This window comes from Hippichthys cyanospilos, chromosome 1, assembly GCF_059441005.1.
Source record: "Hippichthys cyanospilos isolate Australia breed blue-spotted pipefish chromosome 1, RoL_Hcya_1.0, whole genome shotgun sequence".
Taxonomy (NCBI): Eukaryota; Metazoa; Chordata; class Actinopteri; order Syngnathiformes; family Syngnathidae; genus Hippichthys; species Hippichthys cyanospilos.
The window spans coordinates 29,192,023-29,336,201 of record NC_142369.1 but is presented as its reverse complement, the minus strand read 5'-3'; the positions used below and the strand labels follow the sequence as shown (position 1 = coordinate 29,336,201).

Genomic DNA, 144,179 nt, shown 5'->3' with positions numbered 1-144,179 from the left:
ATATTTATTAATAATTCAATTATTTCTTTTTGAAGACAGGTTTCTTCTATGATCCGCAAGGTTGAGTTTTTTATTTTTTTTGTGGACCAATAAAACTGAGGTTGGAAAGGGTCTGAAGTTTAATAAATCAGACATAGATGTCATGTTTTAAGTCTTTTCTTTTTTTCTTTTTTTTTTTTTTTTAATCCAAAATGCTTTGCACTGGTTCAGGGGTATTTGGTGAAAACATATTTCACAGGGAGTATATCACTGAAAAAAGGTTTGAGAACCACTGGTACGGACAGCAAGTATGACAGCAAATGTCAAATAAGTAGGTGTTGAAACTGTGACCTCAACTCTGGACCAAACTGTTTTTAATGTCATTCCTTCTGATGGATTGAAGGTAACAAGCATTCAAAGTGTTCCTTTTCAGCCTTGTTGCTTAAATGCAAATATTTCTCCAGATTCTCTGTTGACGATGTTATGGACCATTGGTGATGAAAGCCCTCAATTCCTTGATAATGCTGTCAAACATTCTTAAACCGTTGGATCGTGTGCTCAATTCATATACTTGAGATGCTTTTGTGGTAGGCAAACTTCTTCTTACAAAGAATACCCATTATCAAAGGTACTGTCGAGCGTTTTATCAAAGTTAAATTTACAAACAACTCTCACGTGCTCTTTAATTTTCATGTCTACCTTCCACTTAATTTTCCCTCTCACCTACAACAAGGGCTTTTCCCTTGCATAAAAGAGATGTAATCAGCATACTGAACGCATTAAGTTAGAGATTAAAAATGAGACCAGCACAATAATAAAAAAACCCAAAACACTTTAACTGTGACTGTAATGAATTGATCACAATAAATCAGTTAATCTGACACATTGTTTTTACATATTTTTTACATAGGTTCAATTGGAATTGGAACTTGTGTACGATACAACATGAAATGAATGAATTATTATGATGATTATTATGCAAATCATATAACAGCTCATCCTTCCACTCACTGAATTGAAGTTACACAAAGTAAATACTGTATAATGCAATAAATGTGACGACACGTATCTCCAGCTTTGTTTCTTTCTTTATGGAACTTGGTCTACGAGTTACAGTGCCACAGCTCCAAAATCACTGTATCCCGATAGACTAAATAAAAGCTGTAGTATTTGGCCGAAGCAGGTCCCCGAACTTTAAGTACCGACTGGGCAGCAAATGTGATTTGTGCTGCCAGAGGTGGGACTGGGCTTCACATAGAGGAATACTTTTGGCCTCAACTGTGGAACTATTAGAGAGCACAAACGCCACTGTCATTCTTGCTTTCTGGATGGAGGCCAAGCACTTTGGATGTGTGCCTGTTTTCATTATACTGAAAAGCAATAGTCTGGCAAAGTGGCATGCCAACATACCCAAAAACAAGTGGCAGTTGGCCCTGGAAAAGCGTTTGGCAGGACGTGAGCTTTCAAGCTTGCTCCCTTTTCTACATCAAACTGCAGGCGGATGGGAACACAGACCCCAGTGTGGGGTGGAGTAAAAATATGACTGTGGTGAGTGCATATCGAATTTAGTCGCAAAAATCTAAATGCATAACCCGATTATAAATAAAGACTACCGTTACATCTGTCTCTTTGAAAGTTTAAAGTATAAATGTGTCAAAAATGAGGATCTCCTGTGTGTATCTCCTTTAATAGCGTCGAGAGATAAGAATCAGAGGTGGCCATTTTACATTCCTTTGCCGGTCTGTCAGTAATCAGTGCCGTTGCTAAACCATATACCGGAAATGTATAATTGCCTCATTATATGATTATGTATATGATACACAACAAATGGATAATCAGTTGTTAGTGAACGTTATTTTTTTTTCATCGATTTATTTATTTTACAATTGTGTAGATAATTCTTGTAAAAGTTGTTGTTGGCAAGTGCAGATCTTTTGCATCTTGGTCAACATTTGAGCAAGAAACATGAAGCAGACACATGCCAGATCTGTTCCCCAGGCCTTGGTTTTGTTACCTGTGCTGTAGGTCGTTCATGGAGCGGTGCCGAAATTGCTCCTTCCTGTCTCTTTCCGGTTGTGGGCCATCCTGTCTGGCCGCTGCGTAGTAAGACCGCTAGCTTCAAAGGCAGGAAAATTGTGTGGGAAGTGAAGAATTAGGCAGGACATGGGCTGGAGGCATGCAAGGCCCGAAAATCAGCATTTTTGCATTTACCTCAAGCAAAATAATTAGTAGTTCAGACATTACTCTCAGTGCTCAAACAGTTCTGACTTTTTTATTTTTTTTTATCTTTGGCACCTAACAAACAAGGGTGACTGATCGGCCTTTGCAGATCTTGACTTTGAAAATATGTGCAGTTGGCAAAAGCAGACGCACCCTGCTCCAGCGGCATCTCAGTCATGTTCCAGCCAGTGCTCAGTGCGGCAAGAACGAGTGGGTTGCACACATAACAACATAAAGCAACGTGTCAATAACTAGTGTGGGTTCAATGGAGAAAGGCACAATTGGCTTAATCTTTGAGATAATACAAACATATGCTCGCTGCTTTGAAAGTGCTCCAACATTTTACACTTGTCTTGCAGCCTGACTCATATGTAAGGCACATGTTGTGAGAAGCTGAGCAGGATTCAAATAATTATCACTTAAAAGACAAACCGTCTCCACTGTAAAGCACTCCGTGCATATGTTTAGCATTAGCAGTCTTGTGCCCCGCATTAGAATACACATCCTATGATCATTAGAAGAAGCTGAAAGGGAACCCCAGGCATAAGAGAGTCTATTTATGAAAGAAAAAAAAAAGACCACAACAAGATAATTGGTACATTGCTTGTATGAGCAGGCGATGTAGTCAAAGCAGTCAGCTAAATTCAAGAAAAATATTTTCATTCTGATTCTCACGTTTGTATGCATGCCTAACACGTTACTTTACAACCAGTATACTGTACTTTTTTTTTTGTCACCGGTCAAATTCAAACAACATCAATTAAGAATGAGGCTTTATAGTTCATACATAAATGAGAAATAGCAGGAATGCTGCAAGTATAAACCCTGGTAATGATGGTGCGGTGTGGAGTGACATACTGACTTGAATAGAGCTTTTATAGTTAAACATTTGGGTAATCACGTACGTGGTGTCTGTAGGCAGGTTGATGTTCCTTATCTACACGCTCCTTCTGACAAATCCGGCTAATCTACATGAATAAATTTAACCCCAAAAAGCGATACGTAAACAATCAATTTGATCATGTATAATTTTTCGATTGATAACCTCAAAATGCGATAACAGCTCATCTGATCGTGTGTAACTGATGAACTTAGACGTTTTTTGTTGTCGGATAGCTTTGAGAAAACTTTAAGCGCAGGCTGAGTCTCATGGTCTGAAGAGGTATTTATGACTAAATATGAAAGGAAATCTCTGATCTCTGATACAGGCCGATAATCGCCAATGTTGCATGTGGTAGCACAGAACTCTTTCTGAGTCAGATTTTTCATTTGCTCAGAGGCTGTGAGCTGCGGGAGTAAGTATTTGTTGGAATAACAAAATGCTCCCCATGCCAGAACGTCCTCATAGATCCTGCCTGTCGGGGTGTCAACATGCCCCGCAGGAATGTGCTGAGCTGCACCCTGGCCAAGGGTTGGTGCGTGCATCACTTGTGTGTATGTTTATTTGTGTGAGTGTGTAGATGTGTGTGAGGGGATCTTAGCGTGAGTCAGCTGGAACGGCATGTTTATGTGCAAGAAGTACGCGATGTGAGACCAAGCTCTCAAGTTGCGGACGCCGTTTGCTGCTGACGGCAGTCAGCCGCTAATTAACTGCAGAGCATTTACACTTACTAAAGGACTACCTGTAGTTGGACACAACACTTTCTTTTCTGTCACAACACTACACTTTGAGTCCTTGTTGCCATGGCAGCAGGTGTCTTTTGGGCAGGCCCGAAACACGATAAATCACCCCAAATTGGATAAAGACGTGCTTTTCTGATCCTTTCATTATGACAGTAGTTCATTCCGTGAGGACTCTGATCACTCGTTTTGGAGGAAAAAGCAAAAAGACTCTGCTGGAGAAATGCTAGTTTGCTCTTAGTAAGACACCGACACCACTTTATCTGCCTCGGGCAAGATTGTTTACAGTGCTCGTAACTCTAACATCTCTTCATTACTGTGTGAATGTTGCATATGTGTGCAGACTTTGGCGGCAGAGCTTGACATTAACACCCACCAACCCATTACAGTTGACTTTGAGCTGTGGCAGAAGATACCACAACTTTATCCGATTTAATCCAACTATTAAACTGCTGGCAGCGACGTGTTCTCACAAAACAAGGCTCATGTCGTTGAAAATGAAAATTGAGATATTGATGTATTCTAATCTTACGCAAAATTCCCTTTAAAACGATCAGTAATACACCGCAATAACTCAAACTTTGAAGTTACAGCCGGAGTGTCACATCATGGTGTTTTCTTGTTTTTTTTGGTCACTTTGTGCATGTAAAACTTGTTGGTGAAAAGATGTTCAAGATAATAAACTCCGGTTGATTCAAGGCCGCTTCAGAGAGGCGCACTACTCTAGCTAGCTAATGTCACTTGCACTGTTTTTCAGAAGTTGTAATGGAATTCCTCAGCTCCAAATTTTCCGGGCAGCTGTTGCAGAGCAGCAGTGCTTCATGTCTGCTGGGGAAGCCTCAGCAGGCCGAATGGGCCCACACACAGAGGGAATGAGACGTGTCATGGCCAGCTTACAATACAAGCCCCCAACGGCCCGTGAGGCTCAGTCTATGTCCAAGTTGGTGGGGGATCAGTGCTGATATGTGTGTGTGTGTGTGTGTGTGTGCGGTTACGTACATATGCGTGCGAGGAGTCCCTACTTGTTTCCTTGTTCAAAGTTTGTTAGCGTACATACGGACCCATAAAGGGCTCAAAATGCTTTCATTCAGGCAGGTTTGTAATAAGAGGAAATACACTAACTGCTGTAAAGGATGCAGCGCTACACAAAGACTGATTCACAGGCCTGGAAACATGTGTGCAACACATGCTGAAGCTCAAACACAGCAAGCCTGCACAGACCAGGTTGCAAACACCTGCCCCCCCCACCCACAAACACACACACACACACACACACACACACACACACACACGTGTGCAAAAAACGGCTTGTTCTTCCAAATTTTCGGCAAGCAAAGAAGTTGATCAAATTTGTCGTGTGCGTGTGTGTGTCTTGAGCGATAACCTGCAGAGTGCCAGTGTGTGGAAGTGTCCTGGAACACCCAAAGCGCTATGAGAGCTGATTAGAGCTAATAGCCTATGACGTGCGCAACAGCTGGAACTGCCTCGCTGCCATTCAAACACATACACACGCAGGGACCCACATGAGAAGACACGCACCGTGGTTTCAACGATATGAAGTGAACTCTCCGCACCAAGCCTGTCATTCTTCTGGACCTCATCTCTTGGCAGGAACTGAAGGGATGATATGAGCTGGTCTGACCTCGGACTGCTGACCGCTTTATTTCAGTGCCGGGGTTTCCCTGCTTTGCTGGCCTAGAGATGGAATTTTAAAGACGCGCACAGCCAAATCTCTGAGACGAAAGGGAGGCAGCGTACAGCCCCGCATGGGCTCCTCGCCGTAAATCCTAAAAAGCATGCGCCGTGATCATCAGTGATCCTTATCCGGCTAAAAATAAACATGTCATAAAAAAGAATTCAGAGATGTCAGGCTGGCAAATTGTGAGGACATCTTCAGCATTTGTCATGCTTGGATGACAGAAAACAGTATTTAAGTTTTTAAAGTAACACCCACTGTCAACTTTTGACACTTCTCCATTGTTAAATAAGTGAGGCCTCTTATATGTTTTAACAACAGGGAAGCAGGGATGGGCAACTAACCCGTGGGCTGCACTTTGAGCGGCCCTTTGAGTAACTTGCACACACAAAAAATACATCACAAAAAAATCATAAATCTGTCTAAATAATAAATTTATTCTAAGTTCTTCCCGGAACATGGGTGGAAAAGTTGAAAGAAAATTACTGAAAAGTCAAGCTGCTCACCTCAGGTGGTTGTACAAACCTAAAGGTCTTTGAATTGCATCACATTAAGTCTATGACCAGACTTTAAAGTATAAAGTGAGGCAAATTGCATTGAATCTTAAAGGGAGTATCAGTAATTTTTTGCATGTACCTATAACAGACATGGCGAACTCCGGAGGAGTGCCACCCCCCATGTAATATCATTTAACATTAACCAAGACCTACGATTATATTTAAAACAGACTGTCGGATATTCATTTGCAAGTGGTTGACGTTTATAATCATTAAATTTTTTCACTTTTAATGAAAAACGGTCTAAAACTTACATATTGTCACTTTAAATGAAGTGAATACCGTGTTGTTGAAAGTGTATAGAAATACACAGAGTATCCAGTTGGCCTCAGTGATGCTGTTGCACATCTCTTCAGCAGAGTGTAAACTCAAGATGACCAACACAGCACATATCACACATGATGATGTCTCCGTCGACGATCACGGATATGCTATGACGGAAATCTCATACCAAAACTGAGAAGTTGCATGGTGCCACGGGGTTTCTATTATTATAAAGAGGAACATTAGCTAAAATGAATTTATTCAAGTATACTACGAGTTAACCCTTTTCTGAACAAAGTTCAGAGCATACTTTTTATACTGAACTTATACTCAAGTATATTTTATAAATTATACTTTAGTTGGACTACTTCTTACTCAGGGTAGTAGTAGAGGAAGGAGACATAGAAGAAGCTAGACTCGCGGTTAGTTGATCTGCCTTCCTTTAAACTATATTTTGGTTGAAAAGCCTTTAACTTGGGACATATGATGTATATTGTGAGCCCAAGCTTTTTTTGTTTGATTGTTTTTAAGTAATTACTCTCAATTCACCCAAAGCTATAGGATATAATCAGATCATCATTTCTGTCTTATCTACTTTTGTTTACAGTCACCTTTCCTGCCTTTTTTTTTTTTTTTTTTTTGCAAAAGCTCATGCTGACAGGAAGGGCAATGTCCTCAATGTTTGGAAGGTGTTTATTATGCTAGCTACAGAGTTTAAGGACCAAAGACGTTGAGTGCAATGTCAAGGATATCAAAGTCATTGAAGGTTCACAGGGGAGGGATAGGAAACAAAGCAAGAGCAGACTTGGCTTGTATATTTGTTCAGTATGAGGCTGCCAAAATTCAATGCGAGGATCTGGGGGGAGGGAGGGTTGGGGGACTGGGCTTTTCTTTGACTTGTTCCTCTAATTGTGATCTGCGCAGCCTTTTATCCCCTAATCGCAAGTGATTTGATTCCTGTTAGCATTCCACCAGCTAAAAAAACCAACAAAAAAGCAAAAACATTTTCTCAGCAGCAATTCTTCGTCATACGACCGTATCTGCTTGAAAATACTTGACCATAAGTGTGAATTGCGCATTGTGAACATACATGCACATGGCACCTTTGCCTCCTGGCCACCTAAAGGCAATAAAAGATGAAGTAAACCACTCAAAGTGCGCGTGTTTTTTTTTTTATTTCTCATTTGAAAAGCAGCACTAAAAATGTTTCTTTATTTACAACAATGTTAAACAGGATTTGGCTGGAAAGCGCTGTGTTCTCAAGTGGGAATCATAAAGAAACATGTTTCTAGTGGTATAGAATTTGCTAAGGAGCTGCCATGTGCCATCCGTACAGCACATACTTCAATTTTACATGCCATTATATGTCTGCAACATGCACTTCTCAGAGTGTTACATAGATGTCAAATCTGTTTGGGTCACAATTGGTTTAAATGTTAAATCTTTTGGAAACTTTGGAAACTTTTTACCATTTGTTTATAGACACTTGGGTCTGAGGAGTGGCTGCCCACCCATCAAGTGTTAATTTAAACAACCAAATGAATCTTTTCTTACCTGCCTATTCATGAAAATGTAGCTGAAAGTGAGCTGTCCGTCCACTCTGACCCACAGTTATAAAATAGTGGGTTTAGTTAATATAAGCCCACTGTTAGTTAAAATAACTGCACCCCCCTACTCACACACCGATTTTTTGAGCCAATGACACAACCAGTTTGGCTGGCTGAAATAAAAAAAAAAAAAGGACCACTTTGAAGAGGTGGATCTGTTCTACATTAATTATACATTACATTACATTATACATTAATGCTACCATTATTATCTTCTGATAATAATGTTAAATTATTAGGCTAAGTTATTGGCATGGACAACTTTTGCACAAAGTGCAGTTTAACTGTGTGCATGGGTGGAGTTTTCTCTCTTTTGGTCATTTCCTAGAACTTGCTCAATGTAAAAATGGGTGTAATGGGTCATTTGTGCACTTGTGCGCTTCAGTGGGGCAGAATGAGCCAACTAACGATCAAGATCCCTCATTTGCATTAAAAATCGGGGCATGTGAGGTGCGAGATGAGTTTGAAGACTGGAAGTAAATAGATTTGCTGGTCCTTGCAGGACATTGGCAAAATACAAATATAAAATATCAATAAAGTTAAAAAAAAACTTCCTTTTTTTGTCCCCTACATGTCTCAATGCATTTTTCATTAAATTGACTAAAATTAATGGACATTTTCTGCTGTTGTTGTTGTTGTTTTTTTTTTTAATATTTGCTTATGAAATACATTTAAAAATAAAATACACAAGGAGTACAGTGAAGTGCTAAGAAAATTAATCAGAATAAAATTGTTCTGTAATGTTCATTTTGGACCCTGAGCGGCATCCAATTGAAAAATAAGGACAATTCCCACCTATCAAAAGATGGCTTACGAGTGCTCACTTACCTTCCCTTATCTTAACCATAGCACAAAACAAGACCGCATTAAAGGATAAGTCTCATTTCTTCACAAGCACACTTTTAGTGACTTGAATTACAATACTTTGAGACTTTGCCTTATTATTGATTGGTCCTCATCACCTCAATTCCAAAATTCCATAAGTTGCCATCACAACAAAATAATTTAGTAAAAAAAGACATCCAGAAACCTATTTTGAATTCAAATGGCCGTGGAGAAAAGTGACACCCTCCTCTTGAGCGGGGATGGAGCCACAAGCAGGAGGAATTGGAGAGGGAATTTGCAATTTGTGGTATCCAGGCTGGTAGTAATGGAATTGAGCCAAGTAATTATAACTCAAGGTAAGTTTCAACCATGCCAGTTAGTAACTGATGCAGACGGAAGGCTTTCAAGTTTTTAAATAACGGTGCAAGGGGACTGATGCACGACCTGAAGTGTGTCTCTTGGCGCACTGCTTGGGCATACTCTCAAAAAAGTCAGGAAAACCTAAACAGTGACAATGAGTGAAACATTCTATCTTCAGATTTAAGAATACATACAGTTCTTTGTCTTTGTACACGTTTTCAGGTCTTAGCTTCAGTGACAGTATGTACTGTCAGTGGAACATTCTGAATTTGCTTCAAAGGTTCTTAAAGCATGGTTGCGGTGTAGGAAAGTTACTTCGGCAACATTTAGGGCCCTGGCAGCTCAGCCACCCTCATTTCAATGTGCCAGTGGGCAATAGTTATAGGTTTACAGAATGAATGAAGTAGTTATGAGACTAATGACCACCAACAAAAACACTGTATAAAGAGGTGAGAGAGGTAATATTATTCTCATTTTAGTGTTAAATACACAATTTGAACTTCAATTAGCTTCATGAAGAACATCTGGCAGAGTCATAAACACAGTAGCAGTTGATTCACACTGCACCGAGAAGTAGAAAAAGAAGAGAACCTTCTCTAATAGTTTGTAAAGCTAACCAAATGACAATGGCTCAAACATTTGAAGGTAATTCCCTTGCTTTGTGGTATTTTCAAGTGCCCAAAGGTGGCCTATATAAAGTAGAACCACATTCAGCCCATGCTAATAAATGATGTGTCGCATGAGGACAAGAAAAGAGCTTTCGCTAATGGCTGTAGGTGACCAATTGCAGTCAAGACTGGAGCACACGGATTGCCACCAAATTTGGACTGGCAAACAAAAGCACCGGACCTTTCAACAGGTTTTTTTTTTCTGTTTGCCATTAAAAATAAACAGGAAGTCAACCCAAATGTGTTGTTTGACATTAATATATTCTATGTGCCTTGATTATTCTAAACTTAACAAATCAGATTGGGTGATGATGAATCAAACAGCGAAATGCACCCCTTTTCATCCATGTCTGGTAGCAGCCATTTTGCCACACTTGAAAATGACATCACTGTTTCGCTGGGTTCGGATAAGCGCCAATCACAGCGCAACTATTTTCCGAGTTTGGTCATTTGACCTTTACATGAATGATTGGTTGTTACGAGACGAGCATTTGAGAGCGCAAATACAAAGAAGATAATTAACAGGGAGAGTGGCTAGCAAGCTTTCAAGAATGGTGACGAAAAACAGAGAAAATGTAGGAAAACCGACAAACAACACTAAAGGAATGTTTCATATAGCAAATGTCCAAGAAGGGATCAGCAGTTTAGTACGACAAGATAAAAGCATAAAATACATTTACAACAGTAAGCTTTTGGTTACATGGTTAAGCTAGCACTAATACGCTTCATTTGTGCCTTTGCTAGCTTTGTTTGCAGAAAGTATTGGGAGTAGCACACACATTAAGACAAGTTGTCACAGCTTCAGTACACAGGAGTCCATAATCAGCTCTTCTTGCTACAGCTAATCAATCAGCAGTATTTTGCTTATCTCGACTGTAAACAGAGACAAAAAACGCGTGAGAAAAAAAAAACGTAAATGACATGAAATTGTTGCTTTTGATCAGCATAAACATCATTTTTTTCAAATAGTTATCCAGCGTAATCAGCTGGCTGCCTCTTTGTTTATGGAGCGTTGCATAACTTGATACATGTTAAAAATAATCAACTGTTTCATTTGCATCGTGATGATGGAGACTAACAAACCAAACAACCAAGAATCAACCTAAACAGTACTACGTGACGTGCTTGACAGAGATGATACTGCATTGGGCAAAACCTGAGTGCAACTACAGTAGCAGAATGAAAGGCGGGGGGGTTGTTTACGAGTCGAGTCGTGGACATAACATCGCAAGTCTTTGAGGAGGATTAAAGTTGCATTTGTATAGCTCCTTGCCGGGGCCAAAATAGGTCAAGCCATGCGTGACTAATCCGGCGTATGTACAGTATATGATGGAAAACCACAAGGGTTGCGCTGCACGGCGGCTAAAGGGGAGGAAAATGTGAAGCATGTCATCCACTGGGCTCTGTGACACTAATCAGGCAAAGCCACTTGAAGTGCAGAACTTGAGATGAAACCACAGAACGTTCGGAAGGAGTTGACTGCAGGGGGACAAGTAAGGTGAAGGTACACGATCACGTCTGAAAATGTTAGGAGAAATTACTTCAGATAAAGGGCTGCTCATTGTCAAAAAAGTTCTGTACGTAGAAGCGGGGGGGGGGGTGGACAGCCATGTTTGAGAACATGTCCACAGCTGTCCTGCCACTCTACAACTTCTGTGAATTTTGGCCCATGGGCAGAGGAATGCTTTGTTGTTTCTGCTTGGGAACCACAATGGAGGCACTGAAGCAATTTAAAGCATGCCTCTAATATATTAAGTCATCTGTTTCCTATAAGTAAGTGCTAATTAATGGGTACGGTGAAATGAGAGGCTGCTCAGATCAACAGTTTAAAAAGAAAAAGCGAGGAGACGGAATTGGAAGACACGATAACCTTCTAACTATTATTTTGGGAGTAATAAAAGCAAAAACTGTTAGTTCAGAAATCATTCGCACTTTCACAAAGACTTCATTTGGGACAATTTGCCACCAATGTTTCCTCACTGGAAAAGCAAAGGAGGGTGAGTTTCCCCTGTGTTTACTTTAACATGGGGACAGAATATTTCTGTATACCACTTATGACAGTAATTTTCTCAATCCCAGGAACATGCACGGGAATGATTAAAGGAAACTTGTGCACCGTGATGGCCTCGGTTAATCTGGCAATCAGCAAGAGGAAAATGCCGAGGTTTTTTTCTATTGCATGGCTATTTGATTGCACCTGGGCTCATCCAATTCACTTTGGAAATATGTCGCAGGATGTAACCATTTTCATAAACGCGCAAATAGGTTGAACACATTTCTTTCGGAATCAAAACCCACTAAAAGGAATATTATGATATTTTCAGTGTCATGCAGCCATCAGCCAGTGCTGTGAAATTGTATTTTGCCATACTTTGACGAAATCCGCGTTTGCAGTCTGGGAGAACATTTAATCAGGACGCTAAGCGTCAGGTAGCAGAGATAAAGTCTCCTTCTGTGGCTCACATCTCCCATAAACAATCAAACCTTCAACATCTGTTCCAAATCTGTTGGAATCAATGTTTGCACAGCTGCCTGCTTTCTCAATCTTTCTCCAGTTCTCAGACACCCACTACAGGAAAATAACAGAAGCTTCCAGGTAACCACGCTTCTTCTCCGTAGTGCAAGTCAAGTAGGTGAGCTCCATGACCACCGGCTGAGTCGCACAGCGGACGACACTAGACCAACCTTTTAGACAGAAGAAGCAGAAGTTGTTTGCATCAGGTGAACACTGGTGTTAATACTAAAATATGGAGAAAGTCCTGCATAATGTAACAAGGTCTCAAATAAGAGCTGGATCAAAATGTCTGCCTCTCCCAAAATAAAATTCTATGACACTGCCAAAAAAGTAATAATTTAACAGTATTGTTTAAAATGTTCTCTTCAATATTGAGGTTGTATCATATTGGGAGCCACATTAATACCCTTTTAAGACACAGCCTATGCATTTGTGTCCGCTTTAGTGGACATTTGTTTTTGCTCTATACCTTAAGACTCATTTGAGCTACCCTACTAAGTCCTAGCGAGCTCAGTAGTGGACACTGGCCTTTCCAATAATGTCACCTGCAGTTGGGTGGGATGCAATTTACTTAGCTACTATATCTTGCTGAGTCAAAATGGACACAGCAGTGACTATTAGTTACATTAAAATATCAAACACATGTCACTTTAAGTCAATTCATCATATAGTGTCACTAATTTCACCAATGAAATATGACTACAGTATATACCAGTGGAGGTCCGTGCGTTTCACACTCACGCCTTCAATGATGTCCGAACAAATGCTCCTCATGATACCGTCATTTATGACACCACTGCTAGAGAAATCATATACAGAAGCACAGGTATGCATTACTAGGCATTGCATCAACTGAATCGTGTACAACACGGGCTATTTTCTGGAGCATCTAAACTTTAATTAACCCGCATCAGAAATTAAAACATTACTATACATGATACTGTAAAAAATTTAAAATAATTGTATTATTTGTCCACAAAGTATATACTGCTATATACATGTTTTAGAAGCCGTATTAAATAAGCAAATCACTTGTCTCATTAATGCCACGCTTGTATTGAGTCTCACGGATTGTGCAAAAGTTCTGTTGTACTTGGTAAATGGATAGTACTGCACTTCATTGGATGGATGGCCTTTTTTACATCACACAATCTTTGGTCTTATCTTACTCTCCTCAAGTTATTGAAACCATACAATTTTATGTAACTCAATAATAATATTTGTTATCTTCTTCCACCAAAACTTTCCAATCTATTGCTCAATTTCAGTGTGGGCTTGCAGCGCTCCCCTCAATGTTTTCCATTGTGAAAGAAAGACCTACTAGTAACTAAAGACCTAAAGTGGTCTCCACCAGTTTTACACCTGTTGTTGTTGCCATCTGCAAGGAGGAGTGAAGACACTATTTAGTGCCAGATGTTTGGGATCTTCGTAAATCAGGTACTCTGCCTGTTAATATTTATCCTTAGGGTATTTTCACAAATGAGTGCCACAGACATATTAAGACACCTGGCAATCCTTTCAAATTTTGGAGAACAGAAATTCATGATGCCCCCTGCCTCAAATCAACATCATCTTTCAGCCTACTGATGCAGTTCAGTGGACATCGCATGTTAAGTGTCACAGACCAAGTAATATTGTCCAATGCTGTTGTGGCATTTGTGCAACTCCAGGAAAGATTTACTGCAGCGCTTCTGCAGCCAGTAAAGACACATTACATACCAAAGTCTTCATTGAAATGTCACACATTTCACAGCAGGAGGACATACAGATGGCGCGCATGTGTGCAGTGTTTCTTTACAACTGCAGTGCAGTTGTACACATGCTCAAGTGTTTTGGGTCATCTTTGCAGGTCAATGTGAAAGATGAAGGCTGGCCAGCTACGTGTTGAACATTTTCCAGTGTTTACGGGTACAGGAAAAGTTAAGTATGAAGAGTACATACACAGTATGTCTGAAGCTAGCACTGCGGTGAAAAGCTAGAAATGATATAATCGAGTAATGAGTGAATGATTCAGGATTGAAAATGCAAATTAAGATGGGGCATTTAAAAACTATAGATAGGAGAAGATAGGAAACAATTTGGGGAACAAATTGTGTTTTGAAAAGTCATTCTTCGGCTGCTGAACGGTGGAATATTAATGTTGGATTAAGTTATACTGATAATTTGGAAGATTTTCTCTTAATCTCTTGATACCAACTCTGAGATATACTGTAAATCACTCACTCAGCCAAACTAAGAAAGTTGCTGTCCCCATCAATAACAATACAGTATATTTCTGGATGGTGCCATTGGTCTCCTAGTTAATGCTGCTTCAGCGTATTTATAGACAGACTCGATTTAGAATTCAGTTTTACATTTGACGTAACATGTTCTTCTCGTCGGTTCTGTACGTGCGAAGACTCACCATTCGCCAGCAGCGGGAGTTGGCAGCTGCTTCTTTGCTTTGGCTGCGAGCACAGAAACACATGTGTTTGGGAAGAAGGCGGCGGCACTGACAAGGAAGGGTGTGGTAATGAGTGCCCAAATTCAAGCTGGGCTTGAAGTTAACTTTAGCCTTGTTGAGCCGGCAACTCCTAGGGAGTCGGAGGCCAGGCATCAGAGGTGGCAGAGAGTTGTCATCAAATCTGTCACCAGCGCTGATATATCACACCGCCGTATCCCTGTCTCTTTCTCTTTTGCTGTTTATAAATGGACAATGTGACAAATATGCACCCCACCAGACTGTCTAGACACACCGAAGAAGCGTGAACTTTGCTGTGTGAAAACAGATGCCCAAGAGCAACCGATATTTCAAAAGAGAAGTTATGTCTTGGTGTAGGCATATACTCGACAGTAATGTCAAATTTGCCGCCCAGCTGTAAACATTTAAAAAAAAAAAAACATGAATTAAAAAAAGAAGAAAAAAAGGTGTCACAATGACTTAAGACAGGCGGGAGACAGAAGACCAACCATCGGCGTGATTACCACAGAACACTGTCTGATCCGTCAGGCGTCGTAGGCTAGGGGAGGTGATAAAATCTGGGATTACGTTACTTACCGAGTTTATACGTTTTACCTGGTTGTAGCGGATAAATTCTTCTGATACTGTACAACCTTCAAATCTTCAAATGAACATAAGCAACAAGACATTTAATGTCAAATATTTACACACCAAACATGACTTCTGCAAATTTGGAAACAGGCTTGGTCATAACATCAGCAGCCATGTCATGTGTAGGACAGTCAACTAGTGTCATCCTATCATCTTTTATGGTGGATCTAAAGAAATGGTATTTGATGTCCACATGTTTACAACTCTGCCTGCACACTGGGTTTCTCACAAGTGCAATAGCACCTTGATTATCCTCATATATGACAGTTTTCATGTACACACAGTCATCTATACCCTTCAGTAGTTGCTCCCAAAAAAATACACTTCTTCCTGTATTGTTAGAGCCAGAGCCATGTACTCGGCCTCGCATGTGGATAGTGCCACTGTCGGTTGTTTCTCGGTCTTCCAAGAGACCAGTGCACTGCCTTTAGCCATACTAACGCAATATCCTGTGGTACTGTGTCTATCAGCGGCATCTGATGCCCAGTCTGTATCACTACAGGCCAGAAGTCCTAGACCCGCACTGATCTTTCTAAAACAGGGCAGTTTGTCTGCAGTACCTCTGAGATAGTGCCAAACATGTTTTACTGTGACCCAGTGCTCCTCCGTGGGTCCAGCAAAATGTTGCTATAATCGGCTAACCACAAATCATTGGTCTGGGCGTGTACAGGTGGCCAAGTATATGAGGCTGCCGACAGCTTCCCTTTGACATGAACTATTTTAGCCGCATCTTCAGTGTGATCTAACTATTGTTCACATGGTGTTTTCCTTGTCCTGCCTGTTTGCAAAACGTTCTAGGATCTTTTCTACATACACTCAACAAAAATATAAACGCAACACTTTTGTTTTCGCTCCGATTTAACATGAGATGGGCTTAAAGATCTAAATATCATTCCAGATACACAATATTACCATTTCTCTCAAACTTTGTTCACAAATCTGTCTAAATGTGTGATAGTGAGCACTTCTGAGATAATCCATCCGACCTCACAAGTGTGCCACATCAAGATGCTCATCAGACACCATTCGACCACCTTAGACTGTCCACAATAGAAAGGCCACCCCAAATCTATTTATTTTCTTTTTCTCTATTGGAGGACTCAGAATCAGTCAGTTTCCAGTGTGACCACCATTAGCCTCATGCAGTGAAACACATCTTCTTCGCATAGAGTTAATCAGCCTGTCAATTGTGGCCTGTGGAATGTTGGTCCACTGCTCTTCAATGGCTGTGCGAAGTTACTGGATATTAGTGGGAACTGGTACCAATTGAGGCATGCGGTTGCCATATAAATAGTGTCTAGTCTGATGTAGCATAATAGTGCTGAGTCTATCAAACACTGGGTAAAATAAGAAAAAAAAAAAATTAACACACATTGTATCACAAAGATCATGCGCCTTATAACCTAGAGTGGCTTATGTTTGAAATCATTTTAAAATGGACCTGTTCATTGGTATTGCTCCTAATAATGTGGTGCTGAAAAACCACATCTTTTGGTTTCTATGGATTTACTTAATTTAGACAGTTACATCATTTGCATAAATAAGTTTCACTACACACGTTAACATTTGAATATTTTTGGGAAAAAAAATGGAAGTGGATGAAAGTGTCGAATATTGTCATTTGACACATTTCAATCCACTGCAAATGAAAGTTGTCCTTTTTTGTGGCCGTGATAATAAAAATTGCCAATTTGACCAATTATAATGACCTTGTGTCTTGTGTAACAAATTACAACCCGCGAGAAGAAAAGTGGGGAATGCTTCATTTTTTATGGGCTGGTACAGGTGACGACGACTGGGTTCTCAGATGAAAGACATTAGTTTTCAGCAAGAATAGCAACAGCAGGGGGGTTTAGAAAGTGTGAGCTTCTCTTTCTTTCTCCGTTTTCTTTTGAAGCCCTTTCCATCATCCTCTCAGTACTCCTGTCTCTCCCTCACTGCCCTGCCAGCCCCAGTGCGCGGCTTCTCTTTTCGTAGCTGGAGTTTGAAACCCAACACTGGCACCAGGAGTCACCTTCCAAGCGTGGCTCAAATGCCCACCGCCATCCTAATGTCCTGCCATCACGAGATTGAGGTGGGAGAGTAGGTCACACCTGCGGGCAGAACCGCCGCACTGTGCCGGCCCCTACGTGCGGTCCTTACATAATGTTAAACGTTCTTGGAGGCCGCCGGCTTGAGCCGCAGTGGCGGCACATGATCAAAACATAAGCGCCCGTTTGATATGTGCTGGAGCCAGACTCTTAAAGGTGGCCCACCACGACCTAGCAGGATTCTGTTTCAGTAAAGTCATGCTACGGATTCCCATAATACACACAGTGGCACATGAGAAGAGCGTGATGAAGAGAGGAGGCATGATTGCAATGAGCGATTCTGGAAAAGGAGATGTAAAACGACGCAAATAGAGAGGCGAGGTGGTTGTGAAGACAGCACTCAAGTGGTTTGCTCATTCGCGGTTGTTGTTGTTGTCAGGGAGGTGATGGATGGTCAGCGGCGGGGCCCGTTTCTGGAGCAATGTTAGCTTGCGAGTCGAGAGGGGCTGCTGACTTGGCGGGTCAACATGAATGATGCAGAACCTGAGTCCTGCTCAGACCACCAACAGTGGTCTGTCAAAATGGGGAACCAGAATGGATTTTTCCATGCCAGTAATACAGCTACCTTATCTTAACTCACAAGACCTTGCATACTCCACACGGCCGGGCGCGTTATTTATTCTGATGTCCGCTGCATAATTAAAACAACGACAATGAGGAGGAAGGCTGAATAAAGGTCTTTTGGACATCTCACAGGCGGTAATTTGGTATAGACATTCAAGAAGTAGGTTGTCTTGGATCATACCTACCCATCCTTATACTGTTCCTTCTATCCGCAGTGATACGTGACTGTGGTCTGGTTTTAGAATGGGCATTCATGGACATGCTATTTTTCAAGTTAATTTTTAGTCATTTGAGAGCACTGAACACCGTGACAGCATACATCACCCCTTGGCCTCTGAATGACTCGACATGCTTATTTTAAACTAAAACCATCATCACTTTAAAGAAAATGCCACTTGATTACAGCTGAGCCTTTCAGTCATAAATTCTATTGCGTGTTATTGTACAGAGCGGAATAACGGCTCAGGTGGGAACTTGCCTCGCTACAGGGCAACGAGAATAACTTGGCAAGCAGGACAGAAGGCAATAAATACAGCAGTTTGTCATGTAACTTTCTAGACATTTTCAACTGTGTACATATAAGAGTGTGTCATTGGTGCATGTTTTGGGAAACCCAGAGAAAATCCACATGGGCAGAGGGAGAACATGTAAACTCCACACAGGAAGGCCGGGGCGGGCGTAGATTGCAACTCCTGCCCTCATTGGTCGATAGTCGCACTGTGAGCCATTCATGTGTAGCAGTTGTAGCAGTTCCAGCTTCCATTTTGAAACTCACACAATCCTGTAAGGTAGACCAAGAGAGGAGTGCCCGTCTCCCTCATGAAACTCACACACGCTGCTAGGAGCGAAGGGAGAGAAAAGAACGGCACTGCAGCAGAGTGTTGTAAATCTCTTACCAAGATTTCTATTGTAATAAATTGGAATTTCAAATGTAAACTCTGATTGTTATCATGTTTGGGGTCAAGGGATGGCACACACATGTGGTAAGTGGTCAATCTATGATGAAATTTGACATGTTTTCACCATCTGGGTCAAATTTCAGCTACATTTTGTCTTCTTTCATTGCTTTCCTCGATGTGAAATATGTTTGAGGTAAAGATCAAAGGATTGTACAAGTGATCAAGTGTTGAAGATACCCTTTATACTCATCACAGGTGTAATGAAAAACAGAATGCTGCCAATGGGTGATAAGCAATTTTAACTGAGAAAATCAATTAGAGCATTTCACAGATCTAGCCCATACTACCAATGAAAGGTCCTGAAGAATTATTGGTATGTTAAGTAAAAGATGTCAAAATGGTAGTCCGCATGAAAAAACTATGAACGATGGAAAAAGGTTGATAGCTGTAAAGAAATACCCTAATACAACTGTTGAAATCATGAAAAACCTTCAAAAGGCAAGTGTGAAGGTCATGAACCCTACAAAATCACCACTTGAGTTAGCAAGAATAATGAGAGTCAGTCTGGCATTTGAAAATATACTATTTTTAAATATTTTGGGGCATGGTTTTGTAACTCAGAGGGGTTTCAAGTTTATGTTTTTTATTATAGTATGTTGTACAGTATGTGGCCTCACTAGTCTAAAATATGTTGTTTTTTTTCCCCATTACATCTGTGGACCTAGTAGGGAGAAGAAAGAATGAAAGAAGCCTTGCAGATTCATCTACTGACTTAAGGGTGACTTGGCACAACGGGAGCAGAGAAAAAACGACGACAGTTTTGCAGCACTGTTGTGTAAAGAAAATCCTTCTTTTAATCGTATGAAATTTTACAGTATTCTAAAGTACTGTACCGGTATTTTTAGAACATACCTGCTAATTAAATATTGAATTTACATACATATATAATGATGTGCAGGATCATCCCTGTCACGTTTGTCAACAAATGGGCCAGTATTATGGTTGTGCATAATTTAATAATAATAAAAATCTTCTTTTATGTCATCATTTTTGAAGATTTTGAAGATCTTTGCTTGGCTTCTTTTTGGATGTAAATTTTTACTTGAGATGCCCAAACTTTTGATTACGACTGCAAGCCACCTAGAATCAAGAGAATTACATTTCCAGAAGTTATGAAGCAGCAACTGTAGAAAAAGGGCTGCACTCGCTCGCTCACTCACTTACAATACTCACAGCCTGATGTAAACCCACACACAATACATTCTTCTTAGAAACAGAACGCTAAGTAGGACCAGCTTCCTTGAACCCACATGGAGTTATAAAAAGAGCAGAGCACATGCAAAAGGGCACTTTTGTGTCTGTGCCCGTGCTGGCCCGCATCAGCGCTGACTTATATTCACACTTTCCTTATAGCGCTATCTCGTTAGCCACTTACTGTATGCGCTAATATTGTCATTTTATGGGCCATTGCTAAAAAAAAATGGTTTGATTTAATCTGGTCAAAGACTGCAATTAACAGCAAGAAGAAGACACAAAGAAGTTCGCCAACTAAGCTTCAGTCATCATCGCTGTTTCTTGTGTTAAACCTCTGCTCTCCAAATCTCATGCACATCATACACATCACAAGCATGTTTGAAAAAAAAAGTCTAAATCGGTCAAAGAACATACCGGTTTTACAAAAGCCAAGATGAAGTGACCAGAGGTTCATATCAAAACTATTCACTAAATGCATGTGTAAATGAAAGCCTGCCCTGGCTCCTCCCTTCAACCTTCCAAATTCATATGGGGTACAGGTGCAGCACAAGCACAGAAGCAGGGATGGGATTGGGACAGAATGGCTTTTTGTCAAATTCAAAATGGTTTTAAACATGATTAAATTATTAGATGAAGTTTAAAAAGGATATATTTGTAAAAACATAACATTAACACTTGTAGAAAGAGAAAGGAAGTTCATACAAGTAATGAAGTCATCGCATTTCCTCTTCAGCACCCTGTTCACCATTTTGAGACCAAAAAAATCCATTTCCATTGTAAAGCAGTGAAAGGAAGCCGTTTCTCTGAAATGCCACATCTTTAAAAAAAAAAAAAAAAAACACGGAAAGCCCTCACAAGGCCATCATTGTTCCTTCAGCCTGTTAAAATGCACATGGTGATGTTGGAGGAAAGAAAAAAATACTGTAGCTCTGTGGGTGAGACCAAGCTCCTGCCAGATAACAACTTAAGAAAACGGCATCACCTTTTCCTGTATAAACAATCATTTAAATCAGTATTTTAGAAAGTCCAGCAGCTATCTTTAAAGTCCTCTTTATTAGTTAGTGAAAAATATTATTATATTTTTCTAAAACAAACAGGGAGCGATAAAACAAACTTGAGGCTATTTAGCTTCTTCACTCCAAGGGAGAAGTGCAGGCATGTTCAGAAATGGTCATCGAGGACCGCTATCCCGCATGTTTTTGAGGTGTCTGTACTCCCTCCCGAAGCGTCCCTCGAGGACCGGGTTTGGACATGCCTGGAGTTGTGCTAAACATGGAAGTGAGCAGTTTCCATGCTTGTGTCAAACATCTTGCTGATCGCTTCAGTGTCAGAAAGTGGAGTATTCACTTTAGCATTAGCATAGCTAATTCATGCTACTGCTCCGCACAGTTATCGCCCCGAAGAGATTCACAATGGGTGAGGGTCGCCATTTTATTGTATTATATTTAGTTCTCCACACTCCTTGCAAATAAGTTGTGCAATCAAAGGTTGGAGCATTGGAGCATTTTCTGTCTTTTGGATATTGGTGTTTTAACGCTATGTATTTATTTATTTATTTTTAGTTCAAAGAAAATTCATAGAAAATTTCCATTTATTTCATACAGCTTAAGGAAAATTGCTATATTGTGATAAATAGGGTACCAAAAAGGATGTATTTATTTTATTTTATTTTATTTTAAATGAACTTTTTAACAACATATTTACAGCTGACCCCCGTTATTTGGGAATTGGGACCTGGCCGACACGCATTGCAAAAATGGACATATAATTGACTAAATGTTTTTAAGATATTTCAAATGATTTGAACTGTCCGGGCCACTTGAGGATCGAGTGTCCTCCATGCAGCCCCTGGGCTAAAATGAGTTTGAAACCTCTGTTCTAAGGCATTGACATAACACTCAATATTAAGGCAGTGGAAAGAATGCAGGAGGCACGGTTGGTTTATCATTAACTCCACAAGAATTTGTCACACATTTGTGCCACTGTGCGCTGTCAAGTTAAGGCACATGCGGTAACGTCGCACTGATTTTAACTTACCTCCGATAACGACATATCACATAGGATCCCCAACAAAATCAATTGAGTTCTTGATTCGACTGAACAAACGTACGTAACAAATGTATGTTGCATGTCGCGGTGAGCAATCGAGAGCTCGTAGAGGTGTCTGCAATGCACTGCAGCATTTCAGGCCATCTTGTGGAAAGCTGCACCACAGGGCTAATGAGCAGAGAGCCAGCACTACATTTTCTCCAGTCCGCTGGTGATGGAGCGCCCACAAAAATCCAACAAATTAAAAGCCACCACTAAGAGTCGAAATAGCCTCCAGCTCTCTGCTTGATGGAGTCTTTTGGAGTTTGTAGTCTTTAATCTGACAGTTGCAGTAAAAGCAGAACCCACCGGATAATGTGGCATGGGAGCATTGATGTAAATTCTGCAGGTACAAAGTGATTATTTTGCAGATATAGCCCATGTGCTGTATGATTTTGCAAATGTTTACATGACATGTATCTGTATTGCACCTATTGTCTAATGATCGCAAATGTGAACACAAATGTGATATACAATAGACTGTCTTGGGCTGCAGCTCGGTTCAAAATAGGTCAAGGTGTTATTAGTAGATTGCAAGACATGCAAAAAAAAAAAAAGAAAAAACAAAGATATCTTGTGTGGTTTTTGGCTCATGTTGTAATCATTTGCCGAGGTTTTAGAGCCGCCGTCCATCGTAAGACTAAACTGATATTATTGGAAGAGCATACGAGCATGCATTCGACCTACTTGTAGTGCTCTGCGCTGCAATGGCGGCCTATAATTTTAGGATATACAGTATTATTTTCACCAGTAGTGCTTTGCGCTCCCAACCCAACAATTGAGACACGGTCGCGGGATTTAGTCGAGAGGTTGTGTAAAAACAAACTAAAACGGAAAGATGTTCCAGTTTCAACCTATATCCAATTGAATCAATTGAATTGAATATTTTTCAAGCGAACCACGGAATTCACGGCCAATTTGATCTGACCAAATAAAGTAATACAACTACAAAAAAAACAAAAAAAAACGTATGTACTTTATTATTTACCGAGCAACATTTTGAAAATGGTGTCTGCAACACATCGCAAAAAGCTGTGGCAGAGGAATGTGTTGCATAATGTTTGCTTTAATTATCACCCAGTAAGTGCTTGGGGGACACTATTTTTGGAAGCTTTGCAGATACACTTCTTTCAAGTTCTTGCTTGAAGTCAGCCCGGTGTCTGTCAGTTGTTTTATCTTGCACTTTATAACGTGAAAGCCTTTTTCAATGAGACACAGGTCTGGACTGCTGCTTGGTCGGTGGCATAAGTTGCCCCGAACCATGAATGTATTCGTATTGTTGGGCCAATGACTTCAAAACTGTAGTGCATCACTGATTACTCATGACTGTCATTTCAAAGTAATTAGTTACAATACAATATTACTGTATTTGAAATGTAACGCATTACACTACTATTGCATTAGTAGTTATATTGTCACCACCATAACTGGAAAAATGGATTTGGCAATCTAAATGTAGCTCATTACGCTCATTACACATTCAGTGAAAGGTTGGCTTAAGCCTAAAACCAAGTAGAAATATTTTCATTTGTATCATATTGTAAACCATTAAAGACAAGATACAAAATCTTTTGTATTTTATTCCCTTATTACTTAGCTTCACAGCATACTGATGCATCGTTTATGCCTTGGCCAAAAACAGTGCATTTCACAATTTCAATTTCAGGATTCAATTTCAAGACCGGTTGGCTAGGTTAGAGACATATGTTTAAAAAAATAGATGTTTTCGGTAGGGCTAACATTAGCAGCTAGCCTACATCATTGTTATTGTGTTTAATGTACTGTTTAAAAGGAGTTTTTGTATGCTTCATCTTTATACGCAGTGACCATTCGTAAACTATTGTTAATAGCAATTGTACAGTGAAAATTAGCGTTAGCTTACCTTGTCATTATGGCTAGTTGCGGCAGGGATCTTGCTGACAAGGTTTCCTAATTCTAGTGAATTGCTAGCATTGTATTACTCGCATTTGTAACAAGCACAATATTACTGTTTTTTGTGTGCACACTATTGCGTTAAAAACAAAAAGTAATTCATTAGTGACTTTTGTAATGCAAAACTCCCAACACTGGTCCTGCGAGTGACTGGCAATCAGTCCAGGGTGTCCTCTGCCTACTGCCTGTAGATAGCTGGAATAGGCACCAGCAAGACAGCTATTGAGGATAAACAGCTAAAAAAAAAAGGTACTGTAGTACTGTAGTATGCCTCATTGTATTTAACTTTGCAAGAAGGTGCACAGTACGAGCTCTATGCATTTTCTTACATATTTTCCTCAAAAAGAAAAAAAATACTATACATCGGCATGTATTTCTGTCACTGTCCATCCAATGCTCACTTCCATAATTCCTCTACAATGCTATTACTGCTTATTGCGAATTCAGCCACCTAAGGCTGTGTACCTCATACAAAAAAGTAGATCATTACTGCAGTGCTGTAAAAACACATGCCATTAACATTACTTTTTTAAGAAGATTAGTGTATTGTAAGATCACATCCGTAATCTGTTTTTCTCAAAAACACCATCCGGCAGGTCAGATACGAGAAGCGGTAGGCAGCAGGACGCTGGTTGCTGACCTCTGCTTTACACAGTGATGCTGAATTTTAATGTATGCCACCTGAGGAGTCAAATGCTCCCGGCAGCTTGCGTTGACTTTTGGTGTTGCCTCTCATGTGCAGCGATTTCCAGGATGGGAGATCTTTTTGACGATATTTTGGACTTTGTAATTATATGTTGAGATATGCTCTTAAAACATCAAACTATTTGTTCATGCAATTGTTCATAAACTGATGAAATTTGCCCTATCCTCGGTAATGAACAGCTGAGCCTCTCGGGATGCTCCTCTGTAAGCAATTACGACATCTGTTTTCAATTAACCTGTTCACTTGTGGAATGTTCAACATTTTGGAGCATTCTTTAACTTTCCCAGTCATTAGTTACATCTGTACCATTTTTTTGGACCGTTGCTTGAAATGATTCTGTTTACATGTATACTTAACACAAGGTCTGAACTTGGAATTGGAGATGATGCAGTGTAAGATTCTAATAGTCCATAGACATGAATGTGACCGTGAATGATTGTCAATGTGCCCTGTGCGTTTTTCTGTATGGATCTGTCTGTATTTCATATATTTGATGAATTAGATTTTAATCTATCTTAGATTGACATGAATTCCACACAACAGACTGCATTCTAAATTAATTAGCTGGTGAATTATGCCCAACCATCAAAGAAAATGTTGGCACATAATTATCACATTTGCAAACTGTCCATTCTTAAGTCCTGTCAAGTCTCGAACTAGTTCATTGTGCCATTACATATGATGGTTCTTGGGCTTTTTACCCTGAGAACTTGTCAAAATATTTGAACTTTTACCCTTTGAAATCCTTCCTCTTCATATTATCTCTGTGGCATGCGCTGTCTGGCTCAGCAATCCTACTGTCATCAGCTTGGCAGAAGCTCTCTTTGATCAGGCAAGAAACTGCAGGAGTAATTTGAACTACATTCCACAATTACTTTCCGTTTGATGAAAACAACTTGAGACACAGCATGCAACCATCCCAACAAAATGACAGTCGCTGAGTGACTCGCACCCACACTTTGAGCCGTTTGATCTACTGATGTGACTTTATCTGTCATGCTATAGAAAATTGCAACCCTTCATTGGGTTTTTACATCGGTGACCTGGCCATGCCATGCCATGCCGATTCAAATCGCAACAAAACCAGTGGCTGATGGTAAGCCACTTATGAAAACTGCAGTAGTTGTGAAATGCTACACGCTGTGCAAGACTTCAATCGAGTTCGGTCACATTGTTTGGTGTGCGGCGGGCTTAAATGAAGCTAAACTACAGGCAAGAATCCCTGACCCCCGCTTGTTGGTTTTAGATTTGAGGTCTGCAGTTTGTCTGACACCCCCAAAACAATAAACACAAGTCACTGTAACCTGTAAAGACAGTAAACTTTGGTTGCACAATTGTAGTTTTGGTCTGCAATGTTTATCAAATACCCGGTACCATGGAACAAACCTAAATCTATCAACTATTGTCAAAAGGACACACACTTAGGAAACTATCAACAAACAAAGCATGACTGAACTTCAAGTGGATGCCACATGAGTGTCAGAATACAACCAAAGACAGCTTTTCAAGCAAAAAAGGTGTTTGGCAACAGAATCTATCCTGAAGCTAAATGGAGACGATCAGAGACAATGGTTAGTGTACATCACTGAAATACTAGTTGAGTGATTCATAGGGGGACAAAAGTAATTTTCAGAATACATTGTAAATGTTTCAGCTTGTAAAGAAAAATGTGGACCATAATCTGATTTGCAATACTGTGTTGTTTGTGTTCACTTTTGAAACAGTTCTGATTCTGAAGTATGTTACAAATAAGGGTAGCTAACCAAACCCCATAATAAAATGAATAGGTAAATGCCCTGAGCGGGTAGATTAGACTATTACTCGTGAGTGGACCCATGGGGTGAGACATGCCCCCGGGTAGACCAGGTCACTTGAATTCGCCCCCATCCAGAGCATGATGGAGCAAACACAGAAACCACATCAAAGCGACCCAGCCAGGCCGCGGCGTCCCTGTAGTTCCAGTGTGTTATTCTCCTGCAAAGGTTAATTATGGTTTTCCTTCAAAGGACTGGCTAGGCCATCTGCTAGGAGTTTGAGACTCAAACCTTGGAGATTCATGTCAGGCCAAAGTAAAATATAAACAGACCAATCAATCATTGCAGTGCTAAATTACACACCCCCTACTGTGGTTTGTGGAGGGTAATTGCAAGTTAATGTCTCACTATGAAAATGGCACCTGACCGTGAAACTGAGATTTGATACCTCCATAATGGACTCTGCTGCACGATTTATGTGATGAGGTGATGTGGGGGCAAGCCGCCATGCAGTCGCCACTGTCTTCGAACTTACATGCATCAAATCGGAGGGAGCATGCCAAGACAAAGTCAATATGTAGAAGAAGAGGGCAACGACGTAACCACAAAGGCGGAGTTGCATTGAACCGCTGTACGCTTCTCTCCGGTGCCATACACACAAGTAAAAAAAAAAAAAAAATGGCCCCATCCAATGTTCTGTGAAGCTGCAATGAGTTTCATGATGTGTCGCTGTCCCTAGACATTCTGCTTTGTGCTATCAATAGTCAGCTATTTGTGTTTGTGCAACTGAATCCTGAACTCTTTATGACTGTTTACCAATGAGGGAGTCTTGTTCTGCATGCCGCAAATGAGAAATATCCACTGCAATGAGCTGGGTCCAATAGCCGTTTGTTGAAAAGTTCTGAAAGTTTTAACGTTAGGAATTTGGTTTATCAAAGAACGGCGCATGAAGTGAATCAAAAAGAAAAACACACACCTCAGTCCTCGTCTCAATTTTCTCACATTGACTGAAATGCCCCCAATTCAAATCCAGCTCGCTCTAGCCTTCCTGTGTAGAGCTTGAATATTCTTCTCGAGCCCGCGTGGGTTCTCCCCGGGCGCCTTGGCTTCCTCCCACATTCCCAAAACATTCATGGCTGATATATTGGACGCTCTAAACTGTCTTTAGGCGTGATTGGGTCCATGAATGGCTGTTTGTCTCTGTGGGCCTCGTGAATGGCTGGCAAACAGTTCAGGGTGTCCCCCACCTACTGCCAGAGGACTGCTGGGATAGGCACCAGTAAGCCAGCGACCCTAGTGAGGATAATGGATGGATTACTGGACTGCTCTGTTTGATCAAAATGTTATAGTCAACACAAATATAAAACCCACTGAAAAGGTTTGATCATAATTTTCTGTTCCCTGCATAACATCAATTCAACTGAAATACAGGTAACCCTTTGCGGTCATAATCACACCCATGGACGATCACAAGTTTTAAATTTAACAGCAGGGGCAGACAGGGAGGTTATGCAGGCGCCACATGAGAAGGGGATTCGTACCAAGAACCTTCTTCGTCGGGATAGGGATGTGCATCATAAAGACCGGCAAGTTTGCACACTCTGAAACCTCCCGTTGGTAATTGTATGTGTCTCTCGTTAAATTGGAGCCATATGTTCTCACATTTGGAGGAAATATTAAAAAGCCGAGCCCATGCAGCTCAACGCGCAGCTGAGAGTCATCAATACATGAATCGGAGATACCTAATAGTTCATTTGTGCAGGTGTGTAAGATTGTGTGTTCCCCTCAAAACTATTCTTCTGCCCTGCTTATGTCGTGCTTCTGCTGACATGTTTAGTGTACTTATCTTCAAATTGCACTTGAAAGGGTACTGTTCCACCATCCAATAAAATTCAATCCAAAGTGAGCATCAGCATTGCTCATTTTGGGTGTACAGTGTACAACAACTGCATTGTGAGGTGAAACGCTCTAAAAACATCCCTATAATGCGTCAAATTAAAAAAAATAAAATAAAACTGATCCAATATTTGAGTTAATTTGATCCAACTGTCTGAGTGAATCATTTTGTACAGGGCAGCCTTAAAAATTCAGTTGTTTTTTTATAAAGCCCAGAAATTGTCAAATTGACCCAGATCGTGGGTTGGTCCTGTTTTGACCCATCATTTGTGTTATTTTTTTTACCCAAATGTCTTAGAATGTACGCTTCCACTAGGAATACCTACCCAAGTGAGTCTCAGTATGCTCTCCGGTTCTTCCTCGGTCCACGTGCCTTGAAGTGCGGTCACAGTCTTATCGCTAAATACATAATGTGCAAACTTGTGCACTGTCACTGAATGGGACCTGAATCCCATGCAGCCAGCGCGGAAGTCAGGCAAATAACACCAAGCTGTGTGTTGTATCATCAATTTGGATTTAAAGTGATTCCCATCATCAAGGTTTGAAAATGGCCAACACACACGTGTGTCTGCGTGCGTGTGCGTGCGAGCAGAAAAAACGCTGAGCTGTTATCCTGAAGAATGGTAAAGAATGTCAGAGGGAATGCGCCGTTGCCATAAACATCTCATCGCAAACGCCACGCACCAATGCAAACTCTCAATCTGTCACTTAGCTGCCCCGAGCTATCTTCATGTTACAACCTACGCACAACATTTGACAAGCGGAGCGTTGCATCGGACAGATTGCAACCGCGAGGAATACAAATATCAATAGAACACAAAGTGACTCCGAAGCGAAGGAGTCTTCATTCACACCGAAAGCAGTTTCACGTATCACCCAAAAAACAAACATAAAATCTCAAGCGTCTTTGAACTCTGCCCGGATCTTTTTCCTTGTGGTATTTTGGCTTTGTGATGGATAAAGGCAGGCTTTGGAACTGGATGAGGGAAAATGATCCACACAGCACAGCCAACAGAAGCACATCAATCCCCAAATCCCACCTTGCCAAAACACTGAAGGCCCAATAGTCAAACGGTAAAGGTGAGGATCTTTATAAGGATCATATGGCCAAATTTTCTTTTTGCGGCTTGTTCTCAGACTTTTGCAGACCGAACGCAGCAGCTGTCACGGTGCTGCCGTTGGCTGCTTGCTATCACTCGGGGTTGGCGTGGTTGGTCGGGACAGCGGTTAGGACTTGACCTCAGTCCAGTACCACACATCTGAACAGACACGGCTGCCAAAAGCAGATTGAAGCGCCCTTAGTCACTCCGGCCTGTGTAAAAATGGAGCGCAATAGCGTTGACATTTTATTAATACAATACGTAATCACACACTGTCTAGACAGAGTAACAAAGGATGGGGTTTTAACCTAACATTTCCACAATATCAGACTTGTCTGTTTCTTGTGTTTTTTTTAATACTAGGACAGATGTTTTTGTGCTGCACAAGTGATGGCGAGTATTTGAAATAGCATCCATTAAATGAGCGTGCTTGACTCCAAAATGTTTATGCAGTACTCCAAAGTAGCTTAGTCCATCTCTGGCCGATATTAGCAGCAATTCAAAAAGCATGGTGTGAATATGTTGCTTCCACGCTGGCTCTCAGTGGGCAATGTTGTCAGCAGCTGTGAGCCACACTGACTGACCTGCTTTCAGGAAAAACTCTCAAGGGAAAGGCAAACGCTGCGTCCGCTTTCAACTGGTGGGAACCCTCACTGGAATACAAATACCACACTGCTAGTATTTAGCCATCCATTTTTTTTCCTGTTCTTATTACTGTTGTGAGCTGGAATCTAGCCCACATTTTTGGTTCTTTTTGTAGTTTTGACAGACAGCTACATACATACATCAATATCATAAATACATACATCAAGCATTCAAAAAATGTTTGAATGCCTTTTGAGCAAACTTAAGCAGTATACCGTTAGTACAGCACATTGTTAAGATGTGTGAGAGAGAATGGAGCACAATATTAAGATGAACATAAAAGATCAAAATAAAGTTTGCATATATGGAAAAACGTTAAAAAGACAAACTTATGTCCATCAATATTGCATTCTACTGTCATGTTTGGGTTGTGATTTGTTGTTTTTCTTGTCTTGAGAAATTATGTTCTAATTTCTTAGTTATGTTTCTGTTCTCCTCACGTCTGCCAATTTCTTGGCTGTGTACTCGTTAGTATTGTTTCTTCCACCTGTCTGCTAACCTGCCTCCTTGTGTCACCCAATTAGGTTCCCCTGCCTTTCGTGCCTGTCCACCTGTTTCGCGTTCTACTAATTTAGCGTGAGTGTATTTAAGTCCCAGTTTAGTTCTGTTTAGTTGTGGGGTGATTGTCCTTCTGCTCCTAATCGACGGTTTCGTCAAACCGAGTTACCCATCCAAGATTCGCCCGTCTACGGTTGCTGGCCATGAGTTAGTTTCAGTTTCGAGTTGTGTTTATACTTTCTATAGATTTGTTCCGGTTCTTCCTTTTCTCAGTTGGTTATTAAACCTCAATTTGTTTTAACCAGAACCTCCCAGCCTTTTACGCATTTTGGGGGGGGTCAACTACCTTAACCGCCACGCCGTGACATTATGCAGTCCAAACCAAAAGTTTGGACACACTTCATTCAATGCGTGTTCTTTGGTTTTATGACTACATTGTAGATCTTACTGAGGGCATCAATGTGTTTTTTTTTACTCCACACAAATATTTGAAATCAATTCAACATGTTCTACATTCTCATTTGCTCTGATTACTGCTTTGCACACTTGAGCTTCAATAGGTAGTCACCTGAAATGATTTTCACTTCACAGACGTGCCTAATCGAGGTTTCTGCAGAAGTCATCTGGCGACCCCGTTAGAAAACTGTTAATATTCATATGTTGAAGGGGTTTGCTGTGGATCAATTGCACATTGTTCCAACTGGCCTGGAACTGAAGTTAGGAGAGAGGTACAGGATCTAGGTGAAAATGAACACGTACATCTAGTTTTGGGCACATGTGATTGTATGTTTGCTCTGTAGAACACGTCGTAGCAGGAGTGTTTGGTTTGGCACCTTCAGACACACTCCCACCTTCCATGTGTTTGTTACCTTTTGCGTGTCTGTGTTTGCAGGTTGAGACTGGTATTAAACACAGCTTGTTTACATGCAGAAAGTGTTCAGAGGTATTTGTTGGTGTTTGTGCATGTGAAAGTTGGGGAGGCCTGAGGTACCAGGTGCTGGCAAATTGGCTCTTTTACAAATAGATACAAAGCAAAATATCAATGATTTTTTTTTTTCTGATATGGGCAAGGTAGCATGCATTAACACAATTAAGTGATCTCAATTGTCGTAATCTTACATTATCTAGTTGGTTGCAATTTTTGTGCTTGAGCTTAAATGGGAAAGGAAAAAAATGTCAGGAATCTTCTTTTCTTGTTCTCACTTGGCAGGTCAGGCTTTTCCAAACAGTCCAAGATGTAAAGCAGGGCTTCTGTTTGTTGCCAGCTAGTCTGTCCTCTCACCAGGCACAAAAACAGGCCTCCGAACAAGAAGTTTGAGGCTCCACATGTACAAAGAAAAAAAACACACCAAAAAAACGCAGATGGCTGGGCAAGCATAATAAGCATGCCCCCCTTCCTCCTACACACAGGAAAGGAAGAGTGAGTGAGAGGAAGCATCATCCAGTAGAAAAGTTCATCTCTGTGAGGTAAAAGGTTGACTCTTGCTGAAGAGCAAATACTTGAAGATAGAAAATTGTGTGTATGGAGAATGTACATAGTACATAGATAAATTGAAAGGATTTTGCCTCCATTCAACCTCCTGTTATTTAATCATTTTCAGAGGCAGTTCTAGGAGGGGCGGGGGGAACAGCGCCCACTTAACTCTGCAACTGAACCCCGTCTCTTCCACTGTACAGACACTCCACAATGCCCGAGTGAAGTTTGTGTTACATCATTGCCATGAGTGTAACATTGTGTCATAATATCTTGTAATGATGAAGCGCTGCATTAAATTAGACAAATAGGATGAATACCACGAATAAAACATTCAGACAATAATGTATAGTGATAATAATAATGTACTGTATAGACAATAGTGTGTTCGCAACCGCATGGCTGTGCGCGCGCATTTACATTTGTGATTTGTTTTTCAAATTGTTCCTTTCTTAAATTCACCATTGTATGGTATTATAATACTATACTTATGACAATAAAACTCTTGAATAATTTGAAGTGTCCAACCCTTCCAATCACATTGGCATACCCTGTTAATTTGTCATCCTTGTTTAACCAAGAAGTAGCTTGATGACAATTGCTAAACAACTGATGGGCAAAGAAACACAAATACAACTTTCTATGAATTATATTCACTTGCGTCAATTGCTTAGCGTGACTGAGGCGGCTTCCGGACTTGTGCTGCTGTTGCGTGGATGGAGGCCTGGCGCTGACTTGGATGAATTGAAACGTGAGCCAGCCGCTAAGGCGCAGGCTCCAGCACGTCCAGCCGCCAGGGTAGATAGAAGATTAACCAAAGAGGGGACCAGCTTCCAAATCAGGGACGACTGAAAAATCAAGTCAAAAAAGCAGTGTGTAGGTAAAGGGGTATGGGAATGTGACAAGGAAGCAATAGTCAAGAACTCTGGTGATAGAAACAGACAGGAATGGATCAAAGGTCTTGCAGGGTGGAGCAGTGTGGAGCAGCTGTGTCTTGTCCGCCGCAGAGAACCTTCTGCTGGGTCCTGGTCTGGTCTGATCATTCTGTCATGAAGAGGCATGGCGGAAGAGGGTGAGACCCCAAAATGCAAGGAGGCAGATAGGTGGGATGTGCTCAGAGTAATAATTTGATATAAAGATGAGAAAATATATACAAGGTCAAAAGACTGCATACAAAGAAACAAACAAAAAAAGCAAATACTTTTGTACAAAAACACTACAGCCTCGGGAAACACAGGAATGGAATTCACAAGGACAGTGAGGTACTGAGAGCAACAACAACATCATCAGTGACCCGATATGAACTGAAAGGAAACAAACTAAAGAGACGAAACTGACGCGACAGCAAGGAAAGCCCGGGAAAGACACAACTGGAGCAGGTAGCTGATTGGCAAACACATGGGAAGCAGGTTAATGAGGACAGGTGGACGCAATCACACTAATGAGACACTGACACAAGGGACACAGAAACATGAACTTGAACAAAACCCCAAACAACCTGGAATGTGAGAAGACAAATCAAAAACGCCCAGAAGAGTGCAGAAAACCCCATTACCAATCCAAAACACAACAGATACCACCCCAGAACATTACAAATTAAAATGACAAATATGCTTTTTTGTCCTCTTGGGATACATAACAAATAACAGCAACATGACACCAACGGTCACAAGATGGGGTCAGTATAATATTTACCTCATCATTAAAGGCCTTTCCCATAGAAGTTTTAAGTGTGCAACATAATCAAATATGATCACGTTCTTTGCCAACATTTTCAAAATAAGTGATATTTTTTTCTGTTTTACAAAAATAGAGAAGCATGGGGAATTCCTTTAGTAATATGCAGAGAAAATCCAGTATGGGTGGTCCTTGCCTGCCATGAAAAAAATCCCTGCAGGCAAGGAAGCAAACACAAAGCACCATGGGAAACCTTCCGTGATGGCAGAATGCTTTGAGCTTCTGTCAGACTGGCAGCTGTCAAGTCATGAACTAGTGAACTTGCAGTGACTTCCAGTGAAATAGCAAATGCACATTTATGATGCACATCATTTTTATTGTTCTACCTGGTTTAAGTTTAAACTGATGTGCAGCTTGTGCCCACCACACTAAAATGCCGGCAATTTGACATCGTCTTTAAGAAAATGCAATTATCAAGATTCAAGAGTTTTGTGGTCATATGCATGGTAATACTACGCAGTGAAATTCTTATTCTGCTCACTTGCCTGAGCAGATACATTCCACAATCAAGCAAATAATAAAGTAGGCAATAAAACAAAAACAAAATAAATCATACATTTTTTATCATGCGTAAGTACAATAGGTCCACATTAAAAACAGGTCCTTAATTTTATTGAAAATACTTATAAGTAAAGTGTTTTTATTTATATTATTACGTGCCATACAATAATGTTGTCATCTATATTGTCCCTCATTGCTCAAATGTAACTATGCAATGTGATAGTAATATGTTTACATACAGTATGACGCAAATTACCACCACGTTGGGTGACCCCTGATATACTGTTTTTTGTTGTAATAATATGCAAATTTAGCCGTCCGTCAATTTGTTTACAATTTGCCTGCAAATTCAACAAACAAACAATATATAATGCAGGTTCATGTTTGTAGGATAGCATTTTAAATCTCAAGACTGGTTTACTATGTAATGACTATTTTTACCAATAAGGGGTTGAAATGTTACCTAAAAACAACAATTGTATCATGATAACTTTCACTAAAAGTTAAGCTATTTTCTTCCTGTAGAAAATGTCATTTTCAATGTGACATGTAAAATTCTTTGTAGTGTTCATTGGGAAAAAACACAGGTCATTTTTTGGCTCAGAGCACTGGTGTAGCATTTACGCTAAAACGCCAGAGAAGCGCAAGTTCATCCCATTGCAGCGCCATTCAACAAATTCAATAGAGCAGACCAAAACTTATTTTTGCCCTTGAAAGGCATTCACAGAATAATCTTTCATGGCACTCTGAACGAAGAGTTGGTGAGCGCGTAACAGCCTTCGATCCTGGTCCTTGAAGGCCGGCCTCCTGGATGTTTTGTTTTTCTCAGACAATCGGCAAGGTCTGCAGAAGCGAGATAACGATCCTGAGCATTTGAATCAGGTGTCTTGCAGCAGGGGAGACAAGAATTGTAAAACATTCAGGACACCAGCCTTGGAGAACCAGGATTGAAGACCGGTGGTATATAGAGTTCCATATCACCCACTACATGGCATGCATTCATCAGTGTTAATGTTAATTCAGAGAGCCAAGCTGCAGTCGGGTGCTTTACTCTCAAAAGCACCGAGAATAAGACAAAGTGCCCTTTCCTTTCCAAGGAAGGACACGAAGCCGTTTGAAGTGAGATGAATGGGACGAGAAACACAAACAATTCTTTATCTCTCCGTCCAGTAGGCGACCATGACCTCTTCCGCATTCAGCCAATTGCGCTTCCGCTCGCCCCCTGCCCACCTCGTAACCGCTGCGCATATTGTTCACGCTGAGAAGCACCGATAATCGACATTAACACAAGGCACATAATGTACAGTGTACACTATCCCTAACCGTGTTTTTTTTTTTTCCAGAACTGCTGAAACTGGTTGAACATGTTATTCTCATAACCAGAACTCTGCTAGAATTGCATTTTACAAGCACATAGTTCTTACTGGAGCACTGTATCAACATAGTCATCATTAAATCTGTTTTTTTTGTTTTTTTTTAAGGGTAAGGAGTGAAGGAATGCTAGTGCTGATAAGTGCAATTTTGTGATGTTTCATTTAATAGTCATCTTTCTCACGGTGCTCAGGTGTTTTTGCATTTCCTCCTTGGATTTCAATAGCAACGGCCTTAAGTGATCGATTTTTTTTTTTAACATTACATAAAATGACATAACATTTAGGTGCCAAGGTGCAGAGTGTGATTGACCTCAGCTGAATTGATCTGGAAACCGTGACAAAAATGCATTTGGGGTAACACAGTCAGATATATACGAACAAGTTTAGGTTTTTTTCGTATACAGCGAAAACCACAAAATTGCCCAAAAGGCTAACAACGCTTTCTTCATCTTTGCCACTTTCCAGCCATCCGGGCACCTTTCTCAGGTCGGTCTCGGTAGAGCTAGTGCTGTGTGATCACACACTGTGAACAGCAAAAACACAGGTCCTATTTTGGTCACGTGTGGAGTCTTGAACATGTTAAAAATGGGTTGAGGTTAAAAAAAAAAAATCTGTGTGTGTGCATACTGCTCTTATAACAAGTCTCTCAAAAGTAGCATTTAATGGCGAGCTATAGGAGTTTCAGGGCAGCATGCTAGCTATTTGTGGAATGTGTGTGGTCTTTGGGTGTGACAACAGTTAACATAGGCGCTATCATGCTTGCGTTAGTGTCAAATAGTCGATTTTCCTTGTCATGAAGCTCTTGGAATTTCCTTTCGCACTTGTCTTTCCTGCAAATATAACTTATGTGCACACACCTCATAAACACTGGAGGGAAAATTATATATCAAAAAAATATATACATACATAAGTATATGCATACATCCAAACACATGACAGTGCATCCACACACACACACACACACACACACCCACACATTAATCAGTGCAGGCTAGCAGCAAGCATACCAATCAGTAAATGTAGCCCACAATATGAGTGCTGCTTAAACATGAAGCAAAATCAGTTTTCATGTTTAACAATTGACTGTTCTCATGAAGCCATGAGAAAGCGTAAGGTCAGGTGAAGAGTAGTGGAGGTGCCAGTCACAAGCTGGGAGCACACCTCACGTTGTGTGATTTTTACTGCTTTATGTACATTCATTTAGGGAATTATATGCTTTAAATACGACAATAAAGTTGATGTAAGTTGATGCGATGAAGAAAAATGATCTTCCTTTGTCTATCAATACCCATGCCAAGGCCAGACTATTAACAATGGTTAAATAATACATTTACTTTTGCGCGTGCGAGACTCTAGCGATTAACTGGGTTTTATCCCGCATGTGTGAAACGGCGGGGCACTTTCCTGGATCCCTACTTTTATTGCAATCAGCCCCAAGGTGAATAGGTCCTTCCTTGTACCATACTCCAGTGCTCAACAGAGTTTGTGGTTAGTAGATTTTGTGTAATCCTGCTGACACAGTAGCAGTAGAGCCCAAGTGGAAACAATTTATCTATCAATATGACGTACGAGCAGCTTCTGTCTGTGCAACAGCCAGCCACAAAAATATGTCCTCTTGCACAATAAAACATTCGACGTGAGGCCTATATCAAATTTTCTGCCTTTGCAAAGGTAAAGTTGTAACGTTTGTACTCACAGTGAGCTATTAATTCAACAGTACGTGTATTTACAATTGGATCTGTTTTTGGAGGTGGTCTAGAGCTACACTACACTGCCCTAAAGGATGTTCCTAATCTCCGAGCTTTATGTGACACAGCGTTTCTTCCGATCGTCGGATCGCTACATCCGTAAAGACGACATCATCAGTGACCGTTGTTTGTGTGTTTGCTCACAGTTTAGAGAGAGGAAGGTGTCTTTCATCAATTAAAACCAGATGCAGAGAAAAGAGATGCATTATGGATCCGACGCGGAAGTTTGGACACTGACTAAAACTGTCTAAAACATTCTCTTAATCAGCCGGCGAGCGTCCAGCGTTGCCGTATACATTGTGTTCAAAGCAAAGTGGAGAAAGGTCACCTATCTGCGAGATGTTGACAACGATTTCCTGGTAGTCTGAAGAAGAGCCTTGTGTGTGGAAACCACAGTTGACGTCCCTGCCGACTCAAAACAAGCTTTCTGCCTGCCAGTCCCGGCCTCTCTGTGGTTTGTTTACATTAAGAGTCAGTCCAGACAGCACACGAACGCCTCAAGAAAGCACCGCGCTTTGAAAAAAAAACAAAAAATCTTCCCCTCTTACTCATGTTTCTGTTCGCAAATACTCCCCATTTCATAGTCTCGCAGCTTGTAGGAACCATGCATGTTAGGACTATTTGTGTCCGACCTCCTAAGGAGAGCATGATAGTGCTATATCAGGAAGAGCACTGAAAATGAATTGTCAGCAGATGACCTGTCCTGTCCTCTGAGCGCGTGTCTCCCTCAAAGTCTCAAGCTCAAGACCTCAAAGTGCTCAAGAACACAATCCGGATTGCACAGCTCGTCAATCAACTCCTACATAATGGAGGCGGTCGCTTGGGCGAGTGGAAAGTGTTTGTTCCGCCATGTCTCTTAGCCGCAATCCATTATGGAAAAGGTCAAAGGTTTCAGTAACAGTGTATTCACTACAGAAACAAGATGGGTGGAAAAGGGGGCCGTTTGGAAGGAATGATAAGAACCCATAGCGGTTTATCTTAATGAAATAGTGTGCTACCTAAGTCATTGCAGATGAAACTTGATTGGAGTAAAAATCTGCGCATGGGTGTATACAATCTTTCGTAGACATAACACCTACTGCAAAGACATGTATTGGCTTTCGTGCTATTTTTTTATGTATGGAAGGTTGGTTTTTTTTTTTTTTTTCAAGAAACACTCAAGTGTGGAACCGCCTTCAACTTCAAATGGTCTCAAGCAGGCATTCTGAAGCTATCCCAGCTGTCTTTGGGCAGTAGACAGGTCACACCCTGGACTGGTTGCCAGCCAACCGCAGGGCACACAAAGACAAACAACCATTCTCACTCACACACACAATTTTGAATGTCCAATATACCTACCCTGCATGTTTTTGCGAATGTGGGAGGAAACAGGAGTACCCGGAGGAAACACCCCACAGGCACGGGGTGAACATGCAAACTCCACGGAGGAAAAATGTTTTTCTTTAACTATATATATATATATATATATATATATATATATATATATATATATATATATATATATATATATATATACATACATATATATATATATATATATATATATATATATATATATATATATATATATATATATATATATATATATATATTAGAAGAATTTGAAAAGGTTAAAGGGTTGAGAAGCCTATGGAAAGCTATTCAATAGCCGCCCTACAAAAAGTTAATAACACTCAGTGAAGCTGCAGATTTCCACTCAAGTTTTTACGCTCGTTTTCAGTGCTTGTCGTTCGTTCTCATTGAAGCTGCAATTGGGCCACCCCGCAGACACGCCCACTACACCCACAAACACACACCATGTGTATCCCAGTGTCTTGTGGGTAATCTGTATCAGATCTCAGTTTTAATTCTCCGAATGCCTGCCACACACCGCGGCCCCAAGACACATCTGACACTCCCTCGGCCACTTCCTGCTGAGAATGCCAAACAATAACAACGCGAGCGAAGGAAAGCGAGCTCGGTAAAAGCTCCAGTGCCGTTAGGTGTATCTTGCACACATAATGAGAAGTGAACAAACATCACGCTTGATTTCCTGGCAATCTTGTGTTCATCACCATGGAGAGCTGCTGGACCATCACACACACAATCAAACAAAGCGAGCGCACATTCGCCTGGATGCAGCCAGGCTCCTACTGATTTCCTTTTTGGCAGAGCTGCTGTTTGCAAGAGCACTAACAGCGAGGCCAAACACGATGCGGCGGAAAGCGCCAACAGGCATTCAATTCTTTCTCGGTGTGTGCGTGAAACATTTACCCGCTCAGCAAACGGTGGACGAACAGCGTTGCCACCCACCTCCGCCCATTCCTGAAATACGCCAGCAGAACGCTTTGCGTGTGCGTGACACACACATGGACGCACACATATACACACACAGTTTCTTCTTCAATAACATGACCGCCCTGGGCTTAGCAAAGTTCCGAAGACCCTTCCAGCTATGGCAAGACATCACTTTCTATATATCACTCAGACGCACTACTGCGCGGACACACCCATAATCTCCATGGGCGCGGCAGGCACCCCTGCTTGTATCTAGTCAAGGTCAAAAAGTAAGCAGAGCTGCATTGAATTTTTAGGGTTGCATTAGTGTTTGCTAACAGACTCGGCTTTGGATAACTTGGTGAATACTTGATTGCTCTTTGAGGTTGTCAGCAATGGCAGTGAGGCCTAACGTGGTTTCCCAAAGCTGAAGCCAAGGCACACCACCAAACGAAAATGTTAAACAAGTTAAACATAATATGCATAATGTATGCTATTCAAAAGAAAGACCAACAAGTGAAACGGATTTTAATGGTTCTGTCTGTAACGTTATGTTCCTGGCAAATATAAATACATTATTTTTGAACCGGTTAGATATTTTTTTCCCCACAGTACATTGGTTGGAGATGTGCAGCAGCATCCACGAGTAAAAATGCTTAATTACCTTTTCAGGCGTTCCATTATTATGTCACTGTGTGGGATAACCTTTTCTTGCGGCAAGAAAACGGCAGGGTGAAATTTCTTAAAAACAGCGACGTTGCAAATGACGACGTGAGAGAAGGCCACATGCGCTTCTCCTGCTGGTCAAACGGGAAATTGACGCTGATCGCGGCCGCGGATGTGCGAGCGCGTGCACGCGCAGTGACGCGCACTCCTCTTCTCTTCTCTTGCAGAGTGAGCGGTGACGAGCCCCACAGAGGAGCTTTCCTCCAGACCCGCGTCAGACGCTCGTCTACTTTGTATTTTTTTTTTTTTTTTGCGTCGAGCGATACGTGTAGCATTTGCTTCAATATCGATGTGACTTTTGCAAGCTCGCTTCGTGCCTATTAGTGGACCCACTTGGCTATACTTCACGGCGCAGGTAGGGCTTCGTTCATCTTAACTTTAGTCGTGCGAAAAGAAAGTAAACGGCGAAGTCAACTTCACATCATATCTTTTCTCAAAGTCCCTGGAAATAAATTGGCCACGGAATTCGAACTTTTCGACTCTGAGACTCGACGAGAGAAAAGGGGTGGGTGGAGGGGGGACTTTTTCCCCCCCCAAGTGCGACTTTGCGTCCTTTCTCGCCTGCAATCGTCCCCCGAAATGGTGGGGCACCTCCACTTGCAAGCGATGGATGAAAGTCTCAAAGGAAAGAACCGGGAAGGGCTGCTCGACAGCCCGGACTCGGGTCTCCCTCCCAGCCCCAGTCCGCCCTTTTGCTCCCTCTCTCCCGCTCTCCTCGAGCCTCGCTCTGGCAGCTGCGCGACGCCGGTGGAGAGCCAGCAGCAAGCGGCCTGGAAGAAGGACGCCAGTCGAGAGGGCAAACTGGTAAGATGCATTTACAGTATAGGATTTTATCAGTGGCGCAAGCAAGGCTCCCCCCCTTGACCTACATTTACAACTTAACTTCTGATGCGTCCCATGAAATTGTTTTTATTTATTCCCAACTGACTTCTTACATCCCCTAGGCATTTTTTAGTGTGTTTTTAGTCCAGTCAGATTGCTGTGTGCTGCCGTGTTAATGCAATCTACACAGGGCCTTCGCAATCAGCAGTGACAGCTGATTTGGTTGAAGCTAAAGAAAATGGGCGGATGGATTTATATGCAACAGGAGCAATCGGATTTCCAATTCTGTTACATCAGCATTTTCCCATTCCCTGATTGGTCGTCAGAGCAACATTTGTGGGCTATTATTAACTTCTATACGTCTTCTTATTCAGAACAGATCATGCATTGCATAGTGATGTGCCATTCAATTGTGTTTTTGTGCAGTATTAGTCGTTTCTATGTTCGCGTGAATGGGTTTGTGTGCATTGCATTAAATGATTGACTATCTTTGATTGTCCGGCGTGAAACAAATCTTCCATCTGGAAGCCGCCTCCTTCACACCTCCCCCTCCCCTTCTCCGAATGTTGAGGATGCCGTTAGCTGGGGAATCCATAGAAGTTAAATGCCTGCATGACTTACTGCATCTGACTTAACTGGTTTTATGGGGAATCCAAAGTAGGAGCCAGTGAGCCATGTTTCATAATGAGGTATATCAGTTGCAGAAGGCCTTGCCGTCTCTTTTCCTGTCCACCAGCAGGACTTGCTGGTTGGTGATTGGTTGACTTGCAGTGTTATTGTGCATAAGTCACTGATGGTATAACAGTGCATTTGCGTTAGCCTGGGTTCAGTTCCCATTCAGTAACACTGTAAATGTCAATAGTTTAGTTTGCATTGGCAATTGTTTGAGATTGTGCCCTGCAAATAAATGGCGGCCAGTTCAGAGTGTTGTCCACATTTCACATTACGCTCCACAACTGGAATAGAAAATGGATGGAGATTATTGTACATCCAGTCAAATCATAGCTCCCGCGGAGCTCGCTGATATGCTGTTTATGTGAATCAAGATTAAATTAGGATCATTTTCAAGCTCCTGCAAAGTTGCAGATGAGCTGATTATTTGAATCAGGTGTGTGTTGGAGAGAGAAAAACTAAAAGCATGCAGGATACCGGCCCTTGAGGACTGTATGTATGTATTGTGTGTGTGTGTGTGTGTGTGTGTATATGAGAGAGAAAGAGAGAGAGAGATTGATTGATTGATCGATCATATAAAACAGGTTTCCCCAAAAATGTGAGAACAAAAAAACACAAAAAAGAAGCAAATGCAAGAAATTGGCAGTATATATTCAGTTCAATGAAATTTACTATATTCTATTTACTTAGATATTAATATATTGTTTCATGTCACTAAACATCATTATAAATAAGCTAATGTAATTCAGTTGTATATATTTAGAAATCCAACTATAAATATATATATATATATATATATATATATATATATATATATATATATATATATATATATATATATATATATATGTATGTATGTATATACACACAGTATTTATATATCCGCGGTCGGGATTGTAACGCAAATTCACCGTGTGGCATGCAAGCAGGCAATCTAAACTTATGTTAATTATCTAATGTGTGCAAAGTCCCTGGTAAAAGGTAAAAACATCAAAATTGTACGTACATTTTATAAATTGGTATCAAAATCGTATACTAAGTGCTACATATATAATATGCATGTATACAATTAAATAACATCATAAATAAAAACATATATGTAGGATTTATTTACCTTTGAGCGAGCTCACAAGCTTATTATGACTATATTCCCGAGTGAGGGTAGCCTAGGCTAGGCTAGCTTGGTATTTCTTGATTACATGCAGCTTTATTTCCATATAAATCATTTTCTTCTCTTTTTAACATCACTAACAATCTTACGACCCATGGCTAACCAGTTCAAGTTCGAATTAAGCACTAAAATGCACTTTAAATACGTTTTTGTAAGCACTCCGCCATTCTTCGCAATGTCTCCCGGCTACGAGACACCACATTTGAATCAGGTGTCTCGAAGCATGGAGACGTATAAAACATCCAGGACACTGGCCCACAAAGACCAGGGATGAAGACACCAGATATCCAGTTAGCACTCAGTTCTATTTTTGTAGGCATTTCAGCACTTAGTTCATGATTGTATGCGTTATATTTTGCAAACGCAGTGGATATCAGATGTAGATAATGGAGCGCTCTAGCGGGCTGAGACCCTCGTTTGTGTCTAGTACAGGGGTGGCCAAGTCCGCTCCTCGAGCCCGCCTGTTTTCGATGTTTCCCCTCAACCAGCACACCTTATTCACGATCGGCCCATTAGCAAGCTTCGCAGAGGCCTGAGAACGACCTCGCTCATTTGAATCAGGCAGTTTGGTTGAGGGGAGACATCAAAAGCAGGCTGACGACTCGCTTGTCTCCAGGACCAGACTTGGCCATTCCTGGTCTTGCAGGCCACTTTTAAATGGAACGAAAGGAGCGACTTCATTTGACCATGACTGCTCAGATATGCCTGCGCTCATCAGCAAATTTCCCATGATTGAGTCTAATCCTCCACTGCACACATATGCTCCGCGAACCACGCCATATTTATGCCGGTCATGAAAATCGAGCCCGAGATGTTTTGTCTTTGGCAGCGCAGTGTTCTATTTATTGCTTGGCAGCTGAACAGACTGGATTCAATTCTTGCAAGTTTTGGGGTTCTTCCAGGTACTATGGCTTCCTAATTAAAGTCACGGCTGAGCTCAAGCCTATCTCTGCGTGCTTTGATCACCAGTTGAAGTACACATACAAACAACAACATTCAGGCATATGGACATAATGTTCTTAACTTTTGATGCATGTTTTTTGCGGTTATGGAAGGATACCTGGAGAAAAACCCATGCAAGCACAAAGACATTATGCAAACTCCACACAGGAAGGCCAGAGTGGATATATGAACTCCAAACCTCAGGACTGAGGCAGACATGCTAACCACTAATCCAACTTCCCGCCTCATCAAAAGAAACCCTATAGTTTGCAGAAATGAGTAAAATGCCCTCCCCTGGTGGCGGTGAAGTAATGACGGACGTGTGAGTGTAATAAAACGACAGACTGCTGATTACAGTTTGGTTTGGCTTGAAAAAAAAAAATGGCCGCCTGACAATCATACTTGATAACACTAACTTTTTTGTGTACAGCTTTTGCAGTAGACTGAAAACCTGACACTGTACTACCTTTTTTCCCTCTGTATGCAAGAGGCAGCAAGACATTTAATCAAAAATAATTTCCAGATCACTCCCAGTTTCCAAAGGTCTGGGTAACATGTCCGTGCATGCCTTGTGGCTTTTTAAAGGTCTAATGGAGGCTTCAGAAATGCTGTTGTGCATCCTGAGGCTGTTGTGACATTAGCCTGAGATACACCCACGCACATACACAGATCCGCTAATCTGCTGGAAGTTCAAACCTGTTGGCCATTTCTGCTCAGCTCATTCCTGCTCGTTGCTTGTCTTCAGATTGATCTGAGAGGAAACGATCAAAAGTTTTCCATCAGACAACATTCCCTTCCATCCCCGCGCCCCCACTTGCAAATCTATTTTGGAGTTGTTTTTGTGTCACCTATGAACAATCGGCCAGCACTATTTTCAGGCGCAGGGGCTTGTTCGAGGCTGTTGCGTAAGTGCTTGATGACTCTTCATTTCTAAATGCAACACACATGCAAAATGCTCAGGCAGCCTGTCTGTCTGTCTGCCTGTCTGCACACCACGTCACGGGGGTGCGACATGCAACAATGTTCTCACCGCGTCCCTCTTTGATGTTCGCACAAACGTCTGGAGGCTTCAGGTGGGAAATGTTTGAGTTGGCTTGATTCTCAGCGCCTTTGCGTTGTTCTTTGGACACTGTGCGGCTTTGTCAGCAGCACGCTGTTTTTCTGGGCACGAAAACGCTTCTTCCAGGATGGGTTGAGTCTTTGTGTGCATGCTGGAGCTTCTTCCTGGAGGCCGCCTAACCTCCATTCAGGTGTTTAGTTTGCACGTGATGGTGAGCACACACATTATAGGAGTGAACTCTGCCCGCCCTCACCTCCCAATTTATCGCAAGGGATATGTTCCAGACCCACCCGCCATTGGGGGAATTTTGCCATACAACCTTATGAAAATAACTTTTGTCCCTGCGTGTGCTTGAAATACATTCAAACTGACTAAAACACACTTGTTAAAGGATTGTTTTGGGCCTGCCCTTTTTGCCCTATTAGTCATTTTGAAATTTGGCAAATCGACCCACGTAATCTACAATCATCATCAGGGAGCTTGAATATTTTGTCACTGAATATTTGGCAGCAACCAGTTTGGGAAAAAATGACCCAATTTGTGATGAGGAAGTGCGCATTTTGCAACATTTATTTTGTAAACTTCAGTATGGCCGAAAAGTAACAAATATACTCGTTGTCAAATTGATATGTTGGTGAATAACTAGGGCGCTTATATTAAATTATGTTTTTAGTTTTGTTTCCACAAACATTTGCAATGGGGAAGGTCATTGGAAAATGTGCTTTCTGAAAGGGGTCCCTGAATCCAACAAGTTTGAGAACCTCTGGAATAGAATGCCTTTATTGTCATGGTATAGCTGGTAAATTGGCAGCACCGTATTCAAATAGTTTTATTTGTATCCTATTTAATGCAAATTGCAATGTTTACCCTTAACAAAGCTGAAAAGAAGTTTGGACGACACTACATTCGTTTACAGTATTCTATGCAAGGACAGGGTATGTTAAATGCTGCCTAAAATATAAGCATAACTTGTTTTGAAATATCTTAGTCATTTTACTTATTTTTACTTATTTTCTTTACAAAAAAGAAAAGAAATACTGCAGGAGGGTTTGGAAAAAATGGGTCAGAATAGTAACTTTCGAGGGAGGGCTGCATAATGTATATGTAACCGATAAATGCGCAGTCTACTGCTCAAAAAAACATTGAAGCCAAATGCAGTGCCCCTTTTACTACCCACACTCTAGGCTGTGTGTGTGTGTTTTCCGTGAAAGCTTGTCTTTCTCAGATGAATGGGAGATTGAAGTGAAGACTGGTTTAGGTTTTGCATAGTTTTGGCTGATTAAAGTGTTTGTATTTGTGATTAATAGCTGTAGCGTACGTATAGGTCCATCCATCCATTTTCTCTTATCCTCACAAGGGTCGCAAGCTTGCTGGTGCCTATCCCGGCTGGCTTTGGGCAGTAGGCGGGGGGACGCCCTGAGCTCGATGCCAGCCAATCGCAGGGCACAAAGAGAAAAACAACCATTCATGCAAACAATCACACCTAAGGACAATTTAGTACGTCCAATACACCCGCCATGCATGTTTTTGGAGTGAGGGAGGAAGCCGGAGTGCCTGGAGAGAACCCACGTGGGCTTGGGGAGACCATGCAAACTCCATACAGGAAGGCCAGAGCCAGCTGGATTTGAACTCGGGTCGCTTTACCTGTGAGCCGGATGTGCTATTGAATAGCAATATATACTTGGGCGGCTCTGTGTCGCAGCGAATAGCAGCTATTCACCGCGACACAGAGCCGCCCACGTATATTTTTTTTTTAAAAAAAATGTTTCAAGTGAATGGCCAGGGTTCATGTTTTGTCGGGAGCGACGGAAGTGCCGTTCATATTGGACTGATAGAGCAACGGCCCCAGGATAACTGTTTGGGGTAAACTTCCAAAAAGGAACGGAGACACTGTACGAACGGACTGCAAATGACTAGCCGGAAAGAAATGAAAAATGCCCACTGTTAATTAGGTTGAATTTCAAGTAAACCTCAGTGCTATCTAGCATGCACAAAACACTCAAGGTCCCCAAGTTGGAATTTATACTTTAAACTATTTCAAAAGAAAAAAACTTTTGCAATGTAGTGGAGGCGCGAATAATGAACCTCAACATATAGCGAGCGGGCCTTCGCTGTAGCTGTAATATCCTCCCGTGTCTGAGATGATGGTTCAAGGCATGAACATTCTGAAGAAGTGTGCACATGGAGATTGAACAGAGCTGCTGGTTCCAAACATTGGGATTGCATAGGTAAGACGAGCCTCACGCACTGATCAGCCATGCCCTTGGCCTCTTGTCGCCCGTTCCCCGTCCTGGCATGTGCGCCCAAGCCGCAGCATGTGACCACCTCCAACTGTAATGTGAGAGGCGCGGGCAACCGCTCGCTTCACATGGCCCCGCCAGGTCCACGTGCGAAGACGTTCGTCCATCGCAAGTCTCGTTGCAACATCTGCGTCGAAACAGTTTGCTATTGGATTTGAGAAATGCTCCATATTAAACCCAGTTCATATAAGTAAAAGCACAGATTTTTACTCTGTCATTGGAGTGATATCCAGGTATTATTATTTGACAAACAAGAGCAGACAACACTCAGTCAACAGACTTGAATGGAATGGACAGGAGGTTACATGATATCAAATATTTCCCAAGTGTGCCGTGAGCAATTAAGAGTCTTTCAGAATGTCTTGATGAACTTCATGTCTGTTCTGGAGCTTGCGACCATGTGTGCAAAGAGCAGTGGAGCGTAGCAGCAGCTGTTGAAATGCTGCTCCAAACATCTCCTCCACCATTGATTCACCACTTCACACGAGCGCCATCTCCACGACCTGCTTTCCCATCTGCTCTGCCATAGTATTGGCTATTGAAAAGACTCAACATCTGTAACGCATACTATCTGAAGGTTGTGGGTGAGGCCGTTTTTTTCAGGCTCAGCTGTAGTGACCAAAAAAAATATATACTGAATATCCACACTTGTGAAATTTGGGGCTTTTGAGAAGTTTGAGAAGAACTTTTTCTGGAATGGATTGGATGAGAAGAAATCAGATCTGTAGGTTGGTTCTTGATAGGGAACTATGAAAATATGGTTGCGTATTAGCACAAGTAAGCACAAGTTTATTGAATTTTATTAAATACACAAAACGTGAGTGAATATTTGCCAAAATGCTCAGCGTAGAAATTTCTTGTGGAAATCCACCGCAAATCTCGCTTCCCTTTTCAACTATAATGATAGGTTAACACGGTGGGAACGCTAGTTGCGGTTTTGTTTGCTCCCCTCGTACGTGGGGAGATCTTTTCCTGGAATTTTGTTTGGAGACATGCTGGCAGCTTTTACATTTGCTTCCTGCTTTTGATCGCAAATATTTCCTCCCCCCAGCTGCCGTACCTGCTGCTCAACACCACAGGAACAGACCCCAGGACTCGGATGTACCCTGTCTTCTACGGGGAGAGCATTGAGGTTGACCCAAAGCCGGAGCAAGAAGTCAAGTAAGCGACGTAAGAGTAAGATGACCTTTGTGGCAAAATTCCCGTGCTCAAGTGTAACGTCTCCTGCAGGTGCGCGTCAGCGGTGCGGTACGATTCAGACAAGCATTACCAAGACGGCGTGTACTGCCTCCCCGTTCCCACGGCGACTTCGTACAGCGAGACGGTGGTGGCGGTGCCCAACTGCACCTGGAGGAGCTACAAGTCCCAAGTGTACCTGGAGCCACGGCAGAAGCCCATGAGCTACCAGAGCACCACAATCGTGTACCCCAAACACGCCAAGAACATTTACCGCACCACGCTTACCTACAAGGCCTCGGCCGCACGCCGTTGGTTCGTCTCCAGAGTGCAGCTGGAGTCCAGCGAAGATTCCAGTCCCTGTATCATCTACACAGAGGACCTGTAGGACTTGAGGACAGCATATGAGAAGGGCGATACAGAAGATCACTTGGAGGCCTAGACTTTTTTTCATTCGTTTTTCATCTCGTCTCACCGAAGAGGAAAACCATTTACCTTTATGCCGGTGAAGTTTGCCACGAGTTGCTCCCGTTGCGCCTCGTTGGCTAACGTCTTACTATTTCAAGAGAACGAGAGCCGACGCGAACCCATTCGCTCCTGCGGGATGGACCTCGGCGCAAAGAAAAATTTGAGTGTGGAAAACATTTTACAACCAAGAATGAGGATTTAATAACATGAGCTGGTGCAGCCCCTCTAATTACAGCTTGATTGCACTTGCTTCCATATATGAAAAGCATCTCGATGTGTGTATTAGTGTTTGAATGATTGGACCAAAGTCAGTTAACAATAGCGCATGGGTTGATCACACCAGTGTCTCGCCGTAATTGTAGCCGGGCCAATTTTTAAAAAAGTCTCCCTATTTCTTTAGAGGCTCATTACAATTATACACTGGAGTATTAAGGCCACACAGAAAAAAGATAAAGGGAGAAAACAAGATCCTACTAGAATGAAGTCAAAGCACAACGGTGAAAGGTTAAATATATGTACGAGATTCACAATGATGCGACTCAATGGGTTTCGTTTGTGAAAAAAATATTTCATATTCATTGTCTCGGATAAAATGACGTGTTACAGGTGTGCCTTAACTGTGTGGTCTAATATTCCTTTGTTAAATTATAAATCAGCAATAACTTCCTGAAATGACAAGTTTAGAGAGCAGTTAAGTTTTTTGTTGTTGTTGTTGTTGTTTTTTTTTTTTTTTTGCTATCGACGAACGAAGGTATACTGAAAGTGCAGATTTGGGTTGACCCTGTTAACTTGCGTGGCAAAGAGCCTCATGCGAGAAGCCAAGTTTTGAACTGGATGATTAGCTAGCAGCTTCAGTTGGCGCATGAAGAATGTCGACAAAATTCTTCATGCAGTTTGCTTCTCAACAATTAAGTCCAGTGCCTGATTTACTAAAGATGTGCCAGTTTTGTCGCCAGAAAAAAAGGGTCTCCGGGTATAGGGAACGCCGTCCGAGTACAACGTCGTAATTAACGAATTTGGTAGAGTTGTGGAAAATGGGAGTGCGAATATTTTGTAGGTAGCAGTCACGTGTCGATGGTGAGTGAAGTGTCATTAGAATGATGAGAGCTGGTTGGATGTGAACGCATTGGTTATCTTGCCGGTTTCATGCGAGTTGTTTCCTAACACTTGATTTTGTGACTGTAAAATAGTTTTCTGATGTATATGTGGACATGAGGCACTTCGTAATTCTCTTTATTTTTTCTATGTCCGCGTTGCTCCTGTCATGATCTAATTTAAAGATGTATATTGTAATTGAATAAAGTTATTATTTTGGACAAGATGCTATTTGTGTCGTTGATCGCTTGAGCAACAGTAAGGCGTTGTCTTTCAAATGCTCTTTGGTAGTTTTTTGGTTTTGTAAATACAAATTGAAAGAATAAATGCGTTCACTACCCTAGAGCTAATCATACTCACCGCGATGATTATGTTGGTATCCCTAGCCATGCGAGCTGTCCACATGAAACACTAAAGTGGGCTTATTACGCTACCTGGTGGTACATCTTTTAATCGCAGCACTGTTCACTTGACACCTTTTAATGAAGTGACTCAGAGACTGTGAATGGCAATAAGCTTTTTATTTAAACATTAAGGCAGTGTCTTATTTGTTTTCCATTTGTACACTGCTATGCACAAAGCTTGCTGGTGGGCATGTAGAATTTAATCGTTTTTTTTGTTTTGTTTTGTTATACCGACCTAGAAGCAAGCCACATAAATATTTACATCTATTTAGTTTTATATACAATCCTTGCTATTATACAGTGGGTTATAATTATATAAAAACATTATGAACAAAACGTTTGAACAATGTTATAATTTCCCCACATCCCTGCCCTCCCCACTCCCTCCTCCAGGGACTACATCAGATACTCGTCATTATTTTTGAGATGCAAATAAACTGTGGTTGGACAAAATTACGAAAGCGTGGGCGAAATTAATGCATGTTAAAATTCAATTTAGTATTTTTTTTTTCTTTAAAAAAACTAGATCAATGATTAGTCCGTCATCCGCTCAAGCAACAGCTAGATATGGCTTAGTCTGTTTACAGTCACATTCTTAAAATTCATCAATGTATTCGTGATGACAAATAACCGAAGACTGACGTACTGTACAACATGTGTCGAAATTGCACAACCTCTATTGGTATTCAAGTGGGTAAAAAATATGCCTTAATCCCACCTAAAAGACGGCCGAGATAAGCATTGTGCAAGCGTGACATGCTTCACCATCAACAGGCAGGATGGAGGGAGGGAGAGGAGATAGCCCGAGAACGGTCAACACATAACACATCAACGTCGCTGCGCTCAAAGTCATGACTGGATGCGAGCAGATGATGGTATCCAACTTTACACACGCCACAGAGTGGATCAGAACATTTTTCTTTCTTTAGAAATCCCATTTCACCTCGCTTCAATCCCACCAGTAGACTGACGCAGTTGGCGTTACGGCGAAAACGTCAAACGCAGGACCGCTTGCTCGTGTGTGGGGTTTCAAAGCTCGGTGGGGCTTGTGTGTGTGTGACGGACAGATGCACAAAGACATTTCATTTGCTTCTCTGTGAACACGATTCCCAGCAGGGGCCCTGGCAAGGGAGGGGCCAAAAACAAAAAACAGTTGTGCATCACTTGGTAACTTCAGTACTGTGCGTGAAAAATAAATGGCACTTAACACTAAGAATATACTATCATGTACAAAAACTGCACAGGGGAGATGCTAAGGGTCTTTCTCTTATGCAGTACAAGGTCAATGTCAGGTCAGACTGTCACAAAAGCTCCAAGATGAGATCCTTCCTGGCAGGCCAGCTGAAGACGACGCAAAGGACTGAGGTACACCTTATCAATGTGAAGAACCAGCTCGACTTCTCTTTCGCTCACGTGTGATTGTCGCTTGTGTCACTTGAAATCACTGGTGGTGAGAACAATGTTGACGGGCGGAACGCGGGAGAGCCTTCCGCCGCGCGTTGCCTCGCTGTTCTCGCGTCCATTTGTCAGCGGGTGCTCCACGACGCCATTGTGAACAGGCCAAAAACTAAGTGCTTCATATCCAAAAAAAATTTCGACAAACACAGATGCGGTTATGAAAACAGCGAGAGAATGTCACTTGTCTTGAGTGCCATCATGTGGCAGAACATCCCACGGGACAGCTGACGCCAGCGAACGGCATGTTTACCCTGTAAACCAATGATACGGCCCTCCTGTGCTCAAATCCGTCCCGACCGACCGCAGAAGCATTTTGCCATTGCGGACCAAGGACCACGCATACAGTATAACCATAATCACCATCAAAAAGTAATTGTCTGCGATCACTTTCCCAATCCCAAGGCTGGACTTAGGGAGGTCAAAGGAGAAAAAAAAAAACGAACAAAAAAAACCTTCTGTCCCATTCCTAGCAGGGTTGACACGGTAAAGAAATGTAATGTCTCGCGAGTTGGGCTGTTGTGCTTAAGGCAGGCACAGCAGCCATCAGGTTTAGGAACTAACTGAATCCCAAGAATCCCATCCGTCAAAAAGAAAGAAAGCGTAAGCACTTGTGCGCAGCAAATATGAATGTGCCCGAGTTGATAAGGCCAGCGAGGGGAAAATAGAAAAAAGCAGGAGTCGCTCTGATGATCTCGGAGTCAGCATGTGGATCGAAGAAGGAAACGCAGACTGGAATGATGCGGGACGTTTGGCCCAAGCGCGCCCGCGTGGATGCCGGCATGGCGGCTCACTCGCTGTCAGACAGAGACTCGTACTGAGACATGAGCAGCGGCTTGGGCTCCTCCTCCCAGCTGCGGCCCTGCCCCTGCCCGGGCGCGTGGCCGACCGGCTGCCCGGACGAAGGAGAGGGAACTGATACCGTCCCGCCGGGGAAACGCATAATCAACGGGTTGCACGGGAAGGGGGTTGGCGTTGAACCTGAAAGAAGCACATGGCCTTCCATTACTTGCTGTGCAAACTAGTCAACCTGCACATATTTTCCGTTTCAAATTTGTACTGTAAATACACCCAGAGGATTTTCTTTTAAAGGAGTTGGCGCTGGACCTAAACCAAGCACACGGCCTTCCATTACTTGCTGTGCAAACAAGTCAACCTGCACATATTCACTGTTTCAAATTTGGACTGTAAATAGACCAAGAGGATTTTTTTTATTTACCGTAATGATTCCCCCCTACTTATTTCATTTTAAAGATTGACTTCAGCACTACCTTCTGACGTTTCGCTTCAGAGGAACCACGTTGACGTGATTTGAGCAGCTCCTTTTGGAAAAAAGTAGTGTTTGCCTCCATCTCGGAGTTAAGGAACTACGTTGAAGTGAAGTGAGGACTTTTCATTGCGATAAATAGTGCTGAGCCAGCGCCTTGGCCTCGATAGGTCAATCTTTTTCTGACGGGGACATCAATTACCCGTGGACTATTTATGGCAAGGCTCTCTGCTGGCGGAGCATTATATTCCCAATGTAGATGCTCTAATACCTGTGGAGGAGGGTCGGTCCTCCCAGACTCGGTTAGTCAGTGGCGTTCTTCTATTACAGTCTCCTTCTGAGTGGACTGAGGACACAGAGGACGGCCTTTCACCCCCTGACAGGCCGGGTCCTGGAGACTTGGTCTTCCGCCCGTTAGAACGCCCACCACCTTTTGAAGGCTTCCCACCACCTACAAAGAGAGATGACGGAGCTTGAATCTTAGGTAGCGTTTCAAACCATGTCAGAGGTTGCTAAGCGTTAGCGCGGGAGTTCTCAAATTTATTTTTAACCCCTGCCTACATTTGATTTTTTTCAGTCTTGCAATTTTCACATTTCACAAGTAGGAGTTCCTGGGTTTGAATCTCAAACATAGTCAAATGTTTCCTGGGTATCTTCCCCTATCATTTTCCCTTCTGGCCCCAATATTTCCAAAACGTGTACCTGACATTAACTGCAGACTGTAAATTGCCCATCAGTCTGATTGTGTGAATGGTTTTCTGTTTTGTGACACTGTGGCGACCACTTTTTCACCCTTTGCTTAATCTGTTGACACAATCAGTAAACAAAACTGTATCTTTCTGTGTCGAGTACAGCTTTTGTGCTGGCTGCGATTTGTGCGTGCATGGAGTCACTAACCAACAGGGATGGTGACATATGAAAAAAAAATAACCATCCGGTCTTTTTACCTACATCTCACCGGGACACTCTCTCACTTTGTCCACCTCCATTCAGCCCTTTTGATTGGCCTTGACGATGACTCCAGCGGGGAATACTTCTTTCGGCAGAGTCTTTGTTTTAAAAGTCACCAATGGTGGCAGTTTCTGCCCATTAGCATGGCAACCAAGCACAACAGTAAAAACCGACTTCTCGTACCCCGTCGTGCGCATCGCCACCGTGATGGTCCCTTTCCTTTCTATAGAGTGGCTCACCAGGATATCGAAAGAGCGAGAAAGTTTTTGTTGGCAACCTTTTTGCAGCAGTAGGAGTGGATGATAGCCAGCTTTTCCTTGTAATTTGCCAGAAATTGCTGCGTCACGGAAGCCATTCCCCGGATGGATGAATGGCGCGGTTTCATAAAACGAAAGCACCAAGACTGTCCTTCTTGAACGTGTTTGGTTTTTATTTCTTTTGCGTTATGGTCCTCAGTTGAAAGGTGACTGTAGAGACGCTTCTCCCGAAGGTTTTTTGATCATGAATCCACTGGCCGAGTTGGCCTCCTCGCCTTGTTTGAGGGGAAACACAGCACCCGGTCGTGGTCAGGGAGTCCTCTCGACTTGGTGGAGCTCATTTTCCTGCTTCCTCCATTTGCGAAGCATGGATTTGTTGATCTTAAATTCTCTCGCGGCGGATCTATTACCATGTTCCCCCGAGTAACTGATAGCTTGCAACTCAAACTGTGCCTCGTAAGCGCATTCCTTTGGAGGTGCCATTTTTGGGGGTCTTACTCTTTATAGCTAAACTGATACTGTTTTGCACAATATATATACCCGCACTACATATCTACTGGGAGCATGCTTTTATTGTCCACTTTCACGCCAACCTTCCCCCTTTAACGTCTGCAACGTCTGTGGGTGTCAGCAGGAAATGCTCCCAGTGGGTCAAGCGGAGCGCTCATTCGAGTCACACAAACAACGGTGCTCACATATGATGCACCGTTTTTACATGGCGCCCTGTCGATATTTAAGAAAATTTAAGGCTTTTAATGGTGCTTTATGGTCATGAAAATACCGTATTACTTTCACAACAGGAGAAATGGACCTCACCGAGCGGAAAAATGAACTAGAAGTTCATTAAAACTTATCGCGCCTTCAGACCTTTGGCCACATTAGCAGGGTATGATGTGGTGCCTACGTGTCTGGAGAAGCTCATCACCTTGTGAGAAACTGTCCTCTGGACGTCCATCAGTTCCACTCATAGCAGCAGGCAGACCAGATGTGAGTGGACTGGCAACATTGGCCTGGGAGCGTTCTTCAGGCTGATCATCAAATTTTCCCATTAAGGCCTTTCTTATAATGGCCTCAAGGCCTATCGAGCTGCCGGGTGTCTCTGGAGCTGGGTGGCTTCGGACATTCACAGATCCTGCTGAAAAGAGAGAGCAGAGCATTCGTAAGGTTTTTATTTTTTAATCATGATTCATCCTCCGTGCTTGTATTTATTTTTAATCAAGTAAGAATGAACTGAAATACTAAACAGTGGATGAGAGAAAATGCTGACTGACGTAGAAGGCGGATGACCGAGAAAGACTGAGAGAGAGAGAGAAAGCTTAAGAGAAAGAGAGACAGACAGATAACACAAAAGCGCGCTTAAAAAATGAGTGTTCAAAAATAAGGATCTTTAGTTGAATTTTATGAATAAGGCCAAGTGCTCGATGTATTTTAAAGTACAAGAATACGATTTGGTTCGATTAAATCAAACCAATTTTCCGATTCAAAGTCATTTTTATCATATCCGTAAAGGGATGAAAGAAAAAAAAATACCTAAGAAAGCATTCTTTCGTCAAGAAATATTGAGAACATTTGAGTTATTACTTTTAGTTGTGTAGTGCTGAGAAATGAGGGGGAAAAAAGTGACCTGCTGTTGTAGACGCTGGCATATTGAAGATTTCTGTTCCAGGCTGACCTGCATCTGAAAGTGCAAGTGTAAGTATGCGCACCTAGACTTTGTTATCAGGTGCAAGATAGCTACACTCAAATAATACTTACTAAAATCACTGTCATTTCCCACTACCGTCATCTTCTTGATCATCTCCTGTTTCTTTGATTTCACAATAGCGGATGTGTTCTCAGTCAGCTTGCTGAAGAAAGCTGGAGGCTGGGAGGCGTTCGGAGGCGAACGGGAGCCCATTCTGTTAGAAGGACAAGTTCTTGTTCAAAAGAGCACTCTCAAACCAGCTAAAGTATTGTGGAGCTGAAGCTAAAACCACTAAATACAATGGAGGATCACTGATGATGATTCTACACACAAAGGGGAAATGTATCAATCTAAATGATGTAAGAAATGCACATTGGATAGCACATCTTTCCTCCAATTATTTGTATGGAGATCCATGACAAAATGTCTTACACTTGCTCTCCTTGTTCATTCGAATAGGACCCTCCGCCCTGGATTTCCGGCTCCGAGTTAACTCCAGCAGGAGATACCGGTTCAATACAGTCATTGGAAACACTGATCGGCGAAGACTTAGATTGAGGAGGAGACCTGCAGAGCACACACAGATGTGACCTTTTCCAGATATCAGTCTCCCTCACATAGCTTGTCATGTGTCTGTGAAACATGAGTACTTGAAGGCTATTAATACATTTAGACATCAGAAATCAAATGAGGAGGAGTCATGCCTCTTCTTTGACAACCTGTTGATCATGTTTGCTTCTGGTGATCTTGCTTTGTAATGACTCTTACCGGTCTCTATTACGATCTCCCACAAGACCCTCAGGATAACGGGTCACTTGGGGGGACTCCTGGGAAGTGGGCGGGGGCTGCGAGGCACTGGGGGGACGGGTCAAGTCCAGGATAGGTGAGCCATGGTAACCTTGTTGATGCTGCTGCTGACTCTGCCTCGTGTAATCTTTCGTTATCACCTCCTATTGCCGTGGAAAAGGTTTGACATTAAGTTGTAACAGGCTAAACCAATGCTCCTCATTTATATTTAGCAATTTTTAGCCCATCCCCGGGGAAAGCCTTTTGCGCACCCATCTCCCACGCCAACTACAGTATAAGCAAGATTTTTATCTATAAAAATTGTACATCTAAATTTGTAGCCTTTTTAACATGGAAAAAAAGGAATATATAATAAACTTTCAACAAAAGGTTACGGGTTTGTCTAAAACGGAAAACAAATAAAGTGCATCAAAGTGCCTGAAATAAAATAAAATTATGCCAATCCTTATTTTAATGTAATTTATACTTCACAAGGCAAAAATGATCCAAACTCAACACAATTCAAACAGTTCCAGACATGTGAGTGTGTAGACTTACACTGATGTGTTGCGCCAGGGTGACAACCCTTTGGCTACCTTTCACACAAGGAGAAGGTGGCTTCTGACCTGGGGAGAGCCTCTCCTCAGATGGAGGACGGTACAAAACATGTGACTCCATCTTTTGTTGAGCTGAGAGTTCAAATCAAACACATTAGGGTCAAAAAATATCTATGAACTGTACATATGTATATGTACATATACTGTATGTATATATAAAGCATTAAAATACTCAATACATCGATACAGGAAAGCTGTATATTAAAAGGGCTCTATCATGGAGAGTCAAATTTTTGAAGCTTTTAACAATGTTTTATGTTATTAACCCTAAACACTCCCAAAGTCTTATATTTTCTTTACTTGAACCATCTGAATATTCTTGCATGCCGTTGCGTTCTCGGCACTGACCTGGCTCGAACCAATAACGTCATTCTGTTCTCACGTCTCGCTCGATGACGTCAGAGCAAGGAGGAACGCCCTATTACGGCCTCTACACCACCCTTGTACCTACCGCGCAGACTAAACACATGCCTACCTTATCCAAGCAGCCATATCTTTTTTACTTTCATTTTCAGAGTGGAATTGGCGAGAAGACATTTTGCGCCAACTTTTCATTTATTAGTTACAAAGTTTTACTGTAGAAAATTTCAAAGTGGCAAAAAATGGTTAGGGCTGTGGTTAAACTGAAATCTCAAACTCTTCACCAGAAATAGTTGGAATATGGTTTTTGGAGCACGTGGAAAGTTTTAAATACCATGATGTGGCTCCTTTCAAATCTGAAGTGCAATATTTGGTGATTTTCTTGCGACTGACAACTGACTATTATTTATAAGGGTAAATTGCAACTCCCTGGCAGTATGAACGTGAGGAGATGATGACGCAAGTTGATCGCAGGGGATAGCAACAATTGCATGGACTCCCTCAGAGGAGAAATTCCTCCAAAGAGACTGTTGTTTTGGCTTCTGTTTGTGAGTGATGAATCTCAAGAACATACGGTATCTAAAGATCTTAAAACAGCCTTTCTCCCTCCAGAGTTTCCTACCTCTAGTTTTCCTACAATTATACTAAAGCTAATGTTGAAGTACAAGCATTTAAAGCATTCTTAATAAAAAAAAAAAAAACATCAATCTCCCTAAACTCTTACAGGTAGATGTTAATATACTGCTTGTACGTGTAGTATTTGTATCAACAAAGTAAAACTTTTATTTGTTAACGTTAAAAACTAGGACTTGAAGATTCTGGGCATTGTTAAATTAAATGTTTACTGAATTATTAAACTATTAATAAGGTGAGAAGATGAAACAATAAAGATAGCATACATAACTGTGTGTGTGTGTGTGTGTGTGTGTGTGTGTGTGTGTGTGTGTGTGTGTGTGTGTGTGGGGGGGGGGGGGGGGGGGGGGCAAGAGGATAGCTTAGCCGAGGAATGAATTTTCGTATAGTGTCAAAACGAGAAGCATGCATAGATTTAGAAGACAGGAATCAGTAGAAGCCCATCTCCCTCAGGCTCAGACAGGGTTCAAGCTGCCTGGGTCTCGCACTATGTGAAATAACAGGAGTCTGTTTGGTGGTTGGCACAGCTTTCAGCACAAGACCTTTATTAGGTTACTGCTAGTAACTTGGAGAGACAGCTATTTATTATAGTGCCGCTTCACTAGGGCTTTTTGGTCACCTAATAAATGCATCATTTAAATTATACTTTTTTTTTGGAGGGGGCTGGCCGTAAAAGAATGCCAAACGGGCCACTATTTAACTGCAATTGTCATCATGCCTAAAGTGAGTAGCCAAATGGAGGGAGGAGGGGTGCCTACGTGAGAATTCCTGAAAAATCTTTGATGTCAAAACAATGAAATTAAGAAATGAAGTGATTTTCTGACTGTCAGATTAGCAAATCACCATTTGTAGCTGACACCTTAAAGGACGCCTGGGATATCGCTCTTCCTCAGTGAATTATAAAAGCCTCAATTTTGGATTGCATCAGTTCTCAATCAGACTCTTCATTTAATCTTTGCCAGTTAGGTGGAATGTGGGTATGCAAGAATTTTTTTTCCTTCCCCCCAAGAGTACACCCTTGGTTCACAATTCTAAAGAGCAAATGTAGTTTAACAATTAAAGAAAAAATGTAAATGAATAGAGCTGATTTGATAATGCCAACCACCACAGCGTGCAAATAGCCACAGACTGACGGGGCGTGTCTGGGTGACAACGGGACCCTGGGATCCACAGCATCTTACCATCAGTGGCGCTGCTGGCAAGAAGCGAGCCCGTCTCTGGCTTCCCCGTTTCACAAGAAATTTGACGCATAATAATCGCGTTTATGAAGTTGGCCGCAGTCATGGTGGTCTTACCGAGTGCTCTGAGTTCTTGTTCCTGAATGGACATCGGTTTGTTTTGAGTCTTTTCCCTACTAGATGTACCACTTTCCCCACGGCCAGGAGGGTTATCCAACTGCAGGTGGGATGGTCGTCCTGATATCGAGGAATAAGGACCTGGGTATATTCCTCCCTGGCTGGGGCTGGAGAGCTTAGGGTCTAACTTGCCAGCGGGCAAATGCTGGTCTTGAACTTGCTTGGGGAGTCCTCGATTTTTGCCATCACGATTCTGTTCTTTGGCTATGCTTGAGTCTAGTGCAGGTGCATAGGCCTCAGGGGGTAAACCGGTCCTTTGAAGATGACTATGGTAACCTTGGTATCGGGAGGATCCTGAGGGTATGGATCTGACGAGAAAAAAAAAACACAAACAAATTCTTGCTGTGCGAGCCTGTATGCAGTTAGCTCACTCATCACATCAACCTTGATCGGTTACTTACCGTAACACAGAGGAACTGGAGTGTTCGGCAGAGAGATTCTTGCTTCCAGTATTGTGTAGGACGCTTGGCCTTTGCTGCACATTCTCTTGGGTTCGAGGGGACACTGGGGAATGCTGGTGACTGTATGGCTGGGAAGAAGGTCTCACACTGCTGCTACTTGCTAAGCTGTGCTCTGTACCTGAGACGTAAACATATCAACAGCCAATCAGAAACATATCCTCAAAGCCTCGCCCGCACTTGGGGGATATGAATAAATGTAGATAGAGAATCAAAAACCAAAGTCACAATCTGCTCCACACCTGGTCGCCAAATGGGGGCATGCTCCACATTTGCTCCAACTTTTTCTCGATCACGTTCTCTATCTCTGTCACGATCCCTTTCGCGATCTCTCTCACGTTCCCGCTCCCGGTCTCGTTCACGCTCTCGTTCTCGGTCTCTCTCCCGATCTCTGTCTCGATCCCGTTCTCTTTCACGCTCACGCTCTGAGGAAGAGGACGTGCCCTGCATCTTGTTCATGTGCGACGAGCCAACTTTGCGCAAAAAAAACAGAGAAGCAATATTTATATCAACAATGACCACAGGTATGTCTGGTACCAATTACAGGCATGGCCCATCATACCAGGTGAGATTGGGGGAGTTGTATAAGGCCTGCCAGGGAAGGTGGTACTTCCCCCTGGGATGTAGGTGATACGATCCATTGGGGAGCTGGCTGTCCCTGCAGAGGGAGGGACCAGGACAGGTAAATGCGGCACCTGAGATAGATCAATGATTCCTAAAAATAGGAGGGGAAAGAAGAGGAGAGCGGGAAAAAAAAAATAAACAATGTGATCATTTAAAACATGGGATTTTAACATATTTTAATTTTGGCCCATATACCCCTTACTGATTGTCCTCAGGAGACAAACTACATGACCAACGTGTCGACAATCAGGATAAATATGATGCAATTCTACAAACCACATGAAAAAATTCACAGATCAACTTTTCATTCTTCTAACTTTTAATTAAAATGCTTCTATGTTCTTCTTCGACAATTAAGTTGTAGTCATGGCATCCAGAATTCAGCTTCTATTCACCCCAATGAGGATTCCCATCAATAAAAGGTGCAATAAAGGACCAGGAGTCCACCCTTGACCACAATACAAAGTGGGATTCTAACTAAAGTAAGCCATTTTTAATCCAAAAGAAAACTACCATATTTTTCAGAGTAAAAGTCAAATTTTTCCCCCTCATTTTCGACACCCATATTGGGGGGGTCACTTATAACCGCATAACTCAAATCAGACCAACCTTTCCATGTATCTGTGTTTGAATAACATTAATTTGAATGCAAAATAAGTAATATCATGTCATTTCCAAGGCTTAAAATTATTTTATATATCTCTAATTCGATATAGTATGCAGCACAATTAATCAAATTTTAATCGCTATCACGATACTGGTTGACATCATTAATTAAGCTGATCCTCTGTGATATTAACATTTAAAATAAATGGCTGTAGTACAGTACTGTACATGTCAAACCAAGCACTTGGTCATTCTATCACCAGTGGGCAATGTTTCCCACATGTTTGCATGCCAAAAAGCTATGCTTTTCTCACCCTTATATAGTCTTAACCAGTGTGAAATGGTGTTGAGTTTCTCACCTGAGACCTGAAGGTGAATTTATTTAAATTATTTACTGTATTTATTTATTTTAGTTAATTAGTATTATTTGTAAGTATCAAGCCCTGGCCTTGGCCATTCCTTTGAGGTTTTTTTTAAATGTGCTTTATAAGTACTTATAAATACTTGACTTTGGTGCATGGTAAATTGGTGTAAATGATTGGAGTTCGCTCATCCTTTAGGCAATGAACATCAACAAAGTGGTCTTACCACGAGGGGCTGCAGAATAAGGCAGGGGAAGGGGCTGATCTCGTGGAGTAAGACCCCTGAGCATGTCTGAGCGCTGGGCAGCCATAGCAGCTGCTGCAGGCCATTGGTGCATTTGCTGGGAAGTAATGTAGTCATTGAGCAACGTCTGACGGTTCTCGAGGGCTGCTGTGTCTGGAAAGCCCCGGATGAGGTAGGGATAGGGATGAGGGTACGCTGGGTTGGGAGCCAGATGGCGAGGCAAATAGTAGGCTGTATTAACGAGAGAGAAAAATCTCTTAATAAGAGCTAGTAATCATCAAATGAAACATTACTCTTGTTTTTAGCTATTATTCCCACATACGTTAAGATGTACTTTTTATGTGATACAGGGTTCATTTGGACATGCGTCCTAGAACATTTTCCATATCTCTAATTCTCTTTAACTCATTTAATCATAAGAGATGTGCTGTGCAATGCAGTTGATGTGACTGTACCTGGGTCAATGGGGATGCCACGAGGCAGAGCTGCAGGATCAAAGGCCAAGGGAATTTGTCTGTAAACATCAGCTCCAAGGCCCTGCAACAGACGCTCATATGTCTGTTGGTCAGGAACCCCTGGGAGAGGGGATTTGGTAGCACTCATCTCTCTTGGGGTCGGTGTGGCTTTACGCTCCTGAGGTTCTTTTTTACTCGATCCTAGCGAGAGAAAAAAAATGGATACACAAAATTTATCGGATAATATATATGGAATACTTCTACATTTTGAAGCAAATGATTAAAAAAAAATGCAATACTAATTCAACATTTTAGAGCAGTAGTGTCCAAAACGGATCTTGGAGGACCGCAATCCTGCATGTTTTTGATATTTCCGTCTTTCCCCACACCTGATCCGTATGACCAGGATCATTGAGGCTTCCGCGGAGCTCGCCAATGAGCTGATCATTTCAATCGGGTGTGATGGAAGGACGGAAACGTAAAAAACATGCATGATATCGAAGACCAAGTTTGGAGGCCCCTGCTTTACGGAAATAGGTAAATATTTTTTGAGTAATCCCATCAGAGGTGGAAATGGGTAAATATTTTTTGAGTAATCCCATCAGAGGTGGCAGTAAAAACAATAGATGTCCTCACCATCATGTTGCCTTTGGCTTGCCTCCCTTGAAAGAGGCGAGCCACGGTGTGATGGTCCAGGGTAAGGGTTTCTTAAGGTGCTTTTGTCTTCGTAGCCCACTGGGCTATGATGGGATTTACCTCCCTGCTCCGAAACCAGTGTAAGGGGAGATGAACGTGCTATTGGGCTAGAGGTGCTGACCACTGCACTAGGGCGCCCTTTGGGAGCCTCTTCATAGCGTCCCCTCTCTGTCCGAATCTCCAGGTGAGGGGGTGTGTTGTGGTAGGAACGTGGTGAATTGGCTATGATGGAGCGAACGTCATGTCGTTTACCTGAGCCAACAGCCTCCTGCTTCATGGGTGTTCCCTGAAGAAAAGTATTAACAAGAACTTTCAATTTGAACAAATAGTAATAATGTTTACTGGGCACCAGAGTGCGTATTGATGATACAGAACGTTTACCGGTGTTATAATGCCCTCCTTAGCTGTCTGCCTGAGCTCCTCCCTGGGAATGAGGTGAATGGAGCGCCCGGGCTCCTTTACTGTGGGCACCATAGCCTCCCTCCCCTTCATTGGGTCTGACAGTGAACTGGCCCCACGTGGCGGCGATATCTCTCTTTTCATTTGCTTCGCCTCCCTTCTCAGGTAGCTATCCTGAGGGTCTAGATGACGTGGTATACCTAACATCATGAGAATATAGATTTTAAAAAGAGGATATGGATACATTGAGCAAGCAATCATTTTATTGGTAATTTTAGTTAACTGCAGGAATGAGTAAGACACAGTCTTCACACAAACTTACTGTAGTAGTCTTTTTGCAAACACATGGCATATATAGATAAAACTGATTTGGGATTATAAACCATTGATGCATAGGCGTCTAACTCCAGTCCTCGAGGATTGGTATTAAGCATATTTTCGATGCTTTTCTCTTGAATACACCTGATTCAAATGATTAGGACCATTTTCAAACTTCTGCAGAGCTTGCTGATGATTAATCATTTGAATCAGGTGTACTGGGGAGCAACACCTAGAAAAAAATGCAGAGCAGCGGGCCAGGAAGACTGGAGTTTGACACCTGTGTTGTATAGCAGTCAATGGTCATTTTACCTTGTGAGATGGAACCTCGTATGTGGTGAGCATCTTTATAAGGTGCGTGGTGAGGACTGTCCCTGTCATGAGGCATGGCTCGCCCAATAAGACCTGAGTATGGAAAAATGGCAAAATTAGGTGAATACTCAGGATGGACATGAAAAGACCAGGGCCAAACATGATCTAGCAGCTGCTGCAGTACCTTCACAGTTGGAGGCAGACAGTGAATCCCTCATAGGAAGACCTCGGGAGATGCCTCCCTCCATGACATCATAAGGACGCTTAAGGCCAAGAATTTCACCAGGTTGGCCTGGCCCTCTACCTTCATCTTTAGAGGTTTGAGAAACTGGACCTACACATTCCAAAGAGCAAGATGTTTGTGAACAGACATACAGTATAAAAGTGCCATTTTTGCCTGAGATATTCCATTAATATCACAGGCATGACATACGGTATTGAATTAAGCATGATGAATAATGGCAGCAAAAAGTAAAGTGTTGCATTTATATTTTTGTTCAGTGCACACAGTACTCAGTATTTATGACGTTGCACAGACATTGTTGGGTTTGTGCAAAATACTCACGGTCATATGTGAGGATGTGTCCACTTATTCCCTCATAGACGACATGACCCTTTGACAATGCGTCGTCCCGCTCCCTATCAGCACGGCCAGCGCTGTCCTCTGTGATCAGACGAGTTATAGTTCCCTTATACAGCACATCAGCCGGTGTCCCCTGCGGACACAGTGAGATCATCATTTTACAATGAAGGTGATGACTGAAATGATAAGGTCAAACTCAGATGTATTAACAAGGTTTTGGTTAAGAGAGAAAAGCTAATCTTTATTTCTAGCTAAGGCTGAACAATTTAAAAAATAAAATCCACTGAAAATGCCATTTTTGTCCGCATTATTCCGATTCCGACTTATTATGCAGTAATATTTCAAAGATCTCTTCCCATGAAATTTTAACAAACACAATCAATACATTAATCTGTATAAAAATTCTACCAAATGTATCAAATATAATTGTTTTGGACATAGTTACGTTTTAAACTAAAACAGAGGTCATGAATGAATATCAAAGATCAATTTTAATCAGAATCGTTCATTTAGTGAACATTTGAAGTCTTTTAAGCATTCACGACAACAATTTTACAAAATTCTATCAATCCAGTGTGCCATACGCATAAAAGTAAATCCAAATTACAAGAATAAAACAAACAAATCTGTAGTTTATTCGAACTTTTCATGTTTCACCTAACGATGCGTGCACTACATGTCTTAAAGTGATAGGACACTCATTCAATAAATTTTAGCAAAAAAAGAAGTTAATATTTCATCTATGATTAATGATAATATGGCGAAAGGATTTATGTACACTTAATAGCTTTATAAACTAATTTTCACATTTGCTGCCGCCTGAAAATGACATCACATGTGCATAAGACTCAGGTAACGACCAATCATGGCTAATCTATTTCCTGGGTTTGGTCATGCAACGCTTGCAAGCCGAGCCATGAACTGTTGTTAGTTCCTGAATCCTGAGTAATGTCAGTTTCAGTTGACAGCAAGTGGCAAAATGTGTTTTTTAATTGGACACAAAAAATAATGTAGTAATCAAATAATCATAGATGAAAAAACAAAAAAGTTACTTTCCTTCCAAAAATGGCAAAAGCGTAGTAGAGCTTTTGTCCCCCCCCCAAAAAAAAACAACAAAACAATATACATACACCAGTATATATACAAATAAAATAAAGCCAACCAAGCGACCAGCGTGAAAGTTGTTTTTTCCTTTTTTTTAAATTGGTAAGTAAAACTGGAACTTCTTTGATTTGAAAATTGCATTCTACTACGTTGTGATGTCAATTTGTATTTGATTAAGTGGAAAGCCCTACTTTCAGCCTTAATTGTTACTATTCTTGAATAACAACTTACTTGGCAAAGTAAAATCTTGTTCAAATTATGCACTTACATATCCTGAGTAAAGATAATATGGTTACAGATATTAGCTGGTAGATCCACATAGGGACGGGTGGCAAGAGATCACATTTCGGCTTGTTCAAGAGTGTACCTTCCAATTCTTGAGGATTTTGGGTAGTGAAAAATAAATTTAACCAATTAAATAAAAGCAAATAAATGAGCTGCCAAAAAACACGGGCTTGTACACTGCTCATTTCTTCTTGTTATTAATCATTCTTCACAGACTGATTGGACCAGTTGGTTATTACATGACAGTGGCTTGGTTAGAATTAATAGGTATAGACACGGCACACCATGTACTTGTTGCTAGGGTGACTAGGACCCATCAGAGCTATGGTTATGTCACAGCTGCTATTGCACTTGGTCTTCCTCTCACCGCTCCATTGCTCTGTCCTGTGCACCATTAATCACAAAAAAAAAACTAAACACTGGGTGCAAGTTATATGGCTTTGAAAGGAATAGGCCAAACAACCATAATATTGGGATAGGAAATGACAGTTATGTGTAGTCTTTGCTTCTTGTGGAGCTACCCAGATGATTTAACAGTACCATTTGGTCATTTCAACACTGCTGAAAACTCTTACAGACTCTAAAAAGATATATTTTCAATTTATTGGTCCTCTGTATTACTGCCTACACATTAACGTTCAACAAAGCTTGTAGCTGGCACAGATCCAACTTGAATGACTCGTTTATTGCTAAACACCTTAAGGATGGTAGTTTGCAATGGTTTGGAACGGTTCATTTACCCATGACCAGCTACATTTCGAATTTATTGACAGCCACAACATCCCAGTTTGCCCAAAACACCATTAGATTTTAAATAAATTTTATTGGGTCTTGGTAGGTTTTCTCACTATATCTGTGGATTGCCAAGGGGGTGGAGACTGCTAAGTTCGGGGGACACTAGTACTAGTTCTCTCCAGACCCTGCAAGTTATGATGGTGTCTTTCAAGTTTCTAACTTTATGATTAAAGTATGTCAAACATATTTCACTTGGTCTCTCTATGATTAAAGCATGCATGAGATACAGATTGGAACACATTGGCACCAATGGTAAAAAAAAAAAAAAAGTGTGATAGTAATGACCATCATTGTGTTCTGAAACTGTAAACGCATTAACTGCTGTAAATACACTTCGCTTCCAGCAGCCACAGCAGCCATGTTCTAATCTACCTTGGGCAAATGATGAGGACGACCATGGCTGTCCTAGACATGGCTGCGGTGGCCACTGGGAAAAGAAACTGCTTTTCGATTAGTTTCTAGAAAGGTTTTGCTAACTGGCACTAAGCCGGTCTTGTTTGGCCTGGCCTGGCCTTCTTTGCTTTTCTATTACAAAGGACGGGGCGTGTAATGGAAAAAGCAACCACACAGAGTGGAACCAGATTGTTTCATTGCAGAACCAGAATACTGGAAAACGGCCTATAATGTAAACTATGTAGCTTTAGAGCTACATGTTGTCAGCAGAATGTCATACAGAAATCACCGAGAGTGACAAGCTATCTTAAGACAAAAAGAAAAGGTATTTTCTCAGGTAAAAATGCATTAAAAAAAATTGAGGTAATTGGGGGGGGTACAGGGTGTGCCCGGTCTAATGCTACACTAAACTGGTTGGGATAGGCAGCAGCAAGCTCGCGACCCATGTGAAGGGAAGCAGTTGAGAAAATTGTGTGTACACACACACATTTGAAGACTATAGACAAAAAGCAATCCAAACTCACCTGAGTTATGGAGCCACCTCTGTAGGAGATTGAGGGATCTGGATGCATTCTGGTCCCTGGGATACCCTTCGTAATACTTCCTCCCTGAACAACTAGTAAAAAAAAAAAAAAAAAGTTCAGACAGAGCTGTTTCTGACAAAATATAGAAGAGGTGTATAGTTTGAAAGATATTTACAACTGCAATTTAATTGCATGCTCATGTTTGAAGATTTATCAATTCATAAAACTACCATTCATAGAGAAAATGTGACAGAGCACAATGTTTGTCTAGCTGTTTTTTTAAAAGTAATGTTTAAATACGAAGATTTATGAATATAGTCCAGAATCCAGACCAAAGATACTGTTGTTGCCGTTGAAGCTTCTTTTATAGGGATTTGTGAAAGATGGCTATAGAAATTTGTGTTTTATTTTTGAAGCGCTGTAGGGGACTGCGGTTCATGACAGCGCTCTGCTGCAATGATGTTATTACCCGGCTGAGAGGCAGTTTTCAGCAAGTAAAGGGTTAAGCCCCTATCCCACTGGGGAGAATGAACTTTGCGAATGGTGGCAAAGAGAGCAAATGCGTGTGCCCGTCAGGGGTTTGTTGGGGTTCGCTGGAGTAAGTTTGTGATGAGTTCAGGGTGTGTTTGGGTCGAGAGTGTTTGCCTGACGGTCGCCAGTACTGCACTCGACGCACAGAAAATGTGAACTTTATCAAAATGTCCGTGCGATAGGAACAACACAGCCCAACAGAACCAGAAAAATTGGGCAACCTCTGATTCTGAAGAAACCCAGTGCACCGTGCAAACACATTTCGGATATGACCTTTTGTTTGCCTTCAGTGGCCTCTTCCACACAGCACATTAGGCATCAAACTCGGCATGGAACACATTTAGCAAAAATTTTTCAAAATTGAAAAGATTACAAGAGAATCCGGAGACTGAAATTGCAGTTGTGGTTTCACTTGATTTCTTCTTTACGCTAGAATTCTTAAGAAAAATATATTGTTAGATGACTGGCAGAATTCCCACTTTTAAGTATTGGGGTTAGGCTTGTTCAGAAAGACTGTATTATTGTTAACATTATTACAAAACAATTATGTCAATAAAATTACCTCTCCCACCATCATGGGGTGTGCCTTGAGCAGATGGGTTGTCCGCTTGCAACGAGGAGCTGCGAGGGGATAACTGTTCTTGTTTTACTACAGGGAAAGGACCACCTGTAAAACACAAAGCAATTAAAAAAAAAAACACAAAAATAAAAGAATATACTGTTACCCAAAAGATGGGACTTTGCCATCTATTTAGATATAGTCTACACATATTCGGGGTTCTTGCTGTAAATGTCCTCGGTTTGTCCTATCTTCTATACAAAAACCGTTTTTTGTTTGTTTTTTTTAATTTCCAAAATCTCAGATCAAAGATCAAATCTCTCCAGATCAGCCTGCATGTAGCAATCATAAACTGGAGTTTTACATCATCACTCTGTTTCCTGAAAAAGATGCAGATGCCGGTGACATTAAGACAGAAGTTCTTTCTGATTGGACAGCATTTGGCGAAACTACTGCCACCTACCGACTCTGAATGCTTGTAAATGAATAAAACCACAGTTACGAATTTGCTTAGTAGCAATGTTTTTGTAATAAACAAAGCTATATGGAGGGGTTTTCGTTTGTTTTTTTAACACACGAAGACGGAAGAATTATCCGGGTTTAAATAGACCTGGTTACATGTAGAGAAGGCCTCAACCAAAGGAAAAAGCGGTGAACTTACTCAGAAGGGAATTTGATTAGCAAGATAAATTCACTCACCAACTTTCCTCTGATCAATCCAGGACAAGTTCATCTGAGAAGTAGGCATTTTTCCATGTTCAAACCCATGAGCTGGGCTGTGCAACTGCACAGGAGTACCCTGGAAAAGTATTCAACATAATTCAAAGTCTTCCCAGTACTTGCACATATCTTTGCAGTATCCTAATTTGAACAATTCTTTCTCTTCAGACCAACCAAGACTCTGTTGTATTACTACCTGTGTGATACTGCCTCCTGGTTTGGTTGATGAAATGAGAGGTGGTGGCTCTGGCATAATGAGAGGTCTCACAGCTGCTTGCCTGGCATTATCCTGTTGCAAACCAGGATGCACTGGGTGGCCTACTTGCTGAAATGCTGACGGGCAGAAGAAATGATGAAATAATGAGAAGAGAAATAATTAGATGCAATGTAATATGTACATAAAAAAATAACAACATGTATCAGGCCTGATGAGATAGTGAAGTGTCTTTACAGTTAAATTGGAGCAGGTGTTGGTCGTGACTGATCTTGGTCATGTCTCGTGGGGACATGGGGAACGGGGACAAAACTGGTCGACCCAAGTTAGTGGACCTTAGATCATCCGGGCCCAATGCGGGCCTCTTGACTTCACCATGTGAAGAGAAAGCCTGCGACTTTTCTACAAAAGCAACACATATACTCTGTCATCATGCATTTCTGTGTTTGTTTTGTTTTGTTATTTTAAATGCCGTTTTAAGACGGTGCCTTTTCTTAAAATCCAGGGTTATCCAAGTATAAGAGTTTTTCATAATGGGGCTTTCAATGACATGACTGATCTGATATTCGCATCCAACAAGCACACAGTGATCAAGTGGCCTAAATAAGCCATTGGTCCCTTTTGGGACACGAGAGATACAATTATTTATCAGCTCCCTCTCTGCCAGTGTCCCAGAAACAAACGAGTACACTGGAGGACAAACTATAGAGCACACACTCAAGGTCAGCAACCAACTATAAACCTCGTACAAATACCATTTAATATGTTTAATTAAGTGCCAACTGCCAAACACCATGCAAGATTCTCGGCACACCTGAGTTTCTTTTCTGACATATAATATCTGCCAGATTTAAGTCTTAAGAAGCAAGTAAGTAGTGTAACAGCATTTATAAAGAAATTAGCCAAATAAGAGTTACGTGTCAGTTAACTATCGACATTGTTTCCTGAGAATCCTATGTTGCTTGGCACCAGAAGCAGTTAAACATTAATTATCCAGTAGGCAATAAAAGAGGCGTACCATCTTTGTCACCAGTGGAAGGGCTGCGTGGGCGGATGCAAGGGCTGCTGCTATGAGGAGCCTCCCTGTCTCTTTCTGTTTGTTGGCAGTAAGGCTGCTGTTTGCCTGGCTGGCCTGTAAGCTGCTGCTGTTGTTTGACCTCCTGAGATGACTCACCATGAGCCATGGTGATCTGCTGCTGATATAGTGCCAAAGCATGGGGGGGTAATACACCCTTAGTACTGCCACTCCGCTGATTGCCTTGGACTGATGCTTCTGGTATCTATACACAGAAAGAAAGGGAATTTAAATTAACATGCAAACACTGTGTCTTTAACATCCATACGATGTGTGATGAGGATTATTGTTTTGTCAAAACATAAGGGTACTTTACAATCTATAACCTATTTTATGGTTCCTGTAACCCTTCAAAAATCTATTACAAATGTAAGTCCTTTAAAGATATTTTTCAAGCCATAATCATTTTTGTTAGTCTAGAATCAAACTAAAACTATTTTATGAAAGCATATTATTAAGAAATCAAAGAAAAAGCAAGTGAAGTTTTATGCAAACATTTTGTTTGTGCATTCTTAAAAATCCAAACAATTAACCAGGCATGCATCCATCAATCCATTATTCAAGCCCCTTCATGGGCGTGCTGGAGCATATCCCAGCTGTCTTAGGCAGTAAGAGGGGTATACCCTGAGCGAGTTGCCAGCCAATTACAGAGCACACAGAGAAAAATAAACATTAACACGCACAAACAAATCGCTGCGTCTAGCAGAAATCAGCTGCTCGCTCGCAGTGCGCAAATGCTCAATATAGGCTGGCGTGATGGAGGTAAATGACACTTCACATTTTGATGGTGACAGTCTGACGCAGTTTTTCTTTACACTTTGCTTTTTCAGCCAGCAAATTAATCTTATAAAACCAAAACTTATGAAGAGGAATTTTCAAGCAGGAAAAGGAAAATAGTGTTCTGCTGAGCACAATTAAAATTAAGATTTAGGAAAAAACGCTGATCATGAGTTATAAGATGGTTACGGTACTAAAAACATGGTCATTATTGATAAAGAGTAAACATGTTTGTTGGACTTCTTTATTTATAAACACTTTTCACTAGCAAAAAAAATGTTTTACAATTTATATTTTCAGCCGAATATTAGAAATTCAATTAGAGTTACTGTTGGACATCCAAATACAAAAAATATTTGATAGCTTCATCCCTGGCCAAAAGCACATAAGTGAAGTCTGGAGAACGAGTGACTCACAATAGGTGGAATAGCAGCAGCCCGCTGTTTGAGCTGTTTCAGGTCCATGGGTTTCTGCAGAGGGGATGAAATCACCCCATCATGCGTGTAGTTCAGTAGACTTGGACGAGGAGAAGTAATTCTACAGAAATAATAAGAATACAGGAATATCCTGAGTATTTTTCCTTCGCCTTCTTAGGTGCACATCACAAAATAATTAACTACCTTAATTTATTGCTAGGCCAGTAAAAATGTTTTTGTTGTTTAAAGTCATCAGTGACAGCGAATGAGAAAAACAGAAAAGTAAACGTGATAAAATTGACATTGGCTGTTAGGGTTGGGTAAAGTTTGAATTTGGATGATTCCGGTTCCTTGGTTCCATACTGTTCAGAAAGAGGATCATATGTGCCTTTTCAGGCCGCATGCGTTCTGGGCAGACAGTCTCTCCAGCAGTTGAGAGCACAGGCTCACTGAGTTGCATATGATGTGACATTCTGCAAAAAATGAGCACATCTTTTTTTTTTTTTACTATAGAAAGAAAAAATAAATGCTGCATTTGAAAGGACTACAGTGGTGTGCATGCTGTGTAAGCTAGGTATTAGCTCAGCATTTGATTTAGTGCTTTACCCTACTGTTTTATTTTCTATTTCACATGGTTGCTCAATGTGGGCATCAAACACATTTCACTGGTTTACCTACTCAATTCTGACTGCGATGTGAACATCCAGTATTAGTATTCTATACATTGCTGCCTGAGACAATGTGTTGCTGCACAGAGTAGAGTTCGTATTGGTTCTACTTTACTCGTGCGACGTGCCTGTCCATTACTCCATGCCACATACAAACTAATGGTCTTTTGTTTGTTTTGAGCAGCTTCCACCAGTAAGCAGGTCCAGAAATGCGGTTCCGATATTTTTAAATACCCCAATCCTGGTACCCAACCCTATTGGCCGTACAAATGAGCGATGTACGGCGTACGTTTGAAAAGGTGTTTCCACCTATACAAATTACATCAAAAGCGTACAACTTGACAGGTATGGAATCATCCCTACTACTCACAATAAGGAGCACACACTTTAGGGAACGCGCACGCACACACACATATGCACAGACACACAGACACTCTCACACACACGCCTCTTTGTTTGCTTTGGCAGAGGGCAGCATTTTTCTCAGCTCTGCCAGTGTGTTCAATTGGCTCTCATGAAAAAGAAGAACAAATACAGTGCAAACAAGACTAATCATTCGTCCCACGCACTTTGACACCCATTTCTTGTGGCCTCATTCACAGGCACGCACATCTACAGAATACATTTAAACACGCACATTATATGCCATTAATGGCACTGAAACCATTTAGCTGACAGAAAAACTGAAAAGGTCAAGAATGTAAATACACCCAACTAGTGAGGGCAATTGGAGTTTTTGCTGGGGGAAGTTGGAGATGTTGATGTGTGTGCATGTCTATATGAATGCTGTCAAGTAATTATAATTTTAAGTAATTAATCACAAAATTCTGCATCATTAATTGCAAAGCTTGTAACAGATATTCACTTGAGTAAAGACTTAGAAGCAGGGATCACCAAATTAAAAAAAAAATGTTTCAAAGACCATTTTAATAGCTTTCTTTGATCTTTTAATATGGTTCTTCTCATATAAAATACAGATGCTGAAAAAAACAAACAAATCCGACATTTTTTTCCTACGCTTATAATAGATATGATTCTCATATTTAGCCAATCAGCATCACGTTCAAGCAGTGTTTGTGAGGAACTGTGAAGTTAACTTGCAATGATGTACAACTAATAGGATGTATGAACATGGCTTTGAAAAGTTCTTTTTTTTTTCATTCAGCTGTTGAGCAACTTTTTAAAGCACAGCACTATACACATCCGTTTTTGACTGTCTGGGCCATTTAAACAAATGCAGTGGTGCCTCTCCTTACAAAACTAATTAGTTCCAGAAGTCACTTCGTTATGTGAATTTTTTGTATGTAGAGGCGCTTTTCACAAAGAAATAGACTAATCTGTTTCTAGCCCAAACAAAACGCTTCTAAACCTTTTAAATTCATAATATTAATTGCAGCTGTTGATAATATGAATGCAGTTCATTTGGTTGCCTTGAAATGGCGCTGGTGTATTTGATATGCATGCAGAGAACTTTCTTTTGATCATTTTATTTGTACATTTCTATTTTACATTTCTAGTGAGCTCGGCATCATTTACAAGTCCTCAGGAGCAATAATATTTATTTTTGGATAATTTTGAGCATGTGTTTACTCAAGCTAAGTTTAAGCAAAGTACTTTTTGTGTGCAATACTAACTTGCAAAGAATGTGCTAACGACCCTAACGTCAGGCGCAACAGCATGCTAGTTAACTAGAGATTTGAGAGGAAGTGTTCAGCAGTTTGTTTACAGCCATCCGAAGTGATAAGTATGTGTTTTTATGTGAATATGTAAAATGTTAGCCATAGTTAAAGTCAGTTTTATGTTTGCTAGTTCTATGGTGTTGGTACTGTTGGTGTAAAGTGTGGATGAAGCGTGTAAAGATGAAACGAGCAAGAACACAGTAAACTGTGCAAAGAACTCGTTTAGGAACCGGAAAAGGTATGACAGTTGAAACTTCTGCACACATTAGAAGTATTTTTGTTGTAGGGCGGACTGAAAACGAAGGGAACATTTCTCCTCAATTACTGTTTAATGCAATGGAATTTGGGGGTTGGGGGGGTTAAAAGATATGCATTTTAAAAACATATTGTGTGTTTTTACCTGTTCTTATCTGCGTTGTCTGTTTCTTCAACTTCATCAGCACTGCAAGTGGCGCTCGAGTCGCTGTCCCCATGGGAGCCTACTTTGTGGTCCTTCTTTGAGCTCTTGGGACAATTCTTGACATCTTCAACTTCACTTGTAGAAGCTTTCTTGTCTGTGGCATCACTGCTTGGTGATGTTTGGGTGAGCTCGTTGTTTGGCTCCCCTGTTTCAGTCTTTATCTCCTGCTTGATGGGGGCATCGACATCTTCTTTTACTGGAGGTTTTACATCTCCAGCCTGCTCTTTATCTGCTCCAGCTACCTCTTTATCCCCAGTATTACAGCCAACCTTTGACTTATTGGAACCCTCTTCCTTGGCCTTGGCATCATCAGCTGAATGTGGTGATGGCAAACTCTCTGTGTCTGAGCTGTTGTTGGCACCACCTACCAGGAGGCAAAGCAAGGGATTTCTAAGTGAACTGCTGAAACATAAAATCACTTTTCAAAATTGTGGCCTCAGCTATAATTTAAGTCAGCCACCTGAATACAAAATCTCTGTATTTATATTAGTGTTATTTCATGTGGACAAAAAAACAAAAAACAAACCCAAGTAGTGACACAGCTCTATCCATCATTGAGTGACTGAGGGCTTAAAGGAATCTGGGATTAATAACGCCTTGATCATAGAATATTTGAACCGACTGAAACGTTTCACATTTTGATTACTTTATAACCATGCATGTATTGTTTTTTTTTTGTTTGTTTTTAATTGGAACGTTATGTGATCCACCAACATAAAGTAGCACATGATTATGAATTAGAAACCCCTGCATCGGTACTTGGTAGAGCCACATTGCTCTGAGATTACATCTGCAAGTCATCGCTCGGGATATGTCTCGAAAGGACTTAAATATAGAATAATATTTTTCCCCATTCCTTTTTCCAAAATAGCTCAAGTAGAGCCGGGATTGGATGGAGAGCATCTGTAAACACCAATTTTCAAATCCTGCCCAAGATCCGCAGTAGGAGTTAGTCTGGACATTGAGAGAGACATTTAAAGGAATGGATATTGTATAATTTAAACAATTCTATTCGGTAGATGATTACTGCCTCACAATTAAGAAGCCCGAGTTCAACTCCAGCTGGCCCCAAACTTCCTGTGTAGAGTTTGAATCAGTCAGCTGGGTTAGGCACCAGCAAGCCTAGGACCCTTGTGAGGATAAGCGGCCATGGAAGACGGATTGATAGAAGAGTACAGGGGATTGAACACATATGTATATCCACTTTGTGGATTTACATTCACTTAAAATAGAGGACAAAACAAAAGGTAGAGGAGAACAGTGAGGAATAACCATGCTCTACTGTTTTGCTCCAAATTGAAGGTGTTTTAAGACACGTTTTCTATCGACAATATTACAAAAAAGTCACACGCGGGCACGCGCACACACACACACACACACACAAAAATAAGTACATTAATCCAAAACCTATAATACAATTTTCCAAATCTACTTGTATTACGTTTGAATTTGCCTTTCCATCCAGACTCTGGCATTTTGTAAGACGGTCTATAATTTTTGGGAAACGATGTCACGTCGCGGATATTATCTTTATGGTTTCTCTCAAAAGAATGTACCTTCACCATCTTCCGCTGCCTCCTCTTCATTGCCACTAGCCCCTGAGCCTTCCAACTCTTCTTCCTCTGCAGTGAACTGGGCAGTGGCCTCCTCATTTTGAAGGGTTTTGCCCTTGCGGCGAGCCTTTCGTTCCTTTTCCTAGGATAATATTTAATGCAGAAAAAAGTATTTAAATAACACCGAATGTTAAATGTTACAACTTTATGATTGCTTCCACATTTTTTTTTCTTTTGCTTACCGATTTCATTTTATGTTGCTGCAAAATCTCATCCAATTTTTGCCTCTTCTTGTAGTTGAAATAGAAGTTCTTACATTGTGACACAGTTTTTGATCCCACCATCTTGGCAATGGCTGACCAATTTCTACCATACTGAAGAAGACCTGTAACGATGACCAAGTGGTGCTTAAATTAAGGCGACATTCTTATCACCACCCTGAAACAGTTCATAAAACTATGTCGGAGTAGCCTTTTAAAAATTCTAATCTACTGCATGCATGAATAAAACATTGCAAGATCATAGGCTCTGAAATAATAATGTTATATTAATAAATTTAATTAAGGTAAGAAAATGACCAGTAATAACATGTATGCCTCTTTTAATAGCTGTCATTTCTTGACTGCACGACAATCTTAAACTTGATTCCACAGCGTAATAGATACTGTGGATAGGAGGAACACTGGTAAGTCGCCATTATATTCCTAAATACACAAAACCATAGAAATGTTCTGAACTATCCCTTTATGTCAATGACATCACTAACGCTCCCTCACTGAGGTCAGACTGTGTTATATTCTGACTAACTTTGATGTGACCTAGTTCCAAGAAACCCTGGTCCTATACTCAGTCAACCACATGATTGTGCCTTACAGATGAGTCGACATGCACCCGCCAGACCAAAAGAGGATAGAAACAGCGGTCATGAAATTCACATATCACATGCGCTCAAAGGATTGTTGCAGGGAGCGGTCAGCATGTTTGAGCAAGAGAGGGCCGGAGACAGATAGTGTAGAATTTACTGTGGTGGTTTTCCTTCAGCGTGTGCTGTTAGCTAAAAGCAGCCCATTAGCAGTGTGTGCTGTAAGAGGCTTAACTTTGCACCACCCACTTGTTTCCTGTGCCAGTACGACAGATCCTGGCAGGGTACTCTTAAGGTTGTGGGGGTTGTTACAAACAAGCACGCTGCCAACACCTAGCGGGGTAACCTTACACAAGAGTTCATAGGTCCTTGCACCTTTTTTATTCAACGGAGAAATAAATTATATAGAATTTAATACTTAAAAATACATTCCCTGCTAGCTCTCCCAGTTATAATGCATCTTTGAAATTAACGGCGGTGATTTTAAAAACATGTCGACTATAAATTAATATCCCACATGCAAAGCAGTGCATCATCTCGGAACTGTGAAAACACCAGTCTTCCTTTTATGAGAATATATTAATGAAAATATTACACAAGCCACAGCAACAGTTGACATGTCTTCATATAAAACTGCTACACAACTTATCAGGTTTAAAGTTGTAATGCGATGACTAAAAACATTGCTAAAAGAGCAAGGGAAAAAAGGCCAGAGTTGAATGTCCTAACTCCAGAAGACAACTAGTAATGCCTATATTGGAGAGAATGACGCCTCAAGCAAGCCAGTCATCATTTTAGACAATCTATAAATACATTCCATAAAATCTAAGAAAGCATTTAGAGTACTCAGAATGAAAAGTAAAGACAAATATCAATACCTAGTTTAATCCTTGTATGTAAGTGTACAAAGCGCATTCCCAAGTTGCTGCAGTTAACTCAAAGCCTTACAGGCAGGAGAGACACGTGGATCAAACATCCAATCAGCAGCAGCAATAGTGAAGCAGGTGGTTGCCTCGCACCCAATCGGGAAACTCAAAGGCCTTTAGCACCACCTAGAGAAGTCCAATCAATAGCTGGTGTAGCCAGAACGTGGTTGTCACTGGGTCACATGCCTGTTACTTCAGCCGTCATTTTGTGGCCCTGCTGGATCACACGATCAGACTGCCTGATCTCTGGAGGGATAGCCTGGAATGCTCTTCAACACTGGGCCTTCCCATCCGGAGCTCGGCACAATCCCTCCACTCTTAATTCCAGCTGGCTTGATACTTGAGCTGAGGTCAGGTTGACACGCTCCAAAAGCGCACATTCTCCTCGTCTTTCTCCGACTCTCTGCTAGTCCATGAGTTTCAGTAATTGCAGCTCTGTTCTTGGGCTGTGTCTCTCTTCAATGGCGGCCGTCAAAGAAGACTTCCACAGGAAAGTGAGACTACAAGGCTCTCCCGCTCTCATCTGATCTTTCCTCTATCGCTCTTTCCCCTCCCTCTCTGTCAGGCTATCCCTCCCCCTACCTCACTCTGCCAGCAGGCACCACCGACCAGTGTTCACACAAATGCACGAGTACTCACTAACACTCTCTCTCTCTCTCTGTCTCTCTCTCCCCCTCTCTGTCTCTCTCTCTCTGTCTCCCTCTCGCTCTCCCTCTTTTTCTCTCTCCCTCTCTCTCTCACACACGCACGCACGCACACACACACACACATCCCTCTCTCCTGTTAATACTTTAACACAGAGACACAAACATACACTCAGGCAGTCCAAGTGTAAACATAGAGGCAGTAGAGAGGAGGGGAAAGAGAGGACGGCATAGAGAAAGAACGAGAGAACGAAAGAGTGAGGGGGGGAGTAGGGAGAGAAGATGGGGGGGGGGGGGGGGGGGGGCAGGCAAGGCAACAGAGTTGATGTTGATACCATGAGAAAGCATAAAGGCTTTCACATTTTTCCTGACTGACCTCCTTTTCATCTTGAATGTGACCTCGCCAGTCTATAATAAAACAAAGTAAGGAGAGAGCACATGGGGGGCTGGGGGGTATGCCCTCACTTGCCAAATCTTCCACAGCTCTTGCCAAGTTGGGCTGATGCCATCTCCCAAACCGAAAAGTAAACAGGGAGAGACGCCAAGACCGAGCAACAGTGGAAAAGAAAGATGATCTGTGGTTTTCTACCTGCAGTTCCTTTATGTGGGTTCTTCCAGCAAGTAGAGCTGGGGCCATATTCAGGTGCCTGCCTGCACTCTGACGAAGCCTTACAGATAACTGCACTTACATGAATGCAAGCCAAGAAGTGTACACATGCAAACATACAACAAGAGCCAAGAGTTATAACCTTTACAAGACATGTATCTAACACACAGACCCACACAGAGAGATGAAAGCTAGTGGATTTAAAAAGCAGGGCGGCTCTGTGGATGAATGGTTAAAATGTCCCGCTCACACTTAAGGGACCCAAGTTAAATTCCAGTTCGCACCGGCCTTCCTGTGTGGCGTTTGCATGTTCTCCCCGAGCCCGCATTGGTTCTCTCCGGGCACTCCGGCTTCCTCCCACATTCCAAAACCATGCATGTTAGGTGTATTGGACACATTATATTGTCCTTAGGTGTGATTGTGTGCATGTGCACTGAAATTGGCTGGCAACCAGTTTCGGATGTCCCCCGCCTACTAGGACAAGCATCAGCAAGCCTGCGACCCTGGAGAGGCTAAGCGGCTATAGGAAATGGATGGAAATAGTAGCAACCTGAGAAATACTGGATGAGCTCTGGATCTTTGAACAGCAATTATTGATGAGTTAATTGCAATACTTTGTTTATTGCTATTTATTTATTGCTCGTTAGTGGAATGTAGGCTGCTGCTCGGGATAGTGAAGAGAATAAGAATTTCATTGTGTGGTACAACTATACATATGACAATAATTTGTTGAATCTTAAACTGAAAAGCAAGAAAAATTGTTTGAATGGTATTAAAAAGTCAGGATTTCAATATCCGCTAACATTGTATAAATCCGGTGATGAGCGTGTTCCTTTTTTTGCTTAATCTAACAAGGAGGCGTTTAAACGGAGCACAATATGATTGCAGAGTTGACTTAACAAGTCGCCTCTTTGAAAATTCTTAAATGGCAATCACAGTTTTTATTTATTTATTTATTTATTTATTTATTTTTTACCTTTTTGGCATGCAAGAGGGATAAAGAGGAGGTCTTTTGTCTTAAAAATATCTTACCAGTGATGGCACACAGACTTGCTAAGAACAATTAAAAATAACAAGAATGTTAATTTAGACATTCTTCATTTATTCATTTGTACTAACCATTGTTCTCTTCTTAATGTAACAAATAGGCATGGGCTTATAACAGTATTGGTAATATATCGTGATTTTGAAAGCCACGGTTATTGAAAACCAACTAAATCTGTCAAAAACGGTAAAAAATAATTTCCCTCCCATGTACGATCTCTGCCTGAACAAGCAACTACAGCGTGCAGCAAGAGTCTCCTCTCATTGTGTATCATACGTGAGATTTCCTCTTCAGCTGCAGCAAAACAAAACCTGAGCAAAACATGCTTGGCTCCCTCAATGGTTGTTCAATTTTATTTACATATTCATTTAATTTAGCGTGGTCAATTTTTGTTATTGTAACAAAGGCTGTATTAAATATTTTGTTTAAAAACAAAACTGTTTTATAATGTATAAAAATGGCAATTAAGTATGATTGCACATTTAATTGAATTTTAATCACGATCTTAGCTGTCACGATCAATTCAGCTGATCCTCGGCGATATTAACATTTAAAAAGCCAGATACCGTACCACAGGGGCATACACAAGACTTTCTCAAGCTTAAGAAATAGCAAGCGAGCAAATCCTGCAAGAAGGGCGGCAGTATTAAGCTTGGTTCATGCTTGACTCCACGCGTCAAGAAGTAATTTCGGCAACCACTCCCCTTCGCTTGGATTCTGCAATGTTCCGCAATGCGTACCCTCTGGAATTTCTTTAAGAGCGAAAAACATGGCGGGTGAACTATTGTTGATGGAAGTTTACCCGTACTAACAGCTTTATGATTCGGCTGAAAAGGACTATCATTATCTAAATACCGTAAACAACTCCTGGAGAGAACCATGTTGGACAGTGATGAGAAGTCGATTAAAAAAAACGCTTGGAAGAATTTAAATTGTTTGAATCTACTATGATTCTCTAACTGTTATAGAATAGTGTTGTTTGTATGCTGTAGACTCCATTTACTGCCACTTGTAGTATGGGAGAATATCGACTGACTGCGGGGGAAAGTCGCACCGAGTATAAAATGCTGCAAAACGCGTGCTGGCGCGTCAAGCATAAACCAAGCTAGACTTTTGCTACAGGCTAGTATTAAGCAAACATTTTTTTCAAAATAATAGAGTTTAGAGCTGTAATTTCACAACTGTGATCCCGCAATACCATGATATTTTTGCTCAAGGTTATCATACCATCAGATTCTGATAACGTCCCATGCTTAATAACAAATATTCAATATTTAGTTTAAAAATAAGATAAGAGCTGTAATTTGAAAAGTGTGATATTTTGGTCATTTATCACACCTTCAGAATCTCACCGTGTGACATAAATGTAATTTATGAGATATGTGTAATTAAAGGACATTAATACACGAAGCTGGCAGAAAACTGCAGGTTTAGAAGCAAACAAATTGAAGCTATACAGTCATATGTTTAGGCCAGGTTTAATCGTTGAGCAACACTAGTTTTTAAACTCTAGCTGCTGTCGCTGGGGTTCAGTGGTTGCATAAGTACTTCATAGAAGTCCTGCATCCACTGAACTGCCAGGCTAATCCTCTGGGATGGAGCACCCCACTAATCCCACTGCAGGAGAATGGAACTGAAGACATTAACCAGGATTACTACACAGTCCTGTATTCAAGCCAAGCAGTGCCAGATATTGAAAAATAAACCCTCAACAGACACATTCTGTTCAAATAAACCTCCAAATTCCTGGTACTAATGCACATGTAGCCAAAAAAAGCTGCATCGGTCATATTTGGCATTAAAGCAACAGCACCACATCTACTATGTTTGAAAGAAAGGATGTATTTTATATTTAATTATTCAACAGCAAAACAGGTCACCATCATGCAGACAGCAGGTCGCATATAGACAGCCCTTGGCAAGTACATTTTTCGAAACAGCAAATTCAGCAGCATTTTAATGTCTGCAAACAGATCACCCATTTTGTTTTCAAGTAATTGTGTTTAGATTCAAATATAGTAGCAGGCTTGTCAAACTAGTGAAATCCCAACCTAAGAGTGAAGAATTACAAACCACTGAAGACTGAGAAGCTTAATGGAAATCATGTACTTCGCACAAGCAACACATTCACACAGTACAAGTGAGAGAACTCTGGGCACAGTATCAGAGACCTCTGTTAATCAGCCATGGGCTGCTGTATAATCTTCTGTCAAGAGATAATAAACAGGCAGGTTAATGACTGCTGCAACTTGGTAGAGGTTAACTGATAAGGGACCGACTTTATAGCCACTAAGATAAGAAGACAGGCTGCCTTGACCCAGAGGAAGGAAATTGCTGGAAAGAGCAGAAGCCCCAGTCCACTCTGATACACACAGACACAACTTTGAAGCATGTGGCAATACTACCTTACTAACAGGAAGGCACATCCTCAACGTTTGCTCTGGTGTGCCTTTAAGGTCATGTGTTGAATCTTTATAATGAACAATAATGTTGTGAACAAGAGTCACAAAGAAAAGAAAGTGTTGTTGCGTGCTACCTTTTTTGGCAGTTTCCATCTCTTCTTCAGTCCAGCGAGAACTCTCATTCATCTCGAGATTGGCTGTCTCAGACACACACACACACACGCACACACACACGCACATTCACACAAACACACAAGTGAGAGGGGGGAGGAGGAGTGGGCAGTTGCAAGTGACAAAGTCAGTTAGGGAGTGACTGAAAAGAGGAAAGGAAAGACAAATTAGAGAAGAAAAAAATATGTGGGGGCAGGGTATTTTAGCTGCTCGCTAAACTATAAAGGCACTGTTGCCTAGGTCGCTAGGGACGGGTTTGCTTTAGATGCAGTGAGCAGGAAATCGATGGGGAGAAGTTGGTTAATAATTATATACAACAACTGGCTTTTCCCTCTGCAGGAGTTATAAGCCAGAGTGACCCTGGCCCTGCCCGACTGAAGGAGAAGTTGGATCTTGTACTTGTAAGTCCTCTGTATGTAACCGTGAAGGACAAAGCAGCCAGCCATGAACTACTTTGAGGCTTGGGACAATGAAGCGGGAGGCTCAGAGTCCCTGCAGTTTGACGTTGCAAATGCAACGTACAGCATATAGTGTGCACACAACAACTGATACATTATGACGAATGTATAAACAGTAGCAGAATTGATGCTGTTAGGAAAGCCAACTGACTATCTGCAAGGACTCCATTGGTGCCCAGGACTGGCACATTACTGAGGACTGGCACATTACTGAGTCCCTGAGAAAAGGATTTAAGGGCCAACACTGCACTCTGGTGGCACGGGACAGAAGATTACAGCATTACTGTTTTTGGAGTGCAAATGAGCCACTGAAAGAACTGGGCTAACTGTTTTGTTTTGGCCAAATTGCTGGCGGGTGATTTCAACATTTAGTACAATAGCTGTCTTAGTCCAAGTCTATGAAATCTATTAATTGAATTGCTTGGGAAACATGATTAATTACACCTACATTCACTTAGTGTATACAAGCATGTTAGCGATTAAAAAAAAAGGGGGGGGGGGGGGGGTCACTTAGTGTATACATACAAGCATGTTAGCGATAAAAAAAAGAGGGGGGGGGGCGAATGCAATCATGGACTGCCCCTTTGACATAAAAGTTGGAATTTAACCATGATTTTAACCATCATTGATAAATAAATTTGCAGATTCTGTTTATTTCTACACTTAACGTAAATTAACAAAAAATGTATAACTTGTTCTCAATGGCTCGAATGACCAACTCAATAACATTGACATGACACAGATGTCAATGTTGCTAATAAATGAATGTCATCAATTTAAAAATTAGACAGTTGAATTTGTTTTCATAATACAGTAATCTGGGAACAGATTAGCAATTCTCATTGACTAGTTGACATTTATTCTTTTGCACAGGAGGACTCAACTTAAACTAAACTTAAAGCCCAAAGACCCTAAAGATTAGGTACTGTCACAACACCACATACATAAGTGATTTTATGTTAAACCACCAAGACTGACCGAGCTCACTATTGGCAGGGGGTGTGGTTGTCTCCTCCACTTCGCTGGTCATTGAGCGGGTGATTCGGCCCTTACGGCGCCCTTGGCTGTTGGCTGTCCGTCGACCCTTGACAGCCACCGCAGGCTCTTTATCCTCTGCATCTTCCCCAGAAGTTTCATCTCTGCAATTTAGGAATTGCATTATATTTTCAAAGTTCAAACATTCAAGAGAAAAACAGTGATTCTGTGGCTGGTCAATGTGATCAATGAAGCCATCACAATGATTGACATAGACCTTGTGCACACTTTATTGGAATTTTTCCCACTATAATAAATTCAAAGACCACACTAAAATAATCAAAATAAACATCAGTAAACATTAAATGCCTTTAAATGGTGATTGGATTCATTCACTTTAAAAAGCAAAATTATAGTTTAGGAATGGCCAACTTTAAGTCCAGACTTGAATCTGACCGAAATGTTGAGGCATAATCGTGACAGGAAATAAGGACATAGGCAGCACTTTTAAGTGGGAAACAGTGTTTTATACTTGCTGATCAATGAGCCTTCAAATGCCCCTCTGGAAATGAATAAAGTTTTCTAAACTGAATTGAATCAATACTTGCAAACCCTCCAGTGGTGCTACATTAAAGCAATTTAATTGATTTAAATAGATTTTCTCCAGTCATAACAATAATTAAAAAAATTATAAAAACCGCAATCGGTGGTTACTTATATTGTGTTTTTCTGATATTTAAATTTGTTTGATAATGGATCAAATTAAGTATGACACAGTGACATGCAAAAAAACTAAATAAATGAGAAAGATGAAATGGTTTTTCCACACTGCTATGGCTGTAATGTTGGCTAGTCAATAGTATGACACCAGAGTCGTGAACTTAGCAAACATGAGTATAGCATAGCAAAATATATAAAAAATAAATAAAAAATTAGGGTAATTTTCAGTTCAAAGACAAACTCATTCCTGTATTCACAAATGAGTTTTATGATTGCATGGCGACAAGCCTCTTTAAGATATATGCCTCTTTTGGGCATCACTCTAATTTGTACCCAAAAGAGTAAAACATGTGATAGAACAGATGGATCACTTTGTTTGGCAGGTTTCAAAACGGCCATATGAAACATTAAGAACTGGAAACCACATGTATCAATACTGCTGAATGAAAATGGGGCTTAAAAAGGAAACCACATGTGTCAATACTGCTGAATGAAAATGGGGCTTAAAAAGAACAGACTTGGGGTAAATTAGGTTTACAAATTTAAATTTACACACACAGAAATTTGAATCTGTGTTATTTGATCAGTAATGACCAAACTAGCACGCAATGGCTAAAGTATATGAGTTCACAACTCACAACAAATTCATTAATAAAATGAGTTCCATTAATATTGAGTGGGGTACAGATGTAACTCTGAATATAGGTGAAGCTACTGTACTTAAGACAGACAAACAGCAGGGTCTGCTTGGAATCGCCCAGCAATGTGACAGCATAAGTAAACGGGAGGTAATGCCTCATCGGCATTTTTAAGTCTGACGTAAATGCTCGAGAATGTACAATACATCTACAGTACAAAGTACAATCTGAGATTAGATAATAGAGTGCCTGACTATACAGATTGGGTGCATTCACATATTGATCTCCAAGGAGGACAGAAAAAGTGCTATAGCTGCTGTTTTTGTATCCATTGCTGTTTGACAATACTGCGCAAAGCCCTCCGCCTACACTGAACAGACACAATCCGTTCACATTGTCACTAGCAAAACCACAGAAACGAGGAACCCTCCAAACGTGTTTCCAGGGAAAATAGTCGTTTTAAATAGGTGAATGACTTTCAAGTTGTTGTTGATGGAAAGCTTGGATGGAAGTGACATACAAGTCCCTCGGCAATGCGTTAATTGAACGCTCACAATGTGATTATGTGAAATTATGCTGTCCTCCATAAAGTTGCGCATCATAAAGGTTTCGACTTTCGCTCAACTTGTTTTTTCCGAGTTCATCAAAGCCGGTTCTCATCTCGTCTTTTGCGCTAATTGCTAGCTGAACAACCACTTAGAGTGAAGCTTATTGCAACGACCCTGACCCGATTCAAGAGGCTAACTTTTCCCGAAAACAGTCTGCGAACGCATATGTTCGACAATGTTTCACCACAACAAGCTGACGCCGCACAACAAGGTCCAAACGCAGACGTGTCTTGGTATGTAGAGGGCCTTAAGAATATTTTGTTTGATACAAAAAGCGATACAAGAAATCCAAATATCATAAAGGAATTAAAATATGTTTTGTCAAAAGTACTTCAAATACTGTAATAAAGATGATAAAGCATTTAAATGGGACTTTATGCTGTGTTGAATTTGTAGTTTGTCTTACTTTATGCCATCTTCCTTGTCTTCAGTCTCAGTTTTATCCTCCTCTCTCTCTCCTTCCTTGTCTTTCTCCTCCTTTTCCTTGTCTTCTTGGCTGTTTCGATTTACTTGTTGCTGCTGTTGATGCTGCTGCTGCTGGCCATGCTATAGATTACGGGACAGGAACAAGAAGGCATCCAATTAAAAACATGAACCCAGATGATCTACTAGTAAAGAATCAACTTAAGTTTTAATGAAATGAGAACTGCCAAAAGCCTTCTGAGCCCAGGCGTTTGGCAAGAATCCTTTATATATATCACAATCATTTTTAAAAAACAGCTTTTCTGCTATTCTCTAAAAAGTCCCCCCCCCCCACCCTTTTTTTCTGTAGACATACCCTTAAACTCATTTGAATCAAGACAAAACATAAAAAAATACTTTTGCAGATATCAAACAGTGGCAAAGAGATCGATTTGATGACCCTGTCAAATCTTGTTTGAACAACACACACATAGTTATCTAGTTTCACTGAATTTCACATAACTAAAAAGAATAGCTGTAAGGGCAAAACAAAACAGGATGCGAAAGTTCAGAAACCACAGAATAACTGTTCTGCTGCATAACTTTTGGTTTTTGAGCAAACAGTACTACTTCCTCACCAGTGCCTTGCCTGTCTGGGCTTCAGGGTGAAAGTTCAAATGAGTACAGACAACCAGGCTGACAACTTGACAACTGCTGTGTGTGTGTGTGTGTGTGTGTGTGTGTGTGTGTGTGTAAGTTAAATAGTGATTTTTAAAGGATAATGTGTATTGAGGACACTAATTTTAGTAACTTATCATACTCATCCAAGGAAGAGAGAGATCTATTTTAGATAAAGGCATTTTGTGTTTGAAAAGATATAAACACTGCATTTGCAATCTGCAAAAGACATAAGAAAAGTAGAGGAAAGGTTAGCATAGTTTCTTCCTGCCTGACTTGTTTCACCAAGAGGTTCTGGCATTTTGCCCAGTGCATGACTACAACAACCTCAGGAACAGTAATTTGCAATAAGTAATATTGTCGTTATGGACATGTTTATTGAATTAGCTGTGATGATTTCAAGCTTTAAAGCTGACAATACCTGACTTCTTCCTCGCCGCCTGTAGTTTCTTCGCACTATGTTTTTATAGTTCTCATTCTTTTTGGTCAAATAATAAAAGAGCACACATTCTGCCACCGTCTGGAAGGAAAAAAAAAAAATCAAAGAAATGTGATTTGCCTGAATTTTTTTTCCTGAGAAGACTGCATTACTCGGTTGAACACAAAAGCCATACCTTTCTTTCAAGAAAAGATGCAATCAAACCAAAGTTTTTAGGATGTTGGATGAATCTGTGGAGACAGAGCACAAGAAATTAAAACCTGAAGATACTTTAAACAACACTTGCCTGACTTGCTGAGCACTAAAACTTCCAAGAGTAACAAAAAGAAGAACGGCAAAGCTTTTTTTTTTAACCAATATATGTATTGATGCTGTCAGTAATTATCACATTTATAGTACAAGCATATAAAGACTAGTTGCACGTTGACATATTGTTGAGGTTGTTGTCAACAACACATACACTGTATGTACAAAAATAATGTATATTTTTTTTGTGTTTCAGATAAAAGGAAAGAAAAATCTTAACATTTGGAGATACATTTTTTTAAACTGGATAGTCAATCTTCCCGTGTGGTTGTGCTTCAAGTATCATCCCTCATATGTGACAAAAAGGGGAAGATTCACTTCCTTTTCAACATCTTTCTGACCTCTTTATTCTCCACACATTATACACCTTTAGAAAAATTTCTGAAGGGTTTCTCTCTAATTTAATTAGGACCAACATTCATCACCAAAATTGCAGTGAAATACTTTTGACAAGCTGTGTTGACCAAAGGACGAGCAGGTTCAGGTGGTCCAGAGGCCTTATTTGGATGTTACTGGATTAACCCTGAGTGGCCTCAGGGCCACTGTTCTGTATCATAAACAAAGATACTAAAAACCCTGTTTGCCCCTGATGTGGTGGTTGGCAGTTTACATGGAAACTTCCACCATAGTCTATGACTGTCTGAGCGAGAGGCAATGTAGCACTGTGGAGTATTACACACAAATATGCTAAACAAATGCACTGCATTTACCAGCCTGACTTTACTGAAGAGTTGACCTTACTTCTCTCTGAAAGTGTCCTTCTCTTGCTCGCTCCACATGTTCATGACCTGCCGGTCCTTGTACACCTTCATGGGGTCATCCATCAATCCATTCATGTTGATGAACTTAATGCGTTGTTGCTCAGCATCAAACAGCATTGGTGGGATGACCGCTAGCTGCCGCATTTGCTTTTCTGTGTTCTGATGTTCACACATAGCACATGAAAGGCACATGAACACACAAAAGTCAACATTCGGGAATGAGACAGAGTGCTTTCGAAAAGTGTGGGAACTAAGACGGCGTTTATAGTTGTCATGAACCGGAAGTTAACAGTCCAGCTGTTTTTTTGTTTGTTTTTTTAAAAGCACTACTGTGTTCAGGCAGCAGGAGATGAAGCTAAGCTTACTCAGCAAATTCATCTCTTAAGAGTTAGGAGACATACACCAAATCAAAAGTGAACCATACACCCTTTTACCTCTGACTCTCAAATATTATTCTCAAATATTGGGGTGCCCCGCCCCCAAGCGATGCCTGACCCCAGGGAACAAACAGCCTTTGCTTTTGCAGTGTTTAGTGTAATTGCAGATCGGCGGCACATACTGTAGTGGTGCAGTAGCACTTTCATTGTGAAAGTCTGTGCAGGAGTTATAAACATTTTAAATTGCCGTCAACAACTTTTTTTTTTTTTTAAATCAGATTAATGATCCGTGTGATTTAGAAAAAAAATCACAATAAAGTTGTATACCTTTGTCTTCAGGATAAAATTTTCATCAGTGCTCATGTGTTAATGTTCCAGATCGATTTGCATTCATTGTTATTTATTAATTTCATTTTCTTTTCAGCATTAAGTGATTAAATTGGTCAAAATACTTCTAGTTAATAAGGTTTGTTTTGTTTTTTTATCATTATTATTATCACTTCGGGCACAAGGTTATTTTTTGTGTTTCAGACTAACCTGTATAAACCCTGTCAAAAATTACCATTTGTTGTAAGTTGATTCATGTCACCTTTTTTCTCTTGGTAATGTTAAAAAGGATCTGATTTTAGGCATACTTATAACATTTTTATGGAAAATTGTTATTGTCAATGCAGCAAATTCGGGCGCCGCAAAATATCCTCTCTTCAGGTCTGACACTATGTTGATTATTTTTTTAGGGCAAATATTTATTGTTAATTAAGTTATTTCTTTTTGATAACAGATTTCTTCTATGATCCAAATGAGGACACTTTAGGTTGATTATTTTTTTGTGGACCAATACAAAAGAAGTTTGAAAGGTTATTAAGTTTAATTAAATCAGACACTGGTTAACCCAAAATTGCTTTGCACTGGTTAAGGGGTGTTTGGCTAAAAACATATTTCAGAGGGGGTACATTACTGAAAGAAGGAAAAGAACCACTGCTCTTATTGGCTCTACACTTGAGGGACAGCAATTAATGTTCCACATAAAATGCAAGGCATCAACATCTTACTGCCAGGTGTGAAACAGAATAGAAAGCCTTTAAATCAAAAGAAGTATTTATATTTAATTTTATTTTATTTTTTAAGACACTCATTGCCAGGTAATATGGACTGTACATACAGGTATGCACATTTTTTTGAAAGGGTTACTCACATGAGCACCATGACCTAGCATTATTTAAAAGAGTACAGCAGAGTATAGCTGTTGCGTTACTTAAGCCTGCACCCTTGAAAAGTTTCATAAGTCCATCGGTTATGGTTTGTGTATTTCATTCAGGACCCAGTTTTAATTAGTCCAAGAAAATCAGAGGTAAATTCTCCATTTCTGTAACGTGACAACGTAAACGATCTCCTTCCCGAGAATGATACGCAGCCCACAAAGCCAATCCATGACCCTTCAGTAAACAAATATCCTCAGAATAGGAAAAGAAATGAGCTTAATTTTATGAAAGGCGAGGAGAAAACAATTTCTTGCTTCTTTCCACCAATCTGCATTTTAAATATTGCGAATAGCGATAAGTCTGGCTACACAATCTCTGACATAATTGCTTACCTCATGCTCTGATATTCCATCAATGATTTCGGAGACCTCATGTTCGCTGCGAGCTGCAGAAGAGCTCAATCCACCCCCTCGCTGCCCAACGCGGCTACAAAAACAAGCATATTCCACTATTTGAGGTCTTACAGTCATACAACTGTTGAACATAAACATCAAGTTAATAAATCAGTTGGTGTCATTAGGACCGAAATCATGTAGCTCACCTTTGAATCCGTTCCTGCATCTCTCTCTGCTTACGAATCTCTGGGAACTGTTTCTCGTAGTACTCTCGTACCTTGCTCTCCTTGGCTCGGCGCCGTGGGTTATTTTCAATTCGCTCCACCTTCTTCTCCCAAGCTTCCATCAGTTGGTCATAACGCTGGCAGAATTTCTGTTCCTGTGTGTGTGTGTGTGTCACACATAAAGGCAGGAAATGTCTATTATGCTGGTATAAGATGATCTTTGTTTCATCTGTCCGTAAAGTGTTGCAGAACTGCACAGGCTCTTTTAGATGTTTCCCTAATGCGGTTATTGAGGCTCATCCACCATGGTTTACACCGTTTGACGAGACCACTGTATTCCTCTAGTGAAGTTGTCACTTCATCGTTGGCTTGACCCAAAATACACCTATCCCTTGGAGAGTGTTCTTGACTTGAGCAACAGTTGTGAACGGTGAAGGGGGTTACTTGATGTTGGAAAGTGTTTGCCTGTCATGCACCAGACCTTTTTCATAGTCTTTCAAGTATTTTGGTGTTGCTGAGCTCACCAGTACCATTTCTCTTTCTAAATATGTACAAAACAGATGATTTGGCAACATCTAATGTGTCTGCTATGACTCTAATTAGTTTGCTTTGATTCTTCAGCCTGACTTGTGAAAACTCTTAACCAAAATTCTTATGAATACAACATACGTGAGATTAATAAGGCCCTTTATTTGTTCCTTATTGGTCAAATTACAAGTGAATGACACACGCCTAGTCATGGAATAGCTGATCAGCAAATTGTCCAGTTACTTTGGTCCCTTAAAAAGGTGGAAGGCATGGATATAATGTGCTGTGCTTCCTACACTATTCACATGATTTAGACACCCTCAATTTACTGTTGCGTCTGCCCTTACTGTAAAACATATTTTGATATTTTCTTTTCAAATCCATTGTGGTGCTGTGTAGAGCTGGAATGCTAACAATTGTGTCAGTCCAAACCTATTGGGACCTGACTAACTACAATTGCATTTTGTGCAGAATTTTACACCTGTATGCCTTAAACTTGAGCTACATTTTTTTTCTGCAGCCTGTTGAGATTTAAGATTTCACACCAAGCACACTGAAACAGATCACACACAAAACCTGTCTTCTCTATGGTCAGCCTAAGATGGCCACTCACTTTAAGGAACTGCTGACCCATTTTCATGCTAGTCATCGTTTATTGGCTGCGTCCCAGCAATCTAAAAAAATATGACATTCTCTACACTTACCCATTGCTTACGAGCATGATTTCTTCTCTTGAAGTATAAGATGAGTTTTTTCCTCATCGCCTGGTTTCTGAGAAATTTGAACAAACAAACTGGAATCAGGAAACTGGTGGCACAGAGGATTTAAAACAAAAGTAACCATCGTCTTTGTCACTTGATTTCTTGTGCCACAACAAAACACAAACACGCACGCGCGCTTATGCACACACACACATTAGCACACACACACACACACAAACACGCACACACACACAAAACAAACACAGATAACATTCTTTGTCAATGCTTTCAGATGGACAGGACAGCATAGGGAGCTAATGTATAAAACTCATCTTGCAATTCTTCAAACAAAGGTCAGCACAAGTAATCTCCACAGACAGCGGCTCAATTCGTCTGTTTCTTTGCAAGACAGAGCTCTATTCCTGACACAAATTCTGTCTGTTGTAAGGTCACACTACATGCTTATTCCACAAAAGTCAATTTAACTGAGCGTTGGCATTAAAGACTAGGAAAGGAGGCGGCAAAGTGGATTACTAGCAGCTAGTTTAAGTTACAAATTTCAAATGCACGACAACAGATTTAAAAATAAAAGAATAAGACAGATCGGATGATAATCTTCTCTCAATTTCCCAACGCGTTGTTTGCGATACTATTCGTGGAATCTGAAAGTACTTAACTCTGAGCATGAACACGAAATAAAAGCCAAACACATATAAGCAAATCATTGCAGCATCAAAGTCAACCACTAATGATATTGTGGCTTTCCAGTCACCAAACACCCACAAACGTCTTACTTTAATCTTGCATTAAGACTAAACATGAGCCATTTTACCCTAGAAGATGGACGCAGAACACAATATTTTAATCAGTGCTCCAAGGGAATGAGAAACACACAGTGTACATTCAGGATGTAAAAAATGATATTGATAAATTATAGGTGGACAAATCAGATTCAAAGATTGCTAGAGAACACCAATTCTATTTAACTGGCAGCCCTCAGCCCCCTTACAAAGATTATACAGTGGGCCCCTGGGTTACGAACTTAACCCGTTCAGCGGCTACGCTCGTATCTCGAATTGCTCGTATAGCGGGCAATCCAAACCCATGTTAATTCGTGAATGCGTGCAACGCGCGCCGAAGCCTTAGGTAAAAACGACACACTGTATACATATATTAAAATTGAGTGACATAATCTGCTGTACACTTGCATTACATAATAAATACAATGGATAAATAGCTTTTACCTTTGAAACGACGAGACTTGAGCTGGGTGTAAGCAGAGGGGTGGCAGAGTCTAACGCTCAAAGTTAACACGGCGATAGATATGCTATTGGTCTTACAGTGTTAGAGTAACTCTTTCAGTCAGGGTGCAAATCACGCAGATACTAAAACATCATCCTCTTATTTCTTTCTTTACCGCTGCTAGTAATTTTAGAAGCTATGTCTAACAGATAAAGTTTGCAAAGTCTTCACAACATTCCGTTTTTCACTAATTTTCTCTCCTACCTTCCATCCTGTCCCATCAAGCTAGATAAAGGCGTTCGGCCAATAGCATATCGGCATTTCTGTGATTGACGTGTGACGCCGGCCAATAGCATCTCCGTGAGTGAGACCGGGTGACCTTAATCGACCAATAGCATATTCGCATCTCCGTGACTGACTGATAATTATTCGCACTTTTTTTTAAACGGTTGGAATGTATTGACAATTAATTTTAAAAAAAAACACACATTTAAACCAATGACAATTCTTTGTCCTGCAATCGGCACATTTAATTTCATGTCAGCTGTTTTTCCCTTTAGCTGTACAAACACTACACTTAAATGGTAATATATTTAGACACCGTGAGTGAGACCGTCAGTGTGACGTTGTAAGACCAATAGCGTTCACGTTACTGGCACAAGTATCTACTGATGATTGATGATGTCGCTACTGTTGATTTTATTGACACAATTAAACGAGAACATTTCTTCATACTCAATGGCCAGCATGTCGAATTGCTCGTAAGGCGAAAGGTTTGTTCGTAAGCGGAGGACAAAAATCTCCCTGATCCACGCTCGTAAGGCGAATTGTTCGTAAATCAGGGTGCTCGTAAGCCGGGGGCCGACTGTATATTTTTTTATATAATTGGAGAAGCATTGTTTTATGAATGCATTGCTATCCGCAACAGCAGGGAGAAAGATATTATATTATAGATTTTTTATACACACATGTGTGTGTATATATATATATATATATATATATATATATATATATATATATATATATATACACATACATACATATTGTTTATTTATTTATTTATTACTTTTTTAACATAAAAATTACAATACATTAAATTTTTATTTTCCAAAATGCTTTGAAACGACTTTATTCTGAGAAAACAAAATACAGTGGTCCCCTGGTTTACGAACCCCCGTTTTACGTATTTTTCATCTTACGACGTTGACCGCGGCATTTTATTGTCCCCCTCTTACACACAAACCTTTCGTCTTACAAACCATCCAACATGCCGGTCAGTGTGTCCGCACTATTTCTTTCGCTTTGCTGCATCAACAAAAACAACTTTTCTCGTGTGTCACGGAAATGCCGATATGCTATTGGTCGATTAAGGTCACAGTCACGGTCTCAGTCACGGAGATGCGGATATGCTATTGGCCGGCGTCAAGCCAATCACAGAAATGCCGATATGCTATTGGCCGAACGCCCTGATCTAGCTTTATGGCACGAGCTGGTCGGTGTGTTTTGAAGACTTTGCAAACTTTATCTGTTAGACATGGCTTCTAAAAATGCAAGTGGCGGTGAAGGAAGAAGTAAGAGGATGATGACAATAGAAACGAAGCAGGGGATAATAAAAAAATATGAAGGGGGTGCACGCATAGTTAACCTTGCTTGTGAGTATGGCCGTAACCGCTCGACAATAGGTACAATTCTCAATAACAAGGAAGCTATGAAAGCAAGCAAGTCTTCTAAGGGCTAGACGTTCCTTGCCAGGGGACAGACCTCGGTCAACAACAAAATGGAGAGGCTCCTTCTATTATGGATTAAAGAGAAGGAAATTGCCGGTGATAAGTTCTCGTTTAAGAAAAGTTCTCGTTTAAGAAAAAAATAAAATAAATTTTGCGGGTTGGTCTCTGCTCCCCTCCGCCTCCACCCAGCTCAAGTCACGTCGCCCCAAAGGTAAATGTCATTTTTCCTTTGTGTATTTATGTTACTTAATTTAACTGTAAAGTAGATTATGTTACTAATTTTTAATATGTGTATAAAGTCGTGATGTTTTTACCTAAGGTTTTTGCACGCGTTGCACACATTCACTAATTAACATAGGTTTGGATTGCCCGTCATACGGCCAATTCGAGTTACGAGCCTAGCTGCTGAACGGATTAAGTCTGTAACACGGGGGCCCACTGTACCATATTTTCCGGACTATAAGCCCCACCGGTATATAAGCAGCAGCAGCAAAAATTGAGCAAAAAAAACATCTTTTGCCACGGATAAGGCGCACTGGACTATAAGCGGCAGGTAACATCAGATATTTATGCAAAAAGGTGGTATATGAAAGGTTTTTTTTTTCCATTCTCTACCAGCTGCAACATCCTCTCTTTAACAGACTGAACTTGCCTGTATGTTTAGTCCCAACATTATATTTATAGAAAATCGATCGATATTACCTACATATCACCAATAGAATAAGTTAAATAGCAGTTCAAACTTGAAGTCAACACGTTAATAGCATTCTGTCTCCCATTGTTTAATTGATAGATTAATTTAGTGAACATTGCACACACAGCACATAAATAATATATCCAATCATATTATCATATATAATCATATCATATACAATCATATATAATGTATACCGTATATCAAATCTACACGTCACAAACTTTTATACAAGATATTGTTCAATTTAGACATTTTTAAAATATTTTTAATAGTATATTTTCAAACTTTTTTGAGCACAGCCCTTGATTCACATCTTTAAATTCTATTTCCGAGTTGTTTCATAAACTGACTCCTTGAACAGATATACACATTTGCTTGACCGGTGGAAAAAAAAATTGCGGATAAGCCGCACTGGACTATAAACCGCAGGGCTCAAATCATGAGGAAAAAGTCGCGGCTTATAGTCCGAGAAATACGGTATATATAAAATATGTATAGAGACCTGAACATTTTTTAGACATTCATTTAATCTACAAAAAATTACTGGCTCAGTCTGAACATGTTTAACAAGCATCTATAGACTCCGTCATAGCAAAAGCAAACATTTTCAAATTCAGCTTTTATCTTCTTTTAGGAAAGAGCACTTCATATATAGCTGAATCTATTCTATACCTAACCCATAAATTATTAATCTAAATATGTGAGAAAATGTAAAGTAGTCAACATTTCAAACAAAGAAAACCAGATTCTGGCATTTTTATTGTAATTAATTCATTAGAATGACTTTAATCATTTAGTCATGAAAAGGTCTGCAGGCATAAGCACAAGGAATGACTTACATTTTGATGTTTTCATGGTACTGCTTGGTATCAGAAGGCTGATTGTACAGTGGCTGGAAAGCAAACAGAACACTTTCATTCTATGTTCAGTTCTGCAGCGGCAGGAGAACAGCACAATATGTCAAGCTCGATCTCTTGCCTTGTGATAGATATGTGTGGGACTTAATAATTTGCGAACTGTTCTTTAAATAGCAAGCGAGGACACAGCTCTAATTAATGGAAGTAACCTAGTTAATGTGCTATTTCTTCATAAATAAATTCACCACCGCAGTTAAGACAGATGATTGAACTGTACATTTTTGACATTTGACAATGCAATGTGGAGGATTAAAGTGCAATAATTAAATATGAACAAAAGATATTCCATTTTTAAAATGTGTCACATGGAGGCTCTACTGGATTTTGTTTTGAATTTTATTGATTAATGAAGCTTGTGTCATAGACTTGGAGGGTTCCTGTACAAAACAGCTTAACGCTTGTGCCCCAATTACAAACAAAAAAAATACAAAAGAGCAAGAAACTGATATGAAAAATGAAATATGACAGATATTTAGTTACTTACCAGTTCTACCCTGGGTCCAAGTCCCTCCAGTATCCTGTGTGCCTCTTCTGCCTTTTTCTGGTAAGAGAACACAACCAGAAGTACTAGATTAGCCGGCTGCCTGCACCTCAGTCATCACCATGACAACACAGTGAGCACGCTCACTTGAACGTGAAGACTCCACTAGAGCCGGCTGGGTGACTGGATGCATTGATGGAGGAATTGATACATTGACTATTATTAGAGCTTTTAGCCCACGGTGGGCAATAACTTGCCCAAGCCCATCACTACCCAGACAGGGAAGAAGAAAAAGATCACTTTTCCTGAGCAGAGAGAGAGAGGTAACTAGCGGGCGAAGAGCTCGTGGGAGTCAAAAGAGTCGAGCAAAAACAGCAGGCGGGGGGTGGTTTTATAAGGGCTTTGTCAATCTCATAGAGATATCAGATGACTGATAGAAAAAATATGTACAGCTACAACAGTTATCACTCTGAAACAAATATTTTTTGCCTTTTATTTTACTGAAATCAACCCAGTACTTTCAAGTTTAGTGTCAAAGTCAGGACACCAGTGATGAGAAATGGTACTTGGCAATGTCCCGAGAAAAGGGAGAAAGTAGCACTCACTTCTCTCGCACTCTTGTGTAAAAAAAAAAAAAAAAACAAAAAAAAAAACAACCACCTGTTTCTGTTGCACATTATACACCACACTATTGCATGAAATTATCTGACTGGGGCTTGCCATGTCAAGTTTTGAGTAAACGGAAAATAAATCATGATTCCTCCAATTGCCTATGATACTAGATTATTATATCCAGTATAAATTATAAGGTTACCAACATTAATCCTGTGGCTTTTAATTATTTATTTGATCTGTTGTATTTCCATGATGGAATTATTTTACATAGCACGATTTTTTTTTTTTTTTATATAATTGTGTGTAGACTTTGAAATGATTTTGGATGCTCTGCAATAAACAACAACAATGCAAAACGGATTATTGAACTAGAATAACTATAGTTTTGTTGACAAATTTTAAATTTTAATTTTATTTAATTTATATTTTATATAATTTATATTTTAATTTAATTTATTTTACAATATTTTTAATTATAGACAGTGTGAGTTCTCCCATTTGCCCGCGTCCTCCTGTCTCTGATGCATAATTTTTGCCTGGGGACGCATACATTCCAATCATTGTGCGCCATTTGGATGGATCATTTTTTTTGTTTTTGTTTTTTTACCTCAAAATATTAATAATTGTCCAGCTACTCTTTTATTCAACAAAACTGGACGACTTACAAACATTAACAACTTCGTCAATTTTGTTTTGAACAACGTCAACCAAGAAAAAAAGGGACACGTCTTTGTTTACATAAACGCTGGTTCCTGTAAGCCTACTTCTGTGGTAAGGATCATGAAGATGACAATTAGATCGTTGTCATGACCATGGTTCATGGTTAAATTTGAAGTTTTTGTTTTCAAGTTATATAAATGTATACCATGATTTTATGGGTCTGGCCCACTTGGGAATATATTTAAACTACTAAGCTTAAACTACTTTGACACTCCTGCTCTGGATGGTGTAGTGGTTCTCTAAAGGTCTACCTTCCGGAGGAAAAACATTTTTTCCTATCAGGTTGTGGGTCATATCCATATAGTTACCTTGACATTTGTTAATATCTGTTGTTGGTTTTTGCTTGCGTCTTGTAAATGCAGTTTGAACTCCAAACATTTCTGTCGGGGCCCATTGGTGGCTACCGGTAATTATATAAATATTGGAAAAAGCTCTGAGTGTAATACTCACGTCACAGATAACAAAGAAAGAAAAGTTCACACTCAATGGGAGACATTTTAAAAGTGAGGTGAGGTGAGCTAAGGTAAGGTAAAAACAAAGACCTGCCACGACATGTGAACGTCAACCTTTCTCTCGTCGACCCCCTCCCACCAACCGGCCTGAGTACATTTAAAAAAATAAAAGCGTCATATTTTCTGTCACACAACAATACATAATAAAATGCTGTCCTGCATTTACAGTTTTACTCAATATTTTACATACACTTTCATTGGATACTCACTAAGTGACAAGTTGAGTCAACTGGTGAGTATACTGTTAATGGGCTAAAAAATAAATGTAGCAGGAAACATCCCTATACGGTAACAAAATAGACATGTAATAAGTTCATTCCTACTTTGTTGCTGCTATGGCCACAACTACTACCTAAGCACTCAAGGCACAGGCCCATAACCCTAACCCTGGCTAACGGTTAGCCCATTAAAAGCAAGCCGCTAGCCTGAGCGTGTCATAGCCAATTCCACACTCTCATTTGCTAAATGCCACGTCACTCACCAAGACAGGCCACACTGTTGAATGTCACACACACTGAACATTACAACAAGTATTAAGGTATTACAACGTGGAATGTAAAGGACCCTCAGTAAAAAAAAAAAAAAAAAAATACCGGCACCTCACATGCACATTTTGTTTGGTTTTATACTGCAAAAATCAATCATTACCCAATGATTCAATTAATTCATGGGAAAATAGGAAGATTAACATTACTAAAAATGTACCGGCTGCATCCCTAATACTGTACATGCACAACATCAGTTGTACATTTTGGCCATTCCAACTTCAGTCTTCACACCACACTAGTCGCGGCAGATGCTGTAAATTTCTGATACAACTTCAGGGACAGAATATTCAGGGGTTGAGATGAAACCCCCTCGCATTTGGTAGTGGAACCTTCCAAACAAGTAAAAGGCCAAGTAAAAGACTCATCAAAAAAAAAAAAAAAAAAAAGAAACGAAACAATCCAGATGACATCCTGTGACAATCCTGTGACTCAAACAAAACTCTAAAAAACCCTTCTGTTATTGGTTTGAGATTTAAAATCATAAGGTGTAAGCCAAGCAGAACTTGTATAAGCTCTCCTTTTTTTTAATAGGCTCAAGTAATAATTAGTTATCCAATGTGTTTCAAATTATAACGAGACACCCTAAACAACTGTATCCTCAAGTAGAGAAAACTAACATTATTCAAGGCCTCTTTCTAAGTTTAAAGGTTTAAAGAAAATGATCATTTACTTTGTGTGTTTAATGTAAAACGTGTACAGTAAATTAAAGGTGCAGCCACTAGGTGGACCGAGAGCACAGAGAATAACATGAAGCTGCTGACCTGCCAGTGACAAAAATTCTTCAACCAAAAAACTGTCTTCGTTTTATAAAAATAAAAAAACAAAACAAAAACAAAGAAATGTAGAATAATTGAATGCATATTCTTTGTGCCTATCATCTAACGAGTATCTGAATCGAGCTGACCTTCAGTTTATATGCCGCAACCACTAAAACTGCATTATTTAGACTACCACGGCAGTTAATGAATAGTAAAAGAAAATGCCTTTAAGAAAATGGCACATGAAAACACTATAAAAGTACAAAAAATACCTAATGGTTGTTAATGGGAAAAATTGATTTATAGTGTTTTTCTCCACAGAGAGAAACATACAACAAATAAACATGTAATGCAAATAATATCACGAAAAAAATATATAAAAAAATGTCTCAATACATTAATGACTTCATATAATATGTTAAATCTTCCATGCAGTCAGCCACTTTCTCCTCACAAGGATCGCCGTCTTGCTGGGGGGGTACCCTGAACTGGTTGCCAGCCAAGTGCAGGGAACACTGGGATGAACAACCATTCATGCACCCAACCAAACCTAAGGACAATTTAGATGCACCCAACCAAACCTAAGGACAATTTAGTGTGTCCTATACACCTGCCATGGATGTTGTTGGCATTTGGGAGGAAGCTGGAGAGAACATGTGAACTCCACACAGAAAGGCTGGAGCCAGATGGAATTGAATTTGGGTCCCTCAACTGCAAGGCAGCCATCCTAGAGCCGCATTAAGTAAAATCACACCTTTAAAACAGATTCAAAGTGGTCATTAATGGGGGACCCCACAAGGCGCAAGTCGATAAAAAGTGCATGAGAACATTGCATGCTTATCTCTGGTGTTGAAATGCTGCGTTTTAGTATAACAAATGAAAAAAGACATGGCAAAAGGAAAATGACAGTAATAAAATTAATAGAAAAGTGTCGGGAAGGGATTGTAAGGAACCATGGTACCATCACATAGAATGAGTGAAAAACACTTGATAAAAAAAAAAAAAGCATGTGTTGTAGTTCTTATCGACGGCGGCATGATAATGGGTTATTCAACTTTTTCAGTGTCTGTTTCCATGTAGGGGCTTTGCAAAATATAATTGAGAAGCACTGGTGTAGCCAAACTTGCATATATTGGTAATGCATATAAGTAGACACACACACACACACACACACACACACACACACACACACACACACACAGACAAAACCAATCCAGCCTACTCTCACTTTTGGTGTTAAGTAACGGCGATGTTTATTCCACTGACCCTGTTCTCATCATAGATGATCTGCACCAAGCTGCGGTGCTTGGCCTCGCTGGGTGGAGGGGAAATAGGCCGCTCAGGCTCGTGAGGTTTGGCAGCCTCTTCCTCCAGCTGTTGCTGTAACAAACACACACACACAAATATGACCCCTGACATGAAAACAATACAAAAACATAAAACCTGCCTCCTTCCGGGGGTAAAATGTACAGTTGTCCTGCTATACGAACCGACTAAAAGCAATGAATCTTGGTAATCAAATACTGTAATTTCAAAAGAAGATTACCCACTCTAATATTATGCACCCTCTCCCAAAGACTAGCTGACTTCAATTGTACGTTACATTACAGTGTCCATTAGGCGCTCCCTAATTTGCAAGTATCCATACTGATAAATTTGAGCATTGTCCGCTAAAAAATAAAGCAGATTGAGATTCTTGTATTTCGACACATTCAGAGTGCAGTGAGAAATTGTTTTACCTTAGTAACAGTTTTCGGCTATCAACAAGCTCAAGCTCATAGATAGAGTATGAGTAGGTCAATACGGCAAGCCCCTTCGAAGCTGCGTGTCCATGACAACAATAAGCTAGCAGGGTCAAAGTCATCAGTGCTTTTCATGTGTGTAGTCTTTTAGTGTTGTCTTTCAAATCCTGTGTAGAATAAGCTGACTAAAAATCCACCTGTCAGCAACTCTTAGGGCCTGAGTAATAAGCTACTAAAACGACAAGTATACATTTTAAATATGTCTAGGTGGGCCGTGGGCGCAGTGAAATGTTTAAACCTGGCGACTGGGCTAACTGCACTACGTTTTGCACCAAGTGTAAAATAAGACCTAGTGTACAAATATGTTGGCATGCCAAAGCCGACCTACTGTTTCTCTACTAAATATGGCAGGCAGCCAAAAGGAAGACTGGGTGGAAGGGATGTGAGTGCTTTAGCAGTCCCAAAACCTCAGCCATAATCCAACTCCGACCCTGGGGAAAATGTTATTTATAGCTGTATGTATTTTTAGCCAACTTCTCTTCTAAATAAAAAGTGAAGAGAAACAGAAAGGCATGAAGCTACCTGGAGGACTATATGGACTTGTGGCATTATCATTACTGAGCAACAGAGCTTGACTACACACAAATAACACTTCAGAAAATATTGTATATAATAAGGCATGCCACCTAAATGTCACAATAGTCAATAATTGGAAGACAGGGTTCATGCACATTTCACATGTTAAATTCAATCATTATTTAAGTATTCAGAGCCACTTTTAGAACCGGTGCCAGATATTTTTGCTCAAGCATTTCGTCTCGCAAAAAAAAAAAAAAAAAGAAAGAAATCGTCACATCACATACATACAAGTTGTTGAGTCCCTGACAGATCGGGGTTCATCCATTCATTCCTTTTCATCCATCCATCCATCCATTTTCTAGAGCCACTTATCCTCACAAGGGTCGCAGGCTTGCTGGTACCTCCTCCCAGCTGGCTTTGGGCAGTAGGCTGCGGACACCCTGAACTGGTTGCCAGTCAATTGCAGGGCACACAGAAACATGCAACCATTCATGCACCCAATTATATCAATCAAGGATAATGTAGTATGTCCAATTCACCTGCCATGCATGTTTTTTGAGTGAGGGAGGAAGCCAGAGTGCCCAGAGAGACGAACCCGTGCGGGCTCAGGGAGAACATGCAAACTCCACACAGGAAGGTGGGGGGGAGACGGATTTGAACTCGAGTCCCTTTAACTGTAAGGCGGACGTGCTATTCACTGTGCGCCAAGCTGCCCCCATTCCTTTTCATTAGACTCAAAATGACTTAGTAAAGTACAATATATGCATTTATAAATCATCCACAAACATCTCTTGCAACCTGTCTCAAAATATGCTGGATACTTGATGTAGTTTCAGCCTCAAAAATGTTATTTTGACTGAAATAAGGATCCTTAAGAGTCAATATAGTCCTGACACTAACAGAAGGCTAAATTCATGCAAACCTGTTTTTTGCGGAGCTTGCAGATCTGCTGTTCCACCATAGTGATCTCCCTATCCACACGGTCCATGTTCTGAATTAGTTCTTCCTTGGAAAATCGAGCTGGCACCAAATCCAAATCAGGGTCCATGTGTACAGGGCTCACAGGGGAGATTGGCTCTAACTTCCCCATGGCATTTCCACGATCCTATAAAAAGGAACAAGGTTAGGTGAAAAACATTATAAAAGTGGGAAAAAAATAGAAATTTTGTACACACGGGCAGTCCGGGATGATGGCTTTAGCATCAAATTAGCGTTGCAAAAATGTTGAAATGGTGATTCATTGTACATTTGGGGGGGTTAAGTCTACACTGCACTGTGGCACATCTCCCTTTTTATTTCCTTGACGCTTGTCTTACTTGTGCTGCACATCCCCCGCTAGTCTATCATCATTTGGTGCACTTCAAGGAGTGATCGTATTTGACAGTACTTATGTAATGACATCAGACTGTACATTGCTCTGAGAGTAATTACCAAAGGCTCCAAACATTACAGAAAACATTTTTACTACATTTGCTGGTACATGTGATTCAAGTTCAGGCTCTGCATATAACTTTAAAACGTTAGGAAAACCACACAATTAACAGTTCTGTAGTATTGTGCATGTGGGATGTTTTGATCTACAGTTTCATCCCCAGCCTTTTGGAATTTAGGTCATGCCTATTATTAATTAATTAATGTTCCCAGCTCCTTGGGCTTTAGCATCCACTACACTTTCCACTACAGTGTGTGCAGAGCTTGTAATACAATAACACTGAATCAGTTTTAATGGTTTCTCGTAGTGTTTTACCATCTGTTGTTTTGATGGGGGGAAAAAAAACGATACTATGAAAGAAATAGATAAAGGGAAGAAAAATATTGGACTTGAATCTTATGCTTCTATCCAAGAAATTAAAATCAGTTTCAAGGAAAATGTATTTTCAACTTCAAATTGGACAACATTATTATTGCGAGTATGTAGCCTTGGAGTGGGTGCACAAAGCTCACTCCAGAGGCAAATTCTCTTATAGTCCAAAATAGGGTAAAATGATTTGTGAAAAAGATGGAATTGCAATTTCTCTGATGTAGATTAACATTTACAAATCTGACAGAAACTTGGATCGTGCTATCAATACACTGAAATCAGGATAACTACTAATTTAAGCAGGTTAAAGAGGTTAAATGAGGAAGGCAGACCCTTTGATGTTTTTTTTTATATTTTCAATATAGCAAGAAGCATTTCTTGCTGTCATACGTATGCAAATTTATACATCTATAATGAAGTTCATAAAATATATATTTTTAACCAAAAACAGTTTAACTTCTGCAATCATTTCTATGTTTATTGAAAAAATTGAAAACATTTACAAATCTGACAAAAACTTAGCTCATGCTATCAATACACTGAAAGCTGTTAAACTACTAATTTAAGCAGGTTAAAGAGGTTAAATGAGGAAAACTATTGAAGTTTGCATTAACGTCAATTTTTGCGATAAAATATATATATATTTTTTTTAAATAAAATTTTGGCTGTGTATCAATAGTCCAGTGCCCTGTGTGAAAATGGCAGAAAATGATAGATTTAAAATTGTCCTTGTTATGGGTGTATCCCTAGAGTGGGGTGGCCTTTGCAAGTACTGCTAATAACCACACGGACATATCTGATATTAGAAATAGTTCATATAGTAAAGCAACACGCCAGAGAAAATTAATTTTCTTTCCTTCTATTAAGCAGTGTGTTAATAAACATGAGCAAATCAATGGCATCTGATTCACTGAAACAAAAAGTTTAATCCAACTTATAACTATAAAATAATACTCTGTGCAGTGGCACCTTGGCCATTTTTGAGCTGTCAACATAATGAGGTGATGTAGTACTACATGCTGTACCATGAGACTGTTTTTTATTTGTTTCCTGATATACCTGCACTACCACCTGTAACCTCCTGAAACCGACCCTATTTGTTTGTGTCAACTGTCCATTTGTCTCAGCAGGACAATAATTGCATTCCGCCCAAACACATCGTACTGTAAGTATAACAATATATGCCACATCATTGAGCTATCAATGGATTTAAACTGCCAAGTTAGTTTTCCCTTGTCCTTCTTTATGGGTTTCTAAAACAAGTCTCATCAAATATACTGTGCCGGTGAGTATGCTTAAAACCTATACAGTGACTTGAAAGCTCTCAAGCCAGACCAATCACCCCCATGACTTTTCTGCACTTTTAAGTATAAGCGCAGATTGACTGCAATGATGTAGGGCAGGGGTATCAAACTCATTTTTATCGTAGGCCACATTGTAGATTTATTATCTGTCAGAGGACCAGAACATCTCTTAAGTCAAATACGTTTTGACGTCCATCAGTCACTAAGCTAATTTTGAAATCAAAGGTCAGTAAAAACTGTTCAAAAGAGAGATTGGGGGGGAAAAATGGTTGTTGTTTTTTCCCCCAAAGCTTTTAAAAGTTGAAGACAACTTGTAAGTTCGGTATTTTAGCCAGAAACTTGAAGTTGAATCATCATTTCACGGGCCACATCAAATAATGTGGTGGGCTGGATCTGACCCCCGGGCCTTGAGTTTGACACCTGTGATCTAGGGCAACACTGTGGATGCACAGAGACTAAACAAAAAAAAAACATTTTATTGAGTCAATCAAAGATCTGACTATTACAGCAATAATCTTGATATTCACTGCAAGCGACTATCAGTGCAGACACTATTTGGACTGCTTTTTTAATGTTTTTTGAGAAAAAATGAAAAAAAAAAATGGGGCCAGTTAGATGAATAGAAAGAAACAGCTAGGTATCCAGCCTCCACCTAATTTCAACATTTTACATTTATTTTCATGGTGTTGTGCGAGTTATTTTCCTTAGGTGAGGACCTCTAATCTGCATTCTAGTACAGTAAGGTACACACCCAATGGCATGGAATCAGGCATAAGCACAGTAAAAGTTTATTTTGGACTTATTTAATTCAGAATAAAATCTTAAGTATAAGTAGAGCCGGTGGAGTCCACACGTCCACGTTATACAAATTTGAGGTGTGCTTCAGGCATAGCCTAACAAGGGTTAGGCAACCCCATTTCAAGAGAGCCACATACCTGGATGTTTTTGATGTCTCTCTCCTCACATCACATCTGATTCAAATAATCACTTTATCAGCAAGCTGAGCAGAACCTTGATAACGATTCTGATCATTTGAATCAGGTGTGTTAAGAAAGGGAGACATCAAATACATGCAAGATAGCGGCTCTCTCGGACCAGTTACCTACCACTGGTCTGCACGAAGCCGGGGTTCTTGCAAACGGGCGGTAAATGTCTCCGGTTTGCCGTATCTTCATACCTGCCTGTCATTTTTTTCTCTAGATTCGCATTTGTGTGTGTGTTTTACGTCATCATTCTGCACCAAACATGCTCTCATGTCAAATGTGCAACTTTTGTTTGAGTATAAAAGTGGATCCTCATCCCCTTAAAACTATGTTGGTTGTAACCGTTTTCCGGGTGCTAGCTGCGTGCTTGTTGTTGCAAGCCTGACTACAGCGCAACTTCAAAGTACTCAAACAGATTGGTTGTAAGGTCGGCCCTTTGTTTGCAAATAACAGTATGTCCAAGGCACATTTTCCACCAAGGACGCTGATGTCGATGATGTTGAGATGGACGTTCTTCTGATTGAATAGAATTTGGCTACACAAAGTACTGTCGATTAGCAGCATTTCTTTTCCCAATAAACAAAGCTATATGGACGGATTTTTTTTTTTTTTTACACATACATACATGTTATTTTCCAGAGACTACTGACCTTAGCCAGATCTTCAGGCCCTCCATGAGGTAACTGTGGCCGATGGGATGAGGGTCTAATTAGAGAATCTGGCCCCATCTCCAAACGAGGCCGTTTGATCTCTCCAAACTCCATCTCTGAATGGCTGCTAGGCTCCGGTAAGTAGATGTGTTCATAGCGGATGTGCTGCTCTTGTCCTCTGCAATAACAAAATCATGGAAAATAAAAAAAATGGAATTTTCTGTAAACTAAGGAAGGACAAACATATGCATGAAATAAATCCAAAAGTGATCTTACAAATAGGGGTATCAAAAACAGAACAATTGCAAACAATTAATTACAGTCATATTTTAATGTGTTTTTTAAACCTAATTATTAATCTCGAACTTTCTACTTTCTATATGCAGAATAGATCTGTATTTACGAATCTGGCTTCTTGTGCTTGACTTGTTGGGGGTTGCAAAACAGAAGTCAGTCACAGGCTGAAATGGGCAATTGGCTGTTATTGTGTTAGGCAAAATCCGATTGGCTCCTGTTGTGAGAAGGCAAATTCAGGAACAGAAGGAAGATGTGAAAATAAAACAGCATGTGAGAGTAGTTGGTCCAATGAATGGTAAATGTAACTTAAAAAAAAAAAAGACCACACCTTCAATAAAGTCAACTTAGTCAAATTGGTCAAACTTAGTCAAAGTGTTTACTGTCATGTGCACAGAGTAGAAACAAGTTTCTCCGTACAATGAAATTCTTACTTTGTCGCAAATGTCGTAAAAATAACCACCAAGACCAAAAAGAAAAAAAGAAAAAACAAGGTACAAACAGCACAGAAGTAACAGAGCAGGAGTATGAACACTGAGTAGGTTATGTACAGATACCTATTTTTACAAGATATCTATGATAATAAGCAAGTGTGCATGGTAGATATGAGATTTGTCCAAGTTGAGTTTTTTTCCCTTCATTTTCAACTCCCATATAAGGGGGTCGACTTATAACCACATAACTCACATCAGACCACATTTTTCCACATTATCTGTGGTTGAATAACATTAATTCCAATGTGAAATAAATAATGTTATGTCATTTACAAGAATTACAATGATTATATAGGTGTATACAGAGGTGGACACTTCATCAGCATTGACGGACTGTCAATCATTCCGTCACCGAGTGGGTGACGATGGATCGACAGGAATGCCCCAAAAAAACGTCGAATTAAAAATGGCGAACATACAATTTTCTTACGTTCATTGTTCCGCCAAACCCTTTTTTGCTTACTTAATTATAATCCATGTCTTGTATGATTATCCGTTATGTTTCTGCATTTTTACAGTACAAACTGTAATCAACCTCCAGTCGATGAGACAAAAGTCAGTTTACAGCAGCACCAAGAAGTGGAGAAAAATGTTCAGTTGAGTGAATCAAACGGGTTGGTTCAATTGCTGAACATTCACAGCTATAACAGGGTTGACTTTACCAGAGATGTATTTGTAGTTGCTCCCTTTTTTGCTTCTGGTTGCAAAAACCAAAACTCATACTGTACATTGCACTGAACAAAAGCTAAAAGTAATGTTTAAAATTAAGAGATTTGTTTTTGTTGTTGTTATTTTGCTTTTTAATATGTTTTACATGAAGAAATATCTTGCTAATAGAGGATTCTGGGATGCGTTTGTACTGCCGATGGTCACTCTTTCAAGCAAACATTGGCCTGCACTCAATTTGCCTTCCTCTGATTGGCTCTTGGCCAGCATAGAATTCTTTAAATTCCTGAATTAAAGACTTTTTGTGTAGTAAATTCAACCTCAGCAATACCTTGTTTCACTTGTAGTGTATGTGACAGCTGAAATTTAAAAAGGAAACCATTTTCTAAAGCTCTAGGGCAGGAACTTAGAATGAGAACTTGAACTGACATTCGTTGAATATCATGTTGCGTAATAATGCCATCCAGTGGGCATGAGTGGTTATTGCGATCTCATCCTCTGCGTTACTCTCATATGTGGGATAATAAATGGCTTAGTTGTCGTGTTAATCCTATATTACTGTATTTTAATTGCAGTGTAACGGAAGAACCACAGACATGGTATTATTTGTAAGTGTAAGTACAATAAAAGACAAAACATATAGAATGTGCGCAGATAGATGTAGACCAGCGCCTAACAAACAATGGACTACAAAAAAATTCAATATATTGTGCATGTATATGTATTTTTTAATATTACTGTGGATGGTAAAGGTTTGTTATTGTAAGAAATGTCGTATTATATATTTTGTTTAAAAATGAAACTGTTTACATAATCTAGAAAAATGGCTATCTACAAAAAAATAAAATGATATATTTTAGAGCTGTAATTTCAATACCATTTTCCCATGCCTTGTCATAACTAAAGTTTGCAGCCAGCACTTGACACTAGTGTTAAATACAGCAGAATAAAAAGTAAATGATTACAACTGCATTTGTTAAAGAAGATAAATTACTGAATTGTTGTTCATTCTTTTTATCCGCTGCCATAATAATACAATTGTCTTAATGAGAGAAAAGAAAAAAAGGGGTTATTTTTCTCAGAAAATTTTAGTTGAGATTAAAAAGATTTTAATTAGATGAATCAATTACTCAATAAATCATTCTTGCATTTTTTTTTTAATTTCTTGACCGCACTACTTTCTAACAGATTATTTGACTTTGAAGAGTTTAGTGGTGATGCAGTTTTTGTTTATGTATACCATGCTACATTTATTTTAAATGTTTAAATAATATCTGATGTTTTTTTTTACTGAGTTTGCAAGATAATTTAGTTTGGAAATGCTCTTTTGGATGCTATTTTCCAAGTCTTTTGTTGGTCTTTAGTTCTGGGAATAAAAGGCAGTCTTACTGCTGAAATGAGTGAGCTGTCATTGGAATTGGGGCTGGATTGTACAGCCATGGCTGATCGGTGTGTATGCATCACACCAATCACAAAATGGTCAGGTAGTCCAATTGTCAGTTTGTAATCCACGTCACAACAACGCCGTTGGCTTTTGTTGACCTATACCAATCAAAGATGATCGCAGGCAGACAAAAAACTGCAAAGATGTCAAAAAGATAGATGATATAGGTAGAAATAAATGGATTTTGACGGCATGGGACCTTCATATAAGCTGAATTAAAACCCTAGTAACATTTCTTGAGATTGCATAGTCTTCATTATAGCTAGTAAACTAACATTAACAGTTACAAATTAAACTAACAGTGACAGTCCATAAACAACTCAAGTATGGACATGGGTGATTCAAGGATTTGACTAATGTCGTTCGGCAACATTTTTATTATGCCAAGTGATCTTGTGATGAGTGCAGTCATTTTGCAGATGGACCGTAAAACAGAAGTGTGTCACCTAAACGATGCCCCAGTGCAAACACTCCCCTCACAAAACAGTCCATGAGGGTGTATTGCCCCATACAATACACCAAATCAAGCACCATTCGGTTCCTACAATACAGTTAAAAAAATAAATAAAAACAACAGATAAGCTGCACTGGACTATAAGCCGCAAGGGCTCAAATCATGAGGGAAAAGTTGTGGTTAATAGTCCGAAAAATACGGTAATTGGCATTCTCCAAGCAGGCTCGGGATCTTCCAAGATATGCAAAAAACACACATACATATTAATACTTAACTATAAAATATTCATCCATAAAATTGTATTCATATTTTTCACTTGAATAAAACATTAATTTACTATACATTTTGTGTTGGCAAAAAAATAAATAAAAATAGTGTGATGTGTTTATGCTCACTCCATAAAAACAATTACAGTCCCAGCAAGAGAGCAACATCTCATTAACGCTGAGTAGAGCTGAGGCAGACCAGTTACACAATATAGGGATGAATATCCGATTATCAAGGAATCAGGGGCTAGTCCTAAAGATTGCATAACAGAAGGTAAGAACCATGGGTTAGGTCAAGAAAAGTCAGGACTACTGGTAAGTGGAGAATTGACAAGAAACTAAAACAACAATATAACCATATACCTGTATATCAAAATTGGTCAGAGACCAACATATCAGCATATTTGGCCACTATTTGATTTCCAAGATGAAGACATGCAACACTGAACTTTTATCTTCATAAGCTTGATGTTCTTTGCCATTTACAGTGAGTTTATGTTCCCCGTAGTTTGCGGAATCTGCATTTAAATTACCGTATTTCTCTAATTATAGGACACACCCGTGTAAAGGACGCGCCCTTAATTTCCGGGTCAAATTCTGGTATTTTCTATGTAACCATGTATTAGGGCTGCTCGTTTATGGCCAAAGCTATAATCACGATTGTTTTGGTCAATCTTGAAATCACGATTATTAATCACGATTATTGATCATGTTTGGTCAATTTTGTCTATTTATTGCCTTTTTTTTAAACAAGCAGTATATAAACAAGGCTTCAAGGTTTGATACTTACGAATAATAATAAGCTAAAATAAATAAAGTAAATAATGAACTTACTTGCTGAGTGCAAACCAATGAAAAAAAATAACATAAGCCCATGTGTAACCAAGCACATTGTTCACTCTTAAACAAATTTTAATCAATTAGTAGTAAAAATGTCATATTCGGTCGTTTCAAACTAAATTTATTCCAATAAGGATTTGTTTACCTGGGTGACATGACGAGCTTGTTATTACTAGCAATCTTGGGACCCATGGCTAACCAATTCAAGTTTCAATTAAGCACTAAAATGCACAATAAATAGGATACTCAGACGAGTTCAAATCTTTAGCATGTCGCCATCTTGAAACCGTGACACTGACCAATAGCAGACCAGCATCTTAGTGACGCCTTGACGCAGACCAATATCAGATCAGTATTAGGGAGTCGTGACGCCGACCTATAGCAGACCAGCATTGTAGTGCCGTAAGCAGTGACACGTCATTATTGAGAATAGATTTTGTTGTTTTTGATGTCGTAAGGTGAAAAAAATGTAATAAAAAGGTGGAAGTCCACGTTATAAAGTGAAAAAAAGTATGGCAGGGACGCCGTAAACCGGGGGTCCACTGTATTAGGGTGATGATGTAAAGATGTAGACATCATTCGCTTAATTTTCATCTCTGATAGAGATGAGCAGGTGCACCAACAATGGTGTACTGTAATTACAACTTTTAAAACTGTCCAAGAGCAGGAGGAAAATCATTTTAATAAAGACTTCCAATCCTTTTTCTATACAGTAGCCTACACTTTGTAAAAAAAAAAAAATCTATATCCTTTGATACAGATTTGTCTATAAAGGTAGAAATATACAATATACCTGAAAGTACATGAGTCTCTATGTGACTTGGTACCTGATGGGGACATATGAATGGCGTCGGGTAGAATCCTTCTATATCCAAAACAATCATTTGTGATGACACTCCAAAACTAGAGAGTTTGTTAAACCATTAGTAATCCATCATGAAAAAAAGAAAAGCTTTTTTGTCTGTTTTTTTAATTGGAATTCACCAAAATGATGGAGTTGAGGAGGTTTTGGCTGACACCAACTTTATAATATGCACCCTGTGGTACATATTGGGCGAAATAAAGTACAAATCAGAGGAGTCCCAACTTGTACCCTGTTTACAGGGTGCAACAAGTGTTCCCTTGAGGGTACAGCCGAAGTCACAAGCCGTTGGACCCTTAAAGATACAAATTTTGCACTTTTTTCTGACAGGGTTTAAACTGTACTTCAATTCTTACCAAAAGATTGTCTCAAATCTGGCCTGCAGTCAAATTCAAGAATGTCAGCAACAAAATGGAAGTGGCTTTTGAAGAGCAGAGGAATATGCAACCATAATTGATGGTCAAGGCCCACAGTGGTTTGTGTACATACCAAGAAGCATGGATCCTTTCTGTCTAGTTGGGTGCTGGTAGAGTGGTATAATCAAGGCTATTCACTGCAGAGATGACAGACTGCTACTGAAAATGTAAAAATTATGGAACTTGTGCAATGTGCAAGACTGGGCGCTAGGGATTGGACGAGATCTCGCAAGACAAGATCTCACAAGATTGAATGACATGAGATTTCATGCTCGGGCATGCCACAAGATGTATTTCCTTTTCACTTTTTTGGAGGGTACGGCTTATTGAGCCAGAAGTGCAAAGGAGGGCGACTAGGCTGATGGATGATGGATGGACACTCTTGTACAGTAGGTGGCGGTATGCACCTAACCGTTGTTTGCAATCCATTAATTGAAAAGAAGAAATCGCTCAATTGAGAACAAAAGAGAAATGATGCATGATGGTCCGATTACTTTTAAATAATCTGTGTGGCAACATTTTGGTTTTCCAATCGAGGAAAAGGATGGTAACACATTGATGAGAAAAAGACAGTTTGTAAACAAACAAAAAAAGAAATATGGCATACATTGAATATAACACGAACTGCATGCAAAGGCATTTGCAGTTTACTACCCAAACCTGAAGCTAGCCAGCTCTTCAAAAAAGCCTTCTAACATTCAAACAACAATAAGAAATGCTTTTGCATCGCCCCTGAACCCACCAAATGTGACAGCTACCAAAACAACCTGGGATAATGGTATGTACATCATGCTCACTGTGAAGCCATTTTTGACGATGGAAAGCAGTGGATTTCGGCGGCTAATTGACACTCTTGACGCACAACTGTTCCAACACTTTACAAGAAAACCATAGCGGATGTCATTGATGCCATGAAGTAACTGTGCCGACTGATTATTTTGGTTGCTTTCAAACGTGCATCTTTCCATCCCTGTGACATTAGTTGGTAGGGAGCATGTCACTATTTGCATTCATGTTTTTTTTTTAATGTGTGGCACTTTAAACATGATTTTTATTTTTCATGTTCAACTAGGAAAGAGTTCAGCTGCAACTTGAAGCAGCGAATGAAAAGAAAGTATTTTGTTCCGGAAGTATTTTGTTCATGTTCATCAATTCTGAGAGATCTCATAATAATAATAATAATAATAATAATAATAATAATAATAATAATAATAATAATAATAATAATAATCAAAATAATAATAATAATGTGTTATTGCAGCAGCATATGGAAAAACCTCAGATAGTTTATTGCAGCCTGCCCAATAAAAATATCATTTTGAAATTACTAAGTTTATTTTTTCAATATTTTATTTAATTAAAAAAAAAAATTCTCTTGTTCTCTTGTACTCAGTCTCATGGGATATCTTTGTCTTGTGGGATTTGTATCTCATCCCATACCTACTGGGCACACATTGAGAAAATAAATTAAGGATGTTTATCATAGCTTGTCTGACAAGAGCTAAAATAAATATATGAAGAAAAAGAAAGAAAGAAAGAAAGAAAGAAAGAAAGAAAGAAAGAAAGAAAGAAAGATATCAACATTTGTAGCTACAGTACATGGCCAGATGGTGAAACACCTCATACCACCACACCACCACCAGCCGCACTCATTCTTTTTCATCTTCATAGATGGCTGGCACTTACATAATCACATCAAGCCCAAGCCCACCCTCCCACTCTCTACGTCCCTATTTTCTTTCCTCCTCTCGTGAGCGTGCAGAATAATCTGATCCCTGGGGAGGATTTGTCTGGAGGATGAGAGAACGAGATACAGTGTGGGGGAGGAAAGAGGGCAAAACAACACAAACACCAACACCTAACAACCAGCTCCATTAGAGTCACTATCTTGGCTGTGATTATGGCAAGTATAGAGATTATGCGTGGTGATAAAACCCGTTGAAACAGATCAATGAACAAAACAGAGTGGAGATGAACCACACTCCACACGTCATAACTCCCCCAATATAGAACCCCCCCCCCAAAATAAAGGCCAAAAGTGTGGGTGCGTCCTATAAACGAAAACTTAGGGGCCATAAACCACATTTCTATATTGGGCGCATTCTTACAGTAATTAGGTAATGGGACGAGCTAGACTCAGTCAGTAGGCTGCGTCAGTTGCAGCTAACAACCTGCTCATGTTAGCCGAGGTTGTTACCCCATTATTTTTTATAAAAGAAGCCAACACACTGAACCAGCGGCCGAGTCCATCCTTGTTCACACACAGGAATGGTGCATTAGCGTTCAAGAAGAAAGGGTTTGTCGTAGCAGAGCAGGTAAGAGACTACGAGGCTGCCAAAAGATTTGGGCTAATGGGCTAACGGCCCTCGCATGCTGATCTAGAGTAGAGCCCGTAGCGGACCAAACAGGTTGAGATTTATTCTGTTTTGTAATAGTTTTTACATTATCAAAAAGCTGCTGGTGCGTCCTATCCACGGTCATATAGAAAATACCTAAATTTGACCCTAAAATTAGGGGAATTATGGTACATATATGGACAGGGATAATATCAGATTCAGATGGTCTGATAACCTTGAGCAAAAATATCACTGTATCGTGGTACTATTGAAATTAAAGCTCTAAAGTATACTATTTGGAAGTATTTACTGCTAAATTTATTTATTGCTAAATGTATCTATTGCTTCGACTGCAAAGCTTAGAAGAGATAGTAGAGCCTTGCAACATCCCCACTTCATGGGAATTGGGTTTGTATATATAAAATAATAATGGTTATTTTAAAGGTACAGTAAGAAAGAAAATCATCACAATTTAGTTTTTATTTACAAAATGTGTAACCATGTGATTTCCGACAGATTGTAAGAGAATGACAAAACTTTGTCTGATGTAAAACAACAGCGAGCATAGTGAAAAACAAATTATTAAAATGCGGTTTTCTGACTAGTGATTACAGAGAATTTGGAGCATTAACAACAGAAATTCAGCTTGCTTTTAGTTTGATCAAAGAATAACTGCGAAATGGCGACAAAGATCCAGGACATTGAGTAAGGCTATGGAATGATATGAAGAGTGCCACAAAAGTTCCAAAAACGATGTGATGAAGCGTATCTTTCAAATCCGAATTGACAATCTATAATCTTTGAAGAAATTCGCCCGGATATGGAAGTACTTTCCCAGGCTGATCAAGGATCGAGGAAACACAACAAGAAACATTCAAATTCAAATCATGCCCAAACTTAGATAATAAGTAATGTAATTTGAATATACAATGGCCACTGTACAGTCCGTAAGTAGATGAGTTGGAAATGGAATTACGTATTATGTCATTATCAAATGTCATATTGACTGATTAGTAGTATTTGAACCTGATAACCTTACCTCTCATTTCCAGGTTGGAACTCGGAAAGCAAGGAAGGCCGACGGCGATGAGGCTGAGCCAGGTGGGAGCTGTAGTCGCGAGCATGATGTGAGTGGTAGTCCATCATTCCAACTTCCTTTAGAAAGAAATGCAACAAATGTTTCATGAAAAACAAGAAATTTGATTTGTTCACAAAGTGGTTGCTGCAGACAGAAATAATTGCTTAACCAGCCCTTGTGACGAGTAAACACAATTTCAGATATTTGAAGACCAGGGTTAAGGATGAACTACAGGAGCAACCTTGTTGAAGAATAACCTTACCTAACCCCAACATAATAGTAGAAAGACGGAAACATGAGAACTTATTGTTCCTCTGATATCTAGGACATAATCTTTATAATTAGGGGCTGTGGACGGAAACGATCCGCTCTACAATGACAACATGAACTTCACACAACTAATGAGAAGACTGAGCTGTATCCACAACATTGTGAGAGGAACTGTTTCAGAAAAAAAAACACAAGTGAGAGTTGCTGGGGTCGTGCCCTCTCCAATGGACCGGAGTTACAAGATGTCCCTCACACATGCTAGTATCATAAGCACAATAATCCTGAGTCCCTGATTTGGGTTTAGTTTGAAAGGTTAAATATGGGAGTAGGTAACATGAAATGCATTGTGAGCTAGGCCTCTTACTGTGTGTGCCCGTTGGAGCTGCAATGGTAAGGTGGCAGGATTTGGCAGGTGCCGTGTGTCCATAGTCCTCCGGCCTGGTGGCACAGGCGGGGGATGAGAGGACATCCTGGCACAGCCTCTTCCTCTACAGACAGGAAGTAGGTGTGGTTTCAAAGCAGATGGGTTTTATGTGCATTATGGGTTGGTTCTCTCAGCCAGCACACTGCAGAGGGAGAAAAAAAGGCCAATTTAGATTCGCCACGAATAGAAATGTGATACATTTCAAATACAGTTGTTGTTTTTTAAAGCTACTAAGCATGAAAAAGAAAACGCTAAACAATTGCTAATGACAAATACCTCAACTAAAAATATATAAAAATGTGTGTAGCTCTAGCTTTAACTCAAAATTAGTGAAATTAATGCACTATGCTATGCTAGAATGCTTGAAGTAGCACAACACTTAAAATTCATTTTCCAGCATTCAACTAGGCAGTGTATATATAAAGTGCCAGTATCAATGATTCCCTGGAAAAAAAAAATTATATATATATATATATATATATATATATATATATATATATATATATATATATATATATATATATATATATATATATGTGTGTTCAAATAACAACACATCAAACTGATATACAAAATACTAGAATGAAACTCGTGATATGTAATATGTGAAATGTAATATCTTCATTTGGAAATGTATTTACATGGACAGATGAATTTGTGGTTTTTCGTACATTGCACAAACATAATAAAACAGATGCACCTGCTCCATTGTAGACCTCTGTTTTCTTTCTCAGAAGGACATATGGAATCTGACATAGTAAGGAGTGCAATCTAAATTATATATTATATAAATGTTATACATTTGGCGACAGAAATGAAGTACAGTCAAACTCCTCTACAACAAATCCTGCATGTGCAAAAAAATCCCCCAGTGTGGAAAAAAAAATAATGCATTTGCCTTTAATGCCTTTCCCTCTTTCTTACTTCCTCATAAGAAAACTCCCCAAGTTGCATAATATGATTTTTTTTTTTTTTTTTGCACTGAAATTCACAATGGCGAAAACAAGCCTGCAGGTAAAATCTAGCTTGGTTTATACTTAACGGGCCGGCATGCGTTTTGCAGCACTTTATACTCAGTCAGACAATACTGAGTCAGACAATATTCTCCCACTCTATAGGTGACAATAAATGGAGTCTACAGCATACAAACAACACTATAACAGAGGTAGAGAATCCTAGTAGATTCAAACTATCTAAATTCTTCCAAGCGTTTTTAAACAGACTCCTCATCTCTTCTCAACGTGGTGCTCACCAGGAGTTGTTTACAGTATTTAGATCACGGTATTCCTTTTCAGACGAATTGTAAAGGCGAACTTCCACATGTAATGGTTTGTCTGCCATGTTGTCCGATCGTAAAAAAATTCTGGAAGATATGCGTTGCAGAACCTCTGATTCGCATGGATTCTGCACGGAGGGGCGTGGTTGCCGAAATAACATCATTTTGACGTGTGCAGCCGCACAGAGCTTGAAGCAAGCCAACATTTGAAGACAGGATAAAAGTAATAAAAATGAAAGTTGGATGAAGCAAAGTGAAAGACATCATTCACGAAATTGATGTAAGTATGAAAATGAATGCTTATTGTAGATTTGGCAATTTCTTTCCTTTTTCTTTTTTTTTTAATGTTGAATGGTTTTGTTTTTAACTTCAGTCAGATTGTAGATTGCACAACACGTTTTTTTATGTTTTCATTCGAGACACATATTTGCTATAGTAAAAGGTCCCCTGTTGTTGAAAAATTTCTGTCTGCAAATAATATATATATATATATATATATATATATATATATATATATATATATATATATATATATATATATATATATATATATATATATATATATATATATATATATATATATATATATATATATATGCCATCATTGTTTTCTTTAGGGAATAATTAAACATGTATCTTAATTTTTCATGCAGTCCAAACAGTACAATTCAGATTTATTTAAATATGACCTTGGCCTTTTTCGTATGTGAATCTGCATCACATTTGTTTTTGTCATGTGAACAGGTACATAAAAACATCGGATGAAACAAAAAATCCTGCAATGTGATTTCAGACATAACCTTGACAGATCAATCCCCTTTATGGCTATGTTTAAATAAACAGCATGGAATTGTTGAGTCACTCTCGTTTACAGTTCTGTTCAACACTTTATCTGTTAAGATAAGATGGCAATGTTGTTCATTACATTAATGATATGAGTCGACAGAAGAAGAGCAATGGTGTGTTAATCTGAATGTTGCTGTCAATTCTGTGAATTGTGCATGCATCCGGGGGATCACTTGGTTTGTAGTAAACATTGTTCATGGTCTGAGAGTAAGAATTCATATAAATGAAGGACAGGTAGAGGTAGATGAAAAGAGCAGGGATCAACCGATTATTGGCCAGGCCGATTACTGGGGTCGATGTTCTGCACATTGGTATATAACAGCACCAGCCTTTTTTTATTAATCTCACGGCCGATAAATTCCATCATCATGCGTGTGTCTTCATGGAGCCTGGCTCCAAACTGTGCCAGCCATAGTAGCAACTGATTAGCCTTGCAAAACCCAGAGCCAATCAGTTGTGAAAGCCATATATAGCGTTTCAACAGTGTTCACACTGCAGCCAGATTGTGTGTCTTAGTTGTATCTGTGTTCAACGGGGAGGTAACATGTTTGGAAGTTGGAATGTACTGTAAGTTTAAAAAGTGTAAGAGACTCGACCGAACTTTGAACCATGAAAAGCACATCGCATTACCTTGTATATTAAAGGCGCAATAGACATAAAAGTTGCATTGCCTTGTCCTGAATCCCCGCTAGCCTACAAAGCTAAGGTGCTCTAGTAAAGAGTGGGGACCTGACTAGCATGCAGGTAAACACCCAGCTAGCTACTAATTCGCGATATAATCACCAGCATCTTCACTTTCACTGTTTTCACTGTTAAAAATATTGCTTGATACCTTCAAATCAATACCGGCTTTAAATTTCTATTATTGGTCTCCAGTTTTGGTACAGTGGATCCCGGGTTGAGGAATCCTTGGCTTACGTTTTTTTTACGTTACTAAGAGGACTACTACGTTTTTTCGTTCCCCCTTTACAGCATTTTTTTCCACTTTACGACACCAACAACAATTACAAAATTCAAACTTGGCAGTCGGTGTGGATGCAAATAACTGCGAGTCGCACAGTGCTATCAAAACATGCTGTTTTGATAACATTTTTGTTTGACAAATAGTTCTATCAAAATTTTTTTATAGAATGTTAATGACTTAAGCACTAATACCCAATAAAAAAATACTAATAATGAGAAGATGCAGAATTACTGGCTCTGCCACATTTTAAAATAATCTATCTTGAGGTGGTGGTCTCATGCAAATAAAACACTGCTTCCCCTCTCTATAGCAGAACCATGACTTTGGCTTTCAATATAATTACCAATAAGAACAGAGCTCATTTGTGAGTCCAGAGCGGAAAAAGTGAGTGCAAAAAAATGTGAGCATCAGGCGAAGACATCATTTTGCTTTTTAGCTTTTGTATTAAGCAGTTCAAGTCAAAAAATAAACTTGGCACGTCCCAAATCAACCCATGCTCAGTGTTGATTTCCTCACAATTAAATACTATTATTTACTATTTATGTCATATCAAGAATATATCAATCACTATTACTTATATCAATATTTATTTTAAGGAAGGAAATATTCAGAAAATAATTAAGAACAATAATTGAGAAGCACTGGCATATTCCAATATCCTGAAATAACATGGCTGTTGTGTTGCCATATTAAAAAGGCCACAAAAAAAACAAAAAAAAACAGGCTAAGGTGAACTAACAAGCATTTGCCGATTCCACGGACATTCTCCAAAGGAGGACAAAAACGTACGGCAGTGACGATGAATGCAGGGGACAAAAACGTGAATCAAGGAAGGGGACCAGCACAATGAAAGAGCTTTGACATAAACTCTGAAGCGAATAGAGCTTTCCAGACTAGAGGCTAAACACATGCACTGGCAGTGCTACAAACACCCACAGGCAAGCCGCTGGCTCACAGCCAACTGTGGGGATGAACTCGGTCACCTCACTCTCTCACTCAAGCACGCTTTTACTTAGCCACTCTATGGAGCTCTCCACAGAGTGGAGTAAGCTTTGGCCTTCAGTACTCAATACCTCAATGCAACCACCCCCACCTTCCCAATGAATTGTCAAATGGCTGAGGAAATACAAGCGGGAAGCGCAGCAGGAGCAGGGCCTCAATCTTGTTTTGGCTGTGTTCAAATAAGAATGTTGTTGTTTTGGCCTCTTTACGCTCCAAAATTTCTGAAAGGCTTAAAGTCTAAGGCAAAGTAAGTAAGTAGTAGTAAGGCAAAGGCAAAGTTTAAAAAAAAAAAAATTAATTAAAGCCTTGAGAGGTCGAATTCGGGATCAAAAGGTTTAACGATAAAACGTGATGAAAGTTTAAATAGTTGGTATTATCTCTTAGTATTAATTGTATTATTGTATTTTATTGTTTGTGTATCTGTTTAAACAGTCGGTGATCCTGCCTAGTATTAAATACATGATAATGTCTTATTATTTGTGTATCTGGTTTTATTTTACACATTGTTTCTATTTGAATGAGGTCAATGGCAAAATTCACAAAGTCTTTGATCTATTCATCAAGAAAAAATTTCTGAGGATGTCTGCTGGTATTTCTTTCTGTGCTTTTTACAGTATTTCTGAATCTGTTGTGACCTGTTATTGAAAAGCTAAATCAAAACTTTGTGCCTGTACGAACGACAATGAAAATAAGTACAGTCGATCCAGACTGTTAGTAGCTTAGATGAGAAAAAAAAAAGTGAAAAACACTCATCCAGCACGCAACTGTTGGAGCTACACAATATAAGGTCTAAAAAAAAACCCGTGTTACAGCCCTGGCTTACGTTTTTTTTTCATGTTGCGATGTGGAATAGTTTATTCTGAGTTTTTTCGTCCCCTCTTTACGGTATTTTCCCAGCTTTGCAACAAAACCAACTGTCATGACCCTAGGGGATTGGCTGTATTTGTGTTATTTTGCCTCCATCTGCTGGCATTTTTAGATAATTGCACTTATTTACTATTGCCGTCAAACTGCTTCCATGCAACGCGTCACTACAATGCTGGTCTGCTATTGGTCAGCGTCTCCTTGGTCAAATTGGTGGAATGGTAAAGCTTTGTTTGATTGTGAGTGGTTACAAAACCGTATTTACAGTGCATTTTACCGCTTAATTCAAGTTGAACGGGTTAGCCATAGGTCCCAAGATTGCTGGTGATGTTAAACAGAGAAGTAAGAAGATGATTTATATGGAAACGAAGCTGGAGATAATCAAGAAATACAAAGCTAGCCCAGCCTAGGCTACTCTTATTAGAGAATATGGGCATAACAAACGACACTCACAGGTTAATAAATCCTTTCTATGTTTTTATTTATGATGTTTTCTGATTGTATACATGTATGTTAAATATACGTAGCAACCCTATTTTTCATATGTATGTACAATGTTGATGTTTTTACCTCTAAACGCATTAGCTATTTAACGCAAGTTTGGATTGCCCATCATATGGTGAATTCGCCTTACGAGCCCAAGCGCCGAACGGATTAATCTCGTAACACAGAGACCCAATGTATGTATATATGTGTATATATATATGTGTGTGTGTGTGTATATATGTGTGTGTGTCACAGTTCACCAGTTCAGCCACCTCACTCCCAGCCTCACCTGCTCAGCCCTCCTGCTAATCAGCCCAAACACTAACACCTGCTGCCACTCACCCGCCTAGTATAAAGCCCGCTCACTTCCATCCACAACCTGCCAGATTGTCTCTATGCATCACGCCGAGCTTTCCAGCGACTCCTCCTGCCAGCCTGCCCGTTGCCTGACCCTGTTTGTTCCTGACCACCCGACTGCCCGCCGAATTGACCGAAGTATTGGTATTTCGACCCTGTCTGCCTCTGACCACCCGCTAGCCTGCCGTCTTAATCTGTCTGCCCGAGCCCTCCTCCTGTCCCGCTCCCTCAGCCCGGCTCCCAGCCAAGCCCCGCTCTCCTGACTCCGAGACCCCCTAGACTTCTTCGCCACGCTCTCGTCGGCTTCCACAAACCACCTGCACATTCTGTTTAATAAACTTTCTGCATTTGCCCTTACCAGTTGTGCGTGCGCTTGGGTCCTCTCTCCTCCCGTCGTCACAGTACAATCTGGCCAAACGCAATGGACCCAGCACGCCGACCTTCTCTCAGCCCGGTCCCCCAGCCAGCACCCGATCCCCAGGTTGGGCTTCCGGAACGGTATGAGGGCGATCCTGAAACATGCGAGGCGTTCTTAACCAATTGCTCCTTGCTGTTCGCTCTCCAACCGAGGACGTTCACCACCGAACAAGTTAAGGTAGCGTTCGTCGTAAATCACCTTACAGGCCGTGCACGCTTGTGGGGAACGGCGGAGTGGAGGAGGCAATCTCCGGCTTGCACGTCCTTCCAAGCGTTCGCGGCGGAACTCCAGAAAGTTTTTGGACTCAGCTATGCCAGCGCGGAGCTGGGAAGGGGCCTGCTTGAGCTCCGGCAAGGAAATAGGTCAGTAGCCGATTACGCAATCGACTTCCGCACCAGAGCCAGCCAAAACCGCTGGAACGAACCGGCTCTCGTAGATGCCTTCCTGCACGGCCTGTCTAGTCGCCTAAAGGACGAGTTGGTTTCCCACGAGCTTCCCACCACCCTGGACGCGATCATCGCCTTGGCAACCCGTATAGATATCCGACTTCAGCATCGCCGACGTGAACGAGAGAGAGAGAGACTGGAGAGAGGGACGGTCCCTCTAGCCAGACACGCCTTCCGGCCGCCTGCCACGCCAGCGCCCTCTGGGGTTGAGGCCGAGCCCATGCAGCTTGGGCGCGCCACATTGACTTCAGACGAACGGCAACGACGCCGTGCGGGCAACCTTTGCCTCTATTGTGGTCAAGAGGGGCATTACGTTGCTTCCTGTCCGGTAAAAGCCAGGGCCCAGCCGTAAATAAGGGGATACGGTTGGGCCAAGCTCTCTCTTGCTCCCCCCGTCCAAAACGTCTTCTCCAGGTGCGCTTGGTCCTCCCTGGCGGCACGCATGTCCTGGGGGCTCTGGTGGATTCTGGGGCCGATGCAAACATCATCAGCAGAGAGCTGGTCACCCAAATTGGCCTTGCACACACTCCCTTGCCCAAGCCAACGCCGTCCTATGCTCTGGATGGTCGCCCTCTTGGGCTAATTACACACCAGACAGTCCTCGTTCCCATGCATCTGTCTGGGAACCATGAGGAGAAGATCCAATTTCATATTCTGAACAAACCAAACATCCCCTTGATCCTGGGCCTACCCTGGCTCTGTCTCCACAACCCTCACATAAACTGGGAGACAGGAGTCATTCTTAGCTGGTCTCCGTCCTGCCACCGGTCCTGCCTCAAACGAGCTTCGACTCCCGACGTATGCATTCCTCTACCGGCCCAGGCGGACATGGCTGGTGTTCCTCCTGAATACCATGATCTCTGCCAAGTTTTCAGCAAGACGAGAGCGACATCTCTTCCTCCTCATCGGCCATATGATTGTGTCATCGACCTACTTCCAGGGACGACGCCCCCCAGGGGTCGCCTCTACTCATTGTCTGCTCCAGAGCGACGAGCCATGGAAGAGTACATAAATGACTCCCTGTCAGCCGGCATTATCCGCCCGTCTTCCTCTCCTGCGGGGGCTGGATTCTTTTTTGTCAAAAAGAAGGACCAGACGCTCCGTCCCTGCATAGATTACCAAGGCCTAAATGACATAACCGTTAAAAACCGGTATCCTCTCCCCCTTATGACTTCTGGGTTTGAGCTTCTCCAGGGCGCCTCCTTCTTCACCAAGTTGGATCTGCGCAGCGCTTATCATCTGGTTCGGGTCCGAGAAGGGGATGAGTGGAAAACGGCATTCAACACCCCCCTGGGACATTATGAGTATTTGGTCATGCCCTTTGGCCTTACAAACGCCCCAGCAGTGTTTCAGTCTTTGATCAACGATGTCCTGCGTGATATGCTGGAAAAGTTTGTCTTCGTATATCTTGACGACATCTTAGTGTTTTCCCGGACCCGGGAAGAACACACATCCCATGTCCGTACAGTACTCCAAAGGCTGCTGGAAAACTCCCTGTTTGTGAAAGCAGAGAAATGTGACTTCCATAAAACTTCAGTCTCCTTTCTGGGGTACATCATCTCAAAGAACAGCATCGCTATGGATCCTGCCAAGGTCTCGTCTGTCACCACCTGGCCTGTTCCCGAAACCCGCAAACAGCTTCAGCGTTTTCTCGGATTTGCTAACTTCTACAGACGATTCATCAGGAACTACAGCACCCTGGCTCGTCCACTTACCACTCTGACCAGTTCAAAGATCAAATTTCAATGGAATCCTGCAGCAGACGAAGCCTTCCGGACGCTTAAAGCCCGCTTCACTTCAGCTCCAATCCTCCTGATGCCAGACCCGGAGCGTCAGTTCGTGGTGGAGGTGGATGCCTCCAACGTTGGACTAGGGGCTGTCCTATCCCAACGCTCCGCAAAAGACAACAAGCTCCATCCCTGCGCTTTCTACTCCCGCCGCCTTACCCTGGCTGAGATTAACTATGACATCGGGAACCGAGAACTTCTTGCCGTGAAAGCGGCACTAGAGGAGTGGCGGCATTGGTTGGAGGGCACCAAGGTTCCCTTCCAGGTGTGGACGGACCACAAGAACCTTGAATATATAAGGCAGGCCAAAAGACTTAACTCGCGCCAGGCCCGTTGGGCACTCTTCTTCACACGCTTTAACTTTGTCCTCGCCTACCGCCCTGGCTCCCGAAATGTAAAACCGGATGCCCTTTCCAGACAGTTTGAACGCATGGATTCCCCAGGCAAAGAACCAGAACCGATCCTTCCACCCTCATGCATCATCGGAACCCTCACCTGGGACGTTGAGGAGAGAATAAAGTCAGCCGCCAGAGGTCAACCCGCACCTAGCGCCTGCCCGCCCAACTGCTTGCCTGTTCCCGACCACCTGCGCTCTGAGGCCTTGCAATGGGCTCACTCCTCCAAATTGACCTGTCACCCTGGGGTTCGCCGGACAATAGAGGCCCTGAGACAACGCTTTTGGTGGTCCACCTTAGAAAAGGACGTAGGTGAATTTGTCAAGGCCTGTCCGGTCTGCAACCAACATAAACCCAGTCATCGACCCCCAGCTGGCTTACTGCACCCCCTTCCGATTCCCCATCGGCCCTGGTCCCATATCTCGTTAGACTTCATCACTGGTCTACCCCCTTCCAATGGCAACACAGTCGTTCTGTCTATAGTGGATCGGTTCAGCAAAATGGCCCACTTCGTTGCACTCCCAAAACTCCCATCCGCCAAGGAAACGGCCATCCTTCTCTTAAATCATGTCTTCCGACTCCATGGGCCACCCCTTGACGTGGTTTCAGACAGAGGTCCCCAGTTTGCCTCCTCCTTTTGGAAAGAATTCTGTCGGCTCCTTGGAGCAACTGCCAGTCTTTCATCCGGCTTCCATCCCCAGACCAATGGGCAAACCGAAAGGGTCAACCAGGAGCTTGAGAAGGCCCTCCGATGTCTGTCTTCACGGGACCCGCTGTCCTGGTCCACCCACCTCCTATGGGCCGAATATGCCCACAACTCACAGACCACCTCTGCCACAGGTCTGGCTCCCTTTGAATGTGTGTTTGGATACTTACCTCCGCTCTTCCCTGCCCTGGACACTAACACCTCCTGCCCTTCCGCTCTTGCATTCGCCCGCCGGTGTCGGCGCACATGGTCTCGAGCTCGCGCCGCACTCCTGCGTGCAAAGGAACGATACATTCGCACCGCTGACAGGCGGCGCACCCCGGCGCCTGCATACCAGGTGGGCCAGAAGGTCTGGCTGTCAACCCGCGACCTTCCTCTCCGGGTCGAGTCCAACAAGTTGGCTCCTCGTTTCATTGGCCCCTTTCCCATACAGAAGGTCTTGAGTCCGGCCGCGGTCCGTCTCTCTCTTCCCCGATCAATGCGGGTCCATCCGACCTTCCACGTCTCCCGGATTAAGCCTGCGGTTGACAGTCCCCTGGTCCCGGCTGCTCCGCCTCCTCCTCCTCCTCGGCTCGTTGATGGGGGCCCTGTCTACACGGTCCGCCGGCTTCTTCGTTCACGTCGGCGGGGCAGGGGCCTCCAGTATTTGGTGGACTGGGAGGGGTATGGTCCTGAGGAGCGTTCCTGGATTCCTGCTCGCCAGGTTGTGGATCCGTCCCTGATCACAGATTTTCATCGTCTTCACCCGGATCAGCCGTCTAGGTCATCTGGGCGTCGTAATGTGCCCCGGCGCGTCGCCCGCCCTCCCGCCCGTGGGGGTTCCCCGGCCGTTGGCCTTTCCCTCCCGCCCGGTGGTTTTGGGACGTCGGGAGCCGTCCTTTGATGGGGGGGTTCTGTCACAGTTCACCAGTTCAGCCACCTCACTCCCAGCCTCACCTGCTCAGCCCTCCTGCTAATCAGCCCAAACACTAACACCTGCTGCCACTCACCCGCCTAGTATAAAGCCCGCTCACTTCCATCCACAACCTGCCAGATTGTCTCTATGCATCACGCCGAGCTTTCCAGCGACTCCTCCTGCCAGCCTGCCCGTTGCCTGACCCTGTTTGTTCCTGACCACCCGACTGCCCGCCGAATTGACCGAAGTATTGGTATTTCGACCCTGTCTGCCTCTGACCACCCGCTAGCCTGCCGTCTTAATCTGTCTGCCCGAGCCCTCCTCCTGTCCCGCTCCCTCAGCCCGGCTCCCAGCCAAGCCCCGCTCTCCTGACTCCGAGACCCCCTAGACTTCTTCGCCACGCTCTCGTCGGCTTCCACAAACCACCTGCACATTCTGTTTAATAAACTTTCTGCATTTGCCCTTACCAGTTGTGCGTGCGCTTGGGTCCTCTCTCCTCCCGTCGTCACATGTGTGTGTGTGTATATATATATATATATATATATATATATATATATATATATATATATATATATATATATATATATATATATATATATATATATATATATATATATATATATATATATACACACACTTATATATGTAGGGGGGGCACAAGAGAGGTTGTGTGTGTTGATTGACAGTTCCAAAGCAATTTAAATGAAGTGTTGGGCTTTGCATTATTTAAAATGTTCCCTTTTACTGCAATAAACACTTGATTCCTTGAAATTAATATTGACGTTAAATATCGGTTATCGGGATCCTTGGCTATCGATTATCGGTATCGCATCGACCCTGAAAAAAGAATACTGGTTGATCTATAGTCTATAACGGTGTAATTTGTGCAAGTTTGAAAATTGTGTCCCCAAAAGCATGAGAAAAAATAAACACTTTTTACACAGCAGAGCACACATACCAGGAGCAGTCATAAGTAATATTTCATTTTCATTCATCACCGTCACTCTAAATATTCACCAACATGACATGACACAGCAACCACACATGACCTAATGCATAACTCAAATAGTATCACTCAAAACAACACATCTAAAATATCAGTTGCTGAATAACAGGAAGCAGTAATCCATACTTTTTAACAAAGAAATGACTTACACTAATCGATGAGGTCTTACGACACATGTATTTTCTTAAAGTGTTGTTAAAGACAAGTTAAGTCAAGACAAGTCAGAACATTCACTTTCAACCTGTTTGGGATGGTTTTGAATTTTGCCAGACGTGTCAGATGTTTATGCCCATTTGGATGGTGGCCCACAATGCAGGGAGCCGGCACTGGCCCTGTTGCCATGATACAATATGACAAGTTTCAGTTATTTCATATATGACATTGTTATAGTGTATTATTTAACCCATAAAAATATTAATGCTATACCAATATTCATTCTTTTTTTTGCATGCATTTCTCAGTGTAAAATCTAATTGAAAGTTTAACATTCTAAAACTGAAAATTTGCTAGATAGAGAACCAAAGCACAGTGATTTCGTTATATATTGAGACAAGTGTTAAGGTTACTTATTTTCTGTTATTGTGTGCACCGGGTTTACATCAAATAATGTTGAAATACCCCTGCTGCCATGAATCTATAGTATAAATCATCTAAGTCTTTTTTTACTCAAATTCATTCCTATTCTCTTTTTCAGAAGATTATTTCTCGAGACTCTAGTGCATTTTCCTTACTGTCTTTTTTCTTTTCAAATACTCCCAACATTTAAAGAAACCTCCCGTGTTATTATCCTGGCGGGAAATGAGAAATGGATATACAGAAGGGTCACTATTTTTTTTTATGCTGGATGCATTTGAGAATTGATTCGGACACCCTAACTGCCATGACGGCAAGCGTTTCAGAAGGCAGTGCGCTCTTTCTTTTAATTGAAACATTGCATCATCTGTAGATCAAATGTTGACCGCGTATATGTTGCCCTATTGCCTCATCGCGCAAACTACATTGACTGCAATTAAATATGGGACAATTTCATATTCTTAAAGTATGATTCTTACAGTATGATGTGTTCTTAAAAACCAAGCAACAGTATGTTTTAATATAATCGTAGGTCTACTTTTTATGAAATTATATTAAATGGGGGGTGGCACTCCTCCAGAGGTGGCCATGCCTGTTATTGCTACGGACAGCAGGAGGAGTTTTTATTGCTGCATTTACCATAATGCCCCTAAATTACACATACTCTCTGGGAGTATGTGTAATTTTTCACATGCGCCTGTGGAAGCTTTTGTACAGTAAATGCAGCAATAAAACTATTCCTGCTGCTGTCCGTAGCAAAATCTTACACAGTGTCACTTTACGGCAGACGAGACAAAAGAGAAAATAGCTCATTAGTTTTGACAAATTTGAACGTTTAAAAAAAAAATTGTGACTTTTAAAAACACAATACAGTATGTTGCCAATCCGGTTGTCGGCCCAAGCCTAACTGCAATTCGAACGTGTCGCTTATTCCTCCGTCCGCAGAGAGCCGCAACATAAGGATGAAAGAGCTGCATGCGGCTCCGGTGGCATGGGTTGCCTTACCCTTCAAGAGAAAACTGTATGAAGGTATTTATGTATACATTTCTGTAGCGGGGTCATTTTCTAAATTTAGCTTCAAGATATAATAAGCATTTAATTTGCCTTGAAATAATGCAGTTCGGTTGTAATATAAAGAATTAGCGGTTGTATATGGACATCTTTAAATAATGATGCTAAAATTTACATTCCTATTTTTAGACTGAGCCCCTCATGATATGGTGTGAAAAGGCTCTGACATTGGAGGTCTAAAATTCTGAGATGTTCCCTTGAATATAGACAGTTATGAAAGCCCACCTGCAATTCAAGCTTCCCATGTCAAAGAGCAGGAAATAAACCTGAGGGGTGCACTTGTCTTCTGGGCTGACCTAGTTCCTCTTCATGCTACTTAATTATTCAGGAGCTTTGAAATGTTCTTGTGTGGAAGCATGCAACCTGAGTGGCTGTACGCTCCTCCAGAGCAGCCTCACAGTTATTCTAAAAAAGGCTGGATATACACTGCAGGCCTAAGTGCCCAATTCCAATTTACAGTGTGAATTACTTTCATGAATTTCTGCACTTTCAAGGTAGGCCCTTTTCAGGAGACCCCGCATGCTTGTTCAACCATTAGGATTACATCATCAAAGCAAGCACGCCATTTTCAATCATTAAGATCAAGAGGCTGCTGTAAACAAATAGAAAAACAAATAAAAAGGATTGTGACAACCAAGACTTTTTAAAACCTAACTAACCTTTGGAATTTATGTTCTTACATATAAGAAATACAATAAATGAAGTAAAAGAGCTGTCAGCTTTCTAAGGTCACATGACCAAATCTGACAACAAGTGAGCCGTGATTGGCCTGATCTGAGCCCTGAACAACTATGATGCCATTTTCATTTATGGCAAAATGGTCGCACCCGAGATAGATACAAATGCAATTTGCTGTTTAAGTCATATTCCACAGACACAATAATAATCAGAATGTCATGTTTAGACTTGTGGTGGTGCATAGTAGGGCAGTTACTAACAATTATTTCAATAGTCAATAGTCAATAGTTTTTTGGCTTGGCTAAAGCTCTGATGCAGGTTACAAACAACCTGATGGGTCGTTTACTTCACCTCAAAGACAATACTGTATAGTATATTTAAATACACAAATAGAACTGAAGAACCTGTGCATTTTAAGTCAATACACAAAAACACACTAAACTTAATAAGTAAATTCAACGCTGTTGTCAATAAAAATAGCAAAGCTTAAAAGTGTTTGTCCAGCTTTAAATAGCCGAAACCTGCGATGATGTAAATTATATAAATTGGTTGAGGGTGTTTTACCATCATCGACTAGTTGTTTTTATATGTTTTTAATATTTTTTGCGCTTTACTTGCTGGTTTCAGTCCCAGTGCGTGTTTCGTCGGAAAGGCTGAAGTGTTTTATCTCTCCTCGGAAGAAAAAATTAAACATTTGGATACTGCACATGCGGTTGATTCATGCGTTTCGTGAATTGAAACGTCAACAACGATGAATATGTTTGCCGACTTTGATCTCCCATCATCGACTCGTCTCTTTAATATATTTCTAGTTTATTTACCACATTATTTTAGTAATTTCAGTCCAAGCCCATGCTTCCTTACGTCGGGAAGTTCCAAGGCGTTTCCCTCACGCCTCATTCCTTCAGCCCTCCTCAGAAGAAGAATCAGACACGCTTGGCGGGCAAAATCAAATTGTTGATCTGACAACATAGCAGCAAGTATGTCGTCAGATCCCTCTTACAACAAATTCAGAACTGTCACATTCAAAATTGAATATTTACAAACGATAAGGCATTATGATTTCAGAACAATGATCAATTGATTGTACAATGAGTCGTGACCCATGACTCACTCTGAGCCACAGTTTGTGCGGTACAGAGTGAAGCCAGCAGGTGACATGACATGCATCTGGTAACGAATTCAAAATAAAAGACATGGGGTCAAAATACAAGTTGGTCAATACACCAGCAAGCCTGAGACCCTTTTGAGGATAAGGAGCTATAGAAAATGAATGGATGCTTTCTTTATTATCGGTGAATGCTAATTCGTCCATGAATACGTCACAGGTATTATATTTTGTTTGCTCCAGGGCGTGCTACCTTTCAATCTTGACCTGAGCTTTGCACAATAAATGTCATCTTAATTCCAGTTAAATTCTCTAAAGGACTATATGACTAATATATTTGGAAATGATTCATTAATTAAATTATTATTCAATTAAAAATATGTTGTCCTTAAATTCTATACCATGATATATACAATACCATTAGTTTGTAAAGACACACATTTTCTGCAAAAATCTAAGCCATGCCATATGAATGCTGCACTATTAAGACATTGTTTGATTTGTAGGTTTAACTGATAGAATCCCCCTAAAACAAAGTCTAGCATGTCAAGGCAGGAGTAAAGTGAGTCAGCACAAGCACCATACTAGCAATTACAATGCACTGATACTTCAATCTCATGCTTTTCACTGCTACACTTCACTAATGTATTCCAAAGCAAGGTCATCACCCCTCGGGTGTATGTCCTGGACTGCCCTGAAAAACATGCCTTGCTCAGAATGACAAACAACCTATGCTGTAAAACTCATCCCTAGCAGAAAAGACTGGCTAATCAAATGAGACAAATATATCATATCTGCTGCCTGAACACAAATGTGAGTTATGTCCTATAACATGCTGTCAACTGTTATTGCGCAACAGAATCAAGTGATTCACTAACCAAAGAGCCATTTCTAATCCTTGTTAATACGCTGTCTGCTTCTCCTATAAAGGGGTGACTGGTTTTAACTGCAACTGAAATTCACAAGAACATGACAATAGAAAGCTTTGTGTGAAAAGATAAACTAAATACCACTATAATCTGGGCTTCACGTAATGGTTTAATCACACTGAAACCATTCACAACACTACTATTTTAAGTGTACAATGAAAATGCATGCATACAATTTGCCTTTTGTATTGTAAGGTATCAACTAGGCATGGGTCGATAACCGTATTGGCAGTATATTTGCGATTTTGAAAGTCACGGTGATTTGAAACCATCCAAAGCTGTCAAAACCGCTATTTTTTTTTCACCCCCACGTGATCTGCCTTAACTTATGATCTGTGAGTCTTCTTCGGCTGCAGCAGCCAATCAAATTGTCTACTTCCTGGTTTGTCAGCTTCACTACCACTATAAGTTTGCATTCATACTTATTGTATACTAAGTGCCCATATTTCAGTTTAAATTGGTTGTGTTTATTCTGAAAGAATTCATGTATACGTTTATTGGTTTTGCTCACTGAAGATTTGTTTTGATTTTATTTATATATATAATTTAGCATCGTAAACTGTTGTAACAAATGATGTATTATGTATTTTTCTTTAAAAATAAAACTGTTTTTATAATGTAGAAAAATGCTATTTCACAAAAAAGCTTTTAAAATCATATATTTTAGAGCTGTAATTTTAATACCATGATATTTTTGCTCAGAATTATCATACAGTCAGATTCTGATATCGTCCTATGCTTAGTGCCAACTGATCCATCCCACAATGGCACTCAAGAACCACACCAGAAGCCGCACTGGTATATAAGCCGCAGCAGCAAAAATTGAACCAACACAGATAAGCAGCACTGGACTATAAGCCACAGGTATGTGTGGTGATGATATGAAACTATTACATTTTCTTTATATATTTTTTTAATTGTCTACCAAGTGCAACATCCTCTCTCTTACAGACTGAACATGCCTGCATATTTAGTCCCAACATTATATTTATAGAAAACGAATGGATGGATATAGCCAACAGAATACTGCAGAGTTAAATAGACTCAAAATCAATACTTTGATAGCATTTTGTCTACCATTGTTTAATTGATAGGTTATTTTAGTGAACAGTGCATACACTGCAAATAAATAATATATACAATCATAAATTTATAAATACAATCATATGTACTGTATACCGTATATCAAATTTACACGTCATGAACTTTTATACAGATCTTATTCAATTTCGACAAAAAATGTTATTATATATTTAATAATATATTTTAAACCTTTTTTTGAGCACAGTCATTGATTCACATCTTTTCAGTTACATTTCATAATTGTTCCATAAACTGACTCCTTGAACACACATTTGCTTGACCGGTGGGAAAAAACAGCAGATAAGGCGCACTGGACTTTAAGCCGCAAGGCTCAAATCATGATGAAAAAGTCGCGGTTTATAGTCCGAAAAATACGGTAGTTAAAAAAAGAAAAAACGAAGGCCAACAGGTGACCATTCGAAGTTAGCGTTCAATTGCTGAGGCATTATGATCACTTTGCTGAGCTGTCATGAAAACGTGAAAACAGATGTTTTCAAAATGAACATCAAAGTGACTATTCTTCCACTGACTAATCCTTGAAAATAGGATTGTGCTCAAATTTAGCCAGATGACAGCCAATGAAAGTGACGTGGGATCATTTCCAGTTTAATGGAGCTTGGACTGCGAGTGATCCGTAAAATGTACCCACACAGAAGTACGCAAAACTCTCTCAAACCTAACCAGGAAAAATCCCCCCAGAGATCAACAAGAAATGCCAGACAGCTGAGCTTTCTCAGTTGGTAAAAAGGAAGATAGTTTGGAAGGTGGCTGAGCTCATGGGAGCTGCTTCATGGTCACTGTCTCATATTTCCTTTTTTACTTTCTGCATTTTCACTTCGGGAATGTTAAAGTGGACAGTGACATACTAATGGTTAGCCATTTAACCATCATAATAATCTACACAAACGCACCAACACACACACGCATGTAGCTTTCAGTGACATAAAGCGATTTGTCAAGATGTTGGTTTGTAGCAAACAACTTTTATGATGACTTCAGTTCTTGTTAGCACATAGTTGTCTGCATTCTTTCGCATAACGTTTTGAGGATCTACAGTATATGGAGCTTCACTTCTTTCCGCTGCAGTCGTCCCATGCCATCAAACCCTAGGTAGTGTTGATACGAATCTTTTAAAACTAGCGGCTTACCCAAATCAGCTGAAGCTAACCTCCACCATCTCACCTTCTGTCTCGAATTACGAGTTCTGCCTTGACTCCTCCTGCTTTCTGTTTGCTTGTGCCCGTGGCTGTTTGGTGTTGTGCTGCAACATTGCAATGTGAGTTTTCCTGTTGTGGTACAGTGGATTGTGGAGCACATTGCCAACAATCACGGGGCTTTGGAGTCTACTCTTACGAGGTTGGCAGGTGAGTTTCAAAAATGTCACAAAACCAGCACAGCAAATAAACAAACCAAAAAGATCATCCTTCTCCTCTCATGGAGGATTATCAAAATGTAATAATATTCACAATTGAAAGACAAAAATGCAGAGGATTTGATCAATACGTCATACAATATTAAGCGGTAATTGAGTTTAAAATAATTGCCAATTAATTTGATAATTGATTAGTTGTTGATTACCTAAATTGCATTTGACATATAGAGCTGAAAACAAATTACATACATGAAAAGAAATTCCCTTTTTTAGCCTCATTGTCTGACATCAACACGAGCAAAGCTTCACTGTTTTAGGTAAATCAGTATTACCAAAATTACAACGATTATAATGTTCATATTATTCACAGTGGGAAGTTAATATAGAGTGAGATTACAATAGCTTTAAACAATTTGGAAAAATCCAGTTTATTGGGAATTTTCTGATCAAAATAGGTGTGTTGCAGTTTTACTCACTGTTTACATACTAGCAATGCATCATTTTAATCAATGTGTCTGCCTTGCGAAGGAGCTACATCATTTTTATCAAATGATATAATTAACTAAAAGGCTATAGGGAATTCGGGGTATAATTTTATACCCCGAATTCCCTATAGCCTTTTAGTTTTGATTAAGGCTGAATGGTAATTTTAATAAAAATTGATAATCATTTCTCCCTCAATCCACAACTTCTCTGATCAGCTCCAAAGATTTACCTTCATGCACACAACATAAACTAGAAAAGATAAACATAGAACATGATGGGGGGGGTGATATTTAAGAAAAAGCAATGTGTTCGTTTCTGTGGAAACACTTTGGCTTTGCCATTTATAGCCTTTGGAAATGGAATGAAATGTAATATGAACACAACTCGACGGATCTCTGTCGGTGTGGCACCATGGCAACATATAGCAACCAACCTGAATGACTCAACAGTGGCATAATTGTGTGCTCAAAGAATTGCTTATAATTGCATACATACTGTTTTGTGCGTGTGGTGTGTACGGATGTAAGTTAATACTTGTATATTGTTGTTTTTCTTTTTTCTTTGTTCCACAAAAGATAATATGCAATATTGTTCAGATACAGTAGGCCCTACTGAGTAGGGTATGTTTTGATAATAAGGTAGGGTAGTGTATCAAACAAGAACTAGTTTGTTTTGTTGCACTTTCTTTGCTTTCTTTGCTGAATGTTATTGTTTTCTGTTAGTTGTGTTATGTGTCTTTTTAAATCATAATGAAAATAAACACAACATAAAAGGCCATGATCAAAAGTTTGCATATCCTTAAAATTTTGGCCCGAGAAGTTGTAACATGCACACAGGTTGACAAATGAGTTGGAATGACTACTAAAGGTGATCATCCACACCTATGAGCTGGCTGCTTGATTACAACATATTATTTTCAGTCGTAGTATAAATATGCTGTAATTGACATGTAGTTGAACCTGAAGCAGTCTCAGAAATGTTTATCAAACTACAAGCCTCCACATTAATCTGGCCCCCCCAAAAAAATATCTTTCATCCCCCTCTTGTGTAATATTTCATTCAATAATAAACTAAGCTGTGAATCAATTGAACAGTACTTATAATGTACCTGTAAATGTTAATGCAAAATATTTTTCAATTCAACAGTTTGATTAATAAATGGAGAAACCACTAGAACAATTGATACTAAAAATCTTCAATAGCTGTAGCCCTACTTGATTGTTGCTTATCTATTAATGTATAGCGGACACCAAGAAAGTCACGGTAAAAGCTTTTTAAAGACCACCAGTACAAACAATAACATTCCACCTTAATGAAATTGCAATAAAAAGGTCTTAAGGGTAAAAAAATAAGACATCGGGAATGTAGTATTTCGTGAATACTGCAATCCCCGTCAGCTCACTGGGCACGCTGCCAGGTTTGAGTGAGTATCTGCGTGACATTATCACCCAAGGAGGCCGTCTCATCTACACTGCCAAACAAAGGCTATTAACGCAACGTGACCAGATAGTGTAAATTAATCAAACAATGAAATGTATCCAAAGAAAATCCACCAGCGCACTGTACAGCAAGCAAGGCACCGACGTGGCTTAATAACATTACTTCAGTTAGGCCCGTGCCACTCTCCCGGTGGGGAATGATTTCGTAGGACAATTCAAAATCCATGAGACCCTCTCTAAATGTGTCCTGATTAGAAAAAAAATGTTCATTGTGTCAGGGATTTTACAATAATTTATAAAACATATTACATTTTTATCAATAATTATTTTAAATCTGTAAAAATGGTGTCTCACACACTTCAAACAATACCAAGTAAAAGAATAATAATCACTTAAAATACAGCAATAAAAAAGTATAGAAATTATTTCGAATACAATTATTCCATGGAATAATTGATAGAATACTTGATTCTAAGTATGTAAGAACTGCAGAACTAGTGAAAAATCACTCGTCACACAAAAACAAACTCGTCCAGGAGCACAAGCACACTGCACAGACTGTTTATTGAACTCAGCAAACTGTACAAATAAAACAGTTGTCTCTTGTGAACATCACTCCTGTGCCCCTACTCCGGAGATAGGACCAATCAGCCCACGCTTAAACCAACTGTGACTTTAATGTAACAGCTGGAATAAGCGTGAAATGATTACTCATGCCTGGAAAGTAAGGCGACTGTTGTTGTGTTAGCGTCTCAGAGGCTACATTAAACATTACACAGGAATGTAACAGAGGTAGAGCTTCACACAGTTGACATTTTTATAATCACACTATGCTATATCTCATTATATCTCAATAATTACACATAATTCCGCATATTGGTAGTATTCCCTCTCTGATCAAATGAAAGCAAGTGTTGCAGGTGCATCATCATTTCACATGAACTATATTAACTATAATTTTAAAGTATGAATGCCTCGACACAATCTTGCTAAAGCTGAGAACCAAAATACATCTTTTGAATGTGAAACCATCACTCATTTGCAACACAAGAGGAATTGATCATCACCAGGCAAGCAAAAAAAAAAAAAAAACAATAAATGATTCCTAATAACCCCATTACTGTGAACTCGTTCTCAAGTGGTAAGTGGCAGTTTATTGGCCCGGCACGATACCTTGACCAAACGTAGAAAGTGTGCCAGAGCTTGCTTTAGAATGCGAGAAACATGAATGAACACTTCAAAACGTGAACGGTCAGAAGGGAAGGAACTGTAGAATGTGATCTTCTGGGATGTTTCCCCATGGTTCATCACAGATACCATGACAGACCATGGGAAAAGCAAGCTTTATAAAGATTTCAACACAAAGGGAAAAAGTGGCCAAATTGTCATGTCTGCGTTTCAGCGAAACAGGTCTAGAGTTTCCACTGAAAACTTAGTAGTTTAAATTTAACATTAGCGGTTTCACTGAGTTCTGCTGAAGCCACAGATAAACTTTTTCAGGAAGTATTAGGGATGTAAGGCATTTGGTCTATGATTCTGTGGACGAGGGAGGTCAACAGTGGTTGTGTTTGTTTTTATGTCTCGCATTAATAAGTGAAAATGCTTTTATTTTACACTCTCTGTAAACACAAGTACTGTAAAAGTAAGCAGTCAGCCACCACATACCGTGTTTGCTAAAGGGCATGGACAAGGAAAATGGTGGCAGGAATGAGTATGCACTCATTCAATGATATCCTGCCGAATTGTCATAACCAGAGTTTGCCAGTGGCCAAGAACTATCCTGGCCAGGGTGAGGGCTGGCCCACTGTATGAGTATGATAGAAGCATGTATTTGACTAAAAGAGGATAAGAGACAATAGAAACATCAGGAAAGAAGCACAATAAAAATGTATCCATTATCTCTATGATATACTGTATAACATAATTTCACACAGCTCTGACAATAAATGTACCAGTAAATCTCTAAAAGGCAAACTGGTGATTTATGATGCAACAAGACTTCTATTTAACTGTTGAGGACTCATTCTTCAAACAATAAAATAAGCCGGAAGCAGTCATCTTTCGAGTTTCATAACTATATTGTGCTTCATAATGTGAGTAGAAATTAAACGAGCAGCGTAACAGTCACCCAGAGGCACCACACTGAGCACGGGATTAAGACTGCCCCCATTACATCCTCGTTGGGGGGGGCACCTCTCCTTAACCCAAACAGTTTGACATGCGTCTTACCTTTTATAGTGACTACTTAATCGAAGCATTTTAACAAAGCTTGTAGCAATAACTGTCAAGCTCCACATAGCGTATTTGTTCATCCAAGTTAAAAAAAAAAAAAAAAAAATATATATATATATATATATATATATATATATATATATATATATATATATATATATATATATATATATATATATATATATATATATATATATATATATATATATATATATATATATATATATATTATTTCAATGAAATTCTATATGGTATTAAACAATATAAATTGCTGGACCTGACAATAAAAGTAGGGATGGTGGATACCACTTTCTTTCAGTACGAGTACTCAATTCTTGAGTAGTCACCGATACAGCTGACAAGTAGCGATACTGCTGGTAATTTGATGTTCAAAATTTCCCAAAAGAAAATGAAAAGATCATTTCAAAGAAAGACTTATTTATTCAATATAATAATTTCCAAATTTCTAGTTTGTGATCATAAAACTGCTCAGAGAGTGGCCAATTAATTTAAGTTCGTTAATTTTAACAAACCGAAGATTAGGATGTAACAGGATTTGTTTTTTGATATTAAAGTACACAGGAGAATACATTGCTTGTTAATGTTCTCACAGGAAAACGCTGTAAATTGCGGTGGGACATACAAATAAACGTTACCATATTTAGTAATGAGTGGACACAAATGCTTATGGCATGATGCTTACAGTAAGTCTTTTATTTTGAAAGTATGTCGCGACAATGTACCACACAACCTGTTGCCGCAAGAGAGGCACAAGTCATAACTCGATACAAACAAAACAACCTTGTCCTGAAATTACATTCGATCGCCTCGAGCATAAATTAGCCACTAGCTAGCAGCGCTTGAGTGTTCTACATCTGCTGAGCAGTCGGATGACTACACGCTTTGATGCTGACAGCCAGAGAGTTGCCATTTGTGCTCTTGAACAAACCTTTGGACAAACCATGGTCTCAAAAGCGTTCTTGTGTTTCTGACGCATTTTGCTCTCAATCAAAATGAATGGGGAGAGAGTTACGTAAAATCTCAGTATATATATTTAACAAACAAAACAAATGTTGATTATTCAAAAAAAAAAAAGTAAAAAGGTCGGTCATGCGTAATTAAGTGGAAAAGTATTAGTTGGTCTTCTGCATTACATGTGTTTTTCACAAAGTAAATTAAAAACATATATTCAGTATTGTGTTAATTGATTATAACCCTGTCTCAATATCTGCAGCCCAATAGAGGATGCTCCGATTACTTAAAAATCACCTGTGGCGATATTTTGATTTTCCATTTGAAGAAAAGGATGGTAAAATACTGGTAGATATGACAAAAATGGTTCGTTAACATTAAAAAAAAGGGCAATACATCGCAGTTAACGGGTGCTTTATGCATTTTGTAAAACTATTCAGTGTTAGAAAGGATCTGAGCTGTCGCTGAAAATTGGCCATCTTTTATACTTACATTTTTACACTAAATCAATAATTTTATTGCAATCAGCTCAGTAAAATGAAAACATTTTGAAAACTGAAAGCTCATTCCAAGCTGCTGTACAACACAACTCACAATTGTGCTCTTTTTTTTTTACCTACAACCATGCATTACATAACATTATAGAGAGAATTAAGTTTAGAATCGGAATATAACAATATCTCAAGTTTCATTAGACAAATAAGCCAGGTTTTTGTGAAATGATCACACACTATCTCTCTCGCTCTCTCTCTCTCGCTCTCTCTCACTTCAAGTCAGTCTAACTTTGTAGATAATAAAATAGATAAATAAAATAAATTGTAGTTGTTTAGGGGACATTTCTAGTGACAGCCATAGTTTCATATGAATTGTTTTTGGTGTATGGTGCAGCATATGCATTTCTTGTGTGTAGACATGTTGTATACTTCTATGTTGTACCAAACATGAAATAAAGCTCTTATGCAAAGCAACCATCCAGCATGAACACAATCACGAGACTTCCTACATTGTCAACAACTCGCAATGCTTCAATATAAATTGCTACCTTGTAACTCCTTTTTACCATCAATTCTGAGGTAAACTTCAAAGAATTTCAGATATTGTAAACACTATCTAAATAATAATAACATGTTTACAGTTCAACCGGATGGTACAAAAGTGGAGAGCGAAATTCTGAAAAGACAAACAAGAGCATCGCCTTTATTAGCGATATGTTGCGCTTCTAATCATTTGTGGGACAACTTTTGGAAGCGTACGGAGCCTACCAAATATGTACGTAATATACAGCTAATTAGTTACGAATGAATGATGAGGTTGCCCTTACAAGTCTAACAGCATCACGTCCAAGCCATGCAGGCCTGGCATTGACTAAACAACAATAATTACGTCACACCAAGTGAAAAGCGAACAAAGTAATATGTTAAGTCAATACTATTAATGCTACTACTACATTATAACATATACATGATTAGAGTCCCAAACTGAACGTTCCACACGAGTTATTTGAAGTGTGCGATCAGCAAACATCATGTTATCAGAGGAATAACACATAGAATGTGTGGCAAAGCAAGATTTACGCACGCAAACCGTTCGGGCGTTTTATTCACACAGTAGTTGTGAGCAGGCTAGCAAAGTTAGACAAACAAAACGCCTCACAAAGGGACGACATGATTTGAATTTGGCCTGCCCTTGAAGTATGCTGCGCGATGTCGTGATTTCAAACCGTACTGGTGTTTACAGCGCGTATTTAGCTGGTTAAAAGTGACGTAAGGCGGCCAACTCCGCGGCTCTGACAGCTAGCTTGCTCCGCTAGCACCTTTAGCCACTAGCCGCTTAGCCTAGCCATGTAGCACGTGTTTGTGAATTATAAAATAATCAACTTGATCTGACGACGGCCAGCTCACCGAGAAAGCTGCGATGACGTTAGAAGGCAGATCGAGGCGACGCCTCCTCGCCCTTAATCGGTAGCTAATACGAGAAGCTGCAATGTTTACGCGGTGTGGATAAGGTCAATAACAGTACTGCTATATAGGTTTCTGCTCCAAAGAATGGCTGGACCCTGTCGGCCAACAACACAAGAGGCAGCCCACCCCCAAAGCCACGGACTGGGAGCAATGGAGGCTAACTAACCTTAGCGACGGAGTCAACGCGAACCATTCACAGGCGTTCTTGTGCGGTCGTTCAACGTCCCAATGTGGTGTCGCTTTTACAAAGCTTCTCGCTTCGATGGCGCGCGTCCCCCGTGAATTACTCCACAGCAAATAGTATTTTCCCTTGTCATTTGTTCCGCTGAAGATTGGGCTATGTCGTGCCTGGTCCTGCGCTCGACACACCAAGAAGGGACTGAACCGCCTTCTCGTCTCTCTCTCTCTCTCTCTCTCTCTCTCTCTCTCTCTCTCTCTCTCTCTCTCTCTCTCTCTCTCTCTCTCTCTTCTCTCTATATCTCTCTCTCTCGCTCTCTCTCTCTCTCTCTCTCGCTCTCTCTTTCGCTCTCTCTCTCGCTCTCTCTCTCTCGCTCTCTCTCTCTCTCTCTCTCTCGCTCTCTCGCTCTCCCTCTCCACTCCTCCCGTTCCTCCCAGACTTTCATTAAACCCGCACGCCCTCTCTTCGTTCCACATCAGAGCTAATTCTGCTGATGTCCTCATGTCACTTGTCTTCAGAGTTCATGTGTGTC

At 40.5% G+C, this 144,179-nt stretch overlaps 2 protein-coding genes and 1 long non-coding RNA gene across 6 annotated transcripts; 1 reads left to right on the top strand and 2 right to left on the bottom strand.

Moving 5' to 3' along the window:
* Window positions 1-32,717: 32,717 nt before the first annotated feature.
* Window positions 32,718-40,730, bottom strand: LOC148430022 (uncharacterized). Its single transcript, XR_015863795.1, has 3 exons — window positions 40,582-40,730; window positions 33,246-33,346; window positions 32,718-33,150 (listed from the first exon to the last, which is right to left on the bottom strand). It is a non-coding gene; the product is annotated as an uncharacterized LOC148430022 (long non-coding RNA).
* Window positions 40,731-40,798: 68 nt separating this feature from the next.
* On the top strand, window positions 40,799-51,090 carry rflna (refilin A). 2 transcript variants are annotated; one of them, XM_088403182.1, is made up of 4 exons: window positions 40,799-40,998; window positions 41,083-41,447; window positions 48,662-48,771; window positions 48,841-51,090. In XM_088403182.1, exons 2-4 carry the CDS (start codon window positions 41,223-41,225, stop codon window positions 49,172-49,174), a joined length of 669 nt encoding a protein of 222 aa, XP_088259308.1. In that variant the 5' UTR covers window positions 40,799-40,998; window positions 41,083-41,222; the 3' UTR covers window positions 49,175-51,090. The 2 variants fall into 2 exon arrangements, with proteins under 2 accessions (XP_088259308.1, XP_088259224.1); XM_088403098.1 differs by having other exon boundaries at window positions 40,799-41,447.
* On the bottom strand, window positions 50,854-143,859 carry ncor2 (nuclear receptor corepressor 2). 3 transcript variants are annotated; one of them, XM_088402758.1, is made up of 46 exons: window positions 143,410-143,859; window positions 118,058-118,259; window positions 117,385-117,500; window positions 108,274-108,451; window positions 104,458-104,640; window positions 102,481-102,594; window positions 98,065-98,121; window positions 97,503-97,555; window positions 93,001-93,067; window positions 91,751-91,923; window positions 91,542-91,635; window positions 89,551-89,729; window positions 88,679-88,733; window positions 88,486-88,584; window positions 87,391-87,530; window positions 85,022-85,182; window positions 83,549-83,611; window positions 77,171-77,313; window positions 76,932-77,070; window positions 75,316-75,739; window positions 72,569-72,689; window positions 71,319-71,580; window positions 70,538-70,702; window positions 70,283-70,419; window positions 70,066-70,165; window positions 69,370-69,474; window positions 68,277-68,368; window positions 65,158-65,308; window positions 64,777-64,926; window positions 64,593-64,685; window positions 63,945-64,162; window positions 63,504-63,849; window positions 62,868-63,068; window positions 62,395-62,643; window positions 61,139-61,291; window positions 60,819-61,049; window positions 60,520-60,697; window positions 60,059-60,426; window positions 57,712-57,842; window positions 57,136-57,317; window positions 56,800-56,934; window positions 56,439-56,581; window positions 56,308-56,361; window positions 55,609-55,818; window positions 53,747-53,926; window positions 50,854-53,189 (listed from the first exon to the last, which is right to left on the bottom strand). In XM_088402758.1, exons 2-46 carry the CDS (start codon window positions 118,160-118,162, stop codon window positions 52,999-53,001), a joined length of 7,089 nt encoding a protein of 2,362 aa, XP_088258884.1. In that variant the 5' UTR covers window positions 118,163-118,259; window positions 143,410-143,859; the 3' UTR covers window positions 50,854-52,998. The 3 variants fall into 3 exon arrangements, with proteins under 3 accessions (XP_088258884.1, XP_088258807.1, XP_088258965.1); XM_088402681.1 differs by having other exon boundaries at window positions 143,636-143,859; XM_088402839.1 differs by having other exon boundaries at window positions 55,609-55,815; window positions 143,636-143,859.
* Between the last annotated feature and the right edge of the window lie 320 nt (window positions 143,860-144,179).

Coding starts and splice junctions, on each gene's coding strand:
- rflna (XM_088403182.1), top strand. CDS start 41,223: ATGGTGGGGCACCTCCACTTGCAAGCGATGGATGAAAGTCTCAAAGGA. Junction 41,448..48,661: donor CCAGTCGAGAGGGCAAACTG/GTAAGATGCATT, acceptor TCCTCCCCCCAG/CTGCCGTACCTGCTGCTCAA. Junction 48,772..48,840: donor AAGCCGGAGCAAGAAGTCAA/GTAAGCGACGTA, acceptor CGTCTCCTGCAG/GTGCGCGTCAGCGGTGCGGT.
- ncor2 (XM_088402758.1), bottom strand. CDS start 118,162: ATGTCCTCTCATCCCCCGCCTGTGCCACCAGGCCGGAGGACTATGGAC. Junction 65,309..68,276: donor GAGGTGGCTCCATAACTCAG/GTGAGTTTGGAT, acceptor CTGTGTCCGCAG/GGGACACCGGCTGATGTGCT. Junction 53,927..55,608: donor AGAGGACAGTTTCTCACAAG/GTGATGAGCTTC, acceptor CTCTCTTTGTAG/GTGGTGGGAAGCCTTCAAAA.